Source organism: Falco cherrug, chromosome 5 (assembly GCF_023634085.1).
Source record: "Falco cherrug isolate bFalChe1 chromosome 5, bFalChe1.pri, whole genome shotgun sequence".
NCBI classification, from domain to species: Eukaryota; Metazoa; Chordata; class Aves; order Falconiformes; family Falconidae; genus Falco; species Falco cherrug.
This window is the reverse complement of record NC_073701.1, coordinates 38,546,918-38,658,595: the sequence shown is the minus strand read 5'-3', so window position 1 is coordinate 38,658,595 and position 111,678 is coordinate 38,546,918. Positions and strand designations below refer to the sequence as shown.

General features: G+C 46.5%; 7 protein-coding genes, 1 long non-coding RNA gene and 1 pseudogene across 13 annotated transcripts in view; 3 read left to right on the top strand and 6 right to left on the bottom strand.

Annotated features, from left to right (window-relative positions):
• The window catches only part of LOC129736209 (sushi domain-containing protein 3-like), an 8,345-nt gene extending 3,052 nt beyond the window's left edge, over positions 1–5,293 (bottom strand). Inside the window, exons 1-3 of the mRNA XM_055712153.1 lie at positions 4,900–5,293; positions 2,957–3,145; positions 306–441 (exon numbers count right to left, since the gene is read on the bottom strand). Of these exons, the coding sequence (XP_055568128.1) occupies positions 306–441; positions 2,957–3,145; positions 4,900–5,077 (503 nt within the window). The 5' untranslated portion in view covers positions 5,078–5,293. The remainder of the gene's footprint in view (positions 1–305; positions 442–2,956; positions 3,146–4,899) is intronic.
• A 7,776-nt stretch (positions 5,294–13,069) lies between these two features.
• On the top strand, positions 13,070–36,123 carry LOC102059126 (solute carrier family 23 member 1-like). The gene is made up of 12 exons (XM_005441325.3): positions 13,070–13,389; positions 16,890–17,039; positions 18,341–18,498; positions 21,910–22,069; positions 23,523–23,704; positions 27,093–27,213; positions 27,547–27,703; positions 27,905–28,158; positions 31,231–31,395; positions 31,752–31,860; positions 32,902–32,997; positions 34,170–36,123. Exons 1-12 carry the CDS (start codon positions 13,336–13,338, stop codon positions 34,436–34,438), a joined length of 1,875 nt encoding a protein of 624 aa, XP_005441382.2. The 5' UTR covers positions 13,070–13,335; the 3' UTR covers positions 34,439–36,123.
• Positions 36,124–39,342: 3,219 nt separating this feature from the next.
• Positions 39,343–54,511, bottom strand: STRA8 (stimulated by retinoic acid 8). 2 transcript variants are annotated; one of them, XM_055712816.1, is made up of 7 exons: positions 52,174–54,511; positions 50,617–50,704; positions 50,063–50,215; positions 46,650–46,932; positions 45,320–45,396; positions 43,530–43,641; positions 39,343–40,121 (listed from the first exon to the last, which is right to left on the bottom strand). In XM_055712816.1, exons 1-7 carry the CDS (start codon positions 52,178–52,180, stop codon positions 40,047–40,049), a joined length of 795 nt encoding a protein of 264 aa, XP_055568791.1. In that variant the 5' UTR covers positions 52,181–54,511; the 3' UTR covers positions 39,343–40,046. The 2 variants fall into 2 exon arrangements, with proteins under 2 accessions (XP_055568791.1, XP_055568790.1); XM_055712815.1 differs by having other exon boundaries at positions 39,343–43,641.
• A 625-nt stretch (positions 54,512–55,136) lies between these two features.
• On the top strand, positions 55,137–75,597 carry WDR91 (WD repeat domain 91). Its single transcript, XM_055710576.1, has 15 exons — positions 55,137–55,396; positions 57,141–57,320; positions 58,747–58,954; positions 59,798–59,880; positions 61,990–62,114; positions 64,072–64,249; positions 64,528–64,683; positions 67,730–67,929; positions 68,395–68,545; positions 69,989–70,083; positions 70,407–70,575; positions 71,378–71,486; positions 72,985–73,097; positions 73,849–74,046; positions 74,955–75,597. Exons 1-15 carry the CDS (start codon positions 55,274–55,276, stop codon positions 75,117–75,119), a joined length of 2,253 nt encoding a protein of 750 aa, XP_055566551.1. The 5' UTR covers positions 55,137–55,273; the 3' UTR covers positions 75,120–75,597.
• A 1,442-nt stretch (positions 75,598–77,039) lies between these two features.
• LOC114016414 (uncharacterized) lies at positions 77,040–78,707 on the bottom strand. Of its 2 annotated transcripts, none has more exons than XR_008732283.1 (3): positions 78,573–78,707; positions 77,312–78,519; positions 77,040–77,175 (listed from the first exon to the last, which is right to left on the bottom strand). It is a non-coding gene; the product is annotated as an uncharacterized LOC114016414 (long non-coding RNA). The 2 variants fall into 2 exon arrangements; XR_008732284.1 differs by having other exon boundaries at positions 77,049–77,175; positions 77,294–78,519.
• Positions 78,708–79,068: 361 nt separating this feature from the next.
• CYREN (cell cycle regulator of NHEJ) lies at positions 79,069–80,526 on the top strand. The gene is made up of 3 exons (XM_055710580.1): positions 79,069–79,508; positions 79,583–79,652; positions 80,006–80,526. The coding sequence occupies exons 1-3, from the start codon at positions 79,393–79,395 to the stop codon at positions 80,246–80,248; spliced, it is 429 nt and encodes a 142-aa protein (XP_055566555.1). The 5' UTR covers positions 79,069–79,392; the 3' UTR covers positions 80,249–80,526.
• A 380-nt stretch (positions 80,527–80,906) lies between these two features.
• TMEM140 (transmembrane protein 140) lies at positions 80,907–87,818 on the bottom strand. Of its 4 annotated transcripts, none has more exons than XM_005447422.4 (5): positions 87,684–87,818; positions 87,384–87,582; positions 84,709–84,826; positions 84,017–84,122; positions 80,907–83,254 (listed from the first exon to the last, which is right to left on the bottom strand). In XM_005447422.4, exons 4-5 carry the CDS (start codon positions 84,027–84,029, stop codon positions 82,638–82,640), a joined length of 630 nt encoding a protein of 209 aa, XP_005447479.3. In that variant the 5' UTR covers positions 84,030–84,122; positions 84,709–84,826; positions 87,384–87,582; positions 87,684–87,818; the 3' UTR covers positions 80,907–82,637. The 4 variants fall into 4 exon arrangements, with proteins under 4 accessions (XP_005447479.3, XP_027664197.1, XP_055566553.1 ...); XM_027808396.2 differs by having other exon boundaries at positions 80,907–83,251; XM_055710578.1 differs by having other exon boundaries at positions 84,709–84,815.
• Positions 87,819–93,287: 5,469 nt separating this feature from the next.
• Positions 93,288–98,531, bottom strand: LOC129736143 (uncharacterized; annotated as a pseudogene).
• On the bottom strand, positions 97,072–111,423 carry AGBL3 (AGBL carboxypeptidase 3). The gene is given in 9 exon segments (XM_027808352.2): positions 97,072–105,498; positions 106,659–106,729; positions 106,891–106,993; positions 107,541–107,613; positions 107,616–107,661; positions 108,805–108,959; positions 109,766–110,215; positions 110,218–110,522; positions 111,027–111,423. Coding segments are annotated over 9 exon segments (1,488 nt in total). The 5' UTR covers positions 111,146–111,423; the 3' UTR covers positions 97,072–105,332.
• Between the last annotated feature and the right edge of the window lie 255 nt (positions 111,424–111,678).

Here is a 111,678-nt window from a genome sequence, read left to right as displayed (position 1 = left end):
TAAACCATGCCACCTGGGTGGGCTCCTGCACGGTCCCTGTCGCTGTGACGATCCCTTGCTCAGGTTCCCTTCACTGGCAAAACCCAAAATGTCTTGCTGGACTGTAGGCCGTGAAAACAGGGATGTGCTGCTGCAGAGATGCAGCTCTGTGAGCATGGTGCTGGCCGGCTGAACCCTGCTCCCAGTCCCTCCCCAAAGGGGATGCTGCCTCCTTTCCCCACGCTGGGCTGACTTAGCCTCAGGAAAGGGATATTCCCTCACCACCACCGCACCCCCCAAACCCCCTCCCCCGCCTCTGTACTCACCCCCCGCGGCTCCTTCTCGCCCTATCCCGCCAGCAGCACACGGCGAAGGAGACAGACAGTGCCAGGATCACGGCTCCGCTCAGCAACGAAGCGGCCACCGCAACGCGAGAGCCGGTACCCGAGGGATGCGGGGCGGCTGCGGGGCACAGCGGGGTAATGCTGAGTGGGGGCCGGGGCGCCCGCGGTTGCGGGCGTTGCGGCCCGCCCCCCCCCCCCCCCCCCCCGGCCCTATACAGGTAATCTAAACTAAGAACCATTTAAAAAATCAGTGGTGAACGTGGATGTTGCTATGCCAGCTCAATAAACCAGAAAGTCGGGGGCGGGGGGGAGGAAATCAGATTAAAAGTAAATCTTTTCTTCAGCTACTCAAAATAATGACATGGGACAGAAAGCATAGCATGTGCCACATTTTCCACGTGTCTTGTATAAAGCACGAAGGTAGAAAAAATTAAGCCCCCAGTAACAAAACAAAACAACAACAACAAAAAAGTGGTGATTTGTTGGGGTGTTTCTTGGTTTGTTTTGGGGTTTTTTTTGTTGTTTTTTTGTTTATGTTTTGTTTTGTTATATATAAAAAATCCAGATATATATATCTGGAACATGTGTTTTTGCTTAACTGTTCAGGGCGGGGGGCAAAGAAAAGAAGTCAGTTGAAAAGGAAAACAAGTTAATTTGGTTGGAAAAGGGAAAAGGAGTTCATTTAGGTGGGAAAAGGAGTTAGTAAAAGAAAAAGTTAAAAAGCTGTAAGTGTATGTAAGTATGAGTGTTTGAAAGAAATACGGGCTTGTGAAATTAAAAAAATAATAATTGGAAACTTTAATGGATGTAATTATAGATTGGGTTGGGTTGGAAAGGAACTTTAAAGGTCATCTAATCCAAGTCCCCTGCAATAAGCAGGGACATCTTCAAATAGTCCAGGTTGCTCAGAGCCCTGTCCAGCCTGGCCTTGAATCTCCCCAGGGATGGGGCGTCCACAGCTTCTCTGGGCAACCTGTGCCAGTGTTTCATCAACCTTATCATAAAAAATAGCCATTTTCTTGAGTGGGTGTACGGCTCTTCCGAATGTATGTTCCCTACCTGCCTTAAGACTGATGTCTGGAAAGAGCAGATGAATTACATCCTGACCAAACCATAAAGGGAACCTAAATCATGTTTGCAATGTAGATGTCTAAAGTCAGGGAAGTGGCTCCCATCCTAAGGGCAAAATAACATGAAATAATTCGCTAATGTCTGCAAAAATGGTATGTTTAGGTTTTCAAAGTAATGAAATACACAGATTCAACCCCCCAACCTTAGGATCTTTGCGAAGTAACAAAACAGACTTCTGAAAGTATGGAGATTTGCTTTTTGTTTCAAAGGGAACAAGCGCGTGGGGACTTTTTTTCCTCAAAACTGTCTTAAAACCTCTTTATTTTGGGGAACCCAAGGTGTGATTTAAAGTTCGGAGGTTTTGGTTCACCCAAGTTGTTTCTGCAGCAGGCAGTGCACAAACTGCAGCCTCCGTTTAGGGCTGAGAAGACAAGGTTTGCTAATGAGCTTTACGAATGTTTCACTACAGGAGTACCTGTAACATATTGCAACAAAGTTCATTGCTTTTATTTTGCTGTGTTTACTTTCACAAAAGATACTGACTGTGTATCATCAGGTTTTACAGCGCTGAATTGGTGTAAATTGCTTTACGTCTGGTTTTATTTTGAAAGGACAAGCTGCAGGGGTGCTTTTGAGCAGATGCACCTGCAGGGATATCTTATGGTTGAAGCACTTTGGTTTCTGATTTGACCTTCTTGAGATGCTACCTTTTGAAAATGGATTTGCTTATCTTAAGCAAGTGAAAGAGAAGCGGCAGAAGCACGTGGCAGACATTTTCCATTTCAAACTCTTTTTAGCCAGCTGCTGCACCACAGGTTTGCCCGTAAACTGTTTCTGAAATGGCCCCAGGTCTTTGATTCTCAGTGTCCAGCACTAGCAATATAATTCATACGCAGGCTATATAGCATTCACAACTTCTGTGGTTTTGCTTGCCGCTGCAAAAATATATAACTTTCTTGAGGGCAATTTTTCTGAAATGATTTTATGTATGCACACAATGTGTGGTGCCCGAGAGAAAGCTTTTAAAGCAATAAACATTGTGCCTTCGATGTTAAACCATTTGTTCTCAATGAGCTCATACCACAAAAAAAGTGAGGGTGGTTTGCAACTGGCACATGCTCTGCATGAGCTTTCATGAACAGCACGTGCTGGTTTATTACAAAGTGCAGCTTTGCTCCTGCTGAAAGCTTTTGGCTGGCTGTGCCCCAGAGTCCCTGTGCTTGGTACCCGGAGTTGGGCGTCAGGCAGTTCCAGGTTCTGACCCAACTTGGTGACTTCTGTACCAATTACTGGGAACGAGAGAAGGCCTGGTTATCTGCTGAGCCCCTGCCAGGTGAATTCACCCTTTGGCAGTCCCCCTGTCTTATGCAGCTCATGAAACACTGCTGCAGGGACCCTGCTGAAGCATGGCATTTCACCCGTGCTGATGACCACCAACCAGGTCAAGCCGGACCTCTGCTGTCCCCTTTTGGGGTGGCTGCAGCACCCCACCTCCTCCCCAGCACCCCACTGAGACCCTATAAGTGAGCGCAGGGGCTGGGTCACACCTGTGGGCTCCTTACCCTGGCAGTGGGGAGGGGGGTGGCTCCAGGACGAAGTGCTCTCCCGGCGGAGGCAGAAGAGTCTCTCACTGCCCACCAGCTGGTACCCCTCCTGGCACCAGTACACGAGGACTGAGCCCAAGGAGACACCCGAGCCTCTGTCCACGTAGTAGTATCCGTAGCGCGGTGGGGGGAGGGTCGTGCATGGTGCTGGGAGAGAAAGGGGAGACAGTAAGTGCAGGCGGTGACAAAGCCCCTGCTGGTGATGCTTCTGAAAAGGCTGCCTGGCCCCAGTGTCACTCCTGTGTGTCCTGCAAGTCTCTGAATATTTTTTTTTTTTTGTGAAATCCTAAAGGAGAGACGTAGAAAAGTCTAGTGACTTTACCTGTCTTCTAGTTGCAAACTCTGTGATGTGAGCACCCACTGAACAGCAGAAGTGGGACTGAAAAGGTACAGGATGGGGACAGCATGCAGAGAGCAACCCTTAGGAGGGAAAGGAAGGGGACAGGCATTTTTTAATACCACAATATTGGAACTCAAAGCAATAAACGTACCACTCTATGTTATAAAGAGATACTTTTTCCATCTCAGCCTTTAATTTTTTTTTCTAGTTTGTTACTCAAGACTATTCAAAGCTACTCAGTTGTCCTGCTTAGATAATCCTTTCTGTGTTACACGCTTTGCATCTTTAGTGCTGTCCCTGTTCTAGCTTGCTAGTACCTGGTGAAAGCTGGGAGTGAGGCAGGCTTCAAAAGGGATGCCAGTCTGTGTGCTTGCAAGAAAAGCCTTGATATACTAACACAAGGCCAAGAAAATATGGATCGGCGAATTCTTATGTAACAGATATCACAGGTATCAATATTCTGAATTAAAGGAAAATACTCTGATCAATTCTAATTAAGCCAAGCTTAAAACCTGCAGGCAGAAATGTGCTTTATCTAGCTTAGGGGGAACTTTTGGAGGAAATTCCGAGTGCAGCAGTGAAGCTAATGCGAGAGAGAGGTTTGGTTTGCCTCTGCTTTTGCTGAGATGATGTAGGTTTCTCCTCCAGAGGGGCTGACAAGAAACAAGTCAGGCTGAGTAAGACGAGACTTTCTCCAGGTGCAGCAATACTGTTAACAGGTAGTGGAGATGTCTGTACCAGTAAATTCAGTGGTGCCAGGGAGGCTGCCTGGTTCCCTGGACTGGATCTGTTGTACAGTTAAATTGCCCAGCACTGGCTAGCACCTTCCTCAACAACCCCTTGTCATGATGTGCAGATAAGGTGGTCCAGGGACTGTTCCCAACAGGCATTTTGGAAGCAATGTATAGTTCATAAAAGTTTGGGAAGATGAAGGGTTCAATAGTATGGCATGGGCTGCTCCATGCCACTGCCTGCACATAGAGGCAGGTGGGCTGCCTGCCCCAGGCAGCCAGTCACCCAACATCAGTCCCAGCACTGTGTCAGACTTGCCAGGGAACAGCGTGTGCTTTGCCCTAGGAAGTGGATTAAAAAAAAGTAATCACCCTCAGCATTTAGAGATTATTTGTGCTTTTAAAAAATCTCCATCCTCATTTCTTCCCAAGGGTACCACCAGCTCAGCCCCTAGAGACAGGGGTGTGTTTAGTGTGCCCATACCCTGGGCAGGCAGCTAGTCCATCATGATACACATAGAGGTTAACATGGAGGAGGAGTTTACTCTCAAAGGAAGATAGTCAAGCACTAAATTTCCTCCCAGTGTCTAGCAACTTGGCATCTGATGCAACACATTTCTCCCAGATCACAGAAGCAGCTGCAGCTATGGGGACCACACAAAGCCCTGCAGCCCTTACGTATGCCCTCGGCATGCCTCCACGCACGCTGGAAGAAGCACCGCCATGCTATCATCAACACGTCCCCACACACCCTTCACCCTGTGTGCCTGCATGGTGGGGCCCCGAGCAGCCCCGCAGAGGGAGAGACAGGCAATTGCTCACTCCAGTACCTGAGATGTTGCTGTGCACGTAGGTCCCGTTGGCAACATCTCTGGGCAGCCCCTTTCTGACATGTCCTGCCCCAGGTGAGGCGGTCCAGGGTCCAGCAGCATCACTCCAGGCAAAGCTCAGACAGCTCCAGGGCAGCAGGCAAAGGGCAATGCATTTCCCGAACCTTTGTCCCGTCATGGTTTGGGGAAAGGTTTGGGGAAACACAGCATTATCGGCTGCCCAGACGTCCAAAGTGCCTGTGGTTTCCCTTCACTTCTCAGCAGGAGTCAGCTGGGCTCTTAGGGCATTAAGCCTTCAGCAGCAAAGCTAGCAGCCGCTCTCCCCCTGGGGCTTGTCTTTCCTCTGTGTCGGTGCAAACCCCGTGTCTGTGCTCCTAGCGCTGCCAGCCCTGCTCTGGCCGCTTGGCTGAGTGACTCCAAAGCCCTGCAGAGAAACCAGGCGTGGGAAAGGGATGAGAAGCAGCAAGCACTTGGGATCCATCTTTTACAGCCGAGACTGGCTGTCACCATCTCTCCAAGTGCTGGAGTTGCACATCGGGCATCCTCCTCCCCTACCTGCTGAAATCCATGCTCAAGCTTGCTGCTGAGAATCTTGAGCTGCAGACCCTCCCATGCTTGTCTCTTCCCTCCCACCAGAGCCTAGACCTGATTTTCTGTAAACTGCAGCAGAGCAGGATATGAACCATAGGAATCAAAAGGGTTTCATAACAGCAACTCCACCAGCTTTGCTGCTGCAGAAACTGCAGAGAAATCTGTTTTCCCTTTTCCTTGGGGTTCCCTCTGTGTGGCATCTTTCTACCTGTCACTCCAGGCCCTGATGTTTTCTGGTGTTTTATAGCTGGAGGAGCTGTAGTGTAGTGACCAGCTCTCCCCCCCTGGGATGTAGGGTGCTTCTGCCTGGCCCCTTGCGTGCAGCCAGGAGAGGGTGAGATGCCCCACATTGCCTGAGGACTTGAGACCAAGATGTTTTGGAGCAGGCAATGCGGGTGTGCTGAGGCTTTCCCCAGCAGCCAGTTCTCAGGCTGTGCAGTTTTTGGAGCATTCCCTGCTGTGGCTATCTTCTCCCCTCCTTTCACACCCTGGAGCTCCCTTTGCCCTGTGGGTATCCTTTGCCCTTCCTGTCCTGCATCCTTGCCTGTCCTGGGACAATCTAGGACTCATTGCAGGTGTAAGTGTTAAAGCCCAGGATGTTATTCATTAATAGCCTCGGCACAAATACAGCAGTCTTGGCAGCTGGGTGTGAGGACATTTGCAATTGGCAGGGAGATGCTCTGACTCCGTGGGTTGGTTTTTGTTTGCCTCTCTTTTTAGACCTGTGGCTTGTAGCTGCAGCCAATGTGCTTGGCTGAGCATGGCTGCCCAAGTGGGTCTGTGTGACCAAAATGTTGCCTTGGATGTGTGGGCAGCTCCTGTTTGTAAAACCAAACAGTGGTCTTATGGCCTCAGTGTGATTTACTGCAGCACACAAAGGGGAAATAAAAATGACAGATGGAATCAAGCCCCTGTCTGATCCCATCCCATCCTGGGGATGCAGCCGAGGGGTCTGTGGCAAGGAGGGGAGCTGTAGGGCCAGGCAGTGGCTGGACCTTGTTTGTGGTCCCTCCCTGGCACCGGGACACCCTCTTGCTCACATCCAGAGCAGCTCAGCAGTGCTCCAGCCCTCCTTGCACTTGTAGAGAAGTTTCTTGTTATCTCTATAGGCCTTTTGACCTCGGAACACCTTAATCCTACTCTGTTTGTCCATCCATCTCCCAGACACTCCTATTTGGTTTTGGCTGTGCTAGTACCTCTCTGGGCTTCTCTCCAGGGGATTTACTTGCTTTCTCAGGACAACCTGTTTCAACCTCTCATGACTTATAATGATCTTGCTCAGAAACTACTTTAATTTCTTCTCTTTCTTGGTTAATCCTTCTTAAACAGCAAGCTTTCCTTGGTTCCCCTTGGAGAGTGGGCCGAGGAGGTGGGGTTCTCCCCAGCTCAGCGAATATTGCTAGTTTCTTGTTTTGGTTTGGTTTTTTTCCTTTCCCCTTCTGACCGCAGGGATTTTGCTGTTTGTTTGTACAATGAAGGTGAGCTTTGAAGCAGGCTGGGCTGTATGGGAGTGTAACACTGACAGCAGAGGAGCCGGCCTCGGGGCATGCCCTGGGAGCAAACACAGTCATCTCCCAGCAGCCCAGAGCTGGGGATGCGATCCCATCTGGTCAGATGGGACCGACCCTGAACTGGCATCTCTGCTGAGCCTGAGGTCAGTGCATGTGTACCTTCTCCTGCCAGGGCTTACTTACAAGGTGGCCCCACTGCCACTGATGACTGGAGGACAGTGGGAAATGCCACAGACAGTGCCCTCCGTGTCCTGTGTGTGTCCCCCCTGCCCTCCAGATGTGTCTTGTTCCTAAACAGCTGGGGACTGAGCATGTGCTGCAAGAGTGGCCTTCAGCACAGGGCTGGTGGCAGTAAGTCTCATCACATGTGCTGGGGAATGAACGGGCTCAGCAAAACCCCAGGGACACAATAACCACGCTTGAGCTTGTGCTCAAAATGCTGAGTAGATGACATGGATTATTCCTTCACTAATGCTCTTAAGTGCTGTTCCTGGGGCTGAGGGAGATAAAGGGGCTTATTATTGCAAAATCAATATCCTGCTGGGGTGGGATTTCAACACCGTTCCCTATTCCCTGCTTTCTGGTGGCAGCTGTCTGTGCAGAGCTGGGCACCAGGCTGTGCAGGCAGGGGGTGACCCTGGGCTCAGGAGAGGAGGCATGCCCATGCCCTGGCTCAGTAACCCCTTTTTTTTTGTGGGGAAGGCACAAAGGAAGGCAGAACTAGCAGAGGAGCTGGCATGGCCAAGGGGCTGCAGCTCTCCTAGCTCAAAGGCCTTGGCTGGGGGCTTCCACCTTCCCAGCAGATCACCTGTGGGTGACATCCTTCAAGGGCTGCTTCTCCGCCATAGAAGCTTGCAAGGCAAAGCTCAGCTGACAGCTTTCAAAGCTGTTTCACACCTGCACTCAAATCTCCTTGCTGGCTGATGTGGATCCATTTAGTGATAAAGTTTTGCTGAGCCACAGTGGCATTTCCCCCTACCTTCTGCCCCCTTTGAACCTTTTAAATACATTCTCTGCAAAAGTGCCCTTCTCACACGCTCCCACCCACATGAGTATCACCCTGCCCTGGACCATTTTCTCCTCCAGCCCCTGCTCTACTGCTTCAAAGCTGGCATGCCGGCTCTGCTCAGCTGCTGGGGCTCTCCTGTCTCCTGTCCCACAGCCTCACCAAGCCAGGGTTTCCTGGCCCTGGGGATGGTGCATGGCCAACCTCCACCTTGTCTCACCCTGTGCCCTGCTTCCCCTTGTGCTGGTGCGCCCGGCCAAAGAAAACAGCATCTCCCTTCCCACGGCACAGGCAGCCAAGCAGAAGTGTGTTGGCATCAACATGGCACCATGACACTTAGGAGATTGCTCCTTTAATCTCCTGTAGTTTTTTTTTCATCCTGGCATGGCCCACACCCTCATACCATTCTCCTGGGTTTGGCACAGCCCCTGTCAGCTCTGCAGTTTGTTATTGGGCTGCTTTGACAGCAAAAAACACCAGCCCCAGAGAAGTACAAGTGCTTTTCTTCCCCCTCATGACATGAAGATGTCTGGAGGAGGGTCTCCAGAGGAGCGCAGGTGAACTGCAAGGGTAAGCAGAAAGGCTACATGGTGCTCTGCTTTGCGGGCTTTCAATCGCAACACGCGTGATGGTTTGGCCCACGTGAGGGCTGGGCATGGCTGGCAGGAGCAGTCCTGCATGGAGAAGCGCTCGTCTCCCGGGACTGACATGCTCCCCTGGCAGCACTAGGATTCAGGACCTGTACCCAGGGCTGTGGTGCACCTGGATGAACAGCGATAGGAGGAAAGAAGAAGGGACTGAGTCGGGGACACTTGCTGGGAGAGTTGGGCCACTGTAGGGGTCTTGCCAGAAAAGTCAGGGGACCTTTTTCATTGCACCCAGCTGAGCAGGTGTTGCTGTCTGATTGCAGCCTGTGCAATACCCTGGGACACTTACTTTTGCTTACCTGGGGAACTGGCAACACGCATGTAGGTGTGTACCCCAGTGCCTCAGTCCTTTTTACATGTCAGGTCATTTGGAGGAGAAAAGGTGACCAAGAGATGTGGCAGTGGGAAGGTCAACCACACAGCTAATCCTGTCTAGGACTCTGCACTCAATTTCTTGCTGTGCCGTAGAGATCCTGGCACAAAAATAGAAAGCAATGATCCCTTATTTAATTTCCCTTATTTAAGGGAATTTACTTTGGTCATGTTTATTTCCTTGTTGTATTTTAATCAAACATTCTTGCAGGTCAACTTCATTGTATACTCTGAGAACGTTGCAGTGTGTTGCATTGATTGCTCTTAAGTGAAGAGATCTATTTTGTGTGTGCGTGCTTTGGCAGGCCAAGACTCAGAGCACTGGGCTTGCCCAGGTCCACTAGTAAGCAGTGCAGAGCTCTTCTTCAGAAGCCAAATTTCCGCTATGGAACCCACAAGTACTAATGTCAAGTCAGTGACCATGGATGATCCTCTTTGTTTGCAGAAGGTTCTGCAGACAGAAGGACATAGAGGTACTTTGTGACTAACTTACTCACTGCGAGTCACTTGCTTAGCTCTCTTGCTAGTCCATCTTTCATGCAAACCAGCCAGGGCTAGCTCTGTGGAAGAACAAACTGTTCTTCCGAAAGATGATTCTAGGTTTTTTTGGTGCAAAGTCTCCCTGTTATGCCTCTTCTATACTGCACTGCTTTTATTTCATAGCCCTGAGTTGCCTCTAAACCCACTGTTCCCCAGCTCCGCTAGCTGGGCCCCAGTGCCGCAGGTCTGTGAGAGCACTGTGGATGAACCTGCCCTCCCAGCAAGGGGTTTGGTGTGACTCACCGAGCCTGCACCTCCCAGGGCTGTGCCTGTACAGCCTCAGGTGGAGAGACCCCTCCCACTCAACTTCAGACATCTTCATACGTGCCCGTCACACTTGGTTGTTTCAAAGTTTGGGAAAGAATCAGGACTTGTTTTATCTAGCCTATCTAGGACTCCTATTTTAAGATGCAGTGGAAGTTTTAGAGGTGCCCACTGAATGCAAAGGAAGCTCATGTCTCAGTGCCTGCACTGCAGGTGGGTGAAGCTGGTGGGAGGACTCTCAGTCACCAAACCTGCTGTAGCTGTTGGCAGTGGATGGATCTGCCAGCACGTTCACATTTGTCACCACCCAGATTTTTTGGGGATAGCACATGGCAGGGACTTGTCACATCTATATTAACCAGTAAGGCCTTGGAAATTGCTATGCTGGTGTCACCCCACCTGCAATTAGGTGAGGACAGCTAAGGAGCGCAGGAAGCTTCTTGGTCATGGAGCGGATTAGGGACAGTTCAGGTTTGCATCTGAGGGTGGCATTGTAAGTTGATCCGTTATGGAATATGCCGTGAGAAAAACTTTGCTTTTCAGGGAGGAATGTAGCATAACAGACAAAATGACCCTGTCAGAAGAGTCATGATACAGATGGTCCAGGCTCTCCTTGTGGGTACAGGAGACCTGGGGTTGAGCCTGAAGATTTGAACTTGGTCTCCTGTGTCCCCAAGCTTTTCCTTGATTAGTTGCTTTTAACAGTCAGTTGGCTGCTTCTGCCCTCAGGGGCATGAACTGAGACAGCCTTTGCTGACATGAGCAGCTGGCCAGGTAGCTTGACTGATAGCAGCAGACACACCAGACACACAAGTCTAAAGGGAATCAGTATTATACTTTCCTTTGTTTTCTTTCTTAACACATCATTAATAACTTGAACAGGTGGATACCTGCCCATTTATTCCTAAAAGCCATTCATGCAATGATTAGGCTGTCATCAATAACCAGTAATTGACAACATTACCACTTAAGCATGCATCTTTGCTAATGGAATAATTCCTTGTTTTGAAAAACCTCACCATTTATTAATTAATTGCTAATCCTGTTGTATATATGCAACATCTACATGCACACAGAGACTTCCTACTTGCTTTGCTTATTTCTAATGCCAAGACACTCCAGGCCAGGGCATTTCACATGGACTCCATAAATTTCTACTTTGACATGTACATTGTGCTATTTCATAATCTTCTTCTAGATTCAAGATTACAGCACTAACCTTTTGTTGGCCAGAGGCTGATACTGTTAAACTTTTCATTCCTAATAGGCCTACTCTGATGTCCGGGCTTTTGGCTATGTAGGACTTATGTCCTGTGGTTTTTGTGAAAACCTGCAATCTCTTGGTACTCTTAAAGTGCATTTTTTTGCACTGCAGAATTTCCCAGAATGGCAGAATTATTTTCTGCCCAACTTTTTTGAGAAAAGGAATTGTTGTTACTGATCTGTTATTATTATTATTATTGTTGTTGTTGTTGTTGTTATTATTACTTTGTTCTTCTCATCCTGTTCACTTAGTACACTTTGCATGGGCAATTTTACATGCTAGTCTAGATGACACAGGTGATGTTATGCACTTGCACCTTTGGGTGTTACCCAGGTTTATACAACCAAAGAGGAGAAGAAACCCTGGTTATTGAATGCCTGGGTCTCATCTAAAAACAAAGTTATGGCAGGACTGAGGAGTCATTGAACAGATACTGGAGTGAAATTATGAGGACGAGTTTTCTGATGAGAGGTCTCATAAAAATCTAGTGGGAAGGCAGACTAGCCCCAGAGGAATATCGCGCCATGGCTTGACAAAAAAATTCTACAAGAGAGATTGTGAGGCACAGAGAGTGGCTGATTCATGCAGTGGAGTAGGGTTAATGGAGGGTATCAGAACAGACAGATTTGGATGGCTGCTTGGAGATCTGCACTGTGTCCACTGAGAAATGCAAGCAGGAATGTACCTTCAAAAAGGAACAAATAAATCCAATGCTCCTGTTGCAATGCCTTGCGATGGTACACCTTCACTGGACACCGCCAGTATGTACAATGAAACAGTAAATATCCAGTGAACCACAGCCATGCAGTGCACTGGATAACAAGAGACGAGTAAGTCTGTACAATAGGGGGTTTTTGTGCTGCTCCCTCTGTGCTGGGAATTAGTAGAGTTGAGGGTGAAGGTGTCCAGGGTAGTTTGACCAGGAAGAGAGTTCTTGTTTACAGCGTGCAGAAAAAAAGTGGCCTTGTGCCAAGATTAGTGGGCCTGGAAATGCACCCCCTGAAGCTAAAAATACAGGAAGATTCCTATATGATGGGTCTTCAGAGAGGAGATATAGCAAAGCCATGAACATCTGTTGATTTTGGTGCCTTAACATTTAGCTGTCCAGCTGCTCGTAGCATCACTGATGGCGTTTAGGGAAAGGTTGTCTCATCCTGTAATGCAGTCCTGGTCTGAAGAGAAGGTCTGAGGATACCAAAGCTTTACAACAGAAACAGAGAGCAGAGTTTATTTCAGTTATGCTGCTTTCTGCGTGGAAACCAGGAGAAGTTCCCAATGGGCGGTCAGTGGGCGTAAGTGACAGCATGCCCCTCTCCACAGGGGCTCTCTGCAGCCCTTGGTCTGGGAAGTTCACTGCTTCGGGGAAGCCATGAAACTGAAGAGATGCTCCATCTGAGAAGGGCTGGGGCGAGGTGATTAGGACTGCTTGATGGGGCGTTAAACACCGTTTGCTACTTATTAAGAGGAGTGTAACTGTATTTCAGGCCATCAGATGATCACCATTCAGCTAGGATTCTGAGCTGAATGGAGATAATCAGATGACCTGGAACAGTCCTTTTTCAAGCTTATGTCTTTTATACCTCCCTGGTGTCATGTTCTGATGACTTGATTATTGGTTGCTGCCTTAAATAGGTTCCTGGTAAAATCCTCATTCTTTTCATGTTATAATAGGATTATCACACAAGATGATGGTGTTTGTACCTAAGCCAAAATACACAGCAGTTTACATGCAGAAAAAGTGAAACCATCTAGAGACAATTTTCTAAAAATCACCACAAAGCTCTTCAAACCGACCCAACCCACATGGAAAATGTAAGTTGCCAAGTTCCTGTTGAATCAATAATGAAGCAACAAGTTTCAAGGCTGTCCCAGAAAAAGCCGGAAACGTCTCACATCTCTGATGCCCCCTCAGCATCCTTACCTATGGGAGAAGTTTTTTTTACTGCCATCAGTCACAGATTCACACAGTTCAGGGAAGGGCTGCTTTCCAGTTAGGTTTGAATGCCGGTCCTCTAATCAGCTGGAGAAAGAGAGTCACTTATATAAGCCAAGGGAAAGGAAGTGCTGCTGCGATACAGCTCACATGAATAACTAGGACTGAGTGCTGGTTGACTCCCGGGGTCCAGCTTCTGCATCTTCTCATGCTGCTCCTTTAGGGCTGTGTTGGCTGGGAGAAGTGGCCATTTGGGAGGCTTTCCTCGTCTTACCAGTCTTCCTTTTTTCAAGGCAGTCGGTGAAGGCATGACTCCCTCCTCAGACAAAGAGCTCAACGGGCTAGATAACCCCGGCTTCGTGGTGAGTCTGCTTGTCTCTGAAGGGTAATTCTTGCATAAACAGGTGTGAGCCCTGCGAAAGGAGGAGAAAGGGAAAGCCAGGGGGCTCGGACTGGCTGCAAGGATGCTGGTGTGTGGTAAATGTCTGTCTCTGCTCCTTTATCATCAGGAATCTGAGGAATTGTTTCCTTACTACAGCCTGCTGCTGCAGACTCAGCATACTTTCTACTCTCTGACACCCTTTTCAACTTCTTTTCTCTCTATTATTTCTAAAATTATAGCACAGATAAATGGTAATACAAGTGTATCTGTACTGAAAAGCAAGCTAGCTTGTGGCTCCTTGTGGCTGCATCCCTGGGTACAGCATATTATGTACTAATTAGTAAAATCACAGTAGAAATTTAGCCTAGTGAAGAATGTGTTTCTTTGTCTTCTGGATCTATTTCTAGTGAGGTGAATTGTCAGAGGTGGGTGAAAAAGAGATTTGGGGGTCAGCAGGAGAGGGCACCCTGTAGAGTTATAGCAGGGTAGTAAAAGCTGTAAATGATAGTCAGTGATATGTCAGTTCAGGGGTGTGCAGTGCACTGGAAATGCTGCAGGCTATAACAGCCATGAGGCAAGGGCCTGGGGCACGGCAGCTCCCTTCCTCTCTCACAGCAGGACTCGCCTCCATTAGAGACTAAAAGCATTGCTTGTGTTCTGACAGCAGGTGTGAAGAAGTGGGGTCCTGCAACCCTCTTGCTACCTTGGTACAGACCACCCACCTGGGGGGCCTTGAGGGAGGCATTTAACCTCTGCTGTACAAGTCTCCCATTTCTTGGATAAGCCTTGGTGGGCTTGCCGTGAGCAGCGGAGGTGGGGGTGCTATGCCAGCCATGGGCAGAGCCTCAGGGAAGTGCTCAGAGCAAGTCAGAGGTTTTCTTTTGCTGTTGTTAACAGGGTCTCCATTTCTACCTGTTGTGTCATAATACAGAACAGGCTGGTGACTTCCTCCGGTTTGAATCACCCCAAAGGAGGTAGAAGACAGAGATCTTTCACCTGTGGTTCAAGCAGTCTTAGTTTCAGTTCAGTGATTATTTAAGATGCTCTTGAGCGCCCTGATGCCGTGCCTGGAGCCAGAGGCCCATGGAGGGTGTCCTGGTCCCCTGAGTTCATGGGGGAAGCTGGGCTAAGAACCACCAGCAGCAGTTTGCCTTTCCTGTTCCAGACTATTCCTGCCTTGTCCTCCTCCCAGCATCTCGGCATCACAGGCTGGCTGAGGTTGGAAGGCACCTCTAGAGGTCAGCTTCTCCACCCCCCTTGCTCAAGCAGGGTCAGCTAGAGCCAGTTGCTCAGGATTGTGCCTAGACACTTCTTCAGTATCTCTGAGGGTGGACACTTCACAACCTCCCTGAACAGCCTGTGCAGTACTTACTCACACTCATAGTGAAAAAGCGTTTCCTGATGTTAAGACGGGAACTCCTGTGTTTCAGTCTGAGCCCATTGCCTCTGGTCCTGTCTCATCCCATTATCTCCGCTCACATCCTTTTCCCACTGAGCCCTGCTCACTCACTACCCTCCAGCTCCCGGGGGTTCAGGCCTTCATGTGATGGTCATGTGGGGCTGTTACTGGCACAGGCTCTGCCTGGCTGGAATATGCCTGCTGGTTAACGCAGGGAAAGTTGCAATGCAAGGAAAGGAGCTTAGTGCTGTCTGACTAGCTTCAGATTCATCTACTCTGGTATTCAGGAGTAGCTGTCCCCAGATAACTCAGTGCATGGGCAGTGTTAAGTACCTTGCTGTACATTTATTAATCCATGGCTCAGGCTTTCTTGTTCTAAATGAAAATGTCTCCACAGGGAGTTACTCAGGAATGCCTTTTGCTCTTGAAGTTCATGCCTGAGTTCAGTTTGAATTAACTCTGTCTTCACCTATTTTGAAGTACCTGTAATGCTCCTAGCCTGCCTAGGCTGGATAAATACACTGTGTTTAAAAGGTATTACATAGCATGTTTTAAACAGTGTGATCTAAAATGGGACTTTGGAGACTCAGCTGTGAGAACAGAAACCTGGAGGCTTCAGGCAAATGATGAAGTCTTTCAGGATTAATCTACCACACTTGCAAAATTTACAACTAAATGTAACATTAATTTTACACCCTATTCCCTGACCGCAGCATTAGCTGTTTGCCTCCACTGGTAGGTAGGCCATGAGCATTATTGCAACCCCCTCACTTTGCTGGACATTTTTGTGTCTTAAGGTTCCAACAGGACTTGAAGGATGAAAAAGGAAAAAAAAAAAGAAAGTTGAGTTCCTCCTAACAGCAGGTTTCCATCCCTGCCTGATGAAGCAGGGCATCCCAGCCTAGAAAAGCCCTTTGCTGCCAGCTTACTGAAGACCCACTAGCTGGAGAAGGGTTGATAAAACAGGTGGTTTGGGATCTTAATTAGCTCTTGCATTTGGCTCAAAATTTTGTGGCTTTCCAGGCAGCCTCCCGCTACCACATGTGTGTGTGCACACACAGGCAGGTTGTGTGTGTGCATGTGTGTGTGCCCAGGCAATGTGTGTGTGTGCGTACACAGGGGTCGGGGTGGGTTGGAAGGAGGAGCAGACAACCAGGAGCAATTATTTAGCTTAAAAGCTGTGGCAATGGAAGCAAAGCACTATTTTGCTTTCCTTGGCAAAATGTCTCTTTGTATAAATAAACTCTGTAAGGCGTATAGTTCCCTGGGGAGCCCTGTGGCTGCTGGCTGCCTAGGACGGGATCTGAGCCTTCCTGGGGAGCTATTTCAGACCCTGGCACCTCCCTGAGCCCCCAGGTCCCCAGGCTGTTTCCTGAATCCTCCAGGTGCCATTCCCCATGGCAGGCAGCCGAGCTTGGGCAGCACCCCAGTAGCCCTGGTTTGAGTTGGCTCCTTTGACATGGACGCCAGGGCTACCTGTTCCATGTGTTTCACGTGGCTCCTCTGCAGGAGAGAGATTTCCAGTAAGAAAAAGGGCAGGTGTGTTTATCAAGGCCGGCCATTGCAAGGGTGAGTGTAAGGAGACTGGAAAGAGAAGACTTAAGAAAATTAAATATAAAACCTGCTTCTACTCTGTAATTAGTGGTAGCCAAGTTGTTTTAGTGCATTTTATAAAAAGTACTGTTTGGGTGGGACAACCAGGAGGGACAGAGACCAGGGGACAATGCACCTTTTGTTGATTAATCCACTGCACACTCGTCATTGCTTCTGATTGCCGTTTCTCCATCCTTAGCTAGACATTAATGATACTCATGCACCTCGTGCAGGTGTCTCTCTGAGGTTGAGGAACCCTGTAATGTTTCTTCTGGTCTAGACGCACACATGCATATAAAATTTTTCCACAGGTGTTTGTATCTCTGTTTTAATTTACCCCCTTGCTCTTCTTTATTATCCTGGCATTGTTGAAAGCTACATACGAGGTTTTCCTGCAAGATGTGGAGCGTGGCTGCAAGAGAGGTGGCTGCTGGGTGCCTGCAGGGCTGGGCTGCAGCTAATGACGAAGGGTCTCTTCTGTTGTCCAGGTTGAAGATGGGAGCCACTACTGCTTCTCACCAGATCGTGCTGCCTGGAGCCCAGAGGAAGGCAGGGGCAAGGGCCGTGGCAGCAGCAAGCTTGCCTACACTGTCATGGATGTGCCCCCCTGGTACCTGTGCATCCTGCTGGGCATTCAGGTGCGGCAGGGGAGCAGATGGAGGTGGGGATGGGTGGAAGTTTAATTGACTGTTCAGCTGGTCAGTGGGGGTGAAACCTGAATTTGGGAGTGCTCTACTGTTACTGGGCATGACTGGAGCTGTGGGGCTGGATCTCCATGAACTCAAGTCCTTCCCACCACCACTTGCTGAGCACCGACCATTATCCTTACACCCGCAGCTACACTGCGCCCCTTGAAGTGCAAATGGAAAGGAAGAGTCCCAGGGCTGGGGCCGAACAGTTAGTAAGAACAGGCCAGATACCTCATCTGAGTGTAGCCAAAAGTGTAAGGGCTTCTGAACTTCTGCATTCCCATGGCAATAAAAACTAAGCAGAAGGGCCCACACTGCTTTGGTTGGTGTCCACGCCCAGGCACATTAAATGACCCAGGGCCACTCTGGGTACAGAGCCTCAGGGAAGAGAGACCTCTGAGTGATTAAGGTAATGATGGACGGCGCCTGGAGCTAGGTGGACATTTTGTACTTAGTTTCCTTAAACGGTTGTCTCAAATTTAGAGTGTATTAAACCAAGGTTTTCTGATTACATCTGCCTCATAATTTTCATAAAACATACCTCTAATGAACACAGTGAGTTTCAGAGTGCCACCAGTTCCACCACTGCAGTCCTGTGCTCTGAGCTGAGAAGTAACAACTAAGGTTAATATTGAAAGGAAAAATAAGTTTGAAAAATTATTTTCACATTTAGTAATTAACTGAAGGTCATTGCAGAAATATGTCTGTGACTTCTGAAAAAGGCAATGCCTCATTTTCCCATTCATGGTGTCCATTTTTTATGGTTATCCATAATTGCACTGTGTGAGAAAAACTGCTGATAGCAAAGAACTAGTAGTTCCAATTTGCCAACTTTTAATGTTATCCTTTGTGGTGCAAATGAGATGGACTGAAATATTGCATTCAGTTTGCCTGATCACTCTGTGTCCCTACCTTAGGATGTCCCCACCTTCCTGGAAGATTAGCCCCGACAGCTTGTCTGAACGTGCTGGAGATAAGCTGGTTGTGTCTAACAGTGATCTGGGGAGTCCAGAGCACTATAAAAGGTCTTTGGGCATGGAAAGCAGAAGTCTGTCGGCGTGCATTGCAGTTCTTGTAGGTGTTTTGGAACAGGCCCTAAGAGAGCGTTAAAGCTGCCAAAAAGTAGGATGGGTAATACCAGTGTGCATGAACACAAATCTGTGAATTGTTTTCAGATTTCCCTCAACAGCACGGTAATAATGTACAGCCAGTTCTGTGTCCTTCACCCAGTCTTTCTCTATGGCTCCTAGCATTTCCTGACAGCCATGGGAGGTCTCGTAGCCATCCCGCTGATCCTCTCCAAAGAGCTTTGCCTCCAGCATGACCTTCTCACCCAGAGCCACCTGATCAGCACCATCTTCTTTGTCTCTGGGATTTGCACCCTGCTGCAAGTCCTTTTTGGAGTCAGGTAGGCCAAATGCAAGAAATGGGAAATGCGACAAAACAGTTTGTAGATGCAATTGCTACGTGCTCGCCACCACTCTGCTGTAGAGTTTATCATTTGCTACCCTTGGGCAATGGGAGCACATGTCAAAGCACCCTGAAATTTCTGTATGTGATAGCTTTGCAGGGCTACTTCACTGTCCTGACTTTTGTGTCTCCTGGTACTTGATGCTGCTTTTGTCGGGCTTTTAAGGAGTCTGTCCTGCAAAACAATGAAGTATTGAAACATGCAGTAAACAGTATCTACTTGCTCCTTACCCCAGGGATCCTCCAGCTGAGGCAGGGCCCTTCTGATCTGGGCTCAGGATCAAGGGACAGAAACTCTGGGGCAGGGGATAACTGGGAGAAACTAAAGCCCATCTGCCACTGCCTAGGGACTCAGGAAGGAGCTCTATAGCACATCCTGTTCAGCGGCATCACTTTCCATGCTCAGGGATTTGTGACACAGGCTGAATGTAAGCAAGGTAAATCCTCTTTGCTGCCGAGCTGTTGAAGAGCCGAGGGAGAGGAGATGAGCATGGAGTTGCCGTTCACTGCCCAGAAAATGAAGTGCTTAATAAGAGACATGACTGCAAGTACTCCCCCTTGCCACAAAGACCCTGCATCTTTGCTTGCAAAATTTCTTAATTCCCTTGTCATAACTCTGGGCTGCTTCTATCTTTCCACAGGTTGCTTTTTCCTCCAGTATGGTGGGAACCTGTGTTTCTAGCTTCAAAGGCAAAAATCACACATTCTTTGGCTTCCAAATCTGAGTGACTTTGTCAAAATTCTTCTACTAACAAATCACTGGTCAACTGCCAGCTCCACACAATGTTTTTACTCCTCCTGTTTCTTCTCCCAGTGCAACTTTACCATCTTTGTCTATCTTAAGAAGTGGCTGTAAGCAAACTTGTCCCCAGAGGGTGCTCCCCTTCTTCTACATTCCTATGGGATGAGTGGAGGAGAGGGAACACCTTGGCCACAATAAAGAGAGAATCTGGTTCTTCTCAGTTCAGTTAAATTCAGGCTGGAGTGCATGATCGTGGCTGTGGCTGCTGGTGCAATTCAGGTTGGAGTCCTCCCAGGCCCCGCCCCCCACCCCCGCCAACAATTTTGCTGTGCTGAGGATGCAATTGCCCTGTGGCTGGCCCCGACTGTAAGATGTGAGGATGCTCCTGCCAGAAAGGTGGGACTCAGCCTGTGTTGTGGCCAGAGGCAAACAAAGCCTGAGGAGACACTTGGAAGCAGATTTTTTTTTCTCTTTTTACTGTTTTCTGAAACCCCATAGTAGTTGATAACTGTAAGTCACCAACAAGACAGCTAGAAAAGTGGTAAATAACAAGCTGGAGGGGATGCTTTTTCCTGGAAAACATACGTGCCATTCTCCGAGGCCCTGGGCAGCCCTCAGCTAAGTGCTTGGTGCGTTTCCTGGTGTCCATATTTAAGAAAGACTAATTCAGAGGAGAAGAGGTATGGAGATGATCTGTTAATGTGGCATGGGGAAGGGACATTTGGTCTTGCAGAGGCTGGCCTGGTTAGCATGGCAAAGTGGCAGCTCTGAGGGGCATGGCTGCAGCCCACAACTAGCTGGGGAGACAAGCGGGGGGAATCGGGCAGGGAGAAATCATTTTGGCTAAAAGGCAATGTTGGCACAGGAATGAATGGATGGGAACTGGCCACGAACACGGGGAGTTTCCCACCAAAAGCGAGTGTGGTTCAGAAGCAGCCCTCCAGAAGCAACAGCCAAGGGAAAAGCCTGATGAACTGCAACTTGCAGCTCAGTCATGTTACGCAGCATGAAAAAGCAGCAACAGGTCCCAGGCAGTCACTGGAGACACTGTCCAAGAGGATCCCTGAGGGGAGACACAGTTGCTTGCCATTATGGTGAGCCTCCCTTAGCAGATGCTCGGACATCATGTAGTGATGATCAGAGCATAGTATTTCCTTCCCTAAACCTGCAAGTTTCCCTTTTGCAAACCTCACTGGAAAGAGCTCAGCATGCGCCATATGCACCACCTCACCACCCCAGTCTGCTCTCAGCCCACCCATTCCAGCACTGGCTGTGAAATAGCTTGAGGGCCGATGCAGCGGGAGCTATACATCTATTGTTAACTTCAGCACTGGGCCTTCTCTGTTTCTTTTTGTCTTTTGCCTTACCCAGACAAATCCTTTGAAGGCTGCAACATATTTGGCCAAATACTGTAAATAAGTGACTCTACAGATGACTGATACTTCAATATCATTTACCGGCAAAGTTCAACAGTGCTTTAGCTGTGCATGGCATGAGTAATTGCAGTGGTGTAAATATTTGTTTTAGGTGATGGAGACATGCTGCTATAACAGCTATGCCATCTCTTATTTTCCATTGCTTTCCAGAGAATGGTGGAAATGCCTCTGCTTCAGGGAAGTCCATGCCCTGCAGAAGCCCTCACACGGCTTGCTGCCCCGCTGCTTTTCTGAGAAGGTGCCGTGAGAGCTCCTGGCTCAAGAAGCGGTTCCTCTGGGGCTTAAAGCCTGAAGAGCCAGTCTGGCCTTTTAGGTCTTTGTCTCCATTTCTCCATGTGTAGAAAGAGAAGAGGCTGGCGTAGCTCACAGGAGCAGCTCCACTGTGCAAAGCTCTGTACAAAGCCGGTGCTGAGCACTTCTGGAGGTGTGGGCTCCTTGCTAGCCTGAAGAGTTTCCAGGCTGAGGGTTACTCGAAGCCAGGAGACACGTGGCATGGAGGGAGAGCCAAGGTCTCACCCAGTCAGCATGCTCAGATGTGTCCATACAGTTCTCCTTTCCAGTGTCAGGGCAGAGGAATTAGCTTTAAAATCTGGTGAACTAAAAGCCAAATCACATTTTCTACTGCCCTTAGTCTGAAGATGGTTGTGGTGTGAGGAGTAGCCAGGGCATGTCCTTGTGTTCATGAGCAAGTTGTGAAGAAAACTGAGGCAGCTGAAGGGGGCAGAGGAAGCAACTAGATATTTGGCAAGATTTGAGCCTAGGTTGATTCTGAGCTTTGCTTCAGAGTCTTGCCATCTTTCTTCCTTGGTCTTCTCTCCTCCTCCAGCTTTTCCCCCTTTGTTATTTTACTCTGTGCAGCTCCATGGTCTCATCACACCTTAGGAGGACTACTTTTTCCTTAATGCAGGGTATCAGAGTTTGACTGCAGCACCGATGCGCTCCTGCATTGCCTGTGTTTGAACCTGAGATCTTCCCCCCAGGTCATTGCTCTTGAGTGCTATGGGCAGCAATTCCCACCCATGGTCACCTGCCAGAACATGTGAAAAGACTGTCAGAGGCCATGGGCAGACTGATTTTTTTAAAATTTATTTTGCTTTCATTTCTCTCACCCTAATGGAGCTGGGTTTCTAGCATTCTTGCTCATCAACTTTTCCCTCTGCTCTCCTTCCAGGTTGCCTATTATTCAAGGAGGCACTTTTGCATTCCTGACACCCACACTGGCCATGCTGTCTCTCCCCAAGTGGAAGTGCCCTGCCTGGACGCAGAACGCCACCCTGGTGAATGCCTCTTCACCAGAGTTCATTGAAGTCTGGCAGATGCGGATGCGAGAGGTATATTACATTTTCAGTGGCACTTGCTCTGTGTCGGGGCTGTTTGCTTTCAGAAAAGCACCTGACCGTGGCAGGGTGATAGAGAGCCCTCTATCACCAGGGCCTTGGCTCTCACCCTGTTGCAGCTTCCTAAGCATCTATTCTCTGGCAAAAAAAGCAGGCGCTTCACTGCTGCTGAACAGGGGACATGCAGACCATGGCTGATTTGTGGCCCCTGCAAAGTCTCCACTGGTCCAGCCAGATCCCTTCTCCATGGAGCATGGACTGTTTTGAGGAAGAGAGGGAAGATGTTTCCAAGGAAATTGGTCAGGGGCTAGGGTCTACTATGTGGAAGGGGTGTGCTTGGTGGGCCGTTAGATGTTTTCTTGTAAGTATAGGCTTAGTAGGAGAACGGAGACGTATGCTTGGATTATAGCTACTGCTACTTCTAGAATGGTTCTAAGTACAGGAAACCTAGTAAAAAGAAATGCAAGGGCAGAACTTACCGTAAATGTTAAAGAACAGCCACTCTTAGGTAGTCAAAAGAGAGGAGGAAAAGTCAGGGATCTCACTGCCTTGTTCTACATCTATTGCCACAGAGTAAGTGGCTAAATTCGGCTCTGTCAATCCCTTCCATGGTGAGCTTTGCAAAGCACTTGGGAAGCACTGCGAGCTCATGAAGGATTTGCTGTGTGGCACAGGCTGCCCTCCCTATTGATTCATGAAAATCTATCACAAGGGCACTGCTGCCTTCTTTCAAGCTGGCTGCTTCACCCCGTCCCCTGCATTTCTCTTGCCTTTGGGGCCAGGGTAGGGAAGGTGCTCAGCACCACAGAGGACCCCGCCTGTGTTTATCAATAAATCTGTGAAGGCAGAGAGCAGCCTTACCCAAGTCCCCTGCTTGGAGCTGACTGTGAGCAGCACTTCAGGATGTAATTGCTGGCTGCTTAGCAGTGACTGTCAAACACAGGAAAGTCCAGGGTGATGAATGTGTCCCCAGAGAGAAACTGTTACTCAGAAAAAAAGAGGCTGTAATGACCCACCTGCCCTACCGGTGTGCTGAAGTGCCTCAAGCCCTTCCCAGATGGATGAGTGGAGACCATGGCCCTGCTCCCATTTTGGGGCCAAGGGCTTTTCCCCTGTGTGTTGAGGGGGCAGGAAGAGAGAGTGCAGGGTCACTGATGCATGCTTGGGTGGCCCAAGAGGATAAGGAGGAGGGGATCTCTGGAACAAAACTAGCCCTGGTGAGGACTAAACCTACCAGCCAAGGGGGGATTTGGTGTGCTGGTACTTCGGTGGTCCTTCCCTGCATGTAATGCTCAGCTGGGCTTTGCTGTAGCCAGCGGGAGGCCTTGGTGCGAGTCTGTCACTGGAGGCTGAGCCTGGCTGTCACACTGGGTTTGCACTGACTTATGAAGGAAAGGCTCAGCAGCTGGCACTCCTTTCAAACTGCTCTCTTCCTCCCTTTTTCCAGGTGCAAGGAGCTATCATTGTAGCTTCCTGCTTTCAAATCTTTGTTGGATTTTCTGGCCTGATTGGATTTCTGATGAGGTTCATCGGCCCCCTGACAATTGCCCCCACCATCACCTTGGTCGCACTACCTCTCTTTGACTCGGCCGGGAACGAGGCTGGGCAGCACTGGGGCATAGCATTCATGTAAGTCTCACTTCCCTATGGAAAAGCTGAGCATACACAAGCCGCCTACCTCTGATGCGAAACTAAGTGTCAACAGTCTGTAGCAGAGTTCCCCTGGGTTCAAGGTTTATTTGTTGAGCGCTAACATGTGTCAGGCTTGTGCAAGGCAGCAGTGTGGCATAGTTCTCCCCCATCCCCCGGGAGGTTAGAGCCCTCAAAACCTAAAAATGAGTTAAAAAATCTGATTTCTGTGAAAATCCGAAGTTCATAGGTCAGTAGAAAAACAAGTCTTTCCTGTGTGTGGTTCCTGGGGGACTGTCTCTGTCACAGTTGTCTGCATACACTGTCTTATACACCCATTATTTAAGTTGAAAAGACATTCCTAAAATGACAAAGTTGAGCACTCAGAGTTAGGTATTCCTCAAGTTTAAATAGCTGATGCTTTATGTATAGTTTTCACATGAAGAGGAGGAAATATTTTCTCCACAGAGGGCCTGGGGGGCTCTGGAAATGTCTGCACGTGACTGCAGCACTGAGTTTCAGTGTTTTTCAGTTTTCAGGGCTGTTTGTGTGTGTGTGCCCTTCTGCATGAGTGTGCTTGGTGGCAGAATTTCCTTAGTAGTTCAGAAATGAGTTAAAAAAGTAGAAATGCCGCTACATCGTGCCCCTGCAGATTTGGCACCTTCAGATCCCTAATGCAGATTTCAGTTTGCAGCAGGAGTAGGTTGTTAACCTCTCTATGGGTTCCATAAGTTCACTAGTGCTTTCAGAGCTGCCTTCAGAGACTTGGGGGGCCAGGCTTGACTGCAGCCCCATGAAGGCAACACACTGTTGTGGGGATGTGCTCCAGTCCACTTCTCTCTCATTCTCTTCTCCTCCCTACACCTGCCCTCCCAGACCCCAAACAGCCACTAGTCTTTTCCACCCCCAGTTCCTCATCTAACTGGTCTCTTCCACTAGCACCCCACAGGACTCCAAACCCTGTCTGCAACCCAGCTTTCCTTTCACCACTGTTTCTCCCACCACATCTCTGCTTGTTGTCCTGTTGTCCAGATCTTGTTTGTCCTAGCCCCTTTGCTTAGCCAGCCTGAATTTTCCCTTCAAACTGTATATCCTTGTCTGGACTGTCTCCTTTTTCTGTCTCCCTTCTCCAGCCACTGGCTCCTAACCTCAAACTCTTGCTTGACCTCTTTGCCCAACTGTGCTGCTCCATTAAGGGGGTCCCAGTCCTTGAGCCCGTGTCCCTGCTCTCAACCCAGGTCACCCTTTCTATCTGGTTCATTTCTGTCCCATCTTCTACCCGTGCTAATCCCAGTCCTCTTTCCTGACTGAGATACCTTAGCCTCAACCTAATCACTGTGCTCTGAGCCACCTCAGTTGTGTCCTCTTTTGATGCCTTCTCGATGCTCCATGGGTATCATTAGGGAAAGAGGGAGAGCGGTGATGGAGAACGTGGAAGATATGAGCCATGTGGTCTCAGCGCTGCTGTTCAACCCTTCCCAGAACCCCCATGGTGGGTGATACCCACTGTTGCCTCAAGAAACTGGTCTAGTGCATGCTCACTTGCTCCCTGGTACGCAGTTCATCACTGGGCAAGGCCTGGATGTATGCAGACAGCTCAGAATCTTTATGGGCTGCAAATGAGATGTTTCTGCTGACTGCCTGGGATCTGGGATGAATAATGATTGTTACAGACTGAGCATAGCTGAGCAGATTTTTGTGAGAAAGAGTAATATCCTTTACCCCAAAGAACAAGTTCTACTAAATCTTGAATTTCTGCTCCAGGTCATAAGCAGGCCTGCTACTGCTCAAGGCAAAATGACCTTCTCAATGCAGGCTATATACTATGTCTATTTCCTGAACATCACTCTTTGAAATAGGTTTGGGATGCATTTTTCCAGAAATATTTGGCCTGAGGCAGATGTTCTCCATGGAAATTTTCATCCTGAATGGGTAAAGTTAGGCAGAAGTGTAAGCAGCTCAAAATAGCGTTTGTTAATGCAATGTGTCAGGCAACCTGAATAATAAGCAGTGACACCTACCCGAGATAGACGAGGACTCTGCAGTGATTCATAAGGCTGCTGAGCACCTTTGTTAATGCAAATGCACAAAATGTGCACTGACGCAGTCTGTCTGGGCTCTGTAGCTTTAGAAAGCACAAATGGAACCCAGTTCCTCCTCAGACTTTCTGCCTCCAGTCATTCAGTGTTTTGGATTGTGATTGATAGATAACCTTTGGCTGTATGTTGTGGCACATCTTTGCAGAGTGGGGAGGTTAGCGTTTCCTTTGCACGGCTGGCGTTCTGCCTGCCTGTGCACCTATAGTTCGTCACTTTTTCATGCATGGGAAATGACCAGTTTTCCCTGCTCTGTCAGTGTACTTCAGCTGGTGCGATTGTGTTCACACCAAATCCTATCAGGATTAATTCACTCAATGTATACAATTTAGACTTGTTATAAAAAAATGAGAGGCCCTTCAGAGGCCTGGTTAACATAAGAGGAAAACGTCCAAGGTCTTCTACCAACTCAGCAATCAAGGTGTAATGCCCAGTCCCTGCCCTCTCGCTGCATATGGTAGCCTCCAGCTTCATCTGGTTGCCCTTTCTGGGGGGAAGACACCTGGAGGCAGTCAGGGCTTGCTCTGAGCGCGCCTAGCTGTGCTGCTGTTCACAGGAGATGTCCCACCTGAGGGATGGGAGAGGAGCTGCACCTCGTGGTCACTTCCACCAGAATGAGCCCCCGGTGCTGCTGAGGGCACACGTGAGCACCCCTGCCTTGGCGGACCCCTCTGCTGTGCAGCCCTGGCAGACCGGAGGGATGTGCTCTCCCCTTCTTGACCGTCTGGGAGGTCTCTGTGGGCACCACGTGCAGCCCCACAGTCCCACTGCATTTCTTTCTTTCAAAACAGGGACTTGCACAGCCAAATCAATCCCTTTTTACTCTGTGCCACTTAGGAGCTTTTTGCAACTTGCAGAGCAGCACCTGGAATCAAGAAACCAATAAATCCCGTATTTCCAGTATATCTGAATTATGCAGAGGTTCAGGCACAATTTCCTACATACCCTGCCTGGACCTTGCATGTCTGTCAGGCCTTTCTTTTACTCAAATGTAATTTTTAAGCTTCCTGCAACTGTGCTACACTCACTGATGCACTATCTAGGGGGTCAGTCTTGAAACAAAAAGAAGAAAAAAAGACATTTGCAAATGCAGAAGAGTTACTGATAGTGTGATGGAAAACTTGTTCCACCTCAGGCTTGTTGGAGTGGGGAGCCACTCTGGTGCTGAGAGCCTGTTTTTTGAGGTCCTCTGGAGTCCTGGGTCCTTGGCTAGCAGGTGTTGAGTTAATGTGGCGACAGGCAGGAAGCTGGGCACCCACTTTGTCTCATGGTTTGGTTTTCTCTTGTCCTAGGACTATTGCTTTCATAGTTCTGTTCTCTCAGTACCTGAAAGATGTCCCTGTGCCACTACCATCTTACCAGAGAGGCAAGAAGTGCCACCTCTCCCCGGTCTACCTCTTCCAGATCTTCCCGGTACGTTGAGGATCTCGGAGACACGGCAATCGTGGCAGAGGGACTGGCCTTACCCGCCCCAGGCTGCCTGGGCTCTTTCCACTCACATCCCGCAGAGTTAGTGCTTCCCAGCCCAGCCTGTGCAGCAAGGGGGCAGAGGGGGAGAAGGTCCCCATGGCCCTGACCGTGGGGAGGGAGGGAAGGAGGGAGGGCCACCGGGACCCCCTGCCATCCCTCTGCCTCCATTCCATGCGCAGGGGAAAGGGGCAGGTGGGGAGACACCTTGTCACCCACAACCATGCCAGTGCCGCAGCCATACTCTAATCGTACCCCACTGCTGCATGCGATGGGCAGGTGCTGCTGGGGCTCTCCCTGAGCTGGCTGCTCTGCTACGTGCTGACGGTGACAGACGTCCTCCCCGCCGACCCCACCGCCTATGGCCACCTGGCCCGGACAGACATACGTGGGGATGTTTTATCCCAGGCTCCCTGGTTTCGGCTGCCTTACCCAGGTACCACTGCCCCACCTCTCCCCCTCCCACCTTGCTACTCCCTGCTCCAGCTTGCACCTCTGCTTATAGCTAGCAGGGGGAGATGAAATGCCAAAAATCGGGGAAATACCCACAAGCATCCCTGCTGTTCTCCCCCCTGCGCTGCAATAGATTTTGAGACAAACGTGCACCACCGAGCTGAAACCATCTATTTACTTGCAGGCCAGTGGGGAGTGCCAACCGTCAGCCTGGCTGGGATATTTGGCATCTTAGCTGGGGTGATTTCCTCCATGCTGGAGTCTGTGGGAGATTACTACGCCTGTGCCCGCCTGTCTGGGGCCCCGTCACCGCCAAAGCATGCCATCAACCGCGGGATCGGCGTGGAAGGCATCGGCTGCCTTCTGGCTGGAGCCTGGGGGACAGGGAACGGCACCACATCATACAGCGAGAATGTGGGAGCCCTGGGCATCACCAAGGTGAGCCTTGCTGCAGTGGGGTGGCTGCAGTGCCCTGGCCCTCCTGGAGGTTGCCCCTGGGGGTGTATGTGCAAAGGAGTGGTGGACGTGGGCATGTCTTGGACCCGGGATGTGATCTTAGCCCACCTTCTGCAAGGCACACTGGAAAAAGGTGCCCTGGCACATGGGTGACCTCCTCAGCAGCACTCCAAATCACCTAACAGAGGTGGCCACTCTTTCTTTCTCTGCTTATGGCCTGCATATGGGATGAGTACACACTGCTGTTACCCCTGGCAGCTGGCTCAGGTGATGTTACACCTCCGCTAACCTGGAAATTTCTTGAGGACTGACTTTATCAAAGGCTGTCTGTCTGTCTGTGTCTCTCTGTCTTCCTATACATATTTATGGAGAGGAGAGGGAGAGGAGAAGAGATTTAATCAGGCTTCGAATTGCAGAATTTTTATAATCCAAGGATGGCAATTACATGAAAGTTAGACTATTTCTTTGGGATTATAAAATGTGATGGACAGGCATATGTTTATACCTCTCTATAAAGTTTTGTTTCTCTCTTGAGTACCTTATTGCTCTTTTAAGGGAAAGAAAATTCCAGAGACAAGTTTGACAATCAGATCACAGATTTTCACTAAACTTTACAGTCAGGGGATGGGTACATCCAGCAGCCAACTGGGGAACGTTTTTAAATCATTGTCAAATAAGCAATGTCATGTCAGCAGAGCTGTGAGTCAGTAAATAAATGCAGAATTTGACTTATAGCTCCCACTCTATAACATTGCTTATTTCACTGGATTTTATAAAGCTCACTCAAAATAACCATTTTTCAGACTCAAGCATTAGTGTTTGACTGAGGTGGCTGCTTCCAGCAGCTGTCTTGGTGTCTGTATGGAGTCCAGTTTAACCTGTCACCACATGTACCTCCTCACTATGGAAACTGTGCATACTGACCATATTCCTGAGCCCCTTCTTTACTGACATGTATGGGATGTAGCATAGTGCAGAAATGCCCAGGCTCGTAATTATCAGTTTACAGGACATGTTCTCCCATGAATGCTAAGTCCTTCAGGTCGACATAGCGTCCTTGCTGACTCAGGAGAGATGTTTCCCTTAGATCTCTCTGGTCACATTGTTCACACTTAAGAGAGCAGAAAATACAGCCTGATCTCAGTCAGCCTTCCAGCAAGTGTAAAGGCTCTGGCTGGTATAGATGGGCATGTTGAGAGCACAAGGCAGAGTTCATTTTGGTTTTTATGTGGGAAATACATTTTTTTATGACAAATGGAAATGTAAGGGACTTGTTTCCTCTGCATAAACAGAGTTGTCCGGCACCAGCCGAGACATCTTTGGAGATCTTAGACATCCACAGGGGCTGTCAGATAAGGCAAGGAGAAGCTGCTGGAAGCTGCCAAGATGTGACATCTTAAATGGCACCAGGTACCTATATTTAAGCTTCTTGATCAAACCCAGCATGCCAGTACTGAGGTATAATTTCCAAGAAAAGAAGAGGAGGATTTTAAGGAGAGGTAAAGACCTCAGAGTCACCATATACACAGTAGGGAAATGTGCAGTTTCTTCAACTGTAAGAAAGAGAACTGATTTTCTTGTTTTCCTGACATAATTGAAGCAAACTCTAAACTAGAGGCCATAGCAGCATATGTTCACAGTTGTGGTATCAGTGGATTAGGTAATTTGCCTTTAAGGCAACTCCATATACTGGGTAAATCAACATTTTGGCAAATAAGGAATCTGAAGCTTTGTTCTAATCCTGGAACAAATAGATCTGTTGACTTTTATTAAATTATAGTTTTGATGGTAATGATGTCCCAAGTTTTTAAGCCAAAGAATATAAAAAGCCCACCTGAAGGCAATGCATGATTTGATTTTGAACCTCCCCACCAAATCTTTTTCATTTATCTTTCACAATCAAGTAAGGCTTAAAATATTTTAAAGGAACATGTTTAAGAAATGCTTAAAACCAGACACTACTAGTTACTGGGCGTGTTTTTGTTGGAAGCATTCACAAAAAGCCCTTCCTGTAAATATGACATTCTTCAGATATTTAAAGGGAGGGATTAAAATATTTAATTGAATTATAGAATGTTTGCAGAGGATTACGGAGTTTCCCTGCCTAAGACATGAATGTTATAAATGCTTTAAGCTGTCCAAGTTTTGGTGAGGCAAGGCATATCTTGAATTGAAAGTCTAACAAATATTGCTGCTTTTCTTTTTAGTTTCCATAGTCTGTAAATGTCTCTTTCATCCCTTTGTTTGGCAGATCCTCTTTTTCTTTCCTATTTGCATGCTCTAACAGATCTGAATGAAAGGCATTGCTCCGTGCTTCATCCCATCTTTGTTGTAGTGCCCAACCCAGAAAAAGCCACCCTGGCTCTTCCTAGGGGAAAAAAAGAGAAAAAAATGGTTTTACTGAAGCTAGATGGGTGATGAGAGATAGGGACAGACCAAGAGACCTCCCCACTTCTTATTAGCCATTTGTTGACTATGGAAAGGATATATCAGATCCCAGAGCTTGGGATTGGAGCAGCCAGACAGCCCTGGTCTCCCAAAACTTGGTCTCCAAGGAACGGAGGGATCAGTGTAGGATATCTTGTTGAAAGCCATTTTTAGATGGCAAGCCAAACCCTGGTGAAGGATTGTCCAGTGAATTGACTGGGTGGCTGCAGTGCCAGCCTGTGGGTGTGCCAAGACATTTCTAGGCCAGAGTGAGAGCAAAGCTCTGTGTGTGTATCAATGTGCTCTTAATTTAATAATATTTTTTTGTTTGTTTAACGGCAAACTGTTAAAGTCCTGACAGCAGTAGGAAAGAGTGGTGTGGATCCACAATTGCTCTCAGAGTGCCTTTCATGACAAATATTTACTAGTGGACAAATACTGATGCTCCCCATGCAGCGTGAGCACCGCAGTTCACCGTCAGCTGCATCTGAACCTGCGACTGAATGTACCATTGGGTGCTTTGGCTAGAGGTGCAACCCCTGCCCAGCAGGCTGGCACTAGAGCCTGCTATCCCTCGTCTCTCTGTGCCAGTTAGTGCTTAACTGCCTCCTCTTCCTCTTGCCCCAGGTAGGGAGTCGAATGGTGATCATTGCCGGTGCCTGTGCCATGCTCCTGAGTGGCATCTTTGGGAAAGTTGGGGCAATGCTTGCCAGCATACCCACCCCTGTGATCGGAGGCATGTTCCTTGTGATGTTTGGAGTTATCACAGCAGTGGGGATTTCCAATTTGCAGGTAACGAGCTGTGCGGGTGCCATTTCATCCCTAGGGAAGGGTACTTTGGTTTTGAGTCAGGTTTTTACCAGGCTGAATCAGATATAAACATGCTGCAGCAAATGCAGGCATTTACTTTGGCAGTTCCTTGGGTGATGATGAGGGGATGTACCCAGAGGGACTAAATCACAGAGGGCTCCCTGCCTGGGGCAGGGCTTGCTGGCATCAGGGGATCAGTAATGCCCCAGCAGCACCAGGGCTGCTGCCTGCGTCCACGCCTGCATGCACTGTTTATATCCCAGCATGTCAGATGAACACAACAGTAATCCACAGATTTGGGTAATTCAAGATGTAATGTATACAATTTCTCTGTGCAGTACACAGATATGAACTCCTCCAGAAACATCTTTATCTTTGGATTTGCTCTATTTGCTGGCCTCACGGTTCCCAACTGGGCATGCAAAAATAGTACACTGCTGGAAACAGGTAAGAAGCAAATTCAGAAGCATTTTCTGTAGCATAGAACTGAAGCAAAGGCTGATGTAGAGAAATCTTTTAAAATGCAATTTTTTCCTGATAAAACCCTGTTGCCTGTTTCTTTCTGGGAGGGCTATTCTTGCCCTTTGCTGTGATGCACAGCCCTGGTGCAGAAATCTCTGGTCTTCATCAGTTGACTGCACCTTGCCAGATTCCTGTTGGGCTAATGATTGCAGAGCGCTTCCCTGGGACACGTTCCTGGGATGGGGCAAGAGAATACTCCAGGACTGAAACTTGATCAAGATCTCAATGAATGAGGCTTTCGTATATGCTATACACAATAAAACTTGATGCTTCCAAAATGCAAGAGCAGACTCTCTACTAAATTCCATCAAGTTCACTTTATTGAAATTTGCAGTCCTCCAACAGTTACCCCTTCACTGTGTCTCATGTGACTAATGTGTTTGCCACAAAGGCCGTAGTGTCCTCTCTTAAGGTATATAAGAGATGGCATGCTGGGTGGGCTGTTGAACGAGCTGGGCCCACAGGTCACATGCTCAATAGACAGTCTATCAGATGCTCGGCGCCATTGAGCTTTGCTCGTGATCTCACAGAGAAACGTCACATCTGATTAACTTGTGGTGAAATCCCATGCTAAATATACATGTATTTCTTTGGGAACTGAAGCTTGTGCTTTTGTAGGGAACCACTTGCTGTTATGTTGTGGAGGCGCAGAATTTGTTTGGAGCAGAACGCAGCTTTTTCTGGGACAGCGCTGTGGTCTGGACTGTTAATAGGCTTGTAATGTATTTATGAGCCATCTCCTGCCTACTGGCAGCTGGGTCAGTGAATAATTATGCAGAATAAAACTAGGTCTGAAACTGGCAGCAAGATCAATCTCCCTTACATTGCCAAAACTTAAGCTCTGTTTTGGGATTTGCAAGTCTTGTCTAAACAAGCATGCAGCTCGCAGCCTCTTGGCACTACCTGTGTTGCTGGTCATACCTGCATCTCTCTGCACCACTATCCAAACCTTTGTTTTTCTGCTAGGAATCGTCCAGCTGGACCAGGTGATCCAGGTGCTTCTCACCACCAGCATGTTTGTGGGTGGACTCCTGGGGTTTATCCTTGATAACACCATTCCAGGTAGGATTTGCTGAAATGAGCTAAGCTACTAGTTTGTGCCTGCCCTAGGGTTTATTTCCTAGTATTTTTTGTCTTTGTGACTACTGCTCTATATGGGTAGGAGCTGTGCTAGCAACCATGAAACACCGTATGACTGAACTCCTCCCAGGGTGGGGTGAGGAACACGGGGCATCACTGAAGTGGTCTCTGGCTGGAAAACAGCGGCTTATCAAAAACTAATTAATTTTTCACTAATAAACCAGTCTGAGGAAAAGGTTTATCTGGGGAAAATGTCTTTTGGGGGAAATGCCAGCCTAGACCCATGTTGCTGGTTGAAAGGAGAGAGAAAGGCAACTGCAATAAGTGGAAGCGAATGTGTGCCTCCTTATGAGAGCTGCTAAAACTGATGCTGAACTGGTGCCACAGCAGTGGAGAGCAGTAGGAAAGGCTGGTGATCAAAGACAGGCTACAGCACCTGCAGCTGGCCCTCACAGCCAGCAAAGAGCCTCTGATTTTCATCGAGCCTGGGCAGGGATGCCGTAAGGAGAGGAAAGCCTCTTTTCTGCTACAGGAGAAGAGCAGGAAGGACACCCTGTTAACCAGATTCTTTTACCATCTCAGGCTTCTTGGAAAGCCGATCTCCTTTTGGCTCATTAATTTTCCAGTAGCCCTCGATCTGCAGCTCCTCCAGGCAGAATTTACGCGGGTGCTCACTGCCTTTCCCAAGAGGCACTCAGCGGCTGCAACAATTACAGGCACTTAGCAATTCCTTGTCTAGGGTAAATGCTGTGACTGACTAGTAATTGCTAGCTGAACCTTATTCCCCCACTCCACAGTATCTGGGCAGTCAACATCCAGCCTTGTTTTCCTAGCACTATATGAATCCCCACTTTTACACACTTCTTAGATCCCCCACGGCTTGTGAAAACCTGTCTTGGTATACTTGATTCCCATGGAAAGCAGCGGAGAAGACTGCTTATCTGGGAGCTGTTGCATGAAGGCAGGTATCATCTGGAACCTCATTAGTGAATTTTTGTAAAGAGCTTTGGAGCTAGAAGGGTTTAAGTGCAAGGGATCTGTGCGTTGCCCTGGGTCGGCTGGGATTTGAGAAGTGGGTGTGAGGCACACAAGGTAGTCCTGTGCTCAGAACACCTGCTGTTTTAAATACAATTATCTTGGTTTTGCTGTTGCAGGAACACAGGAGGAGCGGGGGCTCCTGGCATGGAACCGTAGCCACAAGGGAGAGGCGGACAACCCTCAGCTTGTTTCCAAGGTCTATGATCTTCCGTTTGGCATAGGCACCAAATACTGTGCTGTGTCTTGGTTTCGGTATCTCCCCGCTTGCCCCAGAAGACTGCCTGGCAGCAAGAGAATGGATGAACTGAAGGGTGCTGGACAGGAAAGGAATGTTAAAGAAAGCTCAGAAAGAGACTCCGAGATAGGTGCTGATACAAGGATATAAGCACCTGGCCTGCATGTGAACTCATCTCAGAAGCAGAGGTCTGAAAAATGTATCTGCAGCCCCCACCACTTGACCATAAACTGGCAGCTGTTAAGAGGCTGGAGGAGGAGAACTATCATGTGTGTCTTCTGCCAGCTCTGCCCCCTGCACCACTGGTGACCTTGAGGGAGTAATTCATCTCCTTTCTGCTCCTGCCTGCCCACCTCTAGGAAAATCATAATCCCTCTTTGGGCAACACCAAAGCCCAAGAAATGCCTGGGAAAGATGTTCAGTTTCCATCCTCGCACTGAGCCTTGGGGACCCCAAGAAGCAGCTGTTTCGCTGAAGCAGAGCTCTTCCTGTCTCCTGGCTGCTAAAGGGGCCACAGGAGAAGACATCCCTGATGTGGGCCCTGTTCCACTCTCAGGCACCTCTTGGGCTGAGACTAATCCCCAAGACCTTAAAGATCTGTAAATGGCAATGCTCACCTCTCAGCTTGTGGTTTACACCTCATCCTGGCCAAGGGCAAGGAGCGAGCACCTCTAGGTCACGATTAATCTCATTCCATATCCACGTAATTTAAAGCCAGTCAAATGAATGTTGCTACAAGAGAGGTGTCTAAGGTTAACGGGATGGATTGTCTTCTGAACATGCTTCTCCCACCTTAGACTGCAGAGGGAATCTAAAGAACTTCCTTAGGTTCTTGACCTAACAGAAAACCCCAGCTTCACTGAAATGAATCCCACCCAGGGTGCTGGGAGCAGTTTCAGGGGACCCAGCTTCCTCAGGGCACCAAACCCTACAAAGATGAAGGAATTGTCATCAAAGATGAAGGAGAAAGCTCTTCTGCTCACAATTTGATGCATCCCTGCTCCTGCTATGTCCTGTGTCCCCCACACTGTACTTGTTTGGTCTGGCGTGGTGATTGTGCAGTGACAACCACTTCTCTGGAAAACGGTTTGCAGATCCTTGCTCCTGTCCACTATCAGCAGCAACAGCCTTAACCTATATAGCCATATATAATATGATTGCACATGGTGCTGGTTGCTGGTGGTGTGTAATAACATTGTGCTGTAGCATAAGCTTGCGCTTCCTGCATTGAGATTTATAGTTTATTATTTTTTTAATAAATAAGATGTACAGTGTAATGATATTTTTCAAGGCGATTGATTGCCATAATGTGGCAGGTAGTATTCAAGGAATCACAGAGTAATTTAGGTTGGAAAGGACCTCTGGAGGTCATGGGACAGCTCCTGCTCAGAGCTGGTCCTGTCAGACCAGGTTGCGGAGGACTGTGTCCATTTGAGCCGTGGATGGAGGGCCAGAGCCTCTTTGAGCTTGTTCAGTGCCTGACCACCCCCAAGGTGAAAAGCGTTTTCCCTCATGTCTAATTGGAATTTCTAATGCTTCATCTTGTCTCTGTTGCCTCTTGTCCTGTCACTACTCTCCGCAGAAAAGTTGGACACCATCTTCTCTGTACCTTCCACGGGACAGCTGAAGGCCACAATACGATGCCTCCTTCACCCTTTTGTCTCAAGACTGAACAAAACCTGGTGGTTTCAATGTAAAGCCTTGATTCCTCACACCTTTAAAGTCCTGTTCTTTAGTCCCATCCTGCAGCTGTAGCAGTATGTGCCTTGTTTTATTGGTAAAGGATTTTTGTTTGTTTGTTTGTTTTGGGAGCCAATGAAACATGAATAGATCAATTGTGTGTGTGTTGGGATCCTAAAGGAGGAAATATTATGGTATAAATAGTTTGCTGTTATGGGCAGGTTGGAGTACCTGTGCTGAAGATTGTGGTTTTTATGTCTTTGGAAGAAAAAATGATTTGTGTATTTAAGTATATCTGATCCCCCCCACCATCACAGATTTTACAGAGATGCCTGGTCCCAGGCATCTCGGCTCTGGTATCTTCTTCATCCTTCACAACCTGGACTACATCTCTAAGCTTATTTGGAGCTCTCTATGCTCCCAGAGGATCTAGCAGACAAACCCATGGTCTTATTCATCATCACTCTCGAATTTACTTGTGCTGTAGCACATGTGTGAAAGTGAGCTGTTAAGTCTACCTCACCCTGGCTCCTGTGTCCTGTACTGAAGCTGCCAGGCTGCTCCTGGCCAGACTCACCACACACTGGAGGACCGGCATAGATGGGAACAGGATACACAGCTAATGAGGTACACAAGCCACACCTGCCAAAACCTGCTGTACCACAAAAATTGGTCTTCAATTACCTTTTTGTTCCCCACCCCAAGGATGGAGAACATTGCTCATCTGTTATGCTGTCACCCTGCTGCCCCAGCCTGCTGACATGTCTGTGTCCCCATCTTGTATTTGGCTTGCAAGTTCCCTAGACTACAGCTGGGCATGACTTTATAGCTCCTGGCATAAGGGGGCCCCAATCCCTGGTGGAGGCTCATTTGTTACCCTGGCACATCCTATGGGCCAGGAGGCGCAGACAGCTGTGTGCGGGCTATGCTGGTCTGGGGCAGCTGTGTCTGCTGTTGCTAAGGCTCAGAAGGCAGTTTTTCAGAAACTGTTTACATCCCTGTTTCAAGCTCAGGCTCCTAAATGTTTTTAAAAATTCCCCCCTTCGGTGTGTTTGTTATATATTTATAAAATATCCTTTTATTTGCCTCGGGGGGACATTTCCAAATTTTAAAACAAAGTAGGCAGGGGTTAGGCTGCAGGGCCACCACTCCTCCCAGCTGCATGTGGCCACTTGAGGTTTGGAAACAGCTTCGACTTTGCACCGCAGCAACATGGCTTCTGTTTATTTTCTACTTAATGAAAATGAAAACCAGAGGATCCTCAAGCATAAAACTGAACACTTGAGGGCTGTTTCAGATTGCTTGGAGAACAGCCAGCTACGTGTCAGCTGTATTACCCTTTGTGCTACTGTTGAGTCCTGAGTGCAGCAACATTTACTGATTTCAACCAGGTGTGGGGTCACCCTGCTTGCAGCTTTGCAGAGAGGCAGACAGCTAATTGGGAAGTCCAGGCAGATGCTCCTGCTGTTCTGGCCGAGGAGACCTGGTGATGGGTATTTGCTTGTACCCTAGGTGCGCTGGCTCTAGAGCAGCTAATCAGAGGCTCATTTCCACAGCTTTCTCACAAGATGTGACCTGGGCAGGACTGCCCTATGTTACGCTTAATGTGTTGAAAAGTGAGGGGCTGCCATGCTGTAGCACAGCTGTAATGTGGTGGGTCCCACCCTGCGCTGTTCAGCTTGGTCTGCCCAAACCCTTGCAACAACTGCACTTCCACTGATGTGTTCACGTTTCCCACTCTTCCCTCCCTGCTGCCTTTCTGCCTCCAACTCCTTCTCACCGCTCTGCCCCAGTAGCCTACATTTTCCAGATTTTTTTCATGAAAAGTTTCCACCAGACCAACCACTGAGTGCTGCACAATGTGGTACCCGTGTAAGCACAGTACCAATATGCTCAGGAATTAAGGCTGCTTCCCTGCCAAGGCAGAGCAGACTTCATGCACGCCAGGGCAGAACAGCTACTGTCTGTGTAGCTTTGGCTCTGCAGGAGAGGAAACTGCCTTCCCACGTTACACACAGGCCCACACTCTTGTAAACTATGATCATGCGACAGGAGGAACCAGAATAACGTGTTCTTTATCTTCTCCTTAATGTTGCAACACCTCCCACAAAGCCTGCTACCATTTGGAGGACTTAGTCTTTTCACATTACCTGAACACACCTGCTGTTTCACATTAATGTTCAGGCCAGTCTTAACCTAAAATTCTCCTGGTGAAGCATCAGAAACTCTCATGTGTGATGATCAAGGGAACGCATCTACATGGTGTGTGGTGTCCATTTAAAACTGCCTCCTGTGGTAGGTGGGAGGCTGAAAGTCATTTGGAAATGAATTATGCTATGTTTAACTTCTGTCCTGAACTGGCCCTCAAAAGGGCAGGAATGAAATGCCAATAAAAGGTTGTTAAGCCTTGAACATTATCTATTCACATGGCTGTCCTATGGCACATACCAGTATTGCCAAGTTTGACCTCAGCTGATGTGGTTATTGAGATGGATGTGGTGAAAGAATCATTAATGTAACAAACCTGACCAAAAGTTGTGTGGCAAATGGAACTGAAGATGAGAGAAATCTTTCTACAGCTAAAAGCTTGTGGGAAAAGTATTCTCAATACTGAGAAAAACTAACCTATTTCCCCCCAAAACTACAAAAAGAAAACACAGGCAGAACACTTAATGTAAATGCTTATTACTGTAGGTATATATATGTCTCTTGTACTAGCTAAAGGAGAGGATGATTTGACCTTGGAACCCCTCAGAAGTCTGTACCTGTATTTCAGCCAGCAGGTGTCCCAAAATCCAGACTGCCCAGGAGATGCACGTGCTTGGCATTTTGGAATGAGAGGAAAAGGAGGAGGAGGAAGGAGAGCCAGCATTGCTTATAGCCTGTATGCATGAAGCACATTAGAAAGGCAAGGCTGCACACTGGAGAACTCAGAGGGGCTCTTAAACCCAAAGAGGATCTGCAATTAGGAGCCCCCACTTCCAAACACAGCAGCCTAGCAAACATTCACCTGGGAGCGCTACTACAGCCTCACCTGCAGGGACGGAAGGTGCTCTGGAGGAATTACTCTCCTCTTGTGCTTCAGTGGTAGGCTCCACATGTGTTTGCTTGAATACGGCTGCATGTATCATGCTCTTATGCACCAAGGCATTGGCCCAGCCCTCTTGGATTCAGCCTAAAAGCCTGTCTGCTGAAGGCCAATGGATAGTGGAGTATGCCAGCTTTAGTTTAAATTTTAAAATTAAACTTTTTAGCTTTTCTGTTTGTGATGGCTGTTAGCACAACCTCAGCATAACCACTGTCAGAACACAGTTTGTCCAAGTCTGTAGAGAGCCTTTAATGATAGCTCAGAGATGGGAAAGACTTTATTCATCTTCACAGCACTTTTAATTCCAAGACACTATCTGAACAGTACTCATTAAAGAGTGAGATGTGGTGGAAGAGCACAAGTCTGATCACTCAGCTTTTTACATTTCGCAAAAGTAAATAGTCCAAAGTGTATTATTGTGCCTGCACTTCTCTGGGTGATTTGGGAGTGGGTGGCCGCTGCTGCTGTCCCCATAGAGAAATGGAACAGCCTCATCTCACTCTCTGTAAGGAAATCCCTCTTCCCTTGTCAGCCCAAGCTGTAAAACAGCACTGGAAAAGTAATCACTGCCAGAGTGCAGGGCAATGATCTTTGCAGGTTGCAGTTTGAGACCTGCATCCTATAGGGGCATGCAGGCCATCACTGATGTGACCTCTCTGCAGCTCTTCCACAGCTTATGCTAGGCAAGGTCACAACTGTACGTGCCTCAGTTTACTTGTGAAGTGAGGTTAAACATTAAAAAGCAACAGACAAAAGTACTTACTAAGATTTTATAAATATCTAAACCATGGAACTTTAAAGGTATAAGTAACTGATACATCAAGAAGCACCGATGAGGGAATAGGAAGTCAACGGAACAGTAACAAACCACTTTAACACAGTGTCTTCACACTCTGTTCAGAGACGTGCTTCACTGAAAGAAGTGCAGTCTCTTCACATGCTGGTGTACCTGGCAATGCTTGGCAAAACACTAGCAAACAGAGATACTGTTTAGAAATCTTCATCATCAAAGGTCTCAGTGCACCTCAGCATCACAGTCTCATAATCAAACTGAAGATCTTCTTCCTGAAAGGCCCCCCAAAGTCAAGCAGGATTAAAAACCACAGGAGTTGATTGTGTTTCAAATATACAGCGCGTTAGTCAAGTGCCGACATGCATCAGTTATTGCACCATGAGCCCGCCTTTCTCTCTGAATCAGCAACCAGCACTTGTCAAGTGCCTGAGATGCCTGATGAATGGCTCAAATTTTCAACCAATTTTTTTTCTAAAATCACAGGGCTCCTACCCTATGTCTATTTACATCATTTAGACAGCTGTTACTGACTGTGGTAGCAAGTGGGTCACATAACAGGCTTTGAAGATAGGAGAGCTTCCTTGAGCCCTTAACTTCTGACTTCAGGCTTTGCTGCTCTTTTAGCAACAGAAGACCATTTCCTTCTCTTTCGCCGGCTTACAGAGAATAAATGGCTCTTGAGAAATCAAACTAGATGAAAGTGTTCATGCCTACAGTCAATCTACTCCACCTTCTGCATTGATGCAAGATGCTTTACGGCAAGGCTGCTCTTAAAAATAGGTGCTGTTTAAAAAATGTATGGCTTAAGGAGCAATAAATCCCACTTGCTTGTCAAGTGACTCATCTAAAATCCATAATTTTAAAAGAAATTACGCCTTTGAAAATGCAAAGGTGCTCAGTGCTACTTAGAAAAAACCCCACTGACTTTCACTTAGATATTGTAAAACCTTTGGACCTCAATCTAAATTAATTCTTTACTGCCTTTGCTGCTAAGAATCTTTTATGATGTGACCTTAAGACAACAGCTCTTAAAAAATTACAAGATTGCTTAATTAATCTCATGCTCAGAGAAATTTCTCTACCATGTACCATGGAAGCATGCTCCTGTTTTCATTTTTAGGTCACTGACCTTTCCGGAGCCCTCCCTTTCCTTGTCTAATGGATCTCCTCCCTCCTCTTGTGTGCGACTTTCTCAAGCATTTTATACTACCGGGATCCATGCCCTTGGCAGCCTTGATGGCCAGGGCAGCGGCTCAAAAGGAGCTGCACTCAGTGCATCTGTGACTATGAAATGGTGAACATGCACAATCCAACAATAGTACTTCCTACCTGGACAGTTAACCAGAAATGGCATAACACAGCACTAGCCTGTAATGACCAGCAATGAACCCTGCCGCCTTATCAGCTCTGCAGATGAAAGAAAAGAAGACCATAGGCTGCCTTTCATATTTCTGTTGGGAGCACATCGCATGCCTCACCTTGGTACTGCACCTGCTACTCACCTCTGTATCTTCTAGAAGGTGTGGGCACAGTGCACCAGGACATCACTTTATCTTTGGGATAACTTATCCCAGCACTGCCCAGACTCCCGGGCCAGTGTAACACTGGCGCAGATACCACATCAAGGGAAGGGGAACAGGCTGCAGCGGTTCAGTCACACCCATAAGGTAAGCAGGAAGGGCTCCTTTCCCCGTCAAGTCCAGAAGTCTCTAAGGCTCCGAGTAGCCCAATTTCTAGGGTAAGGTATGTAGCCTATACTGAACTCCCTGCTGCTGCCTGAGTTGGTGTGTTTCAAGCTAGCTGGAATGTCTCCTATCCCTGCTCTGCAACCACTTCCATAACTGCCTCAATCTGTTTGCTTTGAGATGGAGCTGAATTTCTGCGCTCAAACCAAAAAAAATCTAGTCAGTCGTATTTTTTTGTGTGTCTCTTGGCAGGACTCTCTAGATGTGCTGTACTGCAGTTATCTAAACCAAAACAGATTGTGACCTTCACATTATCAGTACTCTCTAAGCTGCGTGATTTCTGCTCAAACTTCCTTTTTATTGTCTTATCACAGACAACTCAAAAGTTCCTGCATAAAAGAAATGCACACAGCCTTTTATTTCCTTTTGGATCCACGGAGCTCACTCAACTGCCAATTTGCGGTACTTCAGCTTCTTTTGCTGCCTGTCTTCCCATCACTCCCATTCTCCTAGTCTTATTTCAAATGTCCCTCTTTAAAGCTTGAAAGAGACACTACCTCTTCTCTTATCACCTCACCTGGGAGCTGTGAGATGGACTTGGGCTCATATATAACAATGCAGCAGCAGGACAAAATGGGACCACCTAATGCTGCCAGGCATGACATCCACAAAAGAAATTTTAAACCGGGAAATACCATATCTTGCCTAAAGCTTTTCTTTCTTTTCTAGTTCACAGTCATTTACATAAGCACAGGAAGAGCTCTGTCCTTACACAGAACATAGCTATTCACAGACCAAAGGGCTGTGTAGATCAGTGCCTGCTCTCTGACAATAGCCAGGAGTGGATATTTAGACAAAAAGTGCAAGAACTGTGCATGCAGTGTGCTCTGCTCCACAATATATGCTCCCTCATTATGGCAAACTGTGCTGTGAGGACCTTCTAAGCTGGAAATTGTATCTGGACCTTCAGATTTAATAACTGCCAATGGATTGATGCTCCAGGAGTTAAATTTGGTAATTTGCACATGCAACTATTTTTTAATATGTTGTTTGTTCATTTCACTGAGTGCTTTCGAGTCCTTCTGGTATTAGACACAATGAATAACCATTCTGTGTACCAAATCCACATCATTTAGGATCAAAATTCTCTCATGGTATTCCTCAGACTTTTTTTGCAGAAGAGTCCTACTCTAGTAGCTCCTCTTTAATGCCTTTTGCTGCACGGGCTGCCACTCCTCTGCACCTTCTCTAGTGCTACTCTCTCCCTGAGATGGGGGAAACCAAATGGCATGCAGCAGCCACTGTGTGGTAGATTCAGTGTGCAACACTAGTTTCTGCTTTGTTTGCTGTCCCAATTACCCCTCATCACAAACACAAGCATGCTCTGGCTGAGGGATATCTCCCTTTCAGTCCTCCACTCTCTGAGCCACCTCCTTGGCAGGAGGGCAAGAAGGGGAGGAATAATACTGCAAACACAATGACTTCTGGCTTAGTGAACCTGCAACAGCAAGCTGAGGTTAAGGGGCAGCTCAGCAGCTGTTTATCAGCTCCTTCAAGAACACAAATATCCTACTCCTACGGCTTGCCAGCGGAGGGCTCAGGGTAGGGAACCTGGCACCCAGACAAGCAGAAGGTGGTCCTACTGAGCTCAGAATGAAGCAGCTGGGGGTTAATGGAGAACTGCGAAGTGAGCTTCGCCTGTTCAGATGAGATCACTCAAGCTTTTCCACAAGGAACTTTCATGCAGACAACAACAACAACAAAAGTTCCCCATGTCATTTGCCATTTTGAATAATACTCTGAGCAATAATAACTCCTCACAATGACACAATCCTAGTGACCTTTTGGAATGACACATCTGAAGTTATGAAACCAGAGTTCTTATTTGTAATGATTCTGGACAAGATGATCAGAAGCACAGAAAACAGAAATCCCTTTCTGACGATGACAGAAAGACATTGATCCTTCTGTAAGGAATTCTTTAGCAAAGCTTACCTGGAAAAACTGTGTATTAGCAAAGAAGAGGCTTTTTAGGAAGTCAGTGATCTGCAGACAGAGTCTGTGGTGATTCTCTGGATTTTCAGAAGCGCAGCTTGGAAATGCTGAACTGAAAATGGAACCAGATACTATATTTAAATTCCTGTTCCCTTGTTTTTCCTCCTACTTACTTCCTCACCTACACATTTTACCTATAAGTTTAAAAAGATTCACATTGTCTTCAAGATGATTCTGATCTTAAAGAAAATAACCAAGGAAAACAAGGAGGAGTGGAGGTGGATATATTGATGAGATATTGTCTAACAAATGCAAGGAAGATACGTAAGAACAGAGAACAGCAATAAAAGAAACCAGTATCACAACAAAGAGATCCACTGACACGTGACAACTACAGTAACACTGTTGTGGGGAAAAGTATATATCTATTTTAACAGAGAGAAACAATGGTTATTTGGTAGTGTATTTTGTAGGGTTGTTCAGAGAAACAGCCTCAACTTCTTTTATAAAGTTTTTGAGTGAATGCAGTAACATGTGGCCACGAAATGACATATTAGCTATCACTGGCAGGTTTGTAGTCGGGTAACAGGTAACTGGCAAAAAGCTAAGATAATCATTCTAGACCTCACCTCTATGTTCTCCCTGGGATTTTAAAAAGTTCTGTCATCACGCCTTTGCCCAGAATTACAAAGCACAGAGTGATAAGGAAGGAAGGGAACAGGATAAATGTTGACTACTGAAATACTAATCCAATTTGGGATCTAAAATAGATCGCAATACATTGCAGTATTAAGGAATACTTTCTTATTTTAAAAGTAAACAGCAATTTTGACCTAATAAATGTTATTTAATAGATATGTATTTGCTAAGCTTTATGTATTTAAATATATTCTGATCAACAGTCAAAACAACCTTATTTCCATTCATTCTGTTCTGGAAGTACAAGGTGGAATGGTGGTGAAAGACAAAGAGATTCACACTGAAGAACTCTCTAAATATTGAAAAATAAGTAGAAACTGGGATTAAAAAGAACAGGTTAAAAACACTATTTACAAAGAGAAACAATCCTAACAAAGACTAAGTAGCAAGAATGCATAAAAGATGTGACTTTCCTCTTGAGGAAAGCAACCCTTTTCTTTCTTTGGTCTACTGGGACAAATCAAAGGCAGTGCCAGCTTTGTATCTGACATGTTCTCTTTTAGGTAATTCACTTGACCTGCAGAGGAAAGAGATGTTATTATTTAATAGGTCTGGTGTTTCTTGGATGTTACTGTTCAGGTCAATCACATTTTAGTTTGATCACCTCCTTGTGATTAAATTGGGGTACTAAAAACGGTAAGGGAGTCAATGTTCAAAAATTACAATTTTTTTCTCATTAAATGAGAGTACAGTTTATGATTAGCTGACTTATCTGAGGAATGCCTTGTGGTCCTCAGAGACCTGGTAAGTGAGAGAGAGAAAAGGAAAACTTCACAAATATTGTAATTTGAAAAGATGGAAAGCTATGTAGAGTGCTAAAAGAAGAATTCGAGTTATCCTGAAGTGATGGGGTGCTCTTAATAAGTGATTCTTACTCATTCTGCCATAAATGCCTATTAATCATTTCACTTTTGCATCTTAAGAGAGTATTATTGTGAGCAAAATTGCTGGAAGTTGCTGTTCTAACCATTTACTAAAAATTAGGCACAAAAAAGAAAGCTAGGCTATTGCCTTACTCCACAGAAAACTTGTCATGGAGTACTGACTATTAACTTACTCTGTCTAGCAAAAGGGGTAAGTTTATAACTTACCTCTGGCTAGATGTTCCTTGAGTCTCACTTCTGTCAAGGAAATCAGCAGCAACATCAAATGCATCTTCAAACATTACCTATCAGAGAAAACACTTCAGATGTCAACATATCCAGCCACCTAAGAGTTTTACCTATCACCTTTAATAATGAAGTCTTACAAAGCATGATACTCTTTCTTTCCATTTAACGGGTATATTTACATATAGAGTAAACCAAAAGGGTTCTATGGAGAAAGGAATAATACAGAATAACTGTATTTCATGACTAGGAACAAGGTTATTCCATTCCCTTAGGCCTATGCTTCAACCTGTAGGAATTACTTAACATTACATCTCCCAGAAAATCACTAAAAAACATTATTTATATCAATGTTTTAGAGACTAGACTGCTGCTGCTTATGGCTGGAGATCTCAGCTGTACCAGCTGGTCTCCCCAAATCTGATTCCAGTGTGTGACCTGGCTTACAAAGGAGTTCAGATGCTCCCTGTGACAGACCAATAAGCTTATTTGTTCACCCCACCATAATGCAGTTCACACATCTTCTGTGCCAGAAAAGTACTGTGCATGCAACATCCCCATGACATTTATTAAGGAGGCCAGCAACATGAGTTGTGTCCTGTGACTCAAAGAACTTGTCAATGCATTTTACTTACCTATTAAAGTTGGACATCTGTCCCTCCCTTGCAGCTAGTAAAATTACATACATGTCTTTGAGCAGCTAGTTGCTTATGTGCTCCAGGAACAGTTTACAAAGAGCTGGCTGTTATTTTGTCTCTTTTTAACAAATGCCCTGGTCTACTCAGTCACTGACTTTGTGGCTCTGCCAAGGTGCGTGGCACTGGCATTTATTAGCCCTGTACAGAAACTGGTCTACAAATACTTGCTACCAAGTGCTTTGATGAAAATAAAACACCCAACCCAAAACACAGCAGGCCTTGGCAAACTGGGTATTCCTTCTGTATTTAGATCATCGGCGCTCCTTGGAGAGTTTGCAGAGCACCATAACCGTATAATTCTTGTTCTCGCTCCCTCCCCCTGGAGCAAGTTAGAGCAAATTTAACTGTTACTTAGCACAGAAACTCTACAGGTCAGTGGAGACTAGCAGGATTACTACCACTGACTCCAACAGCTTGCTGTGTATCTTACCAAGACAGAATTTGGTGCAGATATTTACTCAGAGGCTGCTTATTGTTTCCACTTATGCATTCAAGTGGTCTTAGGAAAGCACAATTACAACTACTGTATGTTTCCAATTAAAAGTTTCAGAGCCAATTAGCATCTGAAGGTTTGGAGTTTCAGAAGCACAGGACCCGCTGTACCGAGCACTTACTTCCTCTGGTGTGGAGACTGATGAACCACTGGCTTCCTCGCTGTTACCTCGGCTGTCCCTCACACTACTTTCAGTGCATGCAGGCTCTTGACAAGCAGCTTTAGGATCCATGAGGAAATCTCTCTGGCTACAATACCGCAGGATGCTGTCTCTCCTTTCTTCAGAAAGCTCTTGCCAGAGGTGGGAAATAGTCATGGAGACCTCAGGAAGAGGCACTTCCTCAGTGCAAACAACTCCATGCTCTATCAGCAGGTCCACCGTGTGCTTATAAAAATACAGGTATCTGTAACGAAAGAAAAGGGAGCATCTCTTAAGCACAGGCTATGAGGCAGCCATCTATTGTAAATCAGTAGGAGACTGGGGAGTAGCCGTGATTCATAACTACTTCACTGACTCCCCCCTCTAAGACTTCACACAATTACTGAAGGTTGCCCAACACTGTCTGAAGATTTTAGCAGCTCTGTTCCGCCAAGATTTTAGCTTCAAAAGGCAGGCTCCAGCCACAGCCTCAGCAGGACTGCCTCACAACAGAACCTCGAGGCACTGCAGGCTGTACCTGTTGCACAGGCAAACCTCATTCTGGTATTTAATAAATTTTGAGTTACTTGCCTTTATATCCTGAGGCTTTGACACTGCAAGCCACTTTTTATACTTTTACTGGCATTGCTCTACACTTGGTTGAGGTCATATCCTGACGTATCAGGTACTATACATGCAGATAGAAAAAGACTACCCCAGGCCTGGACACTAACTTAAACAAGCATGGGAGCTACATTTCCTCTATCTCACATCAAAGGAAATGCATCCCTAAGACTGACTTCTATGCAGTCTGTAGTGAAACTGGTAATGGGACATAACTGTTGTAATTTCAACCCAGTGACTAAATCTCAGAACAATCCCATTTCTTCTGTCAGTCCTGTGTGCCACAGTGAACCAGGGATAATAACGTCTACTTTGGAAAGCAGCACTGAAGGTTATTTTTTGTTAATTAAATGCTTAAAGTTTCTCAGATGAAAATAACAAGATCAAAAGAGTACAAGCCACGCGTTCTATAAACAGCAGTCATTGTTACTAAGTTTGGGCTCAAAATGATTCCTTGGAAGATGTCCCAAATAAGCACATTTCCTGATTAACTGAACCGTACTGCATGAGAAAGTAACTCAAAAGAGTTCAGTCGTTTGGGTTTGTTTTTTTTTTAAAAATACTTGTTCCAGCAAATCAATATTGAAAATCTTAAGATAATTCTGCACACAAGCATAAACATGTTTGAACTCCAGTTTCCACACTCTATTATTTTCCACCATTTCTGGAGAAAAAGTACCAGAAGGGGAATAAGAGTTCTCATGTAAGTTATTGTGCTTACTAAGGATTCTGGATATCCAGCTCCAAACAAAAGATCTGGAGATTCTCAAACAGAAGAATATGAATCACCATTAGATTGCTTTGCTAAAGAAATTAAGCTTGAAAATGACTCAAGTATTTCCTTCCCAACTGGAAGAAGACAACCACATTTTGCATTGGACAGAGTACTGTGCAGTCCTACCAATACAGCTCCTGCTGCTGCACATGGGAGAAAAAAAAAGTCAGCTGAATCTCAAAGCATTTCTGATGCTGCCAAAATAATGAGTAGACAATCACCAAAGAAAAGGCTGTCATTTTCTCTGCTGAAGAGTCCCTATTGTTTTATGCCTGTTATAAAAGGTAATTTTTTGGAGAAGGATTAGCTACGAACCAAATGCAGTCTGCCAGGACTGGAAGACTGTAAGGATAAGCGCCAGAGCCCACACAGTACAGGCTCTGGTCTACTTTGTTAGTGAAGAAGGGGAAAGTCAGGTGTTTACAGCTATGTCCTGCAGTCTATGATGAAGTAGAGCATACTTTCCCCAGAAAATCTTGATTCAGCAGATTTCAAGGTCTTGTAAACAGTATCTTTATTACAGAGACCTCAGATTCTCAGAGGAGCAAAAGCAGGAACAGTAGCGGGAGGCTGGTGCCATCTGCTGACACAGCTGCAATCCCGTTTTGATGAAAACCTCAATAGTCCAAGGGAATTTTATAAATAAGTACCAGTTCAAAGCAAAAGAGAGCAAGGAACTGTGGAAGTTTTTGTTTATGGCAGTGACGCTGTGGAAGAGGTTGCCAGCTGCAGCTTTGGATTCTCCTGTACTGCGTATTCTTTACTCTGGGATGGTCAGGGCAAAATTGACTCTGCTTGAGGGTACAGGATAGATTAGACATCTATCTGTTTCTCAAATCTTCACAATTAAATGATCATTCATCCTTTGGAAAAGGATTCATGACTTCTAAGTAGCTCCTAGTTCTGTCTGACAGCAAGGGAAAGAATGCGATGAATAATGTACTCAGTCTTAAGATATAAGTAACTTTGAAAAAACCCAGTAATCTTACCATTACAACCCCAAACTAAAATACATGGACCACTGACATGAGAAAAGTGGTCTTTGTTTTTTAAGTCCTGCAACAGGCACTTAGGAGCTGATCCTAAAGGGGGTTTACAGACTTGCACCCACCAGCTATAACTGTAACACACACCTAAGTGTTTAGGTTCCCCTGCTCGTCCCTGTGTTGCAGACATTTTGAGGAGTGCTTTCTGACATCTTCCAGGCCACCACTACTCTGCAGCCCACAAGCCAAGAACTGCATGATCTCCCCTGGTTGCACCCAGCCTTACCCTTCTCTGATCCCCCCAAAAGCACTCCAAGCTGCCAGGAGCTAAGGGTCTATTTCTGGAAGGGGCAACAGCATTCAAGCTCCTCATAACAATGCCATTAGAGGCAGGACAAACATCACTGTGGGGGAAAGTACCTGCCTACCTCTGGTTCCTGCACCTCCCCAGAACACAAACAACTGGAATCAAAAATTTCATCTGGTGCAGCAATTCCTACATTCCTAAAATCTAGCCCCATTGCAGGGATACAACTTGATAGTGGTACTGACAGCAAAACACACAGGGACATGCACTTGCATAAACCATTCTGGATGAATAACCTCCAATTCCATCTGAACTTGTCTGTTAAACCACTACTGTTAGCAGGTATGCTGCATCTTACTCTGCAGGCCACATGAACAATGGTAAAACATGGCCACACAGGGACTGACACACTTGAAATACATTTTTTTCTCTTTCTTGAGGATGGATGGAAAATTCTCAGGGATTTTCCAGGGTCTGGAGAGCTGGGGGCTGTTATGATGCTTGGGAGACCATTCACATGCAAGTTGCAGGTAAAAGACATGTGAGGTGCTCAGGTTCATCACCAGCAGGGCTAAAGTTGCTGGCACAAGGCTTCTGCAAGGCTGAGGCAGGCTCCAGCAGGGCTGTAGGAATGGCAGCAACTGGATGCACGATGTTAATATAAACAAGTCAAAAAACTGAAGGCAATGTGGTGTGTACCTACCGTTCAAAGTCCACCAGATCTGAGGATGAAGTGTCTGAAGACTGGATCAATTCTGGCTTCCCATCCTCTTCCGGTGGTTTTTTTTCACATTCTTGAATCAAACACCAGGTAGTAGAGTCATTCTCACTCACAGCTTCCGAGGCTGATGCAGTGCTGGAAAGAACACACAGGAAAAAAAGCCACACGAACAACTTCTTAACTGGATTAATAAGGCCCTTGTCATGGCCACTCCAGAGTCCAGGGCCATTCTTCCCAAGCCAGCTTTCTCCTCCTCCTTTTGCTTTGCAGGTGAATGAGAAGCCCTTGGTGCAGATCAGCTACATAGAAGGGAAAGGAAATACAAGCACTGACTGGAAATGAGACCAGCAACATGCTTAGAGTGTTTGTGTACTGTACAGGATCACAGGGGTCCAGGAGAATTCTCTTCATCTTTTCCCCACAATGAAAGGCTTCTGCTTGGAAATTCAGTAACAATGACAAAGAGGTTCAGAGATGCTGGGATGGAAGCAAGTGCAAAGTATTATCATCTTTACTTGACTGGCATAAGCCCTTACCTATGATTGCTGAAGTGCCTCTTGACATATTGCTCCCTGACTTCCTCCAAGCTGGACAGGTTCCCATCCTCCAGACTGAAGGACTCTGCTGTCAGCAGAAAGGTTACTGTCACATCAGTGACACTTTTGGCTTCCCTCCCACCCTCAGCCCCAATCAAACAAAATAAATTCAACATCTGGTTCTTCACAAGCCAGAGCTTTTCATTATACAAAAATGATGTAAAAGGAGAAATGTCTGCCTCTCCTGCAATGTAGCTAGCATTACTGGGAGTTTATTATCATTGAGGAACTTAAAATTAATGCCTTCTTCCTAACGTTGGTCTGACAGAAATGATGGTGATATTAATAAAATAACCAGCAAATCAAACTCCAGGCAAGCACTAGTCAATACGGTATTTTGTGACTGCCATATAACAAGCAAATTGCATTTAATACCCCCCCCCCCCCCGACAACCAACACGTGATTCACAAGCAGTATGAACTGTACATATATGAAAGTAAACACAAGGGGAAATTAACCTCCATGTTCTCCTCACCCAGCCTCACTGCTTGTGATCTCTTCAATTTTGCTCTCTCAAACTATTTCTTCTACCTATGACTGACTTTTATGGGTTATTCAAGGATGTGGGTTCAGAGGAGATTGCTCACGTTAAGCAATGGGACTTCTAACTGATGCAAATTATTGAAGGTGCAAGTTGCAAGAATAGCAGGGTTTTTTCTACCTGACAGTAACTTGGACACTTGAAGGGACACAAAAATACGTCCAAAGTCTGTACCCCATCAGCCCCCAGTACTAATTGCTGCCACTGCAGGCAGCGGCCAGCATCAGTAAACAAGATGGCACATTGGCAAGGCATGCCTCAACTGCTGACAGCACATGCTACACTGCAGTGACGCATGGTGCCACAGGTGGTAACAGAAGAGTGTATGAAGACGACCCACCAAGCTGAAAGAAAACAAAGCCACAGCAGCTCTCTACCCGTTTCTATCAGAGTAAATTCTTAACTAGAGGCTTCCATTTCCTGTACTAGGAAATCCTCAGCAGCTTCTCTGTTCTCCTTTATCTGACACCAGAGCCTGCAGTTTAAGCTCTGGCTGTGCTTGACTTGCAATCCTGGGTGCTCATGACAGCTGTCTTTCACACTACACTACATTGCTGAGGCCGGGAGGAGCACACATGCTCCTGCAGCCTCTCAGTGGGAGCCCAAGCATGCAGCCTGGCGACCCACACCAGCCTCACACCTGCTGAGGGTGAACTGGCAGCAGGGTGACAATGCCATTCTGCCTGACCATGGGATGGCAGGAATTACCAGTTTCCTTCCTTCACCTTGGCAGGGGAGGGGGTAGGAACAACTCAGAGTCAGAGGGGGATTTCTGAGGTGCAGTGCTTAGTAGGTCAGTAAGACTTTTTGCTACCCCTTGCTTACTGTTACAACTAAAGTCACAGTCAGCTCTAACGCTTTAATTTGCTCAGCTAGGTACCTAAATGTCTCTTTAACAAATAAATAAACAAACAAATCCAGGCACTCTGTCCAAAGCAAATACTTGCATAGTTACCTTTCATCTCCAGCAAAGAACCCAAGGTTTGCTCCAACTTCTGGATAGATTTCTTAGCCTTACGCAAAACCTGATACTAAACACAAGAAAAAATCAGAACTGATTGCTCTCTGCTCTGACTAGATCAATGTTTTAACATGCCTTGGTTGTTTTCTTCACTTTTCCTTCATTTTGATATTCAGTTATCTTGATGTCCCTGCGAAAACAACTGTATTGTTTCACCAGATACCCTCATTAATATGAAAAGGGGCAAGAACTAATACCAGAGCAAACTTCAATGCAGAATATAAATATTTAGGTATGTATTATGCAACACATACACATAACACCTGGTCACATAGATACTTGCTACTTAACTGTGATCTTCTTTCATCAGCAAACAGTCTTGTTTGGATTGTTCTTTTCTTGGAGCATGTCCAGAAATACCATGCTGTGAAGTCTTGTTGGACGTCTACCAACTTTAGGCATAAGACTTTACTAATAATTTCCCATGAGAACTTTGCTAGGAGAAGCCTTTGCCATATTCTGCTCTCAGCTACACTGATAGCTACTGGAGTAACTTCAGTGCTGAACATCATTCCTTCATCATTTATAGCAAGCATAACTGAGAACAAATGGCCAATGCATTTAAACATATACACCTCAAAAATATTTCAATATATATGTGATTGGTGAGACCATCCCAATCACCTTTGACAGGATGTCTACCTTTCAGCGTTGTCACACTGGGTATTTTAGCCAGACACTAAGAACTAGGATTACAAGTGAACTTTCCTATTTAGGCTCTTGAAGATACTCAACTTCTTTTGACCTTCAAAAGTCACACAAGGGGCACATGATACTATTAAAAAGCAATTTTAAGAGTTGGTATGTGATGATAGTCCCCCTAGTCCAGACAAAACAAGTATCTGTTTAGTCTTGGCTTCTGAGCTCATGGTGACTTCAGCTTAACTTGCATTTTTGTTCAGAACATGGCAAACTGAACTCCTACTTCAATCTGTAGGAGAGATAAGGGGTTCAGCAGGCACAAGCACCAGATAGCAGTTTTACATGTTCAGAGTCTTAAAGCCCTTTACAAGGACAACTCCTGTCCTAAACAATCACCACGCTCTCCATTTTACAAACTGGAAAACTGTAAGTAACCAATCTAACTAAATGAATCAGTGGCAGAGTTGAGGATAAAAGTACTCCTCATGCTTATTCCTCTGCTTTGAGCATGGTGGTATCAATCTTTTCAGTAGTATTTTGGGTTCATTTCATCTTTATAAACGATAAAATAGTCTCTTAGTTTAGCAGAGATCAATAAACAGCATTGATGGGTTTTTTTTCCAGACTTATTTTTTCAGTGTCTTGAGGACAGAGTGCACCTCATAAGGCTGAATGAATTACTCCCTCCCCTTTAACTGTTTCTGTCCCTAAACTCACCACTCTGATTTCATAGCAAAATGGTGTGAAATCAAGATAACTTCATCACGGGATCCTTTGCTTTGTTTCCAAAACACTACAAAGAAGCTGCAAAGCTATAAAGAAGCTGCAAAAAACCCTTAAGAAAAGCACATCTAAGGCACATGAACAACCCATGACCCAGAGACTATGAAGTGAACAATTTGCTTATGCTGAACTGGCAGCTTTAAAGTAAAAGAGATCCAGGAAAGCTTCACACAGTGAAATCACACTCACACACACTGGCACCCATAAAGATACAGTGGTCATATTAATAAACCTGGCTAAATTTAAACACACCCAGGTATAACAGCGACGCATAGAGAAATAGTCGCTGCTCCGCACCTTTGAGGCAGAGTTGTGTGATTGGGATAGAACAGCTTCCCGCAAGTCGCTGAAAAGTCTTCCCAGCCTAGCACGGTGGCGTGCCTGTGACAAGCGCCGCTTTGCCACGTAGGATTCTACCTCTTGCAGGTGTGTCAGGGGACTGGGACTTACTCTCGCACGTGTCTTCCTACAGGCTCCAGCTGTCTCCATCAAAAGCTGCAACACTTTATATGGACTAAATATATAAATAAAGAAAAAAAAATCTTACAGCCTGTGTAGTGGACAGACAAAAAAAGGCAAGTTCAGGGTGACTGACAAAAGCACTCCAGCTCATTTTTCTGTAGGAAATCCTGGAGTCTGAAATCTTCTCTTTGCCTGAGGGATGCCATCTGTAAGTACTGACTAAAACCTAACCTACCACTAACGATAAACTGCACTGCAAGAAACACAGCCAAACCTCCCACCTCCTGCACCCTTCCCTGCAATGGTTTGATGCTCCATTTCCATGGGGTACCCAGGGTTCAGCTTCAGAAAGTGCTGAGAGTCCTCAGCTTCCACCGATGTTACTAAAAGATTTATTCACAGCATTGGAATTTTTCTTCCAATTAAACTGTGACAGCGGAGCAGGCAACACCACCGGACATACACATACACAAAAGGGCCAGGCCCACGCCCAGCCGAGCCTGCTGCAGCCACCCCACCGGCCTGACCAAGTCCAAGGCACCCGCCGCACGACGGACCGACGCCCCCTGCCCCAGTACCGACCGCCAGCGCGGCACAGAGGACGCCTGGCCCTGCTGTCTCTTCTGCTGCCGGGAGCGGAAAGGCCGGCTCGAGGCCGACCGTGGCTGCTCACACCGGACACCTCTGGGGATCGACCGATCGCCCGATCGACCTCACCCCGCCCGGCCCGAGCCCGAGCCCGAGCCCGAGCCCGAGCACACGCCCACGCCCACGCCCACGCCCACGCCCGCGCCCGCACCCGCCCCTTCCATGGCCGCCGCCGCGCTTCTGCCCGCCTGCGCTCAGCAACAAGAGCCGCACGTGGCGGAGAGCCAATCGGAACGCCTCCAGTGCCCGGCGGCGGCCAATAAGGAGGCGGGAAAAACGCGGGCAGCGGACGCCGGCGGGGAGGGTAGCAACGAAGAGGCGGGAAAAGGCGGGCGGGTCGTGCGCATGTGCTAGTTGGGGACTACAAGCCCCGGCGCGCCTCGCGCCGGGTGGGCGCGGCAAGGTTCGCCGGGGGCTGCGGCTCTGCTGCCGCCGCCGGGCCGGGCTCCCCCTACCCCCGGCCGTGGGCGGGCGGAGCCGGCAGCGCCGCGGGGCTCCCATGGCGGCGGCGGCGGAGCGGACGGACGAGCTGGTGCGGGAGTATCTGCTGTTCCGCGGCTTCACCGCCGCCCTGAAGCAGCTGGACGCGGAGATCAAGGCGGACCGGGAGAAGGGCTTCCGGGTGAGTGGTGGCCGCGTCCCCGCTCGCGGGTGGCCCTTGGGGAGGCCGCTGTTCCCGGGCAGGCCGCGGGTGCCCCTCTGCGCACCCGCTCCCGGGGCTGGGCGAGCGGGGCGGCTCTGGGAGCGGCGCTCCGAGCCCCCGTGCCTTCCCGCGGAAGCAGCTCGCTTCAGGGACGGCCGCCCCCCAGCTGCCCGGGCTGGGTCGGTCGCCGGGGCCTGGCCGGCCGCACGGGCAGGACCCTCCGCATCCCGGCGGTGGGGGCCGCCACCTGGCCCTGCCGCAGCCGATGTACGCGCGGCCGCCCGGCGGGGGGCTCTGGCTGTTCGGAGGCTCTGCGCCGCTTGGCTACGAAGTGGCGGCGGTGCAGGGCAGCGGCGGTGGGTGCCAGCCCCTCGCCTGAGCTCCCAGCCGGGGGCCGCAGCTCCCGGGCAGCCGTCCCGCGCCGGCGGCCTGCTCGGCCCTTCCCGGGCCGCCGCCTGTGCACCCTCGGCCCCCGGTAACGCGCGGGGGCTTCTCAGCTTCGTGCCGAGGGGGACGGAGCAGCCGCGCGTTCGAGTGGGCAGCGGCGGGAGGACATCTCTTTGCCTGCATATTTTCTCAGCCATGAGACTTTTATCTGGCGGCTTTACAGCTCCGCGCTGTAGTTTACATGTCTTAAGCACCAACTACCTTGCTAGATGTGTGAAAGTTGGTGCAGAATTTGACAGCCTCAAAAATACAGTCTCAGCCCTTTGTGTGAGCTTCACGTTCCTGTAGCAGCAGTGCTGGGCACTGAATGTAGTGTTCTGAACAGTCAGATTTTCCTTTAACAATAGTACAAGCACTGCCTTCATAATTCATAAAGCATATTGCTTTTATTTTAAAAAATTTCAGCACTTTGCTAATGTTTAGAGGTTGGAAAACAGTTGATTTAATTGAAATTGTATTGTCCAAGAAAGGACTGTTGGCGTCACCGACTTAGACTTCAGTTCCTTTTATCGGTAGGAGCCACAGAGACAGAAGCTGGATGATGTCCTAAGATATTAGCTGATAAGGGGGAGCAAACCACATATTTGAACAACTTTGCAGCCTAGAGAAAATTAAACTACCAACTTTTTTTTTCCCCTGATGCCTGTCTTGGCCATCAGAAATCAATGAGAGAAAAAAAAACTATTCCTACACCACAGTTCTGCCATATTGGTACTGCAGAAATGATTTTCAGAGTCATAATGGCAAAACCCCCTTCTGTTTCAAACTTTAATGCCCGTCTTGTTAGTAGAGGATGTTATTAAAGGTACTTCAAAGACTGCAGTACAATGGTTCTTTCTTCCTCTTTCTGTTGGCTAAATATTTTTTCCTTTTAGTCTAAAAATAAGTTTTCCAGGTGCTGCTGTTGAGTTTTGAACATTTAATCACGTTATTCCTGTTTTGCTGTTATCAACTGACTTCTTTTAAAAGTGGAAAGTTTTGCTTATATGCAAAAAAACCCACCAACTGCATTTAACAGCATATCATCTTTTTGTCAAAATCTGCTTGGCTATGTTCTTTCATGTCTTTTTTAAAATTTTTTTTGTTTGGAAGGTGCTGCAGAGTGGAAGAATGCTAATACAAAGTGTTTCTAGGATTAGGAAAATAGCTAATGCATAAGTGCTGGATTGTGTTATTATTTGTGCAGTTAAAGCTTCTCAGTGTTAAGTTACAGAAAGTCTCTTGTGCTGGAAGAGCCCTCACATGACTGTAGTGTTCCCCATTTTGCCTTCTTTAGGTGGATAAGATAGTGGACCAGCTGCAGCAGTTTGTTCAGAGCTATGATCTGGCTGCCCTGCGGGATTATTGGAGTTACCTGGACCGACGCCTCTTCAGCCGTTTGGAAGATGTGTACCGGCCAACAGTGAACAAGCTGAAAACCAGCTTATTCCGATACTACCTTGTCCATACTGTTCAGGTAGTGTTTGGTTTTTTTAAGCTTCTGTTTTAAAAATAACCGGGTCTCTGAAACCAGAGCAATAAAATATCCTTGTGAACCCCTGACAGGCCTGGTGGGTAAGGGACAAGCAGTTGATGTGTCATGTATCAGGAGCGTAGTAAGGAATTTCATGCAGGCTTGCATGACAAGTTTGTAAGCAGGATAGGGTTGCTCAGATGAGAAATACAGTTAGTTGGGAGCAAGATACTAGGATATGAAGGCAGGTCCCCCTCAGACTAGATGTTAGTCCTGCTCAGCCTCTGTTAATAACTTGGATACTGGGAAAGATCACGAGGTTTGTAAACATCTCCTTGTGGGGTATTGCCATGAGAACAGAGAAGGACAAGAACAGGGCTCAAAGCAGTCTTCATGAGTATGAAGAAATGAGCAGGAAGAAAGCCCCAAGCACCTGTGTGCAGGTAGTAGTCAACTGCTCCAATGTAGAATATGGAATGATGGAGCAGGCAGCAGTAGAGCTGTTACTGCAGCGTTGGGGATCAACAGGCAGGATTGTCTGTGTTCCTTCCACTCTAACCTGCTGTCAGGACTCAGCCACTCCTTTGAGGTACCACAGTTGTTAAAGCTTCAAGGGAGCTGGAGGGTCCAGAAGAAAAAAAGATTACTTGAAGTTTGTGGAGGTGAGTTTTAGTTTGAGAGGGGAGAAGTGGGCTTCAAATCTGTACAAGGTATTGTGGGAGAGAAAATAAGTGAATGGTTTTTGTTTGCTTTGAATAGGACAGAAAATAATGAGTTTAAAATGGAGCAGAGTGTATCTTGTTGACCAGGAAAGTCAAAGGAATCTGTTACACAGGCAGGGCTCGGACAAACAGTAGACAAATACCTGTCAGGATTTTGTGTTTCATTTCTTGCTATCTTACCTCCTTGATTCTGTTCCCTGACTGAAAATCTTTAATGATGTGTGCTGCTGGAGGAGTGAAAATCTAACGCAAATTTCTGGAAGTGAGTTTTCTCATGTTTTGTTTTGCCCTATACTTGCCCTTGGGCATACTTGTCCTGTGTTCCCGAATAATGTATCGGATGGAAACCTTTTCAGGCTATGTCTTCTGTAGATTTGAATAATTTGAAGTCTGCTTTGGTCCTGTACGTAAATGCTGATGTTTTGGTGCATAAACTGCACTGGTTTAGCTGGAAATCAGTGGGATTAGTTTAACTTGCCTCAGCCTTTAAACAAGACTGGTGAGTAGAAAGAAGGTCAAATTAAATGCATTTTCCTGGTGTATTTGGGGTGCTTTTGTTCCCTGATGAATCTGTTAACTCTAACCATGTGCTCTGTTGGGTGATGAAAGTAGTTGTTAGTGTGTTCATAACAGAGAGCAAATATTACTAGAACCCACGTGGTGGCATTAATGAAAGCGTGAGCCCTTTTCTTCTTGCTGTATTTCAGACCAGCCGCAATGACAAGGCGCAGGAGTTTTTCCTCAAGCAGGCCTCTGAGCTCCAGAACCAGGTGGAGTGGAAGGATTGGTTTGTCCTGCCCTTCCTCCCTGCCCCAGACTCCAACCCCACCTTTGCCACCTATTTCTCGCGCCAGTGGGCAGATACATTTATTGTGTCTCTGCACAACTTCCTGAGCGTCTTGTTTCAGTGCATGCATATCCTTTTTTGCAACTAATAGCTAAATCTCCCTTGCCCTGGTACTAGTAAAATGCTTACTATTAACAGTGGTGTCAAGAATATAATGTTGCAGAGCTTGCTGCTTTCAGGTTTGGAGCCAAGACTTAATAGGAAGCTGGTGTTTACCAGAGGATGTTGGAATAATTATTGGTCAATTATCTGATATATTATATTCCCTGGGTGCGGACAGTTGTGGTTGTTCAGCCATAGTAACTTGTCACTATGCAAGTGACTGGGAGTGCGCATTTTGTTCTGAAATGCTTTTCCTCTTTGCTTGGCATAGTACAAAACAGGCATGCAACCTTGGGTCATAGTCCATAACTGAACTAGCATCTCCTGCTAGACTCTTCTGCGGGTACCTATGTTCACAACATTGTCTAAGGACAGCTCACTTTCCTACTAAAGTTCAACACTGGCAGAAGTAACTGCTTTTGTCCCCCACTACAGAGTTCTGACCTTGTTTGCTGATAGACAGGTTTACACTGCAGCTGAAATACAGATCATCTTGAACTGTGTCTTTAGTGTACACTAATGCAGTAACATAACTTGTCTTGTCCTCCACTTTGGTCATGTAAAAAGGAAGGATTTAAAAATTCTTGCAAAGTCTTATGTCAGATAGTTTGTGCAACGGTAAAGTACAAAGTTGGCTTAGGTAACTAAGCTGTTACTAGTCTTCTGACCTTGCACATAACTTCTTGTTAGTTGTATGGGCTGAGCGGCTTTGCTGTCTTACAGGCAAGTGGCTGGTATGGAGTGCTGACTTTTAGAATTAAGTCTGGTGCATACAAGTTCTTGCCTTGGTTTTCTTTAACATTCCTCACCAGTTCCAGTCATTTTGAACTTTGAAGCTGAATGTCTCAGGAGCAGTCTCATACAAGAAGAAAATGAATCATTGCGGCATAAGGTCAGAACTGAAGTCAGTCTTTAGTTGCTGACTGTATGAGGCTCTAAGTTTTTTGTAAAATTGGTTCCATCTATTCAAGAAAGCTGTAACTGTTCAGTGCAGTTATTCCAAGTCAGATTCTCCTCTAAGGCCTTTGTTATTTTGGTTTATCTTTGAACTGTCTCCAGCAAACTTGGGGTTGTGATCATATAAAATGTCTATTTAGAGTATTGCTGTCGCTCCACTGGAGGTGATCCTTCTCCCTGTACTGTCTGACAGGTGGCTGGATACTGTGCAAGTCAAGAGAAGCTGAAACTAGTGGCAGGTTAAGGGCATATATAGCTGACTTTGGATGTAAACTTCTGAATAGTATTTAGTCACTTCCAGATTTTAGCTGGTGGAGCAATAAAAACAGGCAAAGAGGCAGTAAAACATTACTTCTGAAATGGCCACTTCAGCGTGGTTGGCATACACCAAAGCAATTTAGATCAACTAATGGAAAAGTTGTGAATGTTTTTTCTCAACTCTAGACCTTACAGGAAACCATAAGAAGGTCTGACTGGTTCAGACAAAATGTTGCCCATCTCCTTGTCTTGTGTTTGACAGTATCATGGGCAGACGCTTAGATGGTATAAGAATATATAACATGAGTCAGTCCCTTTCCAGTATAATGTCCTATGAGAGAGGTTTTGGAAATCTGCAGTTTAAGAACTTTCTAAATTATGGATCACATGTGGATGATCATGTGCAAGTGGGAAGCCTTATTCATGTAAGCACTACTTTAGTTTCACTTCCTCAAACATACCAAGTAAAAGCTCTCACGGCATGATTACTTCAGTAAAATAAGTTGTTTTACCTCCTGTGTTACAAAATGTTACATTGTATGTTGTGCTTCCTGTTTCAACTCTTTTGGTGGCTGATCAATGCTGTTCATTTGTAGTAAAACTGTTGGAAGTAAAATAGAATAATTGATTTCAAAAAGGAGGCTTTTTTATGAAAGGTGAGGTTTGTCACTGTACTGTGTGAAGTCAGTGGATCAGGCAGATTTTGACAGGAGGATTCTGCAAAGATGGTCAGTGGATAGGAACAGCAGGATAAGGTATCTTTTGAAACAAGGCTCCTTTATTTCCTCCAATTTTGTATTCTGTACTTTTAGTAAAATTAAAGCTGTTTTGGTGTGTTGATTGATATCGCTTAAAGACTAGATAAGATTTCTCTGGCAAATAGGCAGACTAAAATTGGACTTTCCTTTTTGAAGAACAGCTCAAGTCAGAAAAGCAAGCAGCTACCTACAGAGTACAGGTTTAAATAAAAAATGATGTGAATAAATATTGAACTCAATGCTAGTTGAAAATAAGTAGTGATTCTCATTTCACGGTTGAAACAATTCAAATATGTAAATAGCAAACTGGATTTCTAAAGCTCCTTTTTCTTCCTGTAACTTCTTTCCTTAAATACTGTGGTAAAAGGAAAAAGAATTATATCTGAAAAACGAATGTATGGAAACAGAAAAGCCTGAGCAACTCATGTGAACAAGAGTCATAGGCATAAACCACATCTGTCACAGAAAGCTGCATCCCGAGGTTCCTCTCTGCTAAAGGGAAGAAAGAAAAATATCTTTCTCCACAATGTGGAGATAAATCTCACTTGGTCATGCTTGGGAGGGAGCTGGGCATGGTGTGGAACTGGGTTTTGGGGTGACCTGATGGTGTTGTCGTCAGTGCACTCTGCCAGCTCACCAAACCCTTGGCCGTGGGAAGATTACCTTCTAGGCTCAGTGCCCATACATCACTGCTGCCAGTCACATGCATTGCCTTGGCCTTGAACTGCACGCATGGGGTGGCTGATCAGCTCTGCCCTGGCCAGCTCTAGTTACCAGCCCCATTAATGTTCTTACAGCAACAGCCCAAGGAGAGGAGTGAAGGGTTTTCCTTAGGCTCCAGTTTCATGTGTGTAAAGTACTGATTGTCTTGATTACTTGGACTAGTTTGGTGCTTAACCAGTCAGAGTGACACTATTCCCTCACCACCCTTCTAGGGCTGTTGGAATAAAAGGAGTAAACATTTCAGCAAGTGGGAAGGAGGTGAATCTCAGTGACCCTCTGTTTACTTTGCTCTTTTTCTCCCGTAGTTGTTTGCTTTGCAGGCTGAATCCTCTCGCATGAAGAAAGAGGAATTTCAGGTGGAACAAGCAGTTGTGCATCACAAGTTACCTGCATATGTGGCCAACATGGATCGGCTAGGGGACTCTGAGCTGTAAGTGCCTGCAGGGGAGGAGGTGGGGACAGGCTCTGCTGCTTTTATTGGGTCAGGAAGGCTCCTGGAGGGTTATTTACTTGTCCCCTTTGCCAGGAATCAATGCAGAAAGACATCCAGGCAGAAATTCTGGTGACCTAAGTGGGTTTAACGGGGGTATTCATGATGGGCATCTCTCCTGCCATTTGGTAGACAGATTTTTGCCAGTCAGTGAGAGCCCAAGTACACATGGAAGTGATTCTGCTCTCCTCTCAGCATTACACCAAGGTGTTCTGGGCAGTCAGGGCACTAGTAGCAGTGCAATACCCTGCAGTACTGCTCAACTGAAGTGGATTGACTCTTGGTTCCTATTTACTTTAGTGTCTGTGGTGCAGTAGGTGAGTGCCCTGTGTTTTGAAAACATTCTTTCTGTGTGACCCAAAAGGGTCATTCTTATGCAGAGGTGCTTTCCTGCTTTTGCATAGTTGGGGGAAAAGGAAGGGTTTTTTTCTGTGAGGCTCAGTTATGCAGAGAATTCCCTATAAACTTGTTGCAGTTAAAGGGTGTTTTATGGTTACATCCATTGTATTCCTATCTGTGGAAACTGGGCAACATACACAGTGATATGGCTTGTTTAATTGTTAAACTTTTTTTTTCCCTCCCCCGGTACACAGTCATGAAAAGAAAGTCTGTGTTTGAATTCATTATGGTGTTGAGATGTTTTCTTTCTTTAAAAGGATCTGAAAGCAAATGTAGCTTAGCCGCAAGGTATTAATACTACTGGGGCTTTGACTTTCTCATGTGCTTCTTTCAGTCCTATTCAGACAGAGGGGGGTTGATCAAATTATCCTGCTGACAGTGACAAATAGAAGTTGTGGCAGAGGCCACACACAAAGTCTTTGTTTTAATCTAAAAATTGTCTGATAGACTTAAGTGTCTGAACTGTCTTGATAACTGCACTGTACACTCTGCACAGGACCGGCTACAAGAGTTTAATTTGAGATTTTTTTTAACTACTCTGTGTGGAAAGCCCTGATGTTTATCTGCACACATGGGGGACAGTGACATGAAGGATAGGATAATTTATTCCCATATTAATTTTTGTCAATTTGTATTAGAAAAACTTGCCTAAGAAGTGGCATTTCTTGTGTGCACAACTTTGTCTTTTAGTCTAGGGGCCAGTTCTGATTGCTTTTTCCATGTGTGCTGAACCCAAAGCCCAACTTGGGTAGAATAATTCCTTCCTAGAAGAGAGGATGGACACAGTGAAGATGCTTGTATTCCCCTTCTCCTGGGTGCTGCTCTGCTCTGAGGAAGCTGTAGCGGAGTGAGGTCAGACAGTTACCTTCTGGGAAGCAGCTGCTGCTCTTGTTGTTGTGGGCTGAGAAGGGAGGTGTGTGTAATCATAGAAATGGACCTAAACTTTCTTACTTTGGGTCTAGTTTTTGAGATGCTTGAGGGCCTGTGCTTTGAAATTGCTGAACATGACTTGCTGAATATCTAAAGATATTCAGTAAAACACTGGATACTGAATGCATTTCAAAGTAGGTCTGTTTTATGCTTAGAAGTGGAATCCCAGCTGAATAGGTTCTTTAGAAATCTGCCTTTCCCTTTGGGTCTTTCTAAACTAACCAGATGGAGTGGAAGTGGTTTGAGGTGGTTTTACAGGAGATTCAGCAACAGTTGAGCCCGCTGTTTCAATGGCATCTCTGAGAAGTGAGCTTTGGTTGTAGTAATTATGATCTGCTCTAGGCACTAACAGGATGTTTTGAAACTTTTTTTTTAAATGCATAGCAGTCCATTGGCTTGGAAAGGGACATCTGTCCTCTAGTGGTTCATACAGCTGGCACTTTGCTTGTTGGGTGGTCTTTGATCAGGCTGTCTGGCTACAATTTCATATTCTGTTTGGTGTGGTTTGTTTGTTTTGGGGTTTTTGTTTTGTTTTGGTTGTTTTTTTTGTTCTTTATTTTTTAATTAGTGATATGACCTGCAGTCAGAGGAGTACTGCGCATTCTCTTCAGTCCCGGGGAGGCTTTCTGTCCTCTTTTCTCTCACAAAGTAAAAAGGGCCCTTCCAGACCAGCCCATCCAAGTGGGGCTTCTCCAATGCAGACTGGCAGTATGCTGCTAGGGAAGAAAGAACCAACAAATCACCAGGTAATTCTCCACTGTTTTTATTGAAAGGTGCTCAGTATCCAAGGAGTTAATTTGCAGCACAGCACTGCTTTAAGCTTTTGCTTCCACCTGAAAAAATGAAGTGTCCTTTCCTTCCTTGCAAGTTTATGCTGGGCCTGAATGCAGCACAAGAACAGCTGCTGTTATATGGGGTCTTGTGGAGGCCTTGCAGGTGCTTGATTTCTTTGCTGCCTCTTTTGCTTTTTGTTCTGCAGCCTAGCACAAGTGTAACTTTGCCAAATCATTCCTCTGCCTTCTAGAGTGCCAAAGGAAAAGAAGGAACAGTGAGCTGTAAGGATGGGAAGAGCCACTTCAGTGGGTTAGCAGGCGAGTCAAGTTCCCTGCAGCAGCGGCAGAAGCGCTTGCAAGAGCATGGGAAAGAAAGGAAGGAACTGCTTTCCAAAGGGACCTTTCAGGTACCAGGCAACGCCGCAGGGCTGGGAAGTGGAGGGCTACAGGGTTTTTGTAGTTTGTACTATGTGGACAAGTGCAAGTGTTCCTGTTACACTTCTGAGTTGCTACTCAGATCATTCTGTATCAAAGGTTCTGTGTCCCTAGAAGGGAATCAGTATTGACATTTCAAATGGAAGAAGAGTTGTCTTTTGTCATGATCTTTTCAACAGCCTGGTTGTGGAGGGCGTATGTTTTATCTGGCTTAATGGTTTTGTTCACATACTGTGTTATAATCCCCATTCCTTAGTGGCAAAGGGCTTGGCTGACCCATTCTGCTCAAGTGAGTTCTCTTCTGTGGGTTCTTATGCCGGTTTGTGCAGGCTCTCTGTGGGACAGAAGAAGTTGATAGAAAGTTTTTCTGGATAGGAGTGATGTTTGCTTTTTGGAGTTCTTTTGTACTGTATAGTGCAGTTCTGCCTGGGGGGTGTACTGTTCTTTCTAATCTAATGAAATAATAAAACTGTGTCCTCAATTTTAACTGCTGAAGGGCAGTTCTGTTCACCTGTATATTGTTTGGCTTTCAGCAGGCATGTGGTCAAAGGATAACAGTGCAGGAGGAACGATGGCAGCATCTCAGGCACTCCCTTGGGGGAGAAATGGTGCAGAGCGACTGTTGCCTAATAGCCAGTAGATATGGCTGTTCTGTGGTGGGGAGCACTGCTTTAGAGAGGAGATAGCCATGAAGAAAAGTTCTCTCATAGTACACCAGTGAGCATTCAAGGCTATCTAAAACACTTCTTAATTAAACGTTGGTCAGAAAATTGCAAAGCCCAGCTTCCCCTAAGTATCCTTTGACTTCCCTTGTTTTGTGACGTTCCAGGTTAAGGCAGTGTTTGAAGTTGATAGTATTTAGCTTTGCTCTCAATGTGTGTGAGCAAAAAGGAAACTGAAAGGTGGCAGCACTTTTTTTCACATGACTGTCATTCATTGGTTGTTATCTCTCCACATAAAATAACACAGAGGGGCATTCTTGGATTTATTTCCCAATCTTTTCTGGCTTTGTGATTTCAGATTATTTCATTATCCAGTTTGACCCATTGCTCAAGATGTGAAGCTACTATAAATAATGCAAGGATGTGTTAGGGAACAGGGTTTCAAAACAGTTTTGGAGCATTTAATCTTTAGAGGATGGTTTAGCAAAGGAATGCTTGCAGATGTTTTACTAGCTTATCACAGAATGGTTTGGGTTGGAAGGAACCTTAAAGGTCATATAGTTCCAACCCCTCTGCTGTGGGCAGGAGCAGCTTCCACTAGACCAGGTTGCTCAAAACCCCATCCCACCTGGCCTTGAACACTTTCATGGATGGGACATCCACAGCTTCTCTGAGCAACCTATTCCTGTGTCCCACACCCTTACAGTAAAGAATTTATTCTTTATCTAAATATCTAATCTAAATCTACCCTGTTTCAATTTAAGGCCATTTCATACCCTTGTCCTCTTGCTATGTGCCTCTGTAAAAAGTCCCTCTCCAACTTTCTTGTACACTCCCTTCAGGTACTAGAAGGCTGCTGTAAGGTCTCCCTGGAGTGTTTCCTTCTAGTTAAATAACCACAGTTCTCTCAGCCTGTCTTCACAGGAAGGTGCTCCAGCCCTCTGATTGTTTTCATGGCCCTCCTCTGGACATGTTCCAACAGGTCCATGGCCGCCTTTGGTTGGGAGCCCCAGAGCTGAATGCAGTACTCCAGGTGGGGTCTCCTGAGAACAGGGTAGAGGGAGAGAATTGCCTCCTTCAACCTGCTGGTCATGCTTCTTTTGATGCAGCCCAGGATATCGTTGGCTTTCTGGGCTGCAAGCACGCATTGCCAGGTCATGTTGAGCTTCTTGTCCACCAACATCTCCAAGCCTTTCTCCTCAGGGCGGCTCTTGATTCATTCTCTGCCCAGCCTGTATTTGTGCTTGGGATTGCCCTGACCCTTGTGCAGGACCTTGCACTTGGCCTTGTTGAACTTCATTGGGTTTGCACAGGCTCACCTCTCAAGCCTGCTGAGGTCCCTCTGGATGGCATCTCTTCTCTCCAGTGTGTTGCCTGCACCACACAGCTTGGTGTGGTCAGCAGACCTGCTGAGAGTGTACTTGATCCTACCATCCATGTTGCTGATAAAGGTGTTAAATATTGCTGGTCCCAGTACCGACCCCTGAGGAATACCACTCACCGCTGGCTGTTGACCACAACTCATTGAGTGTGACCATCCAGACAATTCCTTATCTGCCAAGTGGTCCATTCATCAAATTCATGTCTCTCCAGTTTAGAGGGAAGGATGTCGTGGTACAGTGTCAAGTGCTTTGCATTATGTGCTGTGTCTGCTTCTTGTTCAGCTTCCCGTGGCAATGGAAGACTAAGCTGCTTTCAAACACTGCTGTTTGCTGCAGTGCAAATCTTTTCTCATTCAGATACCTTCACCTCATAAAACTCAACTTGTTCTCTCTGCCCTGTCAAATTGGGTTTTAAGCTTTTGGACTCTTGTGCCAACTCTACTGTTATCAATCAGTTGGCTGCAGTGGTTGCCCCAGTGTGCACAGACTAAATCTTTGGCAGATGAGGATAATCTATGCCTGGGGCTCACCATCCAACAAGAGCTTTTGTGCAGGTTTACTGAACTGCGTATTACATGGATGTAACTTATATTGCTGAATGCAAGAATTCCTTGAAATATGTTTGTTTGTGAAGCTGTGCTCTAATGGCATCAAAATGGGCCTCTGATACCAGCTGAGGTATGCCAAACAGATGTTGTGGTTCCTTTAATTCTTCCAGGAAAGTGTGCGGCTGAGCATGTGGAGGGGGATATAAGGGACTCTACAACCAAGGAGGCCATATTAAATGGTGCAATTGTGCAGCTTGGTATCTTTGTGCTCAGAAAGGTCCCTGGCAGAAGGGGTGTTGAGCAGACAATGCTTTTGTGTCAGTGCAGCTCCTTGGATTTTTTTTTCTCCCAGTGGGCTGGGGTGGCTGAAGAGCTTGATCTGGAGGTTCTGCTTTCTTGTATTTCACACAGGATTTCTTCTTTCAGGGCCAAAGTGCTGAGAAGAAAATAGATACTAGTGCAGCTGAGACAGAGCTGTGCTCAGAGCTGCATGCTGAGCAAACGGAGACTTCAACCAGGATGCCTGCCAGCAGTGCAGAGGCTGTGGGGGTCCGGCAGGAGCAGCCTTTCATTGTCCTGAGCCAGGAGGAGTATGGGGAGCACCATTCATCAATCATGTACTGCAGGTAATGGACTGGAAGAAGAGGGCTTTCTCACAGAAGCATCTGTAGAGGACCAGCTGTGTCTGACCTCTTTCTCCCAGCCTCTCTTCTGTCCAGGACATCGTGCATGTACTCTCAGTTGTAGGGCAGTTTACCTGGTGTGACTGAAAATAGCCTATAGCTTGTGCAGTGGGAACAGACAGATTTTTGTGACTGACTGGAGATGCCAGCCAGGAAGAAAATCCCTGGGAAAGCAGAATGGTATTGCTTAAGGGCATTATGCTTTGTATGTGGAACTTGATGTGCTTCATTGTGCAAGTTACTGTGGACTGAACAGGAAGCGGTGCAAGGAAGTTGATTCCTGCAGAAGGAATTGGTGTGTGGCCAGGAGAGGAAGAATTACTGGGGTATCTACTTGCATCTGAGAACTGATGAACCCAATTGGTTTCAATTTCTGCACATTTCAATTGGTTTTTTTTCTGCACATAGGGTTGATTGTTCTGGACGGAGGGTGGCCAGCTTGGATGTGGATGGGGTTATCAAAGTTTGGTCTTTCAACCCTATAATGCAAACTAAAGCTTCATCCATTTCCAAATCTCCATTGCTGTCTCTGGAATGGGCAACCAAGCGTGATCGGCTGGTGAGTAGTCTGTGTGTGGAGACTCGAGCATCACAGCAGATATTTGGGGTTGTGTTGCTGTGTGGTGTGTGTGAACTTCATGATAGCTGCATTGTGGAAAAGATCAGGGCAACAGTTTGTTTCCTCTTTAGTGGGACCTGGGGAAATGAAGCCCGTAGGGTCTAAGAAAAAGTGGGGAGTGTGCTCTGTGTATTGAGCAAGAAATTCACCACTGGTTGCCTTGAGTCAGAAGTTCTCAAGGTGCAGTGCTGGTACAGTTACAGGATAGAAGTAGCTCCTTTAGCAGAAGTGCCTCTCTTCAGGCAGAGCAGGTAGCTGCTTGTAAAGGCAGGCAGGCAGAGGCCTCCTGATACAACAGCCTGTGGGAACCGTCCAGCAGGAAGCTGTGGAGCTTTACTTGTAGCCTGAGCCAGAAGCAGAGGAGGAGGAGCAGGGGTGTGGTGTTGACATTCTACTTGTGCAGGTGTGAAAAGGGCTCCATAGCCAGTTTTGTATTGGTGCCTGACGAGTTGGGGGGTTGCTGTGTGCATAAGTAGCTCAAGGCTTGTTTAAATATCATAACAGTTTAAATGTTTCCTATAGCACTTATTCTCTAGCTCTGTAACTAGAGAGGAGCCTTGAATTATATGTATTCTGAGTCCTGGAACTATTCCTAGTGTTTCATGCCCTCTCTTGGTGGAGAGACAGGGCTGTGTGAAAAGGCAGGCCTGCAACTGAGGGAATAATGTTCATGTTCTGGCACTGATGATGTGTTGCTGCTAACCCCAAAATGCTATCTGTGAAGAGCTGGTGCTACAGCTTGTCTCTTTCCTTTGCTCTTAGAAAGGAAGTTATCTGTGTAGATGTTCTGATGCTGCTTCTGCTTTGTGGAATTTATTTCCTGCTTGCTGATAGAAAGGTTCTTCTTTCTGAAATGCATGGGGATTCAGCAGCAAATTGGGCTCTGAAGTGAAAAGGATCTGGCTTGCTGCTTTTTCTTTGATAATGCATCCCACCATGGTTTTACTTTTATTTGAATTGTAGCACCACTGATAAAGCATGTGTGAGCCCTTCTGGATGACTTCATTCTCCTCTGGATAAGAGGAGGTGACTCTTACTTAATTTTTTCTTAAACTTAGGCTGTTAATTCTTGCTTCTCTAGATATTGAGACTGCACATATATATGTTGAGCTATACTCTAGGAAGTGGCTTTTATTCCACCTTGGAGCCTATCAGATCCTTTTCTGACTGGAAAGCGATGATTTTACTTTGACTTCTGTGGCTCTGGGGTAGTCATAATCTGTGAGATACATGCAGAAAGACAAGGATGTACCCTAATGGAGTGATGTTTAATTGGAATGCATAAATAGAAAAAAATTTTACTCTGTGGTGTTAGTGGTTGTTGGACAGCATCATTGTACTCATCACTCACCCTCCTTCCGTCTCCTCCTTGCTGGTTTCAAGCTATTGCTTGGCAGTGGGGTCGGGACAGTTCGTCTTTATGACACAGAAGCAAAGAAGAATCTCTGTGAGATCAGCATTGATGAAGACATGCCCAGGTAACTCTAGAATACTGATTTTTATATATAAATATAAATGTTGTTGGGTTTGATTATGAAAAGGTAGGTGAAGTTTACATGTTCCTGTTGCTTTCCTGCAACTGCAGGACTATAGCCTTCATCCAAATGGCAGTCCCTGTCTGAGTAGCATAAAACTGCTCCTTTAAACAGGAGGTGCTCAAAATCTGTTGAAGAACGCAAATCCTGCCCTCCTTTACAGTGCACCCTGTCTTGCAGGGTCTTAACGGGAGAACTTGTAGTTGAGTGTTGGGCTTGAGGCATGTGCCGGACAGAGGTAATTCAGACTGCTTACTGTGTTACAGGATCCTCTCGCTTGCCTGCAGCCCAAGTGGTGCCTCCTTTGTCTGTTCTGCGGCAGCCCAGAGCCCCAGCTCCCACGTGGACTTTTCAGCAGTCAGCTCTGGGGGAAAAAGCATGAACCAAGTTCCTGGGAAGCTGCTACTGTGGGACACTAAAACGATGAAGCAGCAGGTACTTGCTGGGTTTCTTTTCTTTCTTGGTCTGCTTGCTGAGAATGAATGTCTTCTGTTTCAATGTGTAGGAGCCCTCTTTCCAAATTATGCTGACTTTCTTTTCAATACCCCTTCCCCCCCCCTCCCTCCTGTCTCCTTTATCACATACAGGATAAAAATTAATAATGTAAGTAGCTTCTGGGTTTGGGTGGCTTTTTGTTTTATTGGTGTGTTGGTTTTTTTGAGGTATTCTTCAAAGTAGTCCATAGCCTTGTTTCTATCCTGCCTGCAGAGTTTGTGACTGGAAATGTTCCAGGTGGATTGAATGATGCTTTGCTGAGGCTTTCTCCAGTTGTGCTCCATTGAAGGGTTTTTTTTGCTGCCATTTCCCCTGCCCTCCCTGTTTCTAAATGAAGTGCTACTTTCAGAGGTTTCATCTCATGTCATCTTCACCATTGTTTTGATTTAGATGGGTCAGATTCTGGCAGGGAATCTTCATCCCATCTCTCACCTCTACACTTAAGAAATACTATCCCTGACGTACAGGAGAAAGCAACATACTCAAGCTAATGCCTGCCAGAAGCTGGTTTTGCAGCCTTGAGGCCATGGCCAAGAAAGCTGTGGCTTGGCTGAGGTGAATCGTTGGTTCGGTGTCACAGTAAAATGCAGCTGCCAACCTTGAAGTCTGTAGTCATGAGACATGTAGGGCTTCAAACTGGAATTTTTGCTACTAGATACAGTCTTTACTCCCTCCCCTGGAGATCAGCTCCTTAACACCCCTAGCTCCATTTCTTTGCATTAATGCAGACTTTCCCTTCCAGCTGCAGTTCTCCCTGGAGCCTGAGCCCATTGCTATTAACTGCACAGCGTTCAACCACAATGGCAACCTGCTGGTCACTGGGGCTGCGGATGGGATTGTTCGTCTCTTTGGTATGATGGAAAAGGGATTAGGGGTATTGACCAATAGCTGAATATGAGCTGGCAGTGTGTCCAGGTGGCCAAGATGACCAATAGCATCCTGACTTGTATCAGAAATAGTGTGGCCAGCAGGACAGGGGCAGTGACTGTCCCCTCATACTCAGCACTGGTGAGGCCACGCCTCAAATACCATGTTCCGTTTTGGGCCCCTCACTACAAGAAAGGTGTTGAGGTGCTGGAGCATGTCCAGGGAAGTGCAGCAAAGCTGGTGAAGGGTCTAGAGAACATCCTGTTAGGAGAGGCTGAGGGAACTGGGGTTGTTTGGTCCGGAGAAAAGAAGGCTGAGGGGAGACCTTATCACTTCCTAAACCTACCTGAAAGGAGGTTGTAGCAAGGTGGGTGTTGGTCTCTTTTTTTTCCTAAGTAACAAGTGATAGGACAAGAGGAAATGGCCTCAAGTTTCACCAGGGGAGGTTTAGATTGGCTATTAGGAAAAATTTATTCACTGAAAGGGTTTTTAAGCACTGGAACAGGCTGCCCAGGGAAGTGGTTGAATTGCCATCCCTGGAGGTATTTAGAAGATCTGTAGATGTGGTGCTTCTGGACATAGTTTAGTGGTGGCCTTGGCAGTGCTAGATTAACAGTTGGACTTGATGACCCTAAAGGTCTTTTCCAACCTGAACAATTCTATGAAACGAGGCAGTGAGGTGGCCCCTCGGTATCCCCAGCTGGCTGCCCCCAGAGCCTTTCTTCTGCAAGTAGGGAGGCAGCTGTGGGACATGCTTGAACATCAAGGTGGAAGCTGTTGAGGAGAGAAAACAACAGCTCTCAGGAGTGAATTGACATAAACTTTCTCTGGGGCACATTGACAGGTGACACTGGTAGTGCTGCTGGATTTGTTGTTTCCCTCCTGAGGAGAGAGTTTACTTGCCCTTGAGCCATGAAGTCTTGGCTCTGCCATATAGTAGTACCAGTATCAGAGGCTGAGTCTTGAGGAAAGGCATTTATGTGTGATGTTCCAGTTGAAGGCAAGATCTTCACGTCGGTCCTTCCCTGAGCAATTTCTCTTTCTCAGATTTTGCCCTTTTCAGCCTGTCCTTGTGATAAAGACAGTTTGGGCCTCCCTCTTCTGTGGATGAGGGATCTGCTTCTGGCCCAGATCCCAGGTCTGTGGGAAGACAGAACTGGCAGCAGCTGTGAGGCCGGACAGGATGGCAATGGGAGGGGAAGAAAACAGGTGGCAGTTTGGAAACAGAATGCCTGCAGTTGACAGTGAGCATGTGAGCAACCCTGTAAAGCTGGAGGAAGAGGTGACTAGTTAAAGGCAATGATTTCTGTGGCCCATGTAAAAGCCACATGCTGGAGAATAAGCACAGGGTACTGGGGTTGGATTGGTCTCCCCCAGGCTGGTTTAGAGGGCTGGGACAGAGACCTTACAAATGTGAAGGGCCTCTCTCGACCTCAGCTCTGTGCAAGTACAAGAAGTGTTCAGTACTGTTTCTCCCCTCAGATATGCAGCAGCACGAGTGTGCCATGAGTTGGACGGCACATGACGGGGAAGTATACTCTGTTGAGTTCAGCTGTGATGAGAACACGGTCTACAGCATAGGGGAGGATGGCAAGGTAGGCTCTGGGTGACAGTCTACTGGTCAGCTGTCAGTGTTATCCTTTCTGGGGTCTTCTCCATATGGTGGGGATAGGAGTAAAAATACCCTCAGAATCTGGAGGATCTGCAGGCTGCTGACTGTAATCTTAGGTGTGCAGCACCACCCTCCTCCATGCAGTCTCTGCAAAGAGTGGCTGGAAGGAGTATTAAGAACTAGAGCTGTCTTGGACCTTGTCTGCAAATCCTACTGCTGATGACATCCCCTTCTTAGGGGATCCATGCGAAGGTGACATTTCTGTGCCCCCGAGATCACCGCATTTGAGATCTGTTTCGCCAGGGAGCAGATCCTTGACCACTTAGCATGAATTCCTTGTCAGCAGCTCCCTGTTGTTTATAATAAAAGCTTCAATTTCTGCAGTCTTCAGCCATACATACAGGTGTGGCTTGGGGAGGGAGGGAGCCACCTGCCTGAAGGTGTGGGTCCTTGGCTGGTGAGAGTTAGAGTGAATTTCTCACTGGGATCCTGCATGAAATGTAGAAGGATACATAGGCAGCAGTGCTAGTGGAAGGCAGGACATATGTTTGCATGGATAGCAGGCACTCCTTACAGCCTTTGCAGCCTGTTTTATAAATATAGCCTCTTACACAGATGTCGAATGCCACCTTCTGTTTGTGAGGAATAGCTGTTTTGCTTAATGTCAAATGGCCTCTCTACTGTCATCCCAGTGAATTATACTATGGGCTTTTGTCATCTTTTTGTCATTCTAGTTTATTCAGTGGAATATTCACAAAAGTGGTTTGAAGGTGTCAGAGTATGATCTTCCCAGCGAAGCTACAGGTCCTTTTGTTCTGTCCGGGTACAGTGGCTACAAGCAAGTCCAATTCCCACGAGGGAGGCTTTTTGCTTTTGACTCCGAGGGTAGCTATATGTTGACATGCTCTTCTACTGGAGGAGTAATTTTTAAGGTAAGTCTGAGAAGTGATGGGGAGTACTCTCAAGCATTCATACAAGCTTTTGTTACAAGGCTGCAACAGCAGCCACTGGAAGGTCTCAAGCAGGACCTGTCTATCCCTGCTCTGTGAAAGTTGCTGCTCAGTTTCATACAACATGCATTTTAGCAGTGTGTGGTGTTTAGGAGGTGTTTGAACTCTGTAAGCATTTGGCCCTCTGCATATAGCTGGAGTAGGTATGCTCCTTGTGTTCTTAAAGCTTAGCTGCAGCAGTTTTTCTTAGTGCCCAAGTGCCTAGGACAAAGTTTTGTTTTTTTAAATGTATTGATGCATGCCAGTTCAATGCAAAATGTGTAATTGTTGTCTGATGCTCGTTTTTAATCTGCCTTGTGTGCTTGCTGATGCTATGTTAGTCCCAGCCTGATTCTCTCCTTACTGTGTACTAAAATGAAATGAAGGGTAAAGCTGAATGGCTTCAAATACCCAAATTTCTGTGCTGCAGTAACTAGGTGGTTACTGATAGCCCCTTGCCTGCCTCCTCTTGAGTCAATAGCCATCAGTATAAGCTATTGCAAGGCAGATCAGAAGGAATTTACTTTGCGTCTGGGGCATTCAGAGCACCCATGCTAATGTGAGCCTTATCTTAGGCTTACATGCTCCTCGTCAGTGAGTAGTCTTAGCCTGCCATGTGCAATTACAGCAGCTCGGGTGATGTTAGAAGCTGAGCTGCTTGAGAACATGTGCTTCTGTCATGAGACTGGAAATTTATGTGTGCTACATACAACTCAACATCTCTGATTTTATGCTTAGTTATGTATGCTTATAGGGATATGGAGTCTATAGCAGGCTTTGACTTCTGCAGGTGCACTGCCCCCACTACAGAAATTTTCCTCCTTAAAAATCTTATGCTTTCCTTATTTCAGTTAAATGGTGAGGAAAAGGTCCTGGAGAGCTGTCTTTCCCTGGGAGGACACCGAGCTCCTGTTGTCACAGTGGATTGGAGCACAGCCATGGACTGTGGGACCTGCCTCACTGCCTCTATGGATGGGAAGATTAAATTAACAACCTTGCTGGCTCAGAAGTCCTAACCTGGATAGTACAGAAGCGGAAGAGCAGCAAACTTGACAGAAACAGTGTTAACTCCATGGGAACAAACTGCATGGGAAAGAAGGCAGTCTCTTTTCTCGTTGTAGCTTTTGCCTCTTGACAAACATTAATACATTTGCCAAAACACTGTGCAATAGAATGCCGATATGGATGGGATCAGTGGCAGTACTGAAAAGTAAGTCTCCACTGACCCACTGTGGTAGCTGGACTCCCTCTCTTAGGGAGTCTTAACTAGCACATGGCTAGAAGGCTGCTGGGATCATGTCAGGGGTTCTGCAGAAGAAGGTGAGGCTGGAGGAGGTGTGCATGAGACAGCACAGTGCATGGTGATGTCTCAAACTGCAAAGGCCAGTGCAAAACAAGGGTATTCTTTTGGTATAGCATTTCTCGATGTGCTTTTTCTTTGATGGTTTTGTTTTAGTTTCTTTTCCATAAAAAAAAAAAATCCCTTGCACTTGATTTCTGTGCTCTGTTCAGCTGTTGTTGGAAAACATGGAGGGTGGCTGGGGCAGTGGTGTGCCAAGAAGTCTCCTGGGTGGAGAAAAAAACCCTTGTGCTTTCACCAGGCACTTCCAAGCACAGACACCTGCACACTGGGGGAATCGGTGCAAGACATCAGGAACAAAAATAACTGGCATTCATTCAGATGTATTGTGTTCCCTTGTGATAGATACCTGCTACCAGCTAGAGGAGAGATCCAGAGTCAGACTTGAAATGCTTGTGTTGGAGTTCAGAAACTACATAATGCTTAGCAGCCGCCTGGTGGTGGATAGGAGGAGGGGAAGGCCAGAACCAGTCTGGTCCTGCATGGTGCTCCCTGTCACTGAAGCTAGTCTCCCCCTGCATGCCCCCAACATCAGGCAAGCTCGGATCTTGCATACTTTTCAAATGGACTGTCAAGCAGCCAGATCTATCTGCTTACACATCACCACGGAGCTTACTGCTGCTGGTGCCCTTGGCCTTTATTGGGAGTTTACAGTACTGCTCCTTGGCAGAGCTCTCATTTCAATTATGTGAAGAATTGGCCCAGTTTGCTGTTTGAAGATGCCTTTGGTATATTCCAAAGGCCATTTTGCTCTTAGAGCCTGGATGTCCATTAACATTCATAATGTGAAGGGCAGTTGCCTGGAGAGGAGGTTACTATTTCAGTCTGTTTTGTGTGCTTTGGTGTATTTGTGAAGAGTGACTTGTCAAAGTTGTAATGCCTAGCTCTGCCTTTCTCCTTGCATTTGGAGAGATGAGGGCAAGGCCAGGAGAACCTCCATAGCTGGCAGCTTCCACTGCTGCCCAGCCAGAACTGGAGTGTGGTGGTTCTTCTCCACTTCCAGGTTACAACCTGGGGGCTGGAAATCAAGATTAGCTTGGCTAACTCTACAGCTATTCTTCACTGGTGGCATCACAACTCCCACCCTGACTTTGTGTCCAAGGTGGTTGTTGCCACCTTTGTGCCTGAAGGTGTTGGATATAGCCCAAGGAAGACTATAGTTACAGCTCAGATGAGGTCAGGCTCAGGCAGAAGCTCATTAAAGCAGGCAGAAAGTCTGACTGCATAAAACCAGGCCTGCAGTGTGAAATTTTCAGATCACTGGAGACATTTGTGCCTTGAAAGCACAGCATCATTGAGGCTGAAAGCGTCCTCATGTTGTCTGTCCCTGCCCTGCTCGAAGTAGGGTCAGTCAGGGCAGGTTGCACAGGGCCATATCCAGTTTAGAGCATCTCCAAGCATGGAGAATCCACAGCCTCTCTGTGGCACAAATAAGCCACCAGAACTCACCTCCAGCTCATGGGCCCAGCGCACTCCTGTCAAAAGGAGGTCTCAATACAGTTGCTGAACTCAATACAGTTCAGGCCCACGTTCAGTCACTTCCTCTGAGCAGCACTCCGACATGAACTCAGTAGCAAGAACTGTACGCTGACAGGCTCTATTCACGAATACATGCATCAGCCTCTAACAGTCACCTGTCTGTCACCTCAATAACTTGCTTGATTTGAAGCATCCTTCTTTAGCTGAATCTCTTCTCTCACCAGCGCAGAAACCTCAGTGAGCAAGAACACAGACAGTGGGGAAAGGAACTCCCAGCAACACTACAGCACCATGCTGCATTACAGCACTGGGGCTGCAGAAGTGTGACTTCTGCCACTGGTAATACATTACCTCTGGAAGAAAAAGTACCTCATTCTCAGGAGTCAGTCTTCCTTTTGCTCTGCTCCTGCTGCTGGCAGTACACCTACAAAGGAGGTAAGAAGCACAAGGCTGCTGTGAGCGCTTATTTTACTTGGCTTTTCCCCCATCTGCTTCACTTCAGAGAAGCTTACAAAGGTAACCATTTAGTCCATCAGATTACCATTGCCATGCTCCTTTCCAACAGGCTGCATGCCTGCTCTGTGTCTGTCTGCAGCTGGAAGCAGCATGCTGGCTGACATTTTCCTGGGACCTTCAGAATCTATCTGCATAATTTAAAAAAACACACATGAGAACTGGCACAGGCTCCTCAACCGCCTCTATGCACAGAGCTCCCATTTCAGCCAAGTCATGTAACAACGTAACAGGTGACAGAAAGAATGAAAAGGGCCAACAATCAGCATGTTAGGCATCTCTCTCTTGAGCAGGGCTTTCGAAATGGGCCAGAGTACACCTGGCCAGGATAAGAGGACCTAGACAGAAGCTAAGCATCTAGACTGTAGGCCCTACAGGTAAACATTTGACACTGACTGGAGCTGGAGAAGAGAGCTGTGACATGGAAAGCCAGCAACCCTGACAAGCGCCAGCCTTCTGGGATTTCGGAGGATTGCAACAGGCTGGAAGCCTTACTGCTTCAATCCTATACTAGAAATCCAGCTCTGAGGTCAGCTGCTGGGAGACCCAGGTTATTAGCTCGACCTCACTTTGAGAACAGTTTGCCTGTAGCAACAGCATGTCAGGGTCCTCCTTCTGAACAGGTAGCAGCAAAGGGAAATGAGCCCAAAAGCAAGCAAGCCCAGTGGGGCCCCCCTGCCTCCTTTAGAGAAGGTACCTCAGAATCAAAAGGAGAGTCATATTCCTCTTGCTCTGCTCTTACTACTGGCAAGACACCTACAAATGGGGTAAGAATAGTGATGCTGCTGTGTTAATTTCATTCTGCCTATCTCTATCCCTCGAGTCCTGCATCCAAGTGACAGGTTATCATTCTCCTACAGGCCAGAGTGGTTTGGCCTCATCACCTCCCACATGGTGAAGGACCCTGCCTACTCTGGTCGGTGCAGGTGCACCCATGGGAAAGCCAGCGGTTGTCCCAAAGCAAGAGCTGTCAGCTGCTGCTGGGCCTTCTGCTCTGCCAGGCAGGGTGGGCGCAGGCTTTGCGACGGGCTCCGCCTGCCCCTCACCGCTCCGCGTCCCGCCCGCTGGGGCGGAGTCTACTCCGCCCGCAGCGCCGCTGGGGCTGTGCACCCGCCACGGCCCTTCGCCCGAGGCCCCGGCGGCGCAGGGCGCGGAACCGCTGCCGGCCCGCGCTCCCCCTGAGGAGTCCGGGCCGCCTCTGCGTGCGGCGGGGACGGGGGCACGGCCCGCCCCGGGCGCAGCAGCCGCGGGAGGCGTCCGGCGGGCTGTGTCGGGCCGCGGGCGGGGCGGGGAGAGGGCGACAAGAGCGGAGCCCGCCCCGAGAGGCGGCCGCGGCTCGCAGCCCCCGACGCGCCGCCCGTCCTGACGCGGCGGCGACAGCACCGAGTGCCGGCAGGGGGCGGCCTAACAGCGGCAGCGCGGCGGGGGCGTGGGGAGAGCGGGCTCTGCCTCCGCCGTGGGGGGGCCGGGGCGGGGGCCCAGGAATACGTCTGCGGAAAGGTGCCGTTTGCACAGCTGCTGCTGCGGAGCCCGCTTTGCTCCTTTGTTCGAATGTTGAAGGATGCAGCCCTCTGTGCATCGGGTGAGGTTTTGGAGTAAAGTACGCCAGCCCAGCGCATCTGCCCGCCCCGCCCACCCGCCGGCCTCTCCCCGCAGCCCCGCACCCGCCCGCGCCTCCCGCCCGGCTGCCCGGCCCGAGCGAGCGCCGGCTCCTGTCCTGTCGGGTTTTGGGGGCGTTGTGGTTGTTTTGCTGCTCGCCTGCAGCCCCGCTGTAGCGAGGCAGGGGACTGGCGGCAGACGGCTGTCCGGCAGCGCTCCGCCCCGCCCCGCCGTGCTGCGCGGACGCGGCTCGGCCCGGCGCTTCCCGCTGGCGGCGCGGCGCGGCTCCCGGGCCCGCCCCGTCTCCCCCCCGCCCCCTCCGGCCGGCGGCACGGGGCATGGCGGCGGGTGGGCGGCGGCGGCTCCTCCCGGCGTGGATGGTGGCGGCGAGGGACGAGCGGGCGGCGGCGGCGCCTCCTAAGGCCGCTCGGCGGCGGGCGGCGGCGGGGCCCAGGTAGGGCCGCTGTGACGTGGGGGCGGGCGAGGCCGGGCCCTGGCGCGCTGAGTGTCTCCCCGTGCGGTGTCCAGGGCGGCGGCCGTGGTGCACTGCATGAACGAGGCGGAGCTGGTGGACGTTGCCCTGGCGGTCCTGGCCGAGGTGAGCCCGGCTCCCTAGGGGCGGGGACGCGGCCCTGGTCGCACCCGAGCGCGGCCGGGCGGGCAGGAGGGCTGCGGGACGCGGGCAGGGAACGCGCCGCCGCCGGCTCCCCGGCGGCCCTCTCCGGGAGGCGGGTCTGGGGGCGCTGCCGGGCGCCGCCCGCCTTTCCCAGTCCCCTTGTCCCCTTCCCTGAGGCTGCCGGGGCCGGTGCCTTTGCCCCTTGGCCGCCCCGGAAACCGCCTCCGCGGCGGACCGGGACCGACGCGGGGTGGCCCGCAGGGGCGGTGGGGTGGCCCCCGCCTCCCCGGGTGCTCCCGGGCGCGCAGCCCGGCCTGGTTGTTCTCTTTGGTTAGAACCTGGACCGCGAGGAGGAAGGTGAAGAGAAGGCCCCGGCCGGGAGCGGAGAGGAGCGGGAGCTTCAGCCACCACCGAGCGCGGCTCCCGCAGGCACAGCCAGCGCGGGGGCAGGCAGTGACCGCGGCCCCGCTCCGCCGGCCCCTCCAGCCCCTGGGGCGCGTGCCGGCGCGGCGTTGGCAGGCTGGGAGGACTCCGAGGACGATGCTCTGAAATATGTCAGGGAGATATTTTTCAGCTAACGTTGCCTTCTCTGAGGCTCCCCGGAAGCAAAGGGGACAGTGGGGAGAGTGTCCCCTCCCCCAGCACTGAGGATGGTGGGGGGACGGCCTGGCATGGGCCGTGTATCTGCCGTGTTGGTGGCTTGTGGAGCTGGTGGAGGCCATGGGGGAAAAGGAAGGGGGTACTCGCTTCTCCCACTGTGTGCTGGGTTCAGTGGGATTTGGCTCCGGAGTAGTTTATGTTCATTTCTGTTTGGCATCTCAGAGCATGGAGAGATTAAAGAGGACATGTGGGTTTCTGTGAGTGTCCTTTTGGCAGGTCCCTGCTGGGACTGAAGGGGAGCAGGGAATTGCTGGCCTTGAAGGTCTTTGCTGGCTCTGCAGAGCTGGATAGCTGTGGTCAGCCTTGGGTCTCCCTTGTTCTTGCGGTCCTTCTGTGATAGCTACAGTGGGCCGTGGCAGGCTGTCCCCTTTGGGGACACTGAATTTGTCTCCAGGCTCAGGCCAGGCTTCCTATAAGCTGAAGAAGGCATGGGTGGGAGCAGACGGGCGGGAGCAGGGTCTATCCTGAGGGAGCTGAGCCCATGGTAGTGTGCGTGGGGGTTTAGGAAGGCATGAGGATGGCTTAGCATCCTCTTCCTGGTCCTAAGGGGGGCTGAACAAACCACATGAGTCCAGGGCAGGTGTGAGAGACTTTATTGAAATAAAAAATCGGTCAAACCAGCATCAGCAGCCACATTCCCACCAAGTCTGCACCAGGAGAGAAAGTGGACCCTCATGTCCCCAAAGGGGATGGAAGGCGAAGCAGGCACTTCGTGCAAGGTTACAGACATGGCGTGGAACAGTGCTATGCACTGCCACAGCAGAGAGACTCCATCCAGTGCTGGCAACGATGGCCCAGCTGGCGCACTGCACCTGTCGTTTGGCAGCCCTGGCACTGCTCCCTGAGCACAGACTTGCACCAGGCACGTGTTGGTCTGAGCTAGCTTTACGGTGAACTGCCCTCCACAGAACCCATTCTCCTGCAGTCTCAAAGGCTGCTGGAGTGCTGGGCTCAGCCCTTTAATACCAGCAGGGACAAACCTGGGGCTCTGCACCAAAATATTCAATTTTCTCATGGAAACCCTCCTTATTAGGGCTGTTCAGCAACTTGTTAGGCTGCCTCTCCAGGTGCTCTGCTGCTGCTGGGGTTGGATGTGGGCCACTTCACCCTAAAGAACTAAGGCAGAGTCCCTCTAGATATTATTCCAGCAGTTGAAATACAGATACTCCTGCTGAATAGGGTATTTCCAGTGTATCTCTGGGGCTGTCACTGCTGTGATGGCAGTGTGAAGCCACAGCTCCCTCGAAGGCATCCCTAGTCAGTGAACCTCCACTACAGCAGGTGACGAAGGAGCAGTGTCTGTTTGGGCATCTCCAAGAGAGGAAGCCTGTTTGCTTCTCTGCCTATACTTAGGCTAGTGTTGTGGTTTAACTCCAGCCAGTAACCAAGCCACACACAGTTGCTTTCTCAGTGCCCCCACAGTGGGATGGGGGAGAGGATCGAAAAAGTGGCAAAACTTGTGAGTTGAGATACAGTTTTATAAGTAAAGCAAAAGTTGCACATGCAAGCAGAGCAAAACAAGGAATTCATTCGCAACTTCCCATCAGCAGGCAGGTGTTCAGCCACCTCCAGGAATGCAGGGCTCCATCACACACAATGGTTACTTAGGAAAACAAACACCATAATGCCAAGTGTGTCCCCCCCCCCCCCCTTTTCTTCTCCTTTCCTCAGCTTATATACTCAGCATGATGCCATATGGTATGGAATATCCCTTTGGCTAGTTTGGGTCTCCTGCCCTGGCTGTGCCCCCTCCCAGTTCCCCATGCCCCTCCAGCCCTCTCACTGGCAGGGCCCAGGAAACTAAAAAGTCCTTGACTTGGTGTAAACATTAACTATCAACAACTAAAAACATCAGTGTGCTATCAACATTGCTCTCATACCAAATCCAAAAACTGCACCAGCTACTAAGAAGAAAATAACTCTATGCCAGCTGAAACCAGGACAGCTAGGTATGGCCAGAGCTGTGTCCACTGTGTGCTCATTCTCATCTGTCTCCTTCACTGTCTTCTGGTTCAGCACCAGAAATGCTGTCACTTTGATGCTTTGTCCCAGGCTGAGGAGTGTGTTACGTGCTGCAGTTCCTGGGAAGCTTCCATGCTGTGCTGTGGGTGTTGGTGGCTGCTGCCTGCTCACTGCAGGGGTGCGCCGCACACAACTACGTGCCAGAGCATGGCTGGACATGGGCCTTTGGACCAAGGATGAAATTCCTGCCAGTGACTAAAACTGCAGTGGGATTACTGTTTTAAATCAGGTTATCAATACCTCTTGCATCTTCTTCATTGTCAAATCTCAATGGGCAGGGCCTCCTCAGTACAAACAGCTTTGATATGGGGTTGTGTGCTTGGCCCAGCTGAGGTGTATAGTGGCAGTGACAATTTGGAGCAGTAGCAGAGCGTAAGTCCCAAGCAGTGCCAGGAAGCCTCCAGTGAAATCAGAGGGGTGAATCCAGTGCGAGGTTTGGAAAAGAAATATACCCAGGCCGCCAGACAGGATTGTCAGCTTGATGACGAGTACGGTGAGGATCACCTTCCATCCCTTTTGCTCCTCTGTGCACTTCACATGTGCAACAAAAATGGGGTAGAAGATGCTGAAGACCAGGCAGCCATACACACACACCCTGGATAGTGCCATTCCTAGTAGGCTGATGCCCATCACCTGCAGATGCCTGTAGTCCAGGCACTGCAGCTCCCCGGCTGTCTCATTCCACAGGCAGAAGTTGTAAAAGCCAATGCGTTTTTCAGGGAGGTTGACCAGGTTCCCGGCTTCCCATAGCAGTGCGTAGAACATTAAGGCCGAGGTGCCGGCAGCCTCCAGGAGGGTCAGTGCACAGAGCAGGTGCCTGGTGCACCTCTGTTGCAGCAGACCCATCCTGGTGCCCACAAGCTTTCTTGGTATCATGGTAAAGTCTGCTGTGGGGACACCTACTGCAAAACACAAAGTGGGGGACCTCTTGGTGGTTGCGTGTTATGGCACCCTTCCCAAGATGGGCAGTGAGCCTGTGTCACTGAGGTCTTGGGACTTCCTTTGCAAGTAAAGCCAGAGTGTCTCAGTCCTGCCTCTGCTGTGCATGTGTTACTGGGTTGAGGGGGATGCATTTTTTGGTCATGCAAAGGTGGCTTAATGATGTCCCCTACGTGGACCAGCACTGGGAGGACAGTAGAGTTCCCTTATCCCCACACATGCCCTTTGCACCATGGTCTCACATTGGACAAGAAAGGCATCTGTCAGCGAACTGCAGTGATGGGAGGGCAGCAAAACACTGCTATCTGGTAAGGAGGGGGTTAAGAGCTATTCTGGGAAAATGTTTTTTTTTCCAGTTCTGGTCAGATAAGGACATCCTTTGTGATCTTTGGACTACTGGCTAAAATGCAGGCATGACAGGGTTTGAAGTGCAGGGCTCCCCCTGCCGCCCCACCCCCCCAGCACTGGAACAACCAATGCCACTGATATCACAGTTTCCCGAATCCACATGCCCCTGAGGCTTTTGCTGCCGTACATTTATGGGCACAGCAGGGCTGATTGCCTGCAGCCCTGCTCCCCACTGAGGCTGTCAGACACGGTGCTACTCTGTCCCGGTTGCCTGAGGACTGATGCTTCGTGTGGGCAGACAATTGTCCACCGCAGACCCACCCACAGCCACTTGACCTCCTCTGAGGCCCAGGAAAATGGGTGCTACAGAGACAGACCTGCAACTGCCATCTTCCTCGCTCCTCTCTGACCGGCTGGACTCCCTGCTCCTCTCCCAGAAATGTGGGCTGTCCTCAGTGTCCACTTGCAGGCTTCTGCTTTGTGCTGAGAAACAGGGAAGTGGCATCAGGAAGGGGTATCCCTGGCTGCAAGAGCCACGAGGCATTGCAGCACTGTCCACCCAGGTTTGTACAGTGGCACAACCACAGGGCAAAGAATTCAAGAGACCTTGGTTTCAAGCTCAGCATCTGGCTTGAGGCTCTGCAGACAACCCCCTTCCAGCCTCTGCCAAGCATTATCTCCTGTGAATCATTTATCACCTTGCCTCAAGAAGTTCACAACTTCAGTCCCACTTCTTCCCTCCGCTGCCCATTGCCCAGTATATCATCCTGATGTCCTAGATGCCCCAGGCCATCACCCCACAGCTGCTTATGATTTGGTACAGTCTCTGAGTTTTTAGAGTGCCAGGTCAATCTGTACCTGGTGCCTAACTGCAGTGCTGGTGACTATAGAGACCCTTCATCATCCCACTCCCAATCCTCGCCTCCCCAGATGCTTGGGAGTGGGGCACCAATGTTTAATGTGCACAGAGATAAAGCTTCTGTGTCCCAAACTCCTCCTCCACACAATCACTGTCAGCAGGAGCACACACACACACTATGGAAGGGAGTCACAGCATCCAGACACCGACCTGTCTCCTCCCCTGATGAATACTTCACTACTTCTTGTAGCTTCCCTTGGAGGTCTTCTTCACAACAGGCTTCTGGAGAGACTGGAAGGTCACATGGAGGATGCCCACTGTTCTGAATCTACAATGAAGACACAAATGACCAGGAAAATATCCGTGCTTGGGCCCAGAGCATGTAGGAGAATGAGACCTCACACACATGTAATTTCACCAGGGTTTGTCTTGCCCCTGGTATTGCTTCTTGGTTTGTCTGTCTTTACATGTGCTCTCCTGCAGCCAGTTGTTGCAGCTCTTCTCTCGCTGTCCCACAGGGGCTCACATCCACGTACCATTCTCCTCGCCATCCTGCCTCACAGCCCTCAAAGGGAGAACAAGTTTCATTTGGAGGGGGCTCTTGGTCACCTGACCATCTCCCCAGGATTTCTGTCAGAACTCAGAGCTGGGACTGGGACAGCCCAGCCAGATCCTGGCCCTGTCTACCTGCCAACTCTTGCTGTCATATTTCTTTAGACTGGTTTCCTAAGGAAGGCAGACTCCTAGGAAGATGGGCTTTGTGTTCCACCATCTCACGTTATCTTTTATTTAGCAGCACCATGCACACTCTTCCATAAAATACAAAAGCAATTAAAAAACTGTCCTAGTTGCACATGTTTAGTAGAGAGTGGACAGAGAAATAAATTCCTAGCAGGTTTGTGGAACTATATGGCAGGAGTGGAGGTGAGCCACCTCAGAGACTCTGCACTGCTATGTGATCTCCACATGTGTGAAGGCCTGAGGAAATCCCATGGTGTATCTGCCCTCTCCTCTGCTTTCAGGCTCACGTCTATAAGGACCTAGTTTCTTTTCCCAGCAATGCCCCCCTATTCACTCTGCCAGATTGCAGGCAGATTTGCCCCTCAGCCTCCTGCAGCCTCCCCAGCCCAGCAGGCATGACTGTGACTTTCCAAGGCTGGAAAGGCCATGACTGTGACAAGGGACAAAAAAAATGCTTGGTGTGTGTGCCCTATGCCAGCTGGGGCAGACAGCACACAGCTGGCTTGGAGGTGACCTACAGATTGGCAATGAAAGCAGAGACCTGCCACCAGCACAGCCACAGACTTGGCACCTGTGAGCTCTTCAGCTTGGCCCTGAGGCTAGTTTGAGGGCAGCCTGGCTGAGAAGCAGGAGATAAACAGTAAAGAGCTGTCACCTGGTGTCCAGCTGGGGCTTTTCCCAGACATCCACAGCCCCCTCTACCTCTATGGTGTTGCCTGTGCCTTCAGACAGAGCATCTGCAGCTCTACCTCAAAGGTGCAAGAAAGAGGAAAGCAAGCACAATGCCATGAGCCCTTGCCTGGCTTCAGCCCCTCCTCGTTTCTGGGCAGGCATCACTGGAAGCACTGGACTTCACCTTGGGGGAAGCTCTGTGTCTCAGTTTCCCAGGCAGAGAGGGGCTCTGTGCACACAGCTCTGGAGCTCCCTGGGGTGTCTGTGTGCGAGATGGGGCTTGTAGGGACCCTCTGTGCTGCCAGGACAGCAGAGCCCTTCCCTCTGCCAGCTGGTAGGTGGGTGAGCACCTTCCCAGGCTGGAGCTGTGCGTGCCCCTCAGCGAGTGCTGGCCGAAGGCAGTGGGACAGGGAGGCCAAGGCACACAGCTCCAGCACAGGAGCTGGCCTCTGTGCAGGAATGAACATATCTGTGGAGCCGATGGACCCTGCTGCAGTGAACAGGCTGAATGCAGAGGGGTGAGGGAACAGGCATTTTCTCTTGCACCGAAGAGCTCCACAGAAGACTGCTTGCCTGCATTCCCCCTCCCCAGCTGCTAAGGAGAGTGATGCCATGCAAGAGTGGTAGGAAAGGAAGACAGCTTTGGACTTAGCATCTTTCCTTCAAGCCACCCACTCCTCCCCAGGATCCCTCTTTCCCCGTGGACAGGATTAGCTGCAGGGAAACCGTAGGTGAAGAAAGGCTGCTGACAAGCTAAGGATTGATTGCTGGCAAACAGAAAACAGCCAGCGGGATGCAGACCAGGCTGCAGAGGAACTGCCCCAAGAATGTCCTACAACTATGGAAGGGCCTGCTGCCTCCCAGACATTAGCACCCTGCAGTACCACTTCTGGCAGCAACTCCCAATGCCAGCAGCATTGAGAAGGTGGAGGACTTGTTGCAGCACTATCAAAACTAGCCAGCTGCAACAAGGCTTTTACCATGACATACCAGGTTAACTTCAATAAGTAGTTCCCACACCTTTCACCAACACAGCCACCAACCCCCAACAAGGTTTCAAAAGTTCATCTACTGTCTGTGCTGTTGCTTCCTTCATCCTCTTCAGGCCAGTCCACCCTGCTTCTTGCCTCTGCTGCATCCAGAGTCTTCTTTCTCCAGCTCCTCTTCCAGCCAGCCTCTTCTCATCTGGGCCCCCTTCTTCTCCTTGTCTTTCCTACATCCAGGGTGCACTCTCTCCTCCCTCTGCTTCTTCTAGGTCTCTCTTCATCCAGAACTCCTCTTCTGTACCCCTTACAGCTATTTAACTACTTAGCAGGAACCAGCCACAGCTGCACATTATCCACGTCAACCAACCCACGGCCCCTGAAGCCAGCCCACAGCTGTATATTATCAATGTTAATTAAACTGCCGTCATTCCTCTATAAATCCTCTACCACTCCTCTGCAGGGACTGACTCAGTGGAGGATACTTACGGGCTGCCCATCTGGCTGTGTGTGGAGCTGAAAGGCGCTGGAGAGGGCTGAGCGGGTTCGTGCCTGCTGCTGGGTCTGGTGCTGCCTGGGCGCTGACACCACAGGCCCTCTTGCGTCGAAGGCAGCTGTCGCTGCTTTCTCTTTCGGTTTTGAGGGCCACGGTAGCTTGATGCAGTGCTCCTCCCTGATACTGCGTCATCTAAATAGAGCCAGAAAACAAACTGAGCCCAGCCGCAGCCGGTCGAGCCAGGGGCAGGGTTGCACTTTCCACTTTCTTCTCCCAGATGGGGCTAAACTCACCCAGGAAAGCTGTGCTGCTAGAGGGGCTTGGGCGTCTACGGGGACTGAGATGAGTTCGTTTTATTGGGACGCTTCAGTAGAGGTGACTGACCGTCCCAGCGCTGACCCCGGTACTGCAGCACTGTCAGAGTTCACTGACCACTCTGCACGCTGCTGCCCGCCCTCTCCTCCCTAGAGCCGAGCTCCCTCCCGCCCGCAGGCAGGGCGCGGGTGCAGGCAGCGCGCGGGGGAGAGCGGCCCGCTGCCTGGCGTGACGGGAAACCTGCTGCCCTGCTCTCAGCTGGGACAGAGTTAGTTTTCTTCTTAGTAGCTGGTGCAGTGCTGCGTTTTGGATTTGGTGTGAGAGCAATGCTGATAGCACACTGATGGTTTTCATTGTTGCTGGGTAATGCTTGTACAAAGTCAAGGACTTTAGTTTTTCAGACTGTTAAAGAAAATGTATTTTTAATTAAGAAATTTAAAGTGCTGAAGCTGCTAAATGGCAGAACCAGGCTTCATCCCTTGTATAGCCCTAATCCAAGGCTGGTTTAAAACTTAGTCAAGTTAATCAGTGGGAGGACAGAGAAACAATAGATGATCAATTTGTGTACACAGGCGCTCTCAGAAACGCAGGTGTTTCTAGAAAAAAATCAGCATATGTGAATAGGAATTGCTTGTTCAAAGACTGAGTGTGCTTGAAGGACTGTGTGAGTTAAAGCAGCAGAAAGATCATGATCCAAGGAGGACCTTGGAACCGAGGCAGAGACTGGAACCAAATAGATGAATCAAATGGGACAGAGTCAGCTGATGGATTCGCAGAACTGACAAGACCGAAGTAAACTTCTAAAAACTTCAGACATTGACTAATGATTTGATGAGTGTATATAAGCTGTGCTGTATCCCTTTGTTCTCTGCCACTCATGGAGGCGGTGGCCCAAGTCCTAGTTGTGATTAAAGCAAACCTAGTGGTACCCATGTCTGTGTGAATTTCTCCTTTAAACACAGGCCTTGCTGATGGGAGGGCTGGAGGGTCACGGGAAATTGGGAGGGGACACAGCCAGGTCAGCTGGCCTGAACTAGCCAAAGAGGTATTCCATACCATGGGGCGTCATGCTTGGTATATAAACTGCGGAGGGTGAGGAGAAGTCGTGGTGGCTGGGGCCTGCTGATATGATCAGAGACTGGCTGGGCATCATTCAGCAGGTGGTGAGCAGTTGTATTGTGCATCACTTGGTTTCTTTTCTCCCATCCCTTTTGATTTCATTCCTCTCCCCTTCTCCCTCCTTTTCATTATAACTGTTGTTGTTGTTATTATTATTATTATTATTGTTCTTTTAGTTTTATTTCTATTCTTAAATTGTTCTATCTCCACCCTCGAGTTCTGCATTTTCCAATTCTCTTCACCATCCCCCTGAGGGGGGAGCCAGCGAGTGGCTGCACGGTACGTAGTTACCAGCCGGGGTTAAACCTCGACACCTCTGAAACCTCAAGTGGTGTAAGGAGCAAAACTCTTATTTTAGGCCTCCTGGCCAGATCCAGAACCATTTGTCCTGTCCTATAAGCAGCCTTCGTGGTGGGTCTGTTAGGAGAGGTGTGTGCTGGAGGGTGATATAGGTGGGACAGCTAGCCATGAAGCTGTTCACAGAGTCCTACCTACTGATTCCACATTTAGGCATAGTCTGGAAACCTCCAGGTGGTACACATATTGTGAACCTGTAATATTGACACTCACATCCAAGAGCACAAGGTAAGTGAATGGAAATATGGGAGGAAACCCTAAAAGAAGCTTAATGGATAGAGCCATAAGGCAGGTGGGAGTGGGGAGGTGCCTTCCTGTCTGGCCTGTGTGCATTGAATAATTTTAGCATGGAGAAGGACAGGGATCTGGATTGAGGTGGTTCAGATCATAGATTACTTGAGCAGGGGTTATGGTGGGAGAAATCAGGTGTGGGGGCAGAAGGCTTGCAGCAAATAAAGCCTAGCAGGCCACAGCTGCTGAGCTGCAGGTGGTGAATGATGGGGACCTGGAAGCCTTGGGGCTGAACATGGCCATCATCTAATGTTGCAGTTGCTGGCTGGGAAATTGGGGAAGGAGCCGAGACTAACAAGGCAAGACCTCTGTTCCCATGAAGAAACACGCATTGGCACGGGAGGCATGTTTGTGCTGTCAAGAGGGGCGGTCATGCAGTTTGGCCTCACACCACTCACTTTTCTGTCATTCAGGAAGGAAACAGGTGTATGATTTGGGTCTGGTGACTCAGGTGCTTAGCTGGCCTCAGCACTGCAGGGGAAGCTGCTGTTCCACTGCCACAGGCAGAAGGCACAAGCAGCTCCTTCACAAACATCCTCATGTCACATTGGGGTCCTGTTTGCTGAAGCAATCAGGATGACTGCCACAGTGGGCCTGCTTTGTCATGCCACAGCACTTCTCCCTGCAGCCACCATCCTCCTAGAGGGGTGGCTGATCCCCTTGCCATCTCCTGAACCTCAGGCTTCATGAGCGCGACAGATGGCCACACATCCTGGCTTTAGTTTTTGCACTCACCTCCGATCTCTCTGGCCTTTTCTGTGCTGCTCAGAGCATTTGGGAATGTTAGCATGGTGTCTTCCCGGCCAGAGCTTCTTGCCTGATTGTGTACCTATGGCAGAAGCGCTTCTCTGGAAACACTTTGTCTCCTCCCCTGCAGGGTCTCAGTCTTTGCTGCTTGTAATGCCTCCTGGGATGGCATGGCTGCCAGCAGGGAGAGGTCCAGTCAGCCCCTGGCTCAAAACCTGCCATTGGTCCCAGCTGACCTTCTTATTCTGGAGGCCTCCTTCCACACCTTTGGCTGTGTCTCTGGCAGGTAGTTCCCCTGCCTTCTCCTTCTAGGCATTTATCCAGGGAAGATTGTGCCTGAAGGCTGGGCAGGATGCGATATGCCCTGCTGTTCTCTTTCCTAGGGACATTTTACGGGCGTGCTCTGGCTGCTCCTTTGGTTTCTGATTCCCAAAGTCTATCTGATGGGGGAGCAGTTGGGGAGGATACATGTGATGGGTGTAGGGTGGGGTAAGCAGAAGGATGATGATCAACGTGTCTCATGGAGAAAGAACAGGAAGGGAGAGGAGAAAGCAGGGCTTCTACATATGTGTGCCCGGAGGTAGGAGGAATTGAATGGAGTGTTTGGGCTGATGGGACCTGATGTGTATGGGCGGGAAAGGAAAGCGCTTCCTACAGAACCAGCTTCCACTAAATTCCTTTGCAATTGTTTCTTCCTGGGATTGTTTCCTGAAATAGAAATACCATTGCTTGTGTACATTAAGATGTTCACATGGCTTTACAGTGGAATGAACTGCTCTGCAGCTCTTGGTTTCTTATGGTGCAGTTAAAGCAAACACAGCAACACTGTCGGCAGTTCTAGTAATATTAAGGATCAGAAGTAAAGCGCGAGATGAGCTGGGACCTTGAAAAGTGTTTTGCTTATTTTAGCCTGCTGTTTCACAAGTAAGCTACTACACTTGCTTCCCAGAAGTTGATCATGACCCTGGTCCTCATTCCTGAGGGAATATCCACAGCAGAACTCCATTCCCTCTAATTACTCAAAAACTCTCTGAGCTATAGCTAGTACTGTCCTATTGTACCAGACTTGAGGGATTCCTGTGGGAGTCCTTAGGCTGGTGAGAATTGGAGTTCATATTCTTCTACATTGTTTAGAAATCACTTTTATTCAGAAACAATCATAAAATTACTATTTTTTTCCTCATCTGTAACCTACTGACAATTAAAAATAATAAATCTCAGTGAAACAAAGCCAGCTCTGTGCTTTTCTTCCTATATCTGTCACGAGGAGGTTGCAAGCAACCTGAGAGCCAGAGTCCAAGGTAGTGCAAAGCTAAATGGCTTTGTGCTGTCTGCTTGTGTGCTGCTGGATTTCATGAGACTGAACCCTAGTCCTGCAGGGTATCAAATGCAAGGCTCTCAGAACTCGTTTTCCAGCCTGTCTGCAGCCTTTAGTTTGGAAGGTGCTCCTCCACCATACTCACACCCAGTTCTAGCCCTGACAGAAAGCTGACCCAGTTGCCTTGTAATAATGACTTGTGCCTATGTGTCTAATTTTTTCTTTGTTATTGCATTTGTCTTGCTGTAACACAGTACGATTTTTCCTCGTCTCTTATACACACAACAGAGGGGCTGTATGGGGTATTTCCTTCCAGCAATACTGGGGTAATATAATTGTCCTGTCTGATACTTCAGACATGAGTAGGCTTCCCTTTGCATTTGATAGGTCTGGTCTATGTGGAAAAACAAGGCTTACCAATTGCTGTCCTGTGTATACTTCATACCCTACTTTCCCCCTGCACCAGAGCCGTTGCAGCAACATGGCTCAATGGCTGCAGTGTGAGGTTCTACCCATCTAAGGCACCTGGCATTTTAAGTATTTGGCCAATTCTTCCTTCTTGCAGATACAAAATAATTTAGTTTTTCTCTATTATTGACGATTCTAGCTCAAGCCCTCTCAAATGCTCAAAATTTGATGCCCCTGATTTTACAGCAATGGATTCCAATGTATGGATTAAAATGGAGTATGCTGTAGAAACAGCAATGAGGTAGAGAGAGGAAGTCCACTGACTTCTTTACTGGGCAATCCTACATGCTAGGAAATTTAAAGGAGACAAAACTCAGTACTTGTCTTAAACAGCATAGTTTTAATCTCTTTTCCCAAATGTCTGTACAATGCTACATTACACATAGTAAATGTACAATACGAATTAAGAAGATGCAAGCTATGCAGGTATATGACTGTAATGAATAAAATATTACCCAGGTATGTAAGAACACATGAATGGCCATACTGGTTTAGGCAAAGGGGCCATCTATCACAGCACCCTGCCTCAAAGGTGACAGTGCATGGATGCCCAGGGCAGAGCAGGAACAGAACCAACATGCAATACTCTTCCCAAGCACTCTCCCAGATTCTCACTCTTTTCAGCTGAGGAGATTTCTGAAGCCATATGTGTCTTCAAAAACTACCAGTGGTCTATCTATAAGGTACATGTCCATCTAAATCCATGTGATTTTTGCATCCATGACATCCTTCAGCAGAGTTCCACAGACTATTTGTGTGGATTTTATGTCAAATGTTTTTGAGTGTAACAAGTGTTTGGTTTGTTAATGAAAGGGGGAATGTTTTTTGTAGCTTACAAATCTCCAGTTTTGTGGCTTCTGACTCCGGTTTTTCTACTATGATCAAGGAATCATGGCTTCAGCTACTTGGTGAATAATCCTTCTCCTTAAGAATCTTAGGGAAACTTTGAAACTGAGTGAAGAAGGGGGGGAAAAAAGGCAAAAAAGAAGCAGGGGGGACTTAGCTCTTCATAGAGCTCTTTCCACAAGTGGAGCCTGCCTCACAAAACCAGTATATGCTGTTTAAGACAAATGTTACTTTATATTCAGGAAAAGACTCCCTTACTAAACTGATTTAGAAGTTGAGATACTTCTTCATGTGGTGAGAGAAACTTCATGTGTACATTAGCCAATGTGTGTGAACTCGTTTGAAAAAAAAAAAAAAAAGAGCAAGAAGAATTTTGATGTCCCTTGCTGGTAGAGCCATAATCCATAACCAAAGTCTTGGGAACTGTTTAAGCAAATCAGATACATGACACTTTAATGTGCCTTGCAACATGTTGTCTGCTCTTTGCTCAAGGCAGTAACAGCAGAGAGAACTGCAGTGTGTCTTGTGCCTGGCAGGATTTATTTTTCCCAAAATTTATATCTTGTCTTGCTGTCCTGGTTTTCTTGGGCCTTGTGTTTTATGAGGGAAGTCTCTCCTTCATTTTCTTTTCTTCCAGTTTTGAATTGCTCTTTGCACTATGATCATGACCTGAGCCAAAAAGGAGGAAAAAACAAATCTGTATCAACTACTACAGGGTTACTACTTACCAAAGAAGTACATGGCTCTAACTTCCTTCACAAGAAATGTGGCATTATGGCAGAAACATTTCCTTTACTAAAGGAGAGCCACAGCATGATTCAAAATCTGGTACTAAAATATGGAAACTTCAGGCACAGGCACAGGACCTGGTTTTATTGCTCCAGAGATACAATATTCTATTGACATTTTCCTGGAAAGGTTAATTCCAACATTTCACAGAATCAGACCATACATCCCTTTATTGCATACTAATACATATAAAAAGCAATGAACTGATGGCTAGAGCCTCTCCCACCAGTAACTGCAGAAGGATAGTGCAGGGTCAGGGGCATTATCCTTTGTCATTAGGCTGAGGTTTTCCAAGCTCTTTTCACTGGGCTGTTCACGAAAAGGTTAATGAGCTTCTGGACCTTTAATGTCCCAGCTGGGAAGCTCCATGAAATGAGTTCTGGTATGAACACTTGAAGAGTTTTCCAGCGCTGCTGATGTACTGCTACCATCTGTCTTATGTCTTTCCAGACCCTGAGATAGCTAGACAAAGAAACCCACCAAACAGAACTAAATCCTATTATCTGGTGTATTTTGAATAGAAAAAGAACGGAGAAACCTTTTAAATATTGAAATGTCTTCTCTGCAGGCTTGGAGACACTTGCCATTGTGTTGCTTCATCTTGTAGGAGAACACATTAAAGCTGGATGAATGGAAATTTTTTCTTGTGGATAGGATTGTATCGTAGCACACTTTTTCCTGCCTCCTGTGGCACAGATGGTTCTTCATGATTGCCTTTAGCATCATGAGTGAGACTCTCAGAGCTAAAACACATGGAGGTCAGGCCAGAAAATACTTCACTCCACACAAATCCATGACAAGGTGTACATAAAGATGACCGTGCAGAACACAAAATCCTTACAGGTAAAATTCCTGCTACTTCAGTCTGAAGTATTTCCGAAGATTCATATGAGAGAAAAAAAGAAAAAAGAAAATAAGTAATTTACTGTATTTCAAACTGCAAAGAACAACAATGCCATCATACTGTCTTAAGGATACTAGTGCCAATATCATGTAGCCACTATAACACTATTCCTTCTGAGTCAGTCAGAAGTACCCATCACAGAGGCAGCAGAGGGTTACCTTACCATCACAGAAGTAAAATCAGACACCAAAGACATTTTCTTCCTCTTTTATCAGAGGAAAACCTAAAAATTTCAAGCTTGTGTATCAAAGTCTGAGCTGTAAGGTGCAAAGCATCAGTCCTTGAAATCATTTAGCATGAACAAATTAATATGTATTATTTCCTGAGGTGTTTGTGGCAGGATCTGCTGCAATCTAACTAGCTAGCTAACTCCACTTTGCTCTGTTACCCAACCACAGACAAGTGTATGCTCAGCAAAACACACAACATTTCATGCTTTCAGCAGGTGGGTACTTACAAAAGTCAGTGTTACAGCCACTGGGCCTTGTTGGACAGTGTCCAACCTCCATTGTTCATCGCTGAAGCACTAGAACCTGGAAGTGAAGGGAAAGTGCTAGCAATGAGCTATGCACCAGCACCATGACAATATTGGGATTTTAAGATATCCAACCATGCTAAACTAGTCAATGTCTGTTATCAACTGTGCCACCTAGCCTGGCTTGGCCTTTATTTGCTCACCTCTTCCCTGTTTCTTAGTAGCTGCATGGCCCTATCTTTTCCCTGCCTTCCAAGGCAGCAGCAATCATCCCTTCCTCCAGAAAAGCATCAGATCAGTGCCTGTGCGCTGGTGTGTCCAGCAAAGCTGAGGAAAGGAGTTTCAGCTATGTGCTGAAGGAGGGGGTCTGCTGCTCCAGATGAGATGGAGGAAAGAAGATTATCTGCTTCCTCAATTTCACCTTCCACTGCAATCTCAGCCATCGGATGAAGTGGCCAAGGACAGCTGTCTCATTTATGAATGAAAAACAATAAAGCACAATGTCAGAAGAGCAAAAAAAGGATGAGAGTGGAATTGTAGAGAAATCAGGCTGGGATCATTCTCTCATTCCTGATTTGTGAAAAATGCTAGAAACCTGTAAAATATAATAGTATCCTACCTGAAATCCTTTCTGAATTGCTTGGCAGAAGCTGTAATAGGCAATTCTACTGTAAAAAGTAGAAAAAAAGAAAAATATTGAAAGTGTGTATCAGATCTCTTAAAAAAAATCAACACAATGAAACATCCAAATTTTGTCTTGGCCACTTCAGACTCAATAACTGACTGAGGCTGATACAGTTACTGTAACTCTACTTACTGTGCAGTAAGTAGAGTTACAGTAAGTGGAGTTACAGTACGCAGACATCTCTGGACACCAAGCCATTTACTCAGCTGACTGTGGGGATTAAGACTTTCTGCATATTGAACAGATTCTAACTCAAATGACCACCTCCCCTTCTTCACCTGTTGCCTAATAAAGGCTATTTGGCGATAAAGACATTGTAGGTAGCTCCCATTAAAACTGTTCCACAAAGTATAAAACTGAGTCAGGAGGTGAAGGTGCCAAAGGCAACATGGTTTTGTTTTGGTAAGTGTGTAGGTCTGTTGAACAATGCGTTCTCACTCGTAGCAGCTGCTCCAAGGAAAGCAAGTGTTTGACATTCCAATGATGCTGGACCAGTCTCATAACAAACATCTCCAGAGCACGAGTAGTATGTTGAGCCCCACTGGTCAAGCAACACTGGTGGGAGTGGGAGAGAAGAGCTGGTGCCACCTGGCAGACCCTCACAGGCCATACTTGATGACCTGTCCAGCTGCTGGTGCTCGCGGCTGTGCCACAGCAGGGTGCCCTGCGGCGTGAGCTGCGCCAGCCCTGGGGACACAGGGCTCCAGCGGGGTGGCAGCCTCCGGAGCGGGGGGCCACTGTGCTGAGGCGGCTGCTGAACAGGGGTCCGGGGCAGGTGAGATGAAAGTGGCTAAGCAACAGCAGCCTTTGGGCTAGAAATTGTTTCCCGTCAGATGCACATATAACACCTGCCTTCACTACACTGGTAAGACATCTCTAGAAGAGCAGTAGGAGGAAGAAAAAGGAGATATAAAGTGTTTTACAGGCTGTGGGATAGTACTTGAGTCCAGATATAAAAGCCACAGTAGCAAAACATTAAGAGACAGGATTTGTTTGTGTAGTTGTTTTTTTTCTCCTTCCTCTAAGCAACGTCAATTCCAGGAAAGCCTAGAAGAACGTGATCTGTTACATTTTAATCCTTTTGCTATAACTAGGATGGAACAGCTGCAGCTGGGGAATAAAGTGCTTTAAAGTCACACAAGATTGCAAAAACATATAAAAATGCATTTTTTATTAACCTCTTCTTTGGCAGGCAAGCCCTCATCAGTCATAACACTTAAATGTACTCAACTGTACCATACTTAAACTGTACTTAGCTGGACCGCCTGTCCCACAGAAGCCAATTACAGCTCTAACGACTTGTGTTGAGACAGGCTGGCAGAGGGAAAGTCACTTTTAACTCCATTTCTCCCTCCACACTGCAGGTGACTCATATCTTCACTCTGAAGACACAGATCTCAGCACGTCGGCTGGTGTGACAGGCACGGCCCTGGCACTGATGGCAGGTGGAGACCACATCTCCTCAAGCGGCAAAATCCCTGCTGCAGCCCGGGTCCCTGGCCTCCCTTTCGGCATGACCTGATCCAGGAGGTGCATCTTACCAGCCAGACATGGGCCAGGTTGGCTGCTGCTCGCTGCAGTGCTGCACAGCAAACAGCTCACCTGCAGGGTGTGGGGAGGCAGGAAACCACTGGGTAAGGTCTGTGTCCAACTGGTGAGAGGAACTAGGTCTGCCAGTGTGTGGGGAGCCGTATCCCTTGGACAAAAATAATGTTTACGACATTTTGAAGCTCATTTTATTCTAAGCAAAGAGGTGCTTTATATAGTTTATACTGAATGTAAATAATAATATTTAACACATCTGGCCAAAATACAGTAGGGAAGGCAAAACACAGGTGAGGAATATGAGGGATCAGACTGGGCTGCTGGCGGCTCAGGCTTCAACGGTGGGATAGAGCTGTGTCCGTAGAGAGAGCAAGCTGCGACCTTGACCGAGTGAACTCAAGAGACAAGAAGGAAGAGAGAAAACAGGATATGAGGCGAGGCTAGAGACCGGTGACAGGGCAGCTGCTGGCTCAGGACATGACATCCACCCATCTTAGCCAATCAACAGCTGTTGCTGAGCTTGCTAGCTGTAAGGGCGACCAATCAGAGAAGCTGGAGAAAGGGTCTACAAACCTGGAGAAACAAACAAGGGCGCGCTTTTTTGCTGCTTGCTATTTTGTTTGTTTTGCGTTATTTCCTGACGGTCGTAACTCAGTCACAACACACAGGGAAACTCGCTGGTTATATTTCTGTAGGTTAAAAAAACCCACATATTAAGAACACAGGATCCCCTCAATCAGTGAATCCAGTCCTCTCCTATCACAGGCACATCCTTCTTGCAAATCCTTTCACAAACCAAGTATCTGTCTTAGTTTTCCAGCTACCATGCCACTATGGTTTTGGATTATTTTTCTGGTTAAGCTCTCCAAGACAAAACCAAAGTAGTCGTAAGGCAGAATAGCTCTGGGTGCGTGCCTGAGGAAGAAAAAAGACAGGAATTCAGAACCAAGCACAAAGTTGTTACTAAAACATACCGCTACAGCATGACACTCTTAGCTTTTCAAGATCAAAAGAGTGAAAATCACATGAAAAAGGATCATCCTGAGAATTAATTCCAGTATTACTTATGTAGGCAGAGAATAAGTAACATGTTCTCACATTCCTCTCTTTAACTGATCTGTGATAGCTCCCCATGAATCCGTAAAACCCACAGGTTTATATAAAAACACAGATAATAGGTATGACTCTTAATATTTCTTACCTGGTCCTCATTGAGGAATTCTAGATCTTTGCTCAGCAGAAAATAACAGCTGAAGTACTGTTCTATATAATTTGCTGACATGACATCTGGAAAAGATTTAAATCTTTAAATTCTCTTCTTTCAATTAGAAGAATCCTTTGTTTTTCTTTTTGTAATTCTTGGAATGTTTCATGAGGCTTGTTTAACTGTGTAGGACAGGTCAGAACTGAAGAGAAATGTATTATCAGCTTTGCAAAATTTTGGCAATGTATGAGCTGTAAGGAGTTTTTAAAAGTGACACAGTACTGAAATTAACACTGCTCACAAGTGATTATCGGAATAAAAATTAATAACAATGACTAAAATCAATGAATACTGACTTATGGTACTGTGAGGTGAGGGCTGACAGCTTTGTATTCAGGACATTTCTGCTCTGCTATTTTCCTCATAGATTAACCAACATAGATGTTGGTTTTATATGCTTGATAGCGGGCTGTTTCCCACGGCTTTGTAGGTATCTGCTGTGCCACAAAGTTTGACACTAAGCACAGCAAATGCCGTTGTTTTTCAGTGCTCTGTCCACATCAATGTTTTCAATTAAAACCCTACCAAAAACTCTACCAAACCCTATCCTTAAACTCCTGAATTCAATAAACTCAACACTCCCGTAAGAAACCCATTTGGTTTTCATGTCAAAAACTAAAACTGTAAGTTTACGAAAATCAGATTTTTAAGGCCTGAAAGAATCACAGATTATCTCATAATTTGTGTACCATGAAAAATAGGCTAGCAATTTCATTCAGTTTGCTGTGAACCCTGTTGTAAACTGTGTGACTGAAGCGAGACAGAAAACCCACTACATCTGGAGTTTGCCCTAATAGGTGTTCTGACTCCCTGTCAAAACATACATCTGTTATTTCTAATGCAAACTTTTATCAGCTGCAGCCACAGCTTCTCATGCTTTTTTTTCCTTTTCATTACCTGATGCTATCTCTGCTATTCTGAGCTGCTCTACTGAAGAATGTCCTTATATTTTAGGAGACAATTGTCATCCCATAAGGTCTAATTTCATCATAAAGTGGCTGAACTCTTTAAAGTGTCATAACAAGAGGTTCTTAAATACTTGCAGGGGTTCCCTTTTATGTTCTTCTTTTTTAAAAAACTCTTTAAAATAATGATGACACCAGAAGTAGTCAAAATAATTCAGTATTAGTCTCAGAGAAATTCTACAAAGAAGTCAAGATAGCTTTTCCCTCCTCCTGTTTTTACATAGGCAAGAACTGTATTTGTCCCTGTGGCACAGTATGAAGATAACTCATGTTGAGCTACTTATTCACTGTGATATCAAAATCCTTCCCAGATTTCCTAGTTCTTGCAATGACACAAGTTCTCCAGTTCTGTTTTCTTAGTCTCCGCATTCACTTATTCTCTTTCGTCTCTATTGAAACCAATAAGTTCTGGTTGATCCCAATTTTCCATAAGATTTGGTCTGTCTTGTTTGACTTCAATGAATATTTTCTCCTCTAGTTTCTCTGGACCAAATGAATACATTATTAAAAATGCACATAACCCTACTGTCAATAGAAGCAAATATTTTTTCACCTGTCTGGAATTTGCCTCAGATTGTTTTTCTCCAGTGAGACTGTTCCAAATCAGTAAAACAGAGTGTAATAATGTGATGAAGACAGCTGAAACAAAAGAAAAATGAACTCTTCCAAATGCTGTGGCTGAGTGAAATCACAAAGAAATCAAAGAAATCTGTAATTATCTTTTTGGAACATACTCTTTACTGAGGTTTGAGATTATAGAAAAAAAAATATGGCTTATTAGGATTTTAAGAATTAAATAAACACATAATGTTTACCTTTTTTTCACTGGGTCAAGTACCTGAAATATCTCATGTTGAGTTTCAATGTCCTAAGTCTGTGAAACAGAATGAAAACACAAATTATTTATATTATTAAGTTCCAAAAGACTGACAAAAAAGTATCATCAGGCAGCCACTTCATGGCTTGTTCAAAGTGTGTGCACGAGGTTAGGACAGGAGAAGCTTGGTCAGGGTTCAATAACTAGTGAGTGAAGAGTTAACTTGTAAAGGCGACTTTTTTTCTTTTCTTTCTTTCTTCCTTCCTCACCTCCCTGACCACCCTCCCCCACCGAGACCCCCCACCCCCAAAAAGCAGAAGGCAAGCTAGGCGTTCTGTATTTGGCCTGATTTTCAAAAGCTCAGAAAACTTGGCAGCTTGTGCTCGCTTTGCAAGCTGTTGGGTGCTCAGCATTATAAAAAATATTGACGTTAAATTCCTTTTCATGAAAGTAGTAGCATAACATTAGACTACATTATTTTCATCTACAGTTTTGAAGTGTTTGTCAGCTACAATGAGGCTTTCATTATGTAAATAGTTATGTAGGATGCTGAACAGCAACAATGGAGAAGTGATGCTTTTAAAAATGATTAGGTTTTATGCCAACTAGACTGATAATGACCCTTTAATAAACTTAATCCCATGGTAGTTGCTAAGCCAGCTAATGCTGAGTACTAAATCACACACTGAATGGTTAGGAAGGGGCATGATGCAGCTTTACAAGTATTGCCAGCACAAGTATTTCAGAGCAGGGGCTTGGTAATGATCCCAAAGTTAATTAAAAAAATTATTACCCGTTTCCCTTAAAAGTCCTGTGATCTTTCCCTTTCTCTTATCTTCACAGCATTCTACTGGACTGGAAAACACAACAGAAAATATTTTAATGGGCTTGGCAAAAATCTTGTTCAATAAGGTCAGCAGGTTCTGGTGACAAAATTGTCTAAAGTTGCAGTGGTTGAATTAAGTTGTCATGTATCAGTTTCTGGTCAGAAAAAGAGCACAACATGTTTCTACTGGGATGAAAAATGCTCATATTTTTGCTTTCATGACTTCTGTCTTTAGCAATGCTGTGAAAATGTTCTCCTCATGTTTTGGGTATTTTTCTGCACAGAAAATAGTATGTAAACATTTTGATTCATGAGGGAATATTATAGTTAGAAAGAAAAAAACCACTACCTCAAACAGTTCCAAATAAACATGATAATCACAATGCCAGAAGGAACACATGTAAGCAAGCTGCTCAAGATCAAATTCCTTATGCTGTGTTGTTCAGCAAATACTTACAAACCTGGACACAAACATAACGTATTGACAAGGGACCTTACTTCCTACTCAATATGGCTTGTTTATTTTTAGTCTGGGAACCTGGATGTCCATGCTTTCTCAGCAGTATGAATTGCCACTGCTCTGTTTTTCCAGTGTTGGGGCTTCTGAAAAGGCAGATTGGCATAAAATGCTAAAAGCTTGTGAAGTAGTGGTCTACCTATTGAACCAATGAAAGCATTAATATAGCAGCCAGCATTATAAAGTTTATGAACACAAAAAGAACATTACCCATCAAAACATTAACATGACTTCTTTCCAAATGACAGTTTGCTGTCTCTAGGCAAAAATAACAGTGCTCCTATTTTACATCTGAGGGTCATATAGTTTTCTAGGCTGAACATCAGCAAAGTGCCGTTGAGGGCTACGTACAGCTCCAGCACGATTTTCTGTCAAAACCTCTACTGTACCTGTGATATTCCTTGTTATTCACCTTTTTCAAATGTCTTTAAGAACTTCCATCAAGAGCAACAACAGAAGTTTTGGTAAGCCTTTTGATCTAATAATGTTAATTAGTCACTGAAGTAGATCTACATGGGAAAATTGTGCATAATCATAAAAAGAACAAGAGAAAGAAACTTCTGGCAGGAATTGTGATGTACTGATCTTTCAAACTCATTTGATAAGCTATTATTATTTTCTTTACATAGTAACAGTATCACTCTGATGTGTTTTTCTCCTACTATACATCCAGCAACAGCACATTAATTAATTGCATGAAAGATGCATGAATGCAATTCATACAATCTCATTGCATGAAAGATATCTTTGCCTGTGTTTCAGCACAAAAATTACAGAATAAGACCTAGTGAAGTTCCACTTAACTAATAGTTTTGCAATGTGCACTGGTGTTTATAGGTATTGGCAGGCATAGCCTTACAGAATCAGACTCTTAGGTGGCCAAAGCTGTGTTGAGTCCTGAAGATACTCATCCTCTCCTAAGACAGGCATATGATGGGATGGGCTCTGTACCCAGAGGGATCTCTGCTGGAGAAGACTTCTCTTTATTATTACATTAGTGATTAATTTCTAAAGTGCAGTCACTCAAAATAGAGAGGTTCAAGTAATCACCTAAAGCTGTGGTTTCAGACTGCTGAGATCTCCAAAGGGCTTTCGTCCCTGCTCCTAGCTAGTGTTTTCCCCCAACCCTTAAACTGGCTCTGATGCTCCAAAAAACGTTGTGTGAGCTGATTTAACTCATTAACACAGAAGAAAACCGACTCATTCTTTTTGCTGGTTTTTTTTCCTATCAGCTTGGTGTGTTAAACCAGGTCACTGGCAGGGACCGAACATCAGAGGGATGTAAGGGGAAGGAACACACAGCAAGGAATGTGGCAGGAGGAAACAAGGGAGGACAGAAAGTGGTTGTTAAACACTGTCAGAATGAGGAAAATGCTAATCCATTATTTAGTACAGATCCTAAAGTAATTAAGCTTTAACAAATGCTCTTGTGTTTCTGGAAGGCATCCCTGCCCTTTTTTGTTCTTGGATGTTTCTTTTATGTATATTACTAAGCAAGTCTACCAGTTTTAAAGACTAAACTAAACGGATAAGAAACAATACCCTAACTTTCTGCAGTAGCCTTCTGTGTTTTTCTGGACTTTATCTAAAGCAGTGTTACACCCCTCCAATTCTTCTTCTGAGTTTGAAATTCTCCTGAAATCACAATTATCCAACAGGGTTCCATATCTCCCATGTCACCTGGATAAATCTCATTACATATCCTTTAATCCCAATCCCTGGGATGAATACCACACACAGATGTTTTGCAATAAGCAGTTATGAATGAAAGTCATGTGGCAGCCTGCTCAATATACAGCTTAGTCACAGATATGAGGCAAAACCTGCCTGCCTTGCTTGTATGTACCATTTATAGACCCCAAGAAAATCATGCTTATGGCTATCAGAAAAAAACAAAATCAATCCCGCTGACTGGCATGGTGAGTGTTTTAATACAAACAAGGATATTTTTAGCAAATGAAGTAGAAAGGCTCAGAGTTTTAGGCAAATTTTTCTCAGGCTGCTAGTCCTCAGAGCTGCCGGCCCCATGTCACACTGGCACCCTGCTGGCCAGACCAGAGGAGGTGGGGCAAGAAAGCATGAGGGGCTGGGAAGTACCAAAAGGCCCTGGATTCTTGGTGTCAACCAGAAGATTTAACTAGCTAACTTTGGAGTTCATTTAACATTTTCATTCTAAAGTTTTCATTAATAATTTGTTTTTTTAAATCCAGCACTGGGAAATGTGCCCATGTGGATTTATTACTCACATATGAATAAACTCAATCCCAAAGGTAAAGTTACAAGAACAAACATAACAGAGGATACATTAAGGAAAAAATACTTCAAAACTCACCCCTCCCTGCATACTTTCACCAACCCTCTGCTACCAGTCCTTGTACTGTACAAAAGAGACTTTTCATCCAACTCACTACAGAAGCCCTCCTGTAACCAATATAGTCCTGGAAACACAATGGCATCAGTGGTGGAACTTCCTGCTTGGTTCTTCAGCACTGCAGGGGAAGAAATTTCAAGCTGTGGATAAACATTAAAAGTCAACACCATCCTCACAGACCTTTCCATCCACCCATGTGGGCTGGGTGAGTGGAAAGGCTCTCTGGACTTCACCTTCCTGAAGTACAGAACCCAGCAGCTTTGCTTTAACTCTAGGTGAGTGGGACTAGGTGGAACTGTTGCAATTTGCACAGGCATGTGTTCTCCGTATAACCCCTCCAGGGACAAACGCCTCCAGGGAAGGGCAGAGCACATGAAGGGATCTGTGGCAGCTTCCCTCATCACAAGTGCATTCATGACAGCTTACCTGACTACGTCATGTTTCAAACTCTCATCTCTGAAACTAGATCTAAAACTCAAAATCATGCAATTTGTTGACCAGCCCAGTTACATGAAATGCCTATCTGCATATTTTGCAAAGTGTTACAGGGGTCACTTCAATTTTACACACTCTTAGGACAGAGCCCTGGTACTAGATTCCCCTTTTTCTGTTGTTTATTTAATGTATTTATGTCACAAACAGGAAGCAACAATTTATAAGAACTGTTATTGTTGGCTAAAATTCATCCTCAAGCGTTCTAAAAGTAATACACTCACCAAAGTTTGTTTTGTTTATCTACAGGAAATATCTTGAGTAATATTATGGCAATCACAGGCACCAAAGAAATAAACACCAAGCAAATAAGGACAAAAAGCCTGATGTTTCAACCCATTCTTTTCAGCAAAATAAGTAAATACAGATTTCAGGAAAATTAAACGTCTCATTGCCCTTCAGTGAAAGTGGTTTGTTAAATCTGGGGCTACATTTGCCCGTGGGCTTAGAAGTAGGCAACGGGGCAGTCTGATGCTGACAGCACAGCACCAGTGTGATGGCTTGTCTGCGTGTGTGAGAGGAGAACACAGCTCCTGAACACTGAACTGGGTAACTGCACGGTACGGCTGACACCAGTGTACCTGGGCACGATACTTCTTGTGCTTCAAGCTGGTGCCCTCCTCCTCCTCCCCCTGACCCTGCTTACTCAGCTGTACTACAGAAGCTGACAGCTAGAAAGCCTGGCTTCCTTCTTTTGGAGCAAAACCACCACCTTCTGGACAATCTGGGTTAAGCTATAAGGAAAATTAATACTGTTGCTCTGCACTGTTCATTTGGACTGTACCTCTATAGACTATTGATTTGTTAATTACTATTCTGACTGACTCAATCCTAAAGCTCTTTCAAATAGAGCCTGTTAAACTCTAGCAATTCTTTCCCAGTGGCATTCAGGACAGACATGAAAATAGCCAAGAAAAAGTCATAGCATACCTTAATACCTAGTATTAGCTGGTGTGCAACAAGACCACAGGAGTCTGTGCTGTCAGAAGTTTGGCTGCTGTGGAAGACGAGCATTGTTTTGTTTAATTTCCAGATTTGGTGATTGCAAACAGTATTTTGCAGCACTCATTCCAACTGTTAGCATGTGTCTTCTGTAGTAACCCTAGCTGTAGAGTTGCATATGTGTTTTCCACACGCCTGTCTTCCAGATCCACATTTTGCTTTTACAGACCTACAGCTAACCTGCAAAAGGTGGGCATCATCATCTTAGAGAAAGCTTGGTTATTGAAAGAGATGGGATCTGTCCAGATGGCACCTCCTGCTTCTACCTAGGTTTCTTTTTGTGCTCCCTCCCCTCCTAAATCCTCTCACAGAACATCATCCCCTTTATTCCCGGGAAGCCTTCTCCTAGTTCTCTGATGATACAATCAGTGTCTGGTGTCTCTCTTTTATTTCCTTGCAGTTCAGCACCAATTGCGCGGCTCAGCTCTTGAATTCTATATTCTGGGCACCTAAAGTTTGATGAGATAGATCCTTATCTATGTTATTATGTATTATGTTATTATGTATTATATAAACTTATTAATGTTTTCCCAAAAAAGAAAGGTACAAAGTTTTTATTCCCTAATAAACGGCCATAGAGCCACAGCTGTTCATAACACATAAATGTCCCCCTCTCACAAATCACATGCACAATTGACTTGCCGTCACTCACAGTCAGCACTGGTACAGGAAGAGCTGATCACGTTTAATAGGGGTATCGTTTGGTCAGCATACAGATTCTTGGACTGCTATCAGTTACCCTGAACTTAGCCCCTTTGACTAAATGGAATCAGACTAGAGTCTTCCATAGTTAATGAAATTAGGTTTACACAAACCCAAACAATATACCTTATATTATGGCTAGATTGCTCTGCAAAATGTAAGGCTGAAAAAAAGCCTATTGATTTAAGTGATATAACAGACCAATTTAAGTGATATAACAGTTTCATTTCTCCTCAGGAAGGCCATCCGGGGAAGATACTGAGTTCTGCTTCTGATGAACTGGCTGTTAAAGTTTGGGTATATGATTTGTATGCAGTTTTTCAAGGAGTGTTAAAGGAGTGTGACTATTAAAAGTCTAATTTCAGTAACATTTCTAATATTTACTCTGGCACTCTTTATGAAGTGAAAAAAACATATAATAAAGTATGGCATATCTGAATAGTTCTAAGATACCTGGAATCTCAGTCTAACACATCAGAATTCAGGACCCTGGAGTTCACTCTGGCTTGCTGTTTCACTACCTTCTTGTGTTCCATCAGGCACAGATAGTAACAAGAAACACCACAATTTTAGTTTACTGCTTAAAGAACACCATTATCAAATTTATTCTTGCTATAAACCTATAGCGTATTATGTTTTGTTACAGTAGGAGGAACTGAGGCAGGAGAAAAGGCCTAGGGGGTACTTTCCTTACCTCCCTGTTGTGAACACAGTAGTTCAAAAGAGCATCACAGAAATGCTGTCCTATTGACTGCAAGTCCTTCATATTGAAATGGGTGCTTTGCAGCCTGCAGCATCAATATGAGCAAGACAGAAATGAAAATGTCAGTCTTCCTGCTGACTGCTAGGTATCTGTGATACTTCAGGATGGTGGCTGACTGCAGACTTACATATCTTTCACTGCCAGATGCTAGACAGGTCTATAACTGCTGGAGTTTTATACAGATGATATTACATATCATTATTCTGCCTATATGAACAAGTCTATCCCCTCAGAAGCGGTTAACTATAATGCATAGTTAATGGATAACTCATTACAAAATTTCCTAAAAATACAATTGGCTTTAGTCACTGCTTTTAATTTGCCATCCACTAATGTTGTTTCATGGTACATATGCAATAATACTAGCGGTGGCCTGAAAGGTTGCTAGGTGAATGCCTTAGTTTTCTGTTTTTTCCAACTTTTATCTTAAATCATCACTACTTTCTACCCAATAAGACAGAACACCAACAAGGGGATTGTAGCTCAAGCCACCATTTTCCATGAAAAAACAAAAGTAAAGGTCTTGTTTGATGATTCCTACTAAATAGCTATAGGGAATTGTCTCCCCCAACTTAAAGTCACAGACAGAGGCTTCCAAAGTGTAGCTGTTGTTGATGTTAATCTTCCACACTACCACTCGGCCTGGCTGCCTTTGTTCTTTCGTACTCTGAAACGGCAGTCTGGGAATGAAAACTTAAAAGACACAACATTAGCCTTTGAAGTCTGGAATATATAGGAAATAGGAAGATGCAATAATTTCATTTTAACCCTGCAGGTTTTTTTAAATCTTATCTACCAGGTAAGCGATTGTGAGTTTTCACTCTACTTTAATATTGCACAGCATAGCTCACAGCATACTGTTATTACTGGTATAATGGAGATGTAGGTGAAATAATAGCCCTTAGGCTAAAAGCTTATTTTACTTTAAGAATTTCTGAGATATATGCAAATAATTTTTATGTGGCTGTACTTACTGTTTCTAAACAACCCTATACAGACAGCTGACCAGCTGAGTTACCAGAAATCCTGTTATATACCAACATCCATATTTACTAAAAAGTTGGAATAGGTCTTCTTTCATGAGTTAATAGACCAACAGTTTGATGCAACCAATCTGGAGCTCACAACCACCTCATTACTGATATTACTGATATATATACTGATATCCGAGGAAAACAGCATTAGCTGCACGTATGCAATGACATCTAGTAGGTTAGTTTGTGTGCTGTTTTATTCCTGAGCCTTCGAAACCTTTTTTCAAAGGCTCAAAAGAAGCTTACTGCAGTCAGATTTTGCTGGTAAATGACATATTTTAAAAGCAGTCATTTCCTACTGAACTTTTTTCCCCCTAATTGAAATAGCTTACACAAACATAGTGATTTTGACAGAATTTTCAACAGAAGTTTTCAAAAGGATTCAGTCCGGAGGAAACATTTTTCTTCTTTAGCTTCTTGTTTACTTACTTGTTTGTTTGTAATTCTACAGTATGTTTTAAAGCTGCCTTTAATATAAGAGTACACAATATTTAGTGTTCATTTTTGACATTATTAAAACAATGCTACTTTGATATTTCATATTTTTTTCATTATTTAAAAAAAAAGTTTTTTAAAAATGCTAACTTTATGTCCCAGTTCAGCATGATACATTTGGAGTGCTGGAATTTCAAAGGAGTTAACATTTCATATTCCTACCATTTCTAGTTTTAGCCAATTGAAGATTATTTTACCGGCTGAAGTGTGGTCTTTTAATAAATGTGATACCTTAACAAAAAATTAGGTAACTCGGATGGTGCTTGATTTTTTAGGTGAGTAAGTTTCTAGCCAAATATTTGCTTACCTTATCTGGGCAGCTCTTGCTCAGCAAGAGTGGGAAGACACATGGATGCACATATAGTACTTCTGCTTGCTGCTTTCTCTCACAACCACACGTGAAGCTATAGTAGCTGAATATGATGCTGAAGGTCAGTAGCACTTGAGCAGACATAATTAATACTAATTATGGGGCACTCACTCTCTCCATATAGTAAGAAAGAGAGAGGAATTCTCATGGAAAAGAAGGAAAGGCACCGTGCTCATCCCCTGTAAGCTAAGGATCTACATGCCAAAATATTCATTTGAAAGAATACAGATCTTACTTAAAACAGACTGTAACTAGATTAAAAACATTAAATTTATTAATTCTGACACTGTTTTTTTGCAGAAGAGTCAAGTTTGTATTAATTTGTTACAGAAGTTAAACCAGAGGGATTTGTTTTAATAGCTGAAGGTTTAGTTTAATACCCAAAGGTTTAGATTTATATCCAGAGTATTAATGTCTCTGTGACTGGAAGTCTGCATAAGAGATCAAACATATTTGTTTCAAAACATACAGGAAACTTGGCAATCTTTGCTGTCAAATGGACATCTGGGATCTATTTTTAACCTAACTTCATTCTGGGCTGTGGTTGTATGCCAGAAAAGATGAAAATGAAAGAAATAAGGAATTTATATGTAGATTTTGGCAAAGGATAGTGGGGAGAATTATGCTGATAATGTTTTGATGAAAACTCTTACTTTGGAGATATAACTTATTACCAGAACAGAGAAAGTATATTAAAGGAAAACCGGCACAATACTGAAGAAAAAAATAACCTACTCTGAAATGCAACTGAATGTAAACAGAACAATCAGAAAGGCTTGGGTACAGGGCAAAGATGTAAGTTCCAAAAATTCCAAAACAATAAGGGACATAGGGAAGTCACGCTAACAAAGAGACAGTAGAAAGGAAAATAATCTATTCCAATGGGAAATAAAATGACATTACCTTTTGATCATGCTTCAGATATACGAGATAGAAGGGTAAAATTTCTTCACATTAGATCTGTATTTGCGGTTCAAGTCCCGACCTGTTAAAGAGCAGCGGTGACCTCCCACAATGACACCATCTGGATTCAACATGGGTACCACTCTGAAGACAAAATTGTCCTGCAGGAGTTGAGCTTTGTCTGAATTGCCAAGAATGTAATCTAGAAAGCCCTTTGACACCCAGGAACTATTAGTTTCTCCGAGATGCACCCTTGCGGTAAGTATCACAGCCTTCCTCCCGGTGCCCTTGCCACTTCTGGGGGGGTTGGTGGTAGTTAAAGCATACGCTGTGTTTCCTGCCAGTGAATAGCACAAGATATGAATCTTGCAGAATTTGGGCTTCACTGATCTTTAGAGATGGCAGGTGTAAGGATAGCAGTGGGCAAAGTAGCAGGTGTCTTGGTATGAGTGAACTGGAATGCCCAAGTGAGTGAGAAATACTGATGTCTGCCTTGGCCCCTGTTGGTTTTGTAATACTTGATTTCATTTCCAGCCCTTTGCCAGCCAACCTTGTGTTTCTTAGCATTGGCTTCTGAGTACAACAGTGGCCACAAGCCATGCTTATATAGGCTGTTACACTTGGTAAAATTGACAATAGTGAAGCGATACGGCATCCCTGCCTGCGTACTCGTTAATTTGAAGTAGTACCACTGTATGCGTCTGCTTGTGTGGAGGTCAGTGCATGGGGTCAGCTGCTACTCAAATTCATTGCTGGTAGGCAGAAAGAAGAGAAGCAGTTGTGATGCTGGTTAGCGCTGCGGTATGATGCAGTGCCAAATAATGCAGACTACCATGAAAAAGCACACCACAGTGAAACAGGCGCAAATGCAGTTTACACTGTCATAAAGTCTGTGCAGCTGCTAGGAAAAGACACCTAACCACAACTAGTCAATAATGCAACTGTTATCTTAATTACGACTTCTAACAATAACTGGGACTTCTGAAAATTTTCTCCACATTATGCTTTAAAAGGAGGTGCTTAAGAAATGGTGTTTAGCTTGTGTGGGTGATTATCACCTATAGAAAACATTCAGTGCTATCAGATCATTTCAAGTGAAGGCTACCTGCAACTACTTTTGAAGCTCATTCAACTAATGTAAAACTAGCGCAAACCCGGAGTAACACATACTGCTCAGAAACTGATAGCAGGCTGCTGATACAACAACTCTGATAATAACACCATCTTAATAACAGACAAAAAGATTAGAAACTTACACTTTGACCACCTTCTGCAAATTCACACTCTCAAACTGTGCTTCAAAGATCAGTGTGTTGTCCCCTTTCTGATGGAGGATCTGCTTCAGGGGGCAGAGACTTCTCACTTGGGAATACATAAACCAGGAGATTTTGTTAGATAGGGGAAGGAGCAGAACAGGTATCTTTCATTTCAGTCTGAGTCATTTTAGGGAACACCTGCACCCTTCTGAAAACTCCTTCTAGAAAAAGACAACTTGATGGAGTTGAACTTAAAGGATTATCTTGGTTAAGCATAAAAGAAATTATACAAAGATTTTGCTGCTCATGCCCACTTAACCTTATGGATTTCAGCCAGCCTAAGATCCGACTCTGTCTTGGAGGTCCCTGTGTCTCTCTGCATGAGCAAAGGGCAGTTCATACTCTGTACTTATGCAAAGCAACTGGGTTAGATGGAAAGACTGCAGGACTCAGCTCCCCCTGGGTTCTTGCACCAGTCAAACGGGTAACTTCTTACTCACAAATCATATGTAGTTGACAACTCTTGCCATCAGTTTGTTATTAAATCTCTGTATTCAATTATTCTAGTCTAGAAGCAAAAAATACGACACCCAAACCAAGCAGCAATCACTTTTATACTGCAAGTAATGTTTTCCCATCACATTTAGCATGC

Excerpts from the sequence above, each read along its gene's own strand:
- LOC102059126 (XM_005441325.3), top strand. The coding sequence starts at position 13,336 with ATGACTCCCTCCTCAGACAAAGAGCTCAACGGGCTAGATAACCCCGGC. Across the intron at positions 22,070-23,522 it reads GGCAGATGCGGATGCGAGAG|GTGCAAGGAGCTATCATTGT; the intron begins GTATATTACATT and ends CCCTTTTTCCAG. Across the intron at positions 23,705-27,092 it reads CACTGGGGCATAGCATTCAT|GACTATTGCTTTCATAGTTC; the intron begins GTAAGTCTCACT and ends CTCTTGTCCTAG.
- STRA8 (XM_055712815.1), bottom strand. Across the intron at positions 50,216-50,616 it reads AGGCACTTCAGCAATCATAG|CACTGCATCAGCCTCGGAAG; the intron begins GTAAGGGCTTAT and ends TGTTCTTTCCAG. Across the intron at positions 45,397-46,649 it reads CAGTCTCCACACCAGAGGAA|GTAATGTTTGAAGATGCATT; the intron begins GTAAGTGCTCGG and ends TTTCTCTGATAG.
- WDR91 (XM_055710576.1), top strand. The coding sequence starts at position 55,274 with ATGGCGGCGGCGGCGGAGCGGACGGACGAGCTGGTGCGGGAGTATCTG. Across the intron at positions 58,955-59,797 it reads CGTCTTGTTTCAGTGCATGC|CAGTTCCAGTCATTTTGAAC; the intron begins ATATCCTTTTTT and ends AACATTCCTCAC. Across the intron at positions 74,047-74,954 it reads CTGGAGGAGTAATTTTTAAG|TTAAATGGTGAGGAAAAGGT; the intron begins GTAAGTCTGAGA and ends TCCTTATTTCAG.
- CYREN (XM_055710580.1), top strand. The coding sequence starts at position 79,393 with ATGGCGGCGGGTGGGCGGCGGCGGCTCCTCCCGGCGTGGATGGTGGCG. Across the intron at positions 79,509-79,582 it reads CGGGCGGCGGCGGGGCCCAG|GGCGGCGGCCGTGGTGCACT; the intron begins GTAGGGCCGCTG and ends TGCGGTGTCCAG. Across the intron at positions 79,653-80,005 it reads CCCTGGCGGTCCTGGCCGAG|AACCTGGACCGCGAGGAGGA; the intron begins GTGAGCCCGGCT and ends CTCTTTGGTTAG.